Source organism: Artibeus jamaicensis, unplaced genomic scaffold, assembly GCF_021234435.1.
Source record: "Artibeus jamaicensis isolate MK-2021 breed Jamaican fruit bat unplaced genomic scaffold, CSHL_Jam_final contig_700, whole genome shotgun sequence".
NCBI classification, from domain to species: domain Eukaryota; kingdom Metazoa; phylum Chordata; class Mammalia; order Chiroptera; family Phyllostomidae; genus Artibeus; species Artibeus jamaicensis.
The window spans coordinates 8858041-9000684 of NW_026521930.1; the positions used below are offsets into that span (position 1 = coordinate 8858041).

Consider the following 142644-nt stretch of genomic DNA (forward strand, 5'->3'; position numbering starts at 1 on the left):
AGTGGAGATGTTTCCCTCCCTAGAGTCCTGTATAAACAGAATCACCCGGTGTGTAGTCTTTTGTCTCTGGATTCACTAGCTAAGCATATTTTTGAGGTTTGAGCGTGTTGTTGTGTGTCAGTCACGTGATCGCTTTATGGCTAAGGATTAGCAAAACAACGGAATCATCGCTCTCCTGCTGATGGACTCCTGACTGTTCTGTTTTCTAGCTCTTATGAATAAATCTGCTACTAACGTCACTTACAGGTCTCTGTGCTTCCATTTCTCTTGAGTAGACACCGAGGGGAGAAACGGCTGGGTCGAGAGGTGGTAAACGTGTAATGCTTTCAAAATGCCAAACTTTTCTAGTGTTGTTCCTTTTCCATTTTGACCAGTAACGTGTGTGGCTCCTTTGTTATCTGGTTTTAATACTTTTCTTCATTAAGTGATAATTTCTCCATTAAATTTTGGTTATAATTCACCAGTCAAGCTATAATGGCCTATAAATTTCTTTGTGAAGTTTGAAAGAATTCAATTTATTTGTTATGGGGGTGTTTGGATGTTCTCTCTTCATGAGTCAGTTTTGGTAACTTGTGTCTTTCACGATTTTTTTTTTCCATTTCAACTAGGGTGTCAAATCTATTAGAATAGTTGTTTACAATAGTCTTTCAGTGTTGATAGGATCTGTAGTGATGTTCCCTTTTCCCTTCTTGATACTGATAATTTGTGTCTTCTCTCCTTTTTTGCTTGATCATTGTCGCCAGAGGTTTACCAATTTGATTGATGTATTCAGAGAAGCAGACTGAGTTTCTTTGACTTTGTTCTCTAATGTTTTGGCCTGGAAAGGGCACTAGTTTTAAGCAAAGGTCCTCCTGATGATGTGGGACGAGTTCCCACATCATCAGGACAAGGTGCCTCTTCCCTTCAGCCTGGGGCGCACCATTCTGGCCTTCACCTTCTTTTTTTTTGCACCAGATTATTCCTTTTGTGCTGTTATCCCCTTCCTTTTTCAGAAATTGACCTTAACAATAAATGAACCATTTAGTGAATAATCATTGGCATTTAGTACATGACAGTGTTGTACAAGAATCACCTCTCTCCAGCTTCAAGATACTTCATCACCTCCAAAGAAGACCCTGTGCCCATCAGCAGTCACTCCCCATTCTCCCCTCCCTCCAGCCTCTGGCAACCACTGATCTTCTTTCCAGCTCTATGGACTCAGCTATTCTAGATATTTCATGTAAATGAAGTCATGTAATTGGTGACCTTTCATGTCTGGGGACATTTTCAAGGTTTACCCACATTGTAGCATGTGCCAATACTTTATTCTTTTTTTGTGGCTCAATAATATTCCATTGTGTGGGTAGATCACACTTTGCTTATACATTCATCTGTCGGTGGACATATGGGTCGTTTTCAACTTTTGGTTATTTATGAATAATGTCGCCGTGAACTAGTACCTGCTTGTGTACATTTTCCATTTTTTAAAATACATACCCCGAAGTGGAATTGCTGGATGATATGGTGATTTTGTGTTTAACTTTCTGAGGCACCGCCAGACTGTTTTTCACTGTGGATACACTATTTTCCATTTCTACCTGCAATATACAAAGGTTCTGAATTCCCCGTGTTCTTGTCAGCACTTGTTATTCTCTATTTAAAAAGTTATAGCCATCCTGGTGGGGGTGAAGTGGTCCGTCATTGTGCTTTTCATATGCATCTCCCTAAGGATGTTGAGCAACTTTTCATGTGCTTTTTGGCCATTCGTATGTCTTCCTCGGAGAAATGTTTATTCAGGTCCTTAGAAATTGGGGTGTTTGTCTTTCTGTTGCTTAGTTGTAAGAGCTCCTTATATATTGTGAACACTAGACTCTTCTCAGATACATGACTTGCAAATATATATTTTTTTCATTCTTTTGGTTGTCTTTTCACTTTCTTTACAATGTTCTTAGATGCACAAAGGTTTTTTAATTTTAATGAAATCCAATCTTTCTTTTATTGTTCGTGCCTTTGGTGTCCTATTTAAGAACCCATTGCTAATCTAAGGTCATGAAGATTACCTGTGTTTTCTTCTAAGTGTTTTAATAGTGTTAGCTCTTATGTTTAGGTCTTTCATATCCATTTAGAACAAATTTTTTTTTTAATTGATTCAAGAGAGAGGGGAAGGGAGAAAGATGGGAAGAGAAACATTGGTGTACGAGAGACACACATCAATCTGTTGTCTCTCACACTCACCCCAACTGGGGATTGAAGCTGCAACCCAGGCACAGGCGCTGACTGGGAATCAAACCCACAATCTTTCAGTCTGGAGGGATGATGTCCAACTGATCCACATTGACTGGGGCGTGAACTGATTTTTTAATGTGGTGTGAGGTACACCACTTTATCCTAAACCTTTCCTTCTTCAGTGTTTAGATCCATTTTCCCCAGCACCATTTCATGAAGACTCCGTCCCCCATTGAATTGTCTTGGCGCCCTTGTTAAAAGTAATTTGGCCATATGTGTGAGGGTTTATTTCCAGGTTCTCCACTCTATTCCATTGGTCTATGTGTCTATCCTTATGCCAGTACCACACTGTTTTGGTCATCATAGCTTTGTTGGTTTTAAATTAGGAAGCATGAATCCTTCAACTTTCTTTTTTTCAAGATTATTTTCATTACTTGAGGCCTTTGCAATTTCATATGAATTTCCAGATTGGCTTTCTGTTTCAATGCAGAAAGGCCATTGGAATTTTGATAGGAACTTTGACTTTGTAGACCACTTTGAGTAGTGTTGTCATCTTTTTTTTTTTTAAGATTTTATTTATTTATCTTTAGAGGGGAAGGGAAGGAGAAAGGGAGAGAAACATCAATGCATGGTTGCCTTTCGTGCGTCCCCTGCTGGGAACTGGCCTGCAACCCTGGCATGTGCCCTGACTGGGAATCGAACGCGATTGTCTGGTTCGCAGGCCCATGCTCAATCCACTGAGCTACACCAGCCAGGGCTAGTGTTGTCATCTTAATATTATTAAGTCACCCAATCCATGAACATAGATAACCTTTCATTCATTTAGGTCATTTTTAATTTCTTTTTGCAATGTTTTGTAGTTTTTAGTGTATAAGTCTTTCTCTTTCACCCCTTTGGTTAGGTTTATTCCTAGGTGTTCTATTCTTCCTGATGTTACTGCGAATGGAATTGTTTCATTAGTTTCTTTTTCCAGTTGTTCATTGTTAGTGTGTAGAAACACATCTGGTTTTTGTGTGCCGATTTCGTGCCCTGAAATTCTGCTGAATTAATTTATTAACTACAGCAGTGGTTTTACGGATCACTGGAGTTTTCTGCACAGTCATGTACGATGTGATGCTTCGGTTGACAATGGGCCACAGATACAACAGTGGCCTCCAAACTTCATGATGGAGCTGAAAAGTTCTTGTCAGCTGGTGATGTCAAAGCACAGAGCGGTCCTGTCAGTGGTGACGCTGTTGTGAACAAATCCATGACGACAGGCACGTAGAAGTATGGCAGATACAGTGATATTAAGTACATAATTCTTCATAATAATGACTATGTTATTGGCTTATGTATTTGTTATGCTATATATTTTATCATTATTTTAGAGGTTTTCTTCAACTTACAAAATAAAAAGTTGGCTGGAAAACAGTATGCTGTGTCATGCCGGTGGCAGCAGCCCTCACATCCTGGGTTTGCTGGTGTCTTGATTGCACTGTGTTCTCCAGCTTGATTTTGCTCCTGGTTGTTTCATATAGTGACATGTGACCCATTTGTAGCTGAGCAGCAGCTGGGGCCTAGATGTGTAGCCAGTGATGCCATGTGGGTGTGTGTCTACATGGCAACAAACAAAATTGCCCAGTGACTTCTCAGAGTATCCCCATTGTTAAGCAGTACATCCCTGTGCACAGTGGCACGTCCTCTGTAAATGGAGATAGTTCTACTTTGGGTGAATAGCAGTGGCCAAAGCAGGTACCCTGGTCTTGGTCCTGAGTGTGTTAGCTGTGGATTTCTCACGAGTGCCTTTTATTATGCGAGAGTGTTCGATTTTGTCAAAAGCTTTTTCTGTGTCAGTGGAGGCGGTCATGCTGGTCTGCATTGTTAACGTGGTGCAGGAACCTTCCAGCATGTTGATTTGTTTTGCTAGTCCTTTTGTTGAGGACTTTTTGCATCTGTAATCATAAAGGATGTTGGTGTCTGTCTGGATTTAACAGGGTAACACAAGCCTCATAAAATGAGTTGGGAAGTGTTTTTGAAAGAGTTTGGGAAGGATTGTGTTAATTCTTTAAATTCTTGGTAAAATTCAGTAATGAAGCTTTCTGGCCCAGTATTTTTCTCTGCTGGGAGGTTTTTGATTTGCCTCAATCTCTTTACTTGTTATAGATCTTTTCAAATTTTTTACTTCTTCCCAAGTCATATAGATGATCTAATCTGCATATAATTGATCATAGTACTCTATTTTTTAAGGTTGATAGTAATGCCCTACTTTCTACAATCCTAGTTATTTGCTATGACAGGAGTGGCTCAGTTGGGCATGGTAACACAAAGCAGGTCTCCAGCCTGATTCCTGGTCAGGGCACATGCCTGGGTTTCGGGCCTGGTCTCTGGATGGGGTGCCTGTGAGAGGCAACTGATTGATGTTTCCCTCACACATCTGTTTTTTTCCTCTCTCTCCCTTCCTTCCCCTTTCTCTAAAAGTAAGTAAAATCTTTAAAAAAATCTAGTCGTTTGCATCTTCTCTGTCAGTCAAGCTAAAGGTTTGCCAATTTCATCGATTGGGAGTTTTGAAGGTTGATTCGCTGATACACTGAGATCCACTTTCCCTAGTGGCTTTGGAACTGAACCCCTGAGGATGACTGTGTCCTGAGCAGGGCTCAGGGGAGCATACTCATGACCCAGCAGGTGCCAGAATGCACTTCATCGTCTTTGAGTGAGTGAAAAACCATTGCGGCAACTAAGACGCTGAGCCCCTTTGGTGTGGTGAAGGCTTGCAGACACCTCGCCTCATGTGCAGCGTGAGTCCTCCCTGGGCCAGGCCCTGGGCTAAGCCTGCTGCTCCAGACGCCAGCAACCCTGATGGAGGGTACCTTGGTGTCCAGGGTCCCAAGTCTGACGGTCCTGGGAGAAGGCAGTGGCACAGGTGGTCCAACACGGGCATGTCCACCTGAGTTCGGTGCCCATTCAGTTTCCAACAGATGCTGTGCTTCCTGTCAGGCAGGGCAGAGAGGGAGGGAAGAACGTACCCTCTTTCTCCCGGACTTGGCTGTTAGAGGGAAGGTGAGGTAATAACCCCCTGCCTCATGTCCTAGAACACGCCCTCTGCTCTAGAAGTTTCTCTAGGGCTGACCAAGAATCAACAGATTCTCATGAGGCTGGAGGGAAGGCAATGTTGGGAGGGGCAGATACAAACAGTGTTTGGGCCTTTTTCTGTCATTGGGTGGATGGTTTATGCAGCAAACCTGAATTGGGTGCCACTTGGCACTGGGGGACCAGGCCAACATCCCCACTAGTCTAGAGCATGACTAGGAGCAGCCTGGGGTCCGGCGAGGGTAGGGTGAGGCAACCCTGAGGGGTGTGGGCCCCCAAGGCCTGATCCGCTGGCGGGTGTGAGGAATGGGGAGGATGCAGGGTGCGGCTGAGGCAAGGGGCAGTGACCCCAGTGTCCTGCTGAGGGAGGTGGCGCTGTGGCAGGCTGCTGAGGTGAGGAAGGGTTCAGGCTGGCTCGCTTTGATGGGAGGGTGTGGCCTCAGGAGAGGCTCCAAAAGCTGCTGACAGATCAGTGGGTGTCGGGGGCAACTGAGTCTGTGGAAGGAGAGGCTGTGGGAGAACAGGTCTGCTGGCTCCTCCTGGGTTGGAAGGTGGAGGCTCACTCTGGCCACTGCGCCCTCAAAAGCTGGCCCTGGAGTGGCCTGTGATACCTGGGTAGATGGATGTTTGTCCCGTCCCACGATGGGGATGGGGCTGTTTGGCTCCTGAGGCAAGGGACTGCCTATGACACTGCTGCTGGCTCTAGCCCTGTCCACTGACCTAACCATCCCTTCCCGTGAGCATCACAGGGGGCTCGGAAGGCTTTGGGGACAAAGATGGATGGAGACCCAGAGAGTTCAGTCTATGATGCTGGGTCATGTGGCAGTGAGCCCAGGGGCAGAGAGGATGGGGGGGCATCATGGCTCCTGGCAGGGAGGCACCCGAGGTTCTGGGCAGGGGTGTGGAGACCCACTGGAGCCAAGGTACAGGGTCTCTTCAGGCCCTCTGGCGCCCCCACCCACTGGCAGAGCCCCCAGGATGGCTGCCCAGGCGGTGGCTGGTGGCTGGCAGCCGCGGGCAGCCCCGCTGGCTCCAGGCTCTGCGTCTGCGGCCTGGCCTGCCCTGCTGTAGACACAGGGTGCCTGTTCCCCGAGAGCAGGGACACTGCCTCTCTGTCGGTGCCTGGGCCCCCTGGTGGGAGGGGGTCTGTTCCACACAGACTTGCATTTGTACCCACCTCTCTTGGAGCTCTCCGCAGTATGGCCAGGTTCCCTGGGCTGGCAGGGCTGGGGCGGGAGGAAGGGGTGGGTGGCCATCCCCACTGGCACTTGCCAGGCTAGGGGAGCAGGGAGGGCTGCCTGGCACCCCTGACCTGCTGTCTCCTGGGTGGGGCCGGACCCAGCCTCCTCGGGATCCCTCAGCCTGGCCGACCAGGTTTAGAGCAGTGCCATGGGTGCCTGGCTTGTCTGGCAGGATGCAACCCCACTGACTGACAGCTCCCGTCATGTGGTGAGGATTCTGGGCTGCACCCTGGGTTTCACTGCAGTGGGGACCCAGGCTTGCCAAGCAAAAATTAATGCAGCTTAGCTTCTGCTAAATGGGCCTCAGAACTGCCACCCTGGCACCCAGGCTGAGGTGGAGCACTCTGCTGTCCCCTCACTCAGCAGGCCAGGGAGCGGGAGGCTCTGCAGTGTGACTGGGGGACCTGGCCACAAAGGAGCATGGGGGCACTTTACTCAGGGTCTGGCGGGGGCAGCCCACCCAGGGGGGCACGAACGGTGTGTGGACACTGGTCACTGGAGACGGAAGCAGGGCCCGGGTCAGCCTGGAGGGACGTGTGTGGTTTGTGGGGGTTCCGAGGAGGGAGCGGGCACGAGTGGGGCCTGGGAGCCTTGGCTTCTCCCAGGCTCAGCGCCCGTCCTGGACATGCGGCGGAGAGGCAGGGACTGAGATTTTCCTCCTGGCCATACCAGGCACACAGCAGGGGCGTGCTGCTGAGGGGTACGGGCCTGGCTGTGGATGCTGAGGGGACCCTGTCCCCAGCCAGGCCAAGGCTAAGGCCAAGGCCAATGGGAGAAACCAAGGCTCTGTGTACTGGGTGCTGGTGGTCCCAGATCAACCAGAGCTCTCTTGGGACACCCTGGTCCCATCTAGGGGTGTGGTGGGGCAGGGAGCCTTCTGACTTGCCTGGGACCAATTGTGGAAGATGAGAAAACATGCCCTGGCTGGTGTGGCTCAGTGGACTGAGCGTTGGCCTGCAAACCAAAGAGTCGCTAGTTCGATTCCCAGTCAGGGTACATGCCTGGGTTGTGGGCCAGGTCCTCAGTAGGGAGTGGGTGAGAGGCAACCACACACTGATGCTTCTCTCCCTCTCTTCCCCTCTCTAAAAAATAAATAAATAAAATCTTAAAAAATAAAGCAGATGACCAGTCAGGATCCCAGCAGACCCACAACTCCACCCCGCCTGCTGGTTTGCTCTCCTGGACGTCAGAGTGCAGGCGGCTGTGCTGGGGTGCCAATGTCCTCCCACTTTATTGCTCAGGGCACAGGGCCTAGGCCCCTCTATTCCACTTCTGGGTGCGGCCAGTCCCGTGATCTAAAGTAGTCCTTCAGGTCCCGGAGGCTGAGCGGAGGGAAGTAGGGGCCAATCCTCTTCCGGATCCACCACTTGCCATCTGCAGCGTGCAGGCCCCCAGGGCGGCTGAACTTGTACCTGTAGTGCTCTCCCCTGACCCACCTGCAGGGAGGGTGGGCGTCAGCCTGGGGCCCCTGCCTGGAGCAGCGGCCTCTGCCTGCTGAGGCCTAGCCTCTCAGGGGGCCCCAGGCTCAGGGTCCCAGGGTTGTACTCCAGGAGGAGCTGCGTGTCTGTCCAGGAACTTCTGGGAGCGGGGTGGAGGGGGGCTGCTCAGGGAAGCCGGAGGGGCCCATGAGAAGCCCCCATCACAACCAGGCCCTGGACCAGGTGACGCGGGGCAGCAGGATTCCAGAAAAGTAGACCCCGTGGTGTCTGTGTCAAGGAAGGCCGAATGCTCAGTGGCCGACTCCCGGAGCCCAGCAGGCCGAAGGGCAGGACTTGCTGTAGGCGGCCCAGCCTCCCCCGGGAGCCAATGTTCTTTCAGCAAGTGAGCAATGCTGGTGAAAGGGGGTCACCTGAGGGCCCGTGGACCTTTGCGCCCCGGCACATTTCTAGGAGATGGAGGCCTGGCCCCCAGAGCATGTTCTGCATTTGGGGAAGCAGCCCTGAGAGGCAGCTGAAGCCACAGTTGGTGGGTCCCATGTGGGAGAAGAATCTTACCTGGGGGGGGCCCTGTCCGCAAAGGGGTTAAGGGCCAGCAGGGACAGAGCCTCGGCATCGTTGGCCAGGAGCTTGCCTGCCAGGTGGATGACCCACTCGTGCTGCTCGTAGGTCTGGGGACAAAAAGAGGAGGGGTACTTGGGCCACCACCCCTGGGTTGGCGCTGGGAGCCCTCAGGATGAGGCCACAAGCCTGAGCCCTGTTGTGGGCAGAAGCTGTCAGGGTGTGGCCCCCAAGGGCCAGTAGGAGAGGGTCTGCCGTCTGCTTGCTCCCTCCAGAGGGCGCTGCCGCGCCACTCCCTACTGCAGTCAGCCATCTGTGGGTGTGGGACTGAAGTGTGGTCAGTGGGCTGCCCTGGGCGCCCATGCCCCATTGGTTTGGATTCCCCTCCAGAGGGGCTGCCAGCTTCCGTTCTCATTTGTCGGCCAGATGTCCACAGGAACCGTTCATTCATGTGCCTGGGCTCCTGCCCCACTGTCCTGTCTTTGGGTAGCTCGGATGAAGCAGGCTCAGGGCCCAGCCATGCCAGCTCACCTCTTGGCTTTGTCACCTGGCAGCCCTGGGCTCTCAGGTAAGTGACGGAGCCTTCCCTAGGCTATAAGAATGGGTGAGATGGGTCAGGGGGGAGGGGAGGTGGCATCTCCAGGCTCTCTCTGGCCCAGGCTGCCACTCTGTGAATGTCGGCTGCCCTGGCATCGGTCCCGCCTGGCCTCGTCAATTCTGGTAGGGGGCCTTTGGGAGGCAGATTGTGGTACCTGGTCCCCCACAAGGGCATCTGAGGGCGGCCCCGTGGACCCGCACCTGAGGGGCCCGCTGCTGTCCAGAGGCAGAGCCTGTGTGTGTAGCAGAGCACAGGGCACGACCTGGAAGAAAGCCCGGCCTTGGAACCCCCTGCCCTAGCCAGGTGTCTGCCCGGGTCTAGGCTGCTCCAGGAGTGAGACCTGGCCCCTGGGAGGGTGGGACCCTGGGAGTGCTGTCCCATGCTGCTGCCTGGCCCTGGATCTTGGGTGGCATATCCTGGTTTGTTCCTCAGTGGCTCAGGAGTGAAGCGAGTTCTGCCTCGAGGGCTGGGAGTGTTGTGTGAGGCCGGTCACCGTGGGGGCTGCATTAGCGCCCATGGCTGAGTGCTGTGTAGGCTTCAATGTTGTTTCCAGTGGGGTCTGATCTTACCTCCCACCTGCCTCTCCTGCTGGCCCTGTAACAGGTGTTTCCAGGGCCCTGGGTGTGCCTCCCCACAGCCTTGGGGATGCCAGAGTGAGCCAGAGTGATGGGAGCCTGAGTCTGCTGTGAGCACCTGGATGTGCGGGACTGGGGGGATGGTGGGGCAGGAGGAGGAGAGGGCCCTCACCTGGAAGGCCGCGAACCACATGAGCCAGTCAAGGCGGTGGTGGTAGGGGGAGATGAGACATGGCCGTCTCCTCAGGTCACCTGGCTTGCACTTGAACTCATAGTCCTCCCACACGGTGTCCGGTGCGCTGGCATTGGGGCTGGCCGTGCCCTGCAAGATGACCTCTGTCCGCTCCCTGGTGATGCTGTTGAGGAGACAGAGTGAGCATGGGCTGGGCCCTGGGCAATTGCAGGCGGGGCAGTGACGCTTCTTCACCCGGCTCCCCGCCCCGGTCAGACAAGGGTGAGGCTGGAGCTGCAGCTGTGGGTGGAGCAGGTGCAGGTGAGGGCTGGCACTGGGGGTGGACCAGCCCACCTGGCTGGTCAGGCCCAGGTCTCCCACATGGTGAACAGGGAGAGACCGCACCCAGACTAGAGTCAGCCAAGACGGGAACCCCAGGGAATGTAGGCTACCTTCCAAAGGCTCCGTATGTGTTGACAATTCTGAGGGGGTTGAAGGAGCTGTTCATGACCTGCTTGGGGCTCAGCAAGTTGAGGACCACAGGGACGCTGAGCCAGGCGACCAGGATGCCCAGTGCCAGGTTGGCCGTCTGTCGCACCACACAGCCTGGGCCCAGAAAGAGACAGCCGGTAGGTAAGCTTCTGCCCCCTGGGCCCAGACCCCAACCATAGGGAAAAGCTGAGGCCACCCCCACCCCTCAGCTGGCCCCCCAGACCCTGGTCTCTGTCTACGCCCTCTGGGCTCTCAGAAGTGGAGGGCAGTCCGCTGGTCCCTGCTTGGGATTCTGGGAAGGGGCCTCTGCATACAACCTCCATTTTCTCCCAGCTAAGGACGCCCCCTGAGGCCGATGTGGAAACGGGGTCGTGGGAACTGCACCCGTGGGGTGGGCCTGGCTGTCACTAAATAAGAATGGGCCAGCACCTTTAGGGACCAGCTGCCTTGGGTCCGGGAACAAAGGCCTTACGCTCACATCCCCAGGTGTCCACCTACCGAACGTCAGCGCAGGCCGGGCCTCCCGGGCTTCCTCCTTCTGCATCCTCAGGACTTGGTCCTTGAGGCCACCAGGCCCAGAGGGAAATAGGAACCCTATGGCGGCATCGTCGAAGCAGGCGACACTGGGAACAATGGTCAGCCAGTTCAGGAAGCTCAGGTTCCCGCTAATGATGAGGACCACCTGAGGGACGGAGCAGAGGATAGCTGCCACACCCAAAACTCAGGGCTCGCAGTGCTCCTCCCCAGGGGGAGCCTGGCAGCCTGGCTGTCCCCTCCAGCTGCCTATGCTCTGCCCGCTGCACCGCCACACAAATTCAGCGGTGACTCACAGACGCAGCCCGCAGAGCTGCCGAGGCCGCCGTTTCCCAGATTCTCCCTGGAAGTACATGTGGGCGCGTGTGCTGTTGCCTGAGGGATTGGGGTGGCGGGAGGCCACGGGCCAGGCTGCGTGCCTGTCCTTCCTCAATGTCTGTCCCAAGGACATGCCCTGAATGATCTTGAAGGCGGATTCTTCCCAGAGCCCCCAGTGAGGCCCTACCTGCTGACACCTTGATTCCAGCCTCTGAGACTCTGCTTGAGACCGCAGCCAAGGCTGCCCTGGCTGTTGCTCCCCTTAGGTGCCCATCAAGAGCAGGAAGATGGGGTGCACTTGCCTGTCTGTCTGCTGCCCTATCCCCCACACCCTGGTGCCCACGTGTGAGGCTGCCCCTGGTCCGGGCATCCACTGGGATGGGCGTGGCAGGTTTCTGGCAACTTGTGTGTATGGAGCTATGGGTTCAGATGGAGCCCACCTCCTTGTACTTTTATAGGGGCCACAGGGACAGGACCAGTCCAGGGCTGTCTGCTGGGCAGCTCTCTGGGAGGCTGGTCCCTGCTGCTCCTCAGAGGCCTCAAACTGCCCCAGTTGCTTCTGGGGCAGGGTCTGGGCCAGGGTTGGATGACACAAGGCCCAGGAAGCCCAAATGTGTCTGGAGAAACTGGCATGTCCCACAAATCCCACTGAAAATGGTGACCAGGGAGGTGGAGCTGCCGTGTCTGGACCCACCAGGTCCACCTCTGTGGCACCGGTGCTAACGTGGCCATCGGAGGGGTTTCCAATGAGGATCGCCCCCAAAGGGACCGAGGCCCCTGGCCGTCAGCACTGAGGCCACAAAGGGGTGCGAGGCTGACAGTGTGGGGCTCTCCGACATGCCCGGCCTGTCTCAGAGGACTGCATGCTGGAGCTGCCTCCCAGCCAGAAGTCTGGGAAGTTCCTTCTGGCAGGGCACATTTTGTAAATTGCCTTAGAGACTGGAGAATGGCCCTTCTGGCCTGACTGTGCCCCGCTGCTGGGTGGTGGGAAACAGGGAGTAAATGGTCCTCCCCTGAGGGGCGGGGCGGCCTCTGGGTTCACAGCTTATCCACGTGCCCCAGACACAGGCCTCTGTTCTCCAAGCCCCCAGGGACCCCAAGGGCTGCTGAGCAGAGAGCTTCCTCAGTGATGACTCCAAATGACCACAGTGGATGACAGGCTGAGAGGTGGGCAGGCCTCAGGCCCCACTGGCCTGTGTGTTTGGGTGCAGCCTGGGACACAACCCCACACCTCTGGAAAGCCCGGCCTTCGAGGGCGGCAGCCCGGTAAGAGCAGGTCTGGCTGGTGGCAGGAGGTCCTGGCCCACCAGGGATGCCCCAGGCCGGGCTTCCGGCCCCGGAACGTGAGCTTCCTGGGGCCTGCGGGTGTCCTGGAACACAGGGTGGCAGGGCAGGTGGGGAGGAGCGACACGACCACGGCACACACTCTCGTGGTGCAGGTGCAGGTGGGACGCTGCAGATGCTGCAGGGACGGGAGCCAGAGGGACCAACGTGACACAGGCATGGGTGTGGCCTCTCTTCCCTTTAAGTCAATTTTATTGATGTGAATGATAAAATGCACCCATTTTTAGCATATATAGTCCAATGGCTTTTGACACCTTTACTTCTGTGTAAATCACCACAGAGGCCAGAACTTCTACCCCCAAAAGACTCCTGGTGACTATCTGTGCCAACCCCTCCCACACCCTGGAGTCTCTGAACTGACTTCTGTCTGCCCGTTGCTCTGCCTGCTCCAGAGCTCGGTTCCTGGGCTCGCTCAGCTCCGGGCCCTGAGACCCTGCACTTCCCGGCCTCAGGGCCTCCCACCCCCCGCAGAGGGACACAGGTGGGTGTCCCCCCGCCCTCTGGTGAGTATCGGGGGGGCCCCCAGGACTTGACTATCATGAGTCAAGTTTCCACATGCAGAGGCGTTGACTAGTGTTGGGTCATGTGGCGATCTGGGCCCCCCTGGGCTTCCGTCTGGGACTGTGAGCAGCAGCTTGGTGATTTTACCTGGGGTCCCCCGTGAGCAGCCACCTTGAGGGGTCTCTTCCTGTGCTGAACTTCCTGTGTCCTCTGAGAAGCACCTGTTCAATTTTCTTCCCATTAAAAAAAGCCAAACCCGCTGATTCCCTGGGCTGTGAGAGTTCCTTGTCCGACATGCGCATACTGTGATCATTTCCTGCCCACCAGTGGCCCGCTCTTTTGTTTATGTTATGGTCTTTTTGGAAAAGATGAAGTTTTAGTTTTTTGTGAAGTCCAAGTTATCAATTTTTTAAATCTAAGAAGTCTTTGCCTACCCCAAGGTCATAAAGATCTGAAAGGCTGTGGATGGAGCGCTGGTCCGTCTGGGTGAGTGTCCGACGGGCAGCCTGAGGTGAGGCTGAGAACGCCTCTCTCCGGGCGGACTCGGCGTGGAGCCCCCAGGCCCAGGAGCCGGCTCAGGAGGAGAGAAAGGTTCGAAGGCTGACGGGGCCAGGCCTACAGGAGCCCCAAGTGCAGGGAAGAGCAGAAAGGCGGCCGCGGCTTCCAGGAGCAGCGGAGGAGCTGGAGCAAGCGGGAAGGGTCAGGGTCAGGGTCAGGATCAGGGTCTGGGATGACTGGGCTGCTGAGGGTAAAGTGTCTGTAGGGAAATGAGCTGCCCCGAGCCCCGGCCTCTGAAAAAGAGAAAACTCTGAGCCGGAGGAAGAGCCCAGTAGGCCAGGAACCCACACATTAAACAAAACGAAACGAGGGAAAGACGGACAGGTACCGAACTGGGGAAGCAGAGGAGGGGCATCTGTCACATGAGGAGAATGGCCAGATGGGCACTGTCTAGAAGGGACTTTGAGAAAAAGATGAAACAGGGCAAGCAAATGAAAATGGTAAAATCGCCACAGAAACAAGAGGAATAAAAAGGGAATTTCATGAAGTTCACATGTAAATACACCTCACACCTGACCACGTGGACACATTTCTGAAAGAAATGAGACCAAAACCAGCCAACAGCCACCTCACAGGCAGAGCTTCCCCACCCAGGCGGCCTGGGCTGGAACTGTCACTGCGGAGAGGGGAGCAGCCTGGGAAGGAGGCGAGGTGACAGATGCAGGGGGCAGGGCCACCCCACCTTCACCAGGGGTGTGTCCTCTTTGGATGGTGGGCAGGCTGGGATGTGCCATCTCCGTGTGGCCCAGCCCCTGTCACCTCCGCTCTTCTCCAAGGCTGAGCAAAACTCAGCTGATGCCCCAGACCCTTAACTGCTGAATTTTAATTAAAGCTGGTCTTGATCCCAGCTGGTCTTGATCCCAGCAGTCGGCGGTCGGGAGGAACGCAAGGTCACAGACGCCAGCCTAATGAGGGTCTGTGGGAGGAGCCGGCCTGTCGGTGGGTCAGGCCAGCTTTACGGATCATGACGGAGTTTTATGATGTATGACATGAGAGGTTGTGGGTTCACGGCTCTCACTGGATTAAGTTGGAAAACTAGTTTTGTTGGCTATGAGCCCAAAAATAATTATTTCTTACTCTTCTCTGTCTATGATGTTAACAAATGCATGCCAAACACAGCCCGGCCAGTACCGCTCTGGGCCGGCAGTTCCTCCTGCCAGCCCCTCTGGGCCTGTCAGGGTCCTCACGCCTCAGGTCTGTGCTAAAAGGGCACCTGTGGGCAGAAGGGCTTCTTCCTAAACTCTGCAGACACCACTGGCCCCCGACGGCCTGGGCATGGGGCGCTGGGGCTGTGCGGTTGTGGCGGGAGCTAGGGTGCTGACGGGTGGGGCGGGTCAGAGCCCCGCTGCCCAGACCCCTCTTCCACCACAGGGAGGGCGTGGGGCTGGCAACTGAGGCCTTTGGGGTGCCGTGGCAGGGTGCCCGGAGTCCTGCGGCCACGCCAGCTCCAGCCTCTTTCACATTCCCTTTGCGGTTGGTCTGGGCCAAACCTGATGGGACGGGAGTATCTGATTCCTGCTCCCCTCCTGCGGGTCTGATCTCTGGTTTTCATCTCCACTGAGTCTCTCAGCTGCAACTTGAGGGGATGATGTCACAGAAGCTCAGCTGCTCTGCTGCGCTGCCTCTGGGATCCTGGCTGCTGACATGCTGCTCGGAGTGGCTCTGTGCCTTCTGGTAAATGCTTTGCACCGAGTCTGGCAGGGTTCAGTGGACAGCTGGGCTGCTGCATCCAGGAGCCCCTCTCCCTGTGGCTCCGCCAGGCAGCTAAGGCCTGCTGTGCAGTGGAGATCAGGTCAAGGACCGGCCACTATCCTGAGGGGCTGCTGTCTGGGGCCACGAGGTGAGAAAGCACCTCTGGCCCTTCACTGCCCAATTCACAGCTGAGATGGCCGCCAAGGCCGAGGAGACCCAGTGTGTGGCAGCCCTTCCACTACAAGCGGGACACGGCTGCCCCTCAGGGCTCTAGTGAAGAGTGGGATGGAGGGAGGACAAGCAGCCCCTTCCCAAGGTCCGAGGACCTCAGAGAGGCTGCCAGACGGCCCCTCGGCTGGGCCAGGATACTCTCCTCCTGGGCTGGGAGGGTGAACGGGGTGCAGGTGTGTGGGGAACAACCCACCTTGCTCAAACTCACACAGCGGGCCCTGGAGGAAGCTGGTGGTACCTGGCTGTTCCTCGCTGTTCTCCACCTGAAGAGCCCTCTGGCCCTGTGACACCACCCTCTGCAGCCCCCTCTGCGGGGAGCACCAGCTCCCGCCTGCACTCTGAGAGATCTGTCTGGGCCACACTCTCTCCATCAATGCTCGTACCACCAGGAGACATGGTGACCATGACCTGCAAGGCTGAGCAGGGCGGCCTGCTGGCTCACTAGGGATGCTGACCTGTCCGGGGAGCCTGCCTGCAACGGGCCCGCCTGCCTGAGTGAGCCCTCCCGCCCAGTCCTACCTGCACACGCACAGAGCCCAGCCTCAACTCTGGCCTTTCATGGCTCCTCTGAGGCCACAGAAGGCCTGGTGCAAGGAGAGGCGTCCAGAGAAACCCAGGCCAAAACACCACCAATTTGAAAGTAGCCTGACCAATAAATAGCATTTATTCATCTACACCCTCACATAACAGGGAGCACAATGTGAAAAACTGTAACCCGTGAAAAGCAGAATGGAGACTGCAGGAATCGGAGTTAGTGGTTTAGAAACTGACTTGAGAAATCCTGCTTGAACGTGGTGCGGAGACAGGGGAACAGATGACAGAAATGGTGCAGGTTCGGCAGAGTCAACAGCTTCGAGGTCAACTTTCCAGAGAAAGAATGACGTGAAAAGACGGAGCTGGAGCAGCCCTGGGGCCTGAAGGACAGGTCCCGGGAGCCAGAGCAGCCTGCACGTGCTCTGGAAGTTTCTTGCTTCCAGGATGAAGTGAAAGAAAGAACAACATGAACATTTAGACAGAAAATGTAAAAAATGAGTGAAAAAGCAAAGAAGGAAACAAAGAAAAGGCAGTCCAAGAGGTGTCGCGTCTCTGGTTTGAACACAGGAATGCGCGGCTCAGGCAGCGTCCTGGCCAGGCTCTGGGGGAGGATGCTGGCCTGTTTGGGGTCTGCAGCCCTGGGCTCTGGGGGAGGACGAAGGCCCACTTGCCTCTTGTGACAGGCAGGCTGGGCGTGGCCCACGTCTGTACAGCTGCGGGGTTTCTCGGCAGTGGGGGATGTTTAAAAGCATAATCAGGACAGAGCCACTGAGTCTGGCTCCCGGCTGAGGACTGGCCTGAAATGAGGCTGGGTGCCTGCTCTGCTCCATCTTCAAACACACACGACTGGGCAGCACCAGCTCCCGCCTCTACTCTGAGAGATCTGTCTGGGTCTCTCAGAGGACTGAGAGGAGAGTCCCAGAGACAAACCGGTGGTCCCCGCGCCCGCGCCCTCTCCCGCACCTCCGCCCTGCCTGCTTCCCTGAAACCACTGGGATTGCGCTGCCAGGCATGCATTTCCTCCCACTGTGTCCAGCAGAGCTGGCTACAAACGGACTCAGGGTGTCCCAGAGCTGCGCCCAGAGGAGCGGCGGCTGTGCATACCACCTCCACCCTCCTTGACGCCCCCAGAAGCAGGGCCCAAGTCCATGCCATCCTCCTCTGCCTCCTCACTCTGACTTCACATTCCAAGGATGACAGTTTTCTAGGTTAAAACTCCACCAGAGGTTTCTGCTTCAGATTGAGCGGAAGGAAGTAGTGCTGGAGCCGCCGTTGCCAACACAAACAGCTGGACACCGAACAAAACAGACGAAGAGACTGTGTGTGATACGCGGCTGCAGGCCCCACAGGACTCCTGACCCAAGAAAGATGGGAAGCAAACAGATCTGCCAATGGCCCTTGGTGGGCGCGCAGGGAGGGGCCCTCAGAGGGCGGAGCCTGGAAGCAGGCAGGTCAAGGGACTGGTGCCGTCATGCAGGAGGCAGCTGAAGGGACCCTGTGAGTCCCAGGAGGCTGTGCCAGCCCTGCGCTCACAGGCTCACGGGAGCCTCCACAGGCCAAGGAGAGAGCACCACCGGGGGCCTGGCAGTGACCCCTACTCACACCGGTTTGGGTGACTTTCAAGCCCTGACAATCTCCTTGTGGAAGCCAGGTGGGCAGCAGAGACCCCTGGGCCGCCCTACAGGCTGGCTTGAACAGCTCAGAGCCTCAGTGAGGGCTGTTTTAGATCCACTCGGAGCATTTGAAGGCAAATGCCAAGATGATCAAACTGATCTGCAAGTAAATCAACAGCTTTTCAGGAGAGAATTGAACACCACAACACAATGGCTGGTATTCAATCAACAGTTTGGGCAAGTTAGCAGCAGCCTGAGAACCACAGTTGGGAGCAAGGACAGGCGCACAGAAATGGAACCAGACCCGGTGGTGACTGGGTGCAAGCCGGTGAGAATGTTGAAACAGGCAGTCGGTAAATTAATGGATCTAAAAGAAAGCATGGTCGTGACTAAGACAAATAGGAAAATGATAAAGAAGAACAAAGAGGTAACTTGATATTTTAAAAGGTGATATAAGAAATGAAGAGTTTACTGGAAAGGCTTTGGATAAAACTGACACAGGAGAAAAGTTAGCGGCTGAGTGAGAACTTTCTCAACTGAAGGGCAGAGCGGCCAGAGCCGAGCGGCCCCTGCGGGGCTGGGGACCATGTGCTCTGGTCTGAAGCGTGTTGGTTATGTCCCAGAAGGGAAGGCTGGCAGGAACAATAGTTAAGAAACCATGTCCAAACATCCTCCTATTTCGATGAAAACTATAAATGCACAGATCAAATAAGCCTAACGAATCACAAGCAGGACAAACGCAAAGTTCATATCACAGTAAATAAGTCAAACTGCTGAAAACCAGTGACAAAGAGAAAGATATAAAAGCAGACAGAGGGGAAGAAAGGAAATAAAAATGATACAAATAAATTAAAGCATATACTGTGCTCATGGATAGGAATGACTAATGTCATTAAAATTTCCACAGCACCCAAAGCACTCTATCTACAGATTCAGTGCAGTCCCTACTGAACTATCAATAGCAATTTTCACAGAACTAAAACAAATAAACCAAAAATTTACATGGAACCACAAAAGGCCTCAAATAGCCACAATAATCTTGAGAAAGAACAACAAAGTTGGAGGCATTGTGTTAACTGATATCAAACTATATTACAAGGCTATAGTAATCAAAGCAGTATGGTACTGGGGTAGAAACTGACACACAGATCAATGGGACAGAACAGAGAGCCCAGAAATCCACGCTTACGTGGATAATACGACAACGGATACAAGAATATATAATGGGGGCAAAGATGGTCTCTTCAATGAATGTTGTTAGAAAAACAGGATAGATACATGCCAAAAACATAGTAAAACTATACCTTTTTCTTATACAAAAATGAATTCAAAATGGATTAAAGACTTAAATGTAATACCTGAAGCCATAAAACTCCTTGCGGAAAACTTAGGCAGTAAACTCTTTGGCACTACTCTTAGTATTGTTTTTTTTTTTGGACTGTCTCTCCTCAGGCAAGGGAAATTAAAAAAAAAAAGCAGGAGCAAAGCAAAGGAAACCATCAACAAAATGAAAAGACAACCTATTGAATGGGAAAAGATATTGGCCAATGATACATCTGATAAGGGGTTAATATCCAAAATCTGTAAAGAACTCATACAACTTAACATCAAAAAATCAAATAATCCTATTTTAAAAATGGACCTGAATAGACATTTCTCTAAAGAGAGCACGCTGATGGCCACCAGACATATGAAAAGATGTCACTAATCATCAGAGAAATGCAAATTAAGACAGTGAGATACCACCTCACACCTGTCGGAACAGCCATCATCAATAAATCAACAAGCCACAGTCTTGGTGAAGGTGTGGAGAAAAGGGAGCCCCGCGCGCCGGTGGCGGGGTTGCAAACTGCTGCAGCCACTGCGGAAAACAGTGGAGAGTCCTCAAAAAATTAGAAATGAAGTTGCCTTATGACCCAGAGATTACACTTCTGGGTATTTATACAAAGAAATCTAAACACTGATCCGGAAAGATACATGAATCCCTGTGCTCACTGTAGCATTAGTTACAACAGCCAAGATAGGAAGCCACCTACAAGTCCCTCAACAGAAGAATGAATAAGGATGTGAGATAGACACACACAAGAATATTACTCATCACAGAAAAGAGTGCAGTCTTACCATCTGCATCAGCATGGACAGACCTAGAGGGTGTCATGCTAAGTAACACAAGTCACACAGACAATCTATGGTTGCACCACACATGGAATCTAAAAAAAAACAAACAAAAAACCCCAAAGCAAATAAAAAAACAAAAGAGAAAAACAGACTCGCAGACACAGGAAACAAACTGAGGGTTGGGAGACAGGGTGAAAAAGGCGAAGGGACTGAGAAGCACAGACTGGCGGTTACAAAGAGTCCAGCACGAGGAATACAGTCCATGACACTGTGGTCACTGCGTACGGAGCCAGGTGGGCACCAGACTTACTGGGGAGGCCCTTCGTAAAGTATAAAAATGTCTAACCGCTGCGCCGCACACCTGAAAGCAATGTAAAATAACACTGAATGCCAACTGTAACAGGAAAAACGAAACCAACACAGGAGTATCAGTGGGCACACTATGGATCTTCTTCCCTTTTACTTTCCCGAATCAGTTATTTTCCATTTATAACAAGAATAAGTGCCACCGGGGGGATTCTTGGTGCCTCTGGGGGTCCTCTGGCCACTCCAGACATGTGACAGTCATGCCCCAGTGGCGTGAACAACTGGCCCTGGGCTGTCACCTGGCCCCTGCGGGCATGCGCTGCAGAGTCTCCAGGGGCCTTCCCCACCTCTGATCTGGAACTTTGTCATCTTGCTAGCTGCTACCGGGGCCTTCCTGGGGGACAGCTGGCTCAAGCTATCCCTGGTGATCCACAGTGCCAGCCATGGTGAGTAGGGGGGTCTGGTGGTGACCAATACCTGGCAGACCTGAGCAGGGTCCTTTGAATGATGAGCCCCCAGAGAAAGGGGTCCAGCTGCTCGGCACAGGTAGGAATGGGACCCACGCAGGGTCTTCCTCAGCCTTTGAAAAGAGAATTGGAAAAAACAAAGAGAGAGCACCAGAGAGAGGTCTGCATCCCTGTAGCTCAGGCGCTTCCAAGCCTGGCCCTGCCTGAAACTATGGCAGCCACAAGCCTGGGCCCACATGAGCGAGGCCACAGCCCAGGCAGGGGGGAGTTAAGCCTTCTCCCTGAGGTTCTAGGTGGCATTGCTGTCCATTTGGCACCATTATCATGATGGACAATAGCTCTGAATGGATGCCTGGGGACACCAGTCCTGCTTCCTGATGAGGTCACGTGAGCCCAGCCTCTGTGAGCTCTGCTGCAGACATGGGTGCAGGGCCCGTGGGCTGGCCCCAGGAAGGTCATCTCTCTGCACAGCTGCAGGAGCGTCAGCCCCACCTGATGCCTGACCCACACGACCGTGACCCAGATTGCTCAGGCGCCAACAGGGTCCCCAAAGCCTGACAGTTATCTGGGCAAGAACTTGGGAGCACACGTCAAAAGGCACGGCCACGTGGCCCTGAGTGACCCCTGAGCAATGCCTGGCCCTCTCTGGGCTCTGGTCGCAGTGGGTCTGGGAGGGGCAGCCCCAGCGCCAGCATGCTCCCTAAGACAGCCGTGGGTCCTTCTTACCCGAGCCCTGCTGGGTGGCTCCGACCTCCTGGAGAACTAGGTTCAACATGGCAGTTTGGGGATGAAATCCTACTTCTAAAAAAACAGCACAAACCACCGGGACGTCACTTGGCTGTGCACAGAGCTTTTGTCAGGCGCATGTGTGGCCCCACCTGGCCTACTCCCCTCTATCTGCCCCATCCACCTGGATGGCCGGGTTTTTCATAGAAATGGGGTGCGGTGTCACAGGCATGGCCCGTGTGCCGAGGGGGCCTGTGATCTTTCTTGGCATTGCTGCAGTGTCTCCTCTGAGGGAAGTGAATCGATCACACCGTGCATCTGCATTTACACCAGCTGGCAGAGGCTTAATTACACCCTCGGTGCATGACGCGGCCTGCGGGAGACCCGAATGGGGCAGCGGCCCAAGGCCTGTGTTGGGGCAGCTGGAGCTGGATGACGTGCAGGAAGATGAGCAGTGAGCGCCAACTCTCGAGCGCTGGAGACGCTGCAGAAGATGTTCTAAGACAAAGCAACAGGACTCCAAAGAGGGAGGGTGGGTTCTGGGACTGGCTGCTGGGCTCTCAGCTTGCATGGCCTTGCCGAGGACAGTGCTTATTTGCGGGAGACTTTCTGCAGCCCAGAATCCAGGTGCAGGTGCCCGGGGAACTCAGGCCTGGCAAAGGCAGCTCTGTGCCCACGGCCATGGGGACGGCCCCACTGGACCGTGTCCTCAGGACTCTGGCCAAAGCTGCAGAGATTAGAGAACAGGATGTGGTGGGGGGTGAGGAGAACCTGGTCTGGGACCCAAGATGAGTCTGCACTGACCAGGAGCCCGCTGCCTGGCGACTGCCCGTCCTGTGCCATGATGGGATGCCTGCCCAGGTCCATGGGGGACGCCAACGACTGCCCCCTCCGGGGTCTTCCCCTCAGGCTTGGTATTAGAGCAGGGGTCTGAGGCTGGGGCGGTGCGCTTCTTCATGGAGACAATGGCCTTGCAGAACCCTCTGAAGCAGCTGTGTAAACTCGGCGTGGGAGGAGGTAAGGCGCTCACATCCTCGATCCTTTCCCAAGGGGGTGGATGGAAACAAACAGAACCAGAGCTGCCTCTTGGGGTCTCAGGCACAGAGACAGGCGCTCGGCCCCCACCGCGGCACCTCGCAGACCCACAGGGCACACCCAGCATGAGCCACTCCCCAAAGCGCCTGGCGTGACCAGGGCAGCAGCCCTTCGGAGAGTTGAACACCTGCTGTGAGTCAGCGCCCTGTGGCCCCCCAACCCTGACACCCCACACTGCCTGCCAGGAGTGGGACATGCTGCAGCTGGGCCAGCTGGCCATTGGTCCTCTCTGCTCTGGAAAGCTGAGGCCTGACCGCTGAGGGCAACACACCAGGCCTCGGGAAAGAGGTCTGAGGTCCTCTTGCTTTGTCCTGGGCATGGCATGGGGCTGGAGCAGACAATGCTAGGGACATGCCTGACCAGGGGCTCAGGGAATGGAAGGCAAATGTGTGGCTGGTCTTCTGGGATAACGTTCAGAGCTGCGGGACGGCAGTAAGGCCCTCTGAGGTGCAGCCCCGGCCCTCCCTGCCCAGGGTTTCTGTGCCACCGCCGTCCACCACAGTCCACCCAGGCAGCAGGCCCCGGAACTGGGTCTGGACCTAGCCATCTGGCCTGAGGCTGCTGGGAGCCAACTACCCCTGAGCCCTGAGGCCACCACCCTGATCCCTCCCCACCTGGCTGTCAGGAGTCCTGGCTGGGACAGGACTCAGATCCACCGCCACACTGAGTCCAGAGAACGGGTCCTCATCCCAGTGGACCAGGAGGCCGAGCCAAGTGAGCTGTGAATAATCCAGGGCAGCTCGAGGCCACCGGTCACATGGTTCGTGTGGGTTCTTTTCAGATCTGATTTTCTACATGCACTGGTGACTGAATTTCCTTCAGTTATCTTTTTTTTTAAAGGTAATATAACAACTTGCTTTTCATTAGTGCTTGTCAAAGCTGGCTTCGGATTACTTGAACAGAAAGCTGGTCTTGTAGCTTGGCGGATATTGGGGGGTCCTCAAAGGTTTGTTGAGTGTGCAGCCCTGAGTGGGTTCTGCAGCAAAAGCAGTGACTAATTAATGCCCTGCCGCCCCAGAGTGGGTCCCAGTTACCTTGGTGGCCATGAAGTCAGAGCAGACCTCATTCCTCCCGAGGCTGGGAGCCCCTGGCTGGGCATCCTCAGACAACAGGGGAAGGTCCAGCAGCAGGTGGCGCCCCTGCTGCTGGACGCTCAGGCCTCTGCCTGGAGTTTCCTCCCACTGGCTTGAGACCACAGGGCCACGCGGCCTAACGGGGTGTGGAGTGGGCACAGTACGATGCCCAGGCTGCTGCAGGGGCACTAGGTCGCCAGGGCTCTGTATCCAGCCAATTCTGGTAGTTTACGGATGAACTGTGGTCCACCCAGACAGTGCAATATCATTCAGCAATGAAAAGGAAAGAGGTCTCAAGCCACAAGAGGGCAAGAGGAACCTCAAATGCATATTACTTCATACACGAGCCAGCCCGACAGTGAATAGATCAGTGGTCACCGGGGGCTGGGGAGCAGGGGGAGGATTGTTAGGGCAGTGATGTCACCGTCTGTATGATGCTAAATGGTGGTCACATGACTTTGAACATCTGTCCAAACCTACAGAAAGTACAACACCCAGAGTGAACCACAGCCTGAGCTGCGAACTCCAGTTAATAACAAAGTATCAGTGCTGGCTCATCAGTTGTAACGAATGTATCAGAAGATGTTTACTATGGGAAAACCGCTTGGGGGGAGAGGGGTCTGAGGAAATCATCTACACTCTGCTGTTTTCTGTAAATCTAAAACTGTCCTAAAAATAGTCTGTTGATTACAAAATAAACAAACAAAAAGCTAAAATACCGGGCAGTGAAAGCAGGTGAATAGGGCTGGGCAGGGACGGCCAAAGTGCCCCAGGGCTTTAGGGCCATCGTGGGGCAAAGGGCAGTTAAATTTAGACTTTCTGGTAGTTGACTGAGCATGTACTCACTTGAAAAAAATAGAGTTATAACTTACTAGTTAGGAGAGAAAAATAATGGAATGAGAAAAACCTCAAAGGAAAGCTAAAAGGGACAAAAAGAAAATAAATGTAGAAATAAAGACAGCAGAGAGTGCACGTCAGCCGCAGTTTGGAGAGAAACCAGCTCTGTGCCGTTACGAGGCCACAGCAGACAAAAGGACACAGGCTGAAAAGAGAAGGTGACAAATCCAGACTCTGCAAATATATGAGAATATTATGACTTTTTTTGGCTAATAAATTTGAAAACATATGATATGGACAAATTCCCAGGAAAATGTTTACCCTAAAGCTGCCTTCAGAAGAAAAATGGAAACCCTGCATGTCTGACAGCCACCAAAGGCACCAGTCAGTGCCCGGACACCCGAGAGGCCGGGCGGCTCGCATGCACGGGGCGCTGTCTCTGTCCTCTGGAACGCACGCACAGAGAAGGGGCCGTCCCTCCACGGGCTCGGTGAGCGTGACGGGAGACTGAGCAGAACCAGTCAGGCCCGTGCAAGATGGAACATTACAGACAAGTCTCGTTCACTGACAACCATGCAAAATCCAAAACAAAATGCTAGCAAAGCACGCCCAGTAACATCACCATACACGGCACGGTTAACACGCTGGGTTTATCTGAGGAAGGTAAACTTGGTTCAGCGTCGGCAGTACTAATGCGACTCACCACATTAACAGATTGAAGGGGGAGAAAAGTGACCTCACAGGTGGTGGGAAAAAAACATTTGTTCAAATTAAACATCCATTCATTTTGGGACTAAAAATACCCAAAGCAAAAATCGCAAAACAAACTTCCCACTAAAGCAGAAACAGAAGAGAACCCGATAAAGGCAGCCGCAAAAACCAACCAGCCAGACCACCTCTGGTCACGTCTCGCCGGGCCGGCGGGCCCCAGGCCTGCTGCCTGTTGCGCCTGCGACGCGCCACAGTGCACAGACCCGGGACACACGGGGAAAAAACCAGGAGTGGGACTGGCAAAGTCACGAGGGCACCGCCACTGTGGCATGTATCATGGGTACCCGTGATAAGAACAAACAATAAGCAGGACACAGAAACCTTAGATCCAGACAGTGTTTTCCCTGGGAACTGACAAGCCACGCTCGTACTCTCGGGTCCGCGGTGACTCACCTGGAACAGGACCTGCAAGGCGCCGTGAAGGATGCACATCCGCCGTCCCAGGAAGATGAAGAAGGGCACCACGAGCTCCAGGAAGTGGTTGCTGAGCGTCTCAAAGCGATGGACCCACCACGGGGACCGGTGCAGGAAGTAGGCCACGGGGTTGGGCACCGGCTGCGTCTGTGGAATAGGAGGCGGCCCGTGAGCTGTGCCCTCAGCCCCACCTCACGGGGGACCCCCGACGGCCTGTACTGCCCACTGGTCGGCTTAGGAAGGAGAGGGGGCTTTTGGGGGAAGACAGATCCGGGACCATCTGGTCGGAAAAGGCATGGGGGAGGCTGGTGCGGCTGGTGCTTCCCCAGAAGCCCGCCCGCTGCCAAGACACAGATGGCCAGGACGGGTGATGGGGCACCTGTCTAGGTCTTTCTGAGGTGCACACCAGAGGCCCCTCCCCAGCACGGTTTCCTGTGACTCTCACACAGACCCATTCAGGGGCCTCGAGGGTCTTGGTCACACGGGAGCTCAGATGCTGGGGAAGAGCCTGCGGTCAGGGCCCTGAGCGGCACCGGGCACTGGGGGGCCCCGTTCGGAGGACAGGGTGCTGCAGGGGGCGGACTGTGGGCCTCAGGGGAATGCTTACACGTGAGAGACGTGTGCCTGAAGGCCGAGCAGGCTAGGGAACAGGTCTCGGCCCCGAGTGTGTGTCCCTGCAATGCACATGTTTGAAGAGGGCAAGCGCAGTGCATCCCAGGAGGCCTGAGTGTTGATTCCACCACGGTGCCGGCCACCCCAGGGCCCAGCTGACAGGCCCTGCACCTTGGACCACAGGCCCTGTGTGCCCCAAGACCCCATCCTGTAGCTGAGGCTGGGAGCAGGCCACACAGAAGGTCACGTGGCCACCAGTGCTCAGATGGGCCGACTGCAGACGCCGTGCGGGACTGGGTACGCCCCTGTCCACGAGGCTCGCTGCCCCATCAGAGAGGCCCCAGTGTGACACTCGGCCACTGGTGAAGGGCATGGGTCTCACTGTGCACAGGGACACCTCCACGCCGACAGGACACCAGGCACTGGGGCTCCAGGCCCAGGGGGACCTGCTGCGCCCCCTCTCACACGAGCTGCTCCCCTTCCTGTGTGTGGAGAGCATGGCGACTCCGGCCGGGGGCGGGGGCGGAGGTCTGCTGCGCCCACACCCCGCCCCTGCCTGGGCCTGGCCCGCCAGCTCCACACGCTCCAGGGCACTCACGGGTACCCTTCTCCCTCCCGGGGACTTATGTTCTCTGCGTGTACACACACACACACACACACACACACACACACACACACACACGCAGAGACACAGGGGCTGCTGTGTGGGCAACAACGGCCACTGTCAGAGCAAAGCTGGGCTAGAGACATAAGTGAGTGATTGCTGGTGCGCCAGCACAGCTCCAGTAATATTACACACACTTGACCTTGTCACACACGCTTTAGATCCCAGAGGAAGAAAGTGCCTCTTGCAGTAGCCACGGGAGTGCTGGCCCAGCCCCTTGTGACCTGCTCCCCGGCTAGTTTCTCCCTCACCTGCTGCTTCGCCACGTGGCCTCCTGGCCCCAGCGCTGGGCCTGGCTGCAGCCTGGCTCTTACCTCTGCCCTGAGCACACTTCCTCTCAGATCTGCCGAGGGCACTAGGAAGTGCCTGTCCTGCTGGTGGCCTACTGTGTGACGGGCACACAGAGGTGACTGCTGACTATGAGGACACACTTGTCGAAGTGCAACAGCCTGGGCACCCTGCACAGTGTGGGCCTTCTCTCTGACACTCAGCGTGAGCAGCAGCTCTGGTGAGAAGCCCCCAAACGACAGAGCTCCTGGCCGCCAGGCCGCCCCTCGGCTCGGAAGTGGAATGGCAGCCGTGGAAGGGTTGCCGACCCACCTGGGAACGTGTTTTCCCGTTAACTTTTCACTTCATTTGGACACGGTTCCTGACTAAAGTTACGAGAACAGTACAGAAAGTCCCTGATGTTTCCGTGTTACCTCCCCTTCCTCCTCCTGCCACCGCAGGGGTGTCTCCTGAACCACTGAGAGTCAGTGGACACAACAGGCGGTGCCCTGAGCCCTTCGGGGCTGGAGTCCCAGGGGCGCTCTCTCGTCTACACAGCAGCAGTCACAGCCCGGGCCCCGGGCCCCAGGCCAGTCGACGGCTCACGCCTTCCACAGAAGTCCCAGGTCGCACACTGCCTTTCGCCTCCCGTCTCTTGGCCCCGAGCACCAGGCACTGACATTCTGGAGCACATGCCCACTTCCAGGACACGCCTTCAGTGTGGGTGTGTCTGCCGTTCCTCATGGCAGGCTGGGCACCCACTTGTGGCAGGAAGACCCCAGGGGTGACAGGCGCCCTTCCTTGGGGCTCAGGGTGTCGCTGTGTCTCAGCACAGGTGGTTCCTTGGTTAACCGGGGTCTCTTGGTTAAGCGATGTTGGCCAGGGCCCTCCCCTGCAGAGCTGCGTTCTCCCCTCAGCAGTGTGAGGCCCTGCCACACCCAAACGCCCCACCTTCCACACCTTCCATGATCTTGCTGGGGTCAGTCGTTCCAGTGACTATTGGGACAGTGAGTCCTGAGCCCGTTACTCCTCCTGCATGGCTGGGGCCGTGTTGAGGCTAGAGCGACCGCCAGGTGTGTCGCTTGCGCCGTGGGCTGGCGGCGGGCTGCCGGGAGGGGAGGCCCTCTCCTGGCACACAGGAGTGTTTGCTGCTGGCAACGCCAGGAAGGATGTCGGACAGACAGATAGTGACAAGACAACCACTCCTCATTTCCCCCAAGTCAGGAGGAGCCCCCGGTTCCATTTTAGGGCCCAGTTTCAGAAAGGGGTACATTCTCGGCGGTACACGCAGGTAGGGTGGCAGGCTGCTCGGCCGTTTTTGGCTGAGGGATAGCAGGCCCTGTGTACTTCACTTCTTTATTGGTAAAAGGCCCTGCTTTCTCCTACGGTTCCAGCTATAGCCAACAAAAGCAAGTTTTGACAAGATGGCCGCGTCCTCTCCGCAGTGAGGGAGGCTGAAACGGGAGCCCCATGCCCACTCCAGCTGCCCTGTGGGCTCCTGGCACCCACACAGCCTCTTCCGCCCACAGCCACCAGACACACAGAGAAGGAAGAGGAGGCCTAGGGTCTCTGTGCCCCCGACTCCACTCCATAAGCAAACGCAGGTGCTATTAAAGCAGGCTGGATGGCATGACAATGCATTCACAGCTATGTTAGCATCACTGCTAGCTCCAGGCCATGCTGACCCTCACCAGCTTGTCTGGGCGGAGTGGATACCCCGAGTCCCACCATGGATGGGGATGTGGCCAACTCAGGTCTCAGGCAGCACAGATTTGGGTCTGAGGACCTTTCTCTTCTCAACCCTCAGGCCCCCTGTTGAAAAGGGCACCATGTTCCTAGGCTAGAGAAACTGAATTTTATAAGTCCAGCTCAGGACTGGCCAGAGAGCAGGCACCGCCCCCCCCCTCCCGCCAGAGAGCAGGGAGCTTCGTGGCTTGGGGATGGGGGCCACACCACAAGGATGGGGGTACCTGGGGCTGAGTGGCCCCAGCTGCCAGCCAGCAGGGAAACACAGACCTTGTGCAGAGATGTCCCTGCCAGCCGTCCAACTCTCTGCTTGGCCCAGGGGTCGTGGCCAGCTGTGCACAGGGCCTGAGGTCTTTGCTCTGCCCAGCCCCCCAACCCAGCACCAGGTGTAGCTGACATTCGGGTGAGCTGGGAGGTGAAGGCCCTCTCCTAGAGGTGGCAGGCACACAGGCAGGGCTCCCTGGCCGGCACCTGACTGGGGAAAAGTGAGCACAGTGCATGTCCCCTGGACCCCGGGACACAGCCTCCCCATTCACCGTCACCTGGCTCTGACTGCCCTTGGGATCCCCTGGAAGAGACGGCCCGTGTCCCTTGACCTTTGGAGCAAGCTGCCTGGGGCGGACTGACAAGCACAAAGGCTCTGCATCAGCTGTGCAGAGAGGTCTGTGGGGCCTCATCTGGAAAGCCCCGAGGGGAGGGCCCAGGTTGGGGCCACCTCACTCTCGGTTCCCAGCCAGTGACAGGGTGCTGCCTTGAGAACAAATAAGAGAAGCATCTGTGAGGAAAACAAGCCAACGACGTGGGGAAGAACGTGTTTCTACAGACTCTGGAGCAGCCGCGTCTGCACACGCTGAAGCGCTGCCCCCTCCAGGAGGCAGGGGCCCCCGAGTCCTATGGGGGTCCTCACGGAGCCCGTGCAGCAGGCAGGCCCGGGTGCGCCTCCCTGCTGGGCAGCCCGCTCCTTGTAGGGCATGTATGAAAAGGAGAAAGATTGTAAACAGAGTTTGTTTCTGCCCGCTTGGAGCTGGGGAAGGAAGCCAGACCCTTCACTGGGTGATGCTGGGAGGAGGAGTCTGCATGTTCCTCGTTTTTGGAGGGACAGTAGCAGAGAAGTGGGGTGCCGGCCGCAAGGATCAGTCTAACAACATCCCTTAAGTGTTTCCAGAAGAAACAAACAGACTGAGTCCAAGAAGGGTAAATTGCTGAGCAGTGCCCACCAACAGAACCTGATGCAGGCTGAGCGCTGCTGCCTGCTCCCACGGCCGCGCGGCCGCCTCCTGACAGCTTTCCTGACCTTCCACTGACTTTCCACAGGCCGCCCATCCTGTCACTCAGGAGCAGGGCGCCTGGAGCAGGGCCTCCCTGTTGGGGCTTTGGCGTTTTTCGTTTCCTGAGCATAAATGCACGTTTCCCTGGTTGGTGCCGACTTCCAGGAACCACATCGCAGGGATGGGATGTGCCCCGGGACGTGAGTCATTTGCACCCTCATGGAAGCCCCGACAAGATGAGGCTTCTCAGGACGGGCAGGGCCGGGGACTTGGACGCTGGCTAAGGGGCACGTCAGGTGTGAAAAGGGAAAGGACCCGACCCACGTTTAAAGGGCTGAGCCAGCTGCTGCGTGTTACTTCAGATTTGTGTGACGCTTCTTGACTGCCCCGGGTGAGGTGCTGTGAAGGACACACACAATGGAGGCGCCGGGCCAGTGATGTGTGGGTGCAGTGGGGGAGCCAGTCAGGGGTGAGGCCAGTCGCGCCCCACGCCCAGGGAGGTGTGGAGCCCCACGGTAGGTCCTGTGCCCTCAGCTCACGTGGGGCTTCGCTGTACCATGTAAACGAGGACAAATATGGTGACTGTGACATTGACGGTCCCTGATAACACAAATTCCCTGAAAGGAAGACTATTTTTTGGAGTCACGACCTGCCAGGAGAGGGCGTGTGCCGGGGGGGCCTGCTCTCCATGCTGATCCCTAAAGACACTGAGCCCACCAGGAGGGTGTCGAGGCCTCCCTTCCCCTGCAAACCAGGACGGTTTTATTTCTGCTTGCACTGAGCTGGACAAAACCCCATGTTGTAAAATCTGGCTGTAAACCATGGAAGCGGTGACTAGAGCATCGCACCCCATAAAGCACAGGGGGAGTGGCTGGCTGGCTGCCTGGGACGGCTGCGGGGCCACGCGCTACGTGGCTGAGTGCCCAGAGCATGGCCCGGCCCAGATGTGGCAGCCCAGACATGCAGCGTTCCACAAGAGGCCCCCTAAAAAGAGACAGTTTTAAATAGGAAAACATGACGAATATACGAAGAGCGATGAAAACTGTTTAGGGACATAGAAGGTAACAAATCTTCGGGGAGCACAGTGTCACTTCCTGCGGGGGGACCAGCACTCTCCTCTGACGCCCCCTCCTGCCCTGCAGCAAAAAGCCCAAGAACAGAAGTGGTTTTCCAGCCAGTTTCTCAGGAATTACGGGTGATGTGTGGGGCTTCAGTGAGAAAGGGAGCACACACGACTTCGTCCAAAGCATTTAACTCTCAGGTCCCACCCACCCCGTTCTAACAGGAAACCCTGGGGTGCGACAGCCCCAGCCCCGCTGGTCCAGGGCTCCTGTCCTTTGCGGAGCCAGGAGAGGAGGTTCTGGGATGGGGCGCCTCCTCCTACGCCAGAGGGACTGACTTAGAACACAGTTCTAAGGACACACAGGTGCCCGCGGGGAAGCATTACCCACCCATCAAGTGAGAGTCTTAGGGCAGAACAGTAAGGCCGACTGTGGGTTCTCACATGCAGCTGGGGCCCCCGACAGGCAGGGCCCGATGTTGCAGCTGAAGGCTCCTCCCCATGAGACCGCAGCAGATGTGGGGGTGTCTTCGTGGTGCTCACTTCGTGAACATGAACCGCCTGTGGCTACTCCCCACCTCCCACCAAGTGACTGGGAGTGAAGAAAAGCGAGTTATAGCCCTGGCTGGTGTAGCTCAGTGGATTGAGCGCAGGCCTGCAACCCAGAGGATTGAGGTTCGATTCCCAGCCAGGGCATATGCCTGGGTTGCAGGCCAGTTCCCTGCAGGCTATTTCCCAGCAAGGGAAGCACTAGAAGCAACCATACATTGATGTTTCTCTCCCTCTCTCCTTCCCCTCTAAAGATAAATAAATTAAAAAAAAAAAAAAAAAAAAAGCAAAGCGAGTTATACACGTGGGGCTCACCCACAGCCTACACAGGTGCAGGAGGGGCCTGCGAAGCACCGCAGGGGAAGGCAGGCCACGTGCCATCGGGACCACCTGCTGTGGTGGCCCCCGAGGGCTGCCATCCACATGCCCCGTGCACACAGCCTGCCTTGCTCGGGTGGCCTGGGTCCCAGCGAGGTGGCGGCGGAGCAGTGCCCCTAACCCACTCAACTACACCCGTTCGGCTAGCGTTACGCACCTGCCAGAAACCTCTTTCAAAACCAAAGGGGAAGGAGAGGCTGTTTCCGACAGAAGAGCCAGAGGACGCTGCCAGGTGAGAGACCCGAATCTACACCTGGGGCAAAGAAGCCTGGGAGCGGTGAGCATGCGGGCGGACGTGCACGGCTATCTTCCCAGTTTCGTGGAGTGTCTTTAAAGGGCGATTTGACTGTTGACACAGAAATAATGAGGCGGCGCAGGGCCTGTGCACCGCAAGCGCAGGACAGCGCCAGCACGGGGCCTGCAGGGAGGGGCGGGGGCGTCGGTGTCTGGTCCTGGACCGTTTATGAAGCAAGTAGACGCATCACTTGGAGGCAAGCTGTGATGAATTAAAGATTTATCCTGCAAACCCTAGAACAACCACAAAAGTAACACAATTAAGAGTTCTAGCTAATAAGCCAAGAAGAGAAATAAAAAGGAATCATAAAAAACATTCAACTCATTCAAAAGCAGAAAAAGATGAAAAATAAAGATGGAAATTTAACATATCAAAGATTACATTCAATGCCAATAATCTAAATACACAATTAAAAGGCTGAATTTGTCAGATGGAATAAAGAACAAGACCCAACTATGTGCTGCCATAGGAAACACACTTCAAATATGAAGACACATGTAGGTTAAAAGTTAAAGCTTGGAAAAATGCATACCAGGAAAACACTAGTCAAAAGGAAAACACAGTTATTACACTAACATCAGACAAAGAAACTTCAGAGCAAACACTATCAGGAATAAAAGGTCACTCCATAACACTGGAGGGAAGCCGTTTCATCGGCGGGTCACACTCAGACGTCTGGGCACCTGTAATGGACTTCGAAACACACGTGTGACGGCGAGGAGACAGACAAACCCACAGTTCCAGTAAGAAGTGTTAATCCCCCTCTCGATGCCTGATGTCATGAATGGACAAAAAGCTAAGTAAGGACACAGAACACTTGAAACACACTCTCGACCTACTTGAATTAACGAACATTATGGAACACAGAACACACATACCTTTTTAGGCTCAAATGGAATATTCATTAAGACCATATTCTGGGCCACAAAACAAGTTTGAATAAATTTTAAAAGATTTTAATCACATACTGCGTATTATCTGACAATAAAGGAATTAAATTAGACATCAATAACAGAAAGACGGCTGGAAAATTCTCACATTGGAAACTCAGTTGCACATGCTTTGTGGAGTTTATACTCCAGTGTGTGGTATGTCACCTAATTCACAAGACACCCCTGGAGTTGTTATCAATTTAAAGTTGGGAAAACAGAATTTTAACAGATAACTTTCTCAGGATCAGACAGGCCTAAAGTGGTCGCCCTGAGAGGGCAGGCAGCACAGGTCTGCATAAAGACACTGAACCTGGGTTCAAGTTTGGACGCTACCATTCTGGAGCTCTTTACTGTAACAGATGGACACTGCTGACCCTGAGGCTGCACCCTCACCTGTTGTGGTCTTGGCCTTGGTCTGGTGGGGCTGGTCCTTCTGGGTGACCCCAGGGCATGGGCCCCACTAAAGCCACGCTGTGGTCAGACACTGACATTCCCTAGGCCCAGCACCAACCCCCTCTCCAGTCTCCAGCACACACATGAAACACCCTCTTCTTACAAAATCAATAAAACTGCCAGTGGACAAAGCCAGTATAGCACGCTGCAATTCCCAACCTGCTGGAGGTAACTCAGTCACAGTTTCTACCAAGTTAACATTTACAGCTTTCACAGGAATGTCAACCTTGAATCTAATTATTTCCAGACTGGCAGACCCCTGTATCTAAGAGTGCTTGGTGACCCCCATCCAATTATGGTACATAACAGCCAGTAGCCTGAGTCCCCGGGTGGCAATTAAAAGTAGGATCCGCTGGCCTGAGACACAAAGAGAAGCCACCCGTGCTGGGAGTGGGTCTGGAATGCGGGAGGAAGAGGGCTCAACCCCTTGCATGGGGTTGGCAAGGCAGCCCGACTGTGCCTGCACACAGCTGTGCCCAGGGCTCAGGGACTGTGAAACACACTGGCTACAGGTGGCCGGGCCAGACTAGTGTTCGCAGGTGGATTACTGCAGTTCACCCAGAGGCTTAGCCAGCATTTAGTGAGCAGACTTCCTTGACAGCTCTCATCACCAGGAGGGCAACTGGCTGTCGGGGAGGTGGGGAGGGCCCTGGAAAGGGGTGGGAGGTTTCCACTGACACTTCTGTCCGGGGCAGCAGGGCACATCCATGGGGCTCAGCTCAGCCTGGTCATGCCCAGGAGCACCTTGGTGTAGCTGCTGAGTTCCTGGCACCTGGATCCTGGGGTTGGTGTGCTGACAATGACCACAGCTTGCAGAGGGATGAACAGTGTCCAGGAACAGGTGGCAACAGCACCCCTGTTGTGAGTTGAGAGACACTTGTTGAGTGGAACAAGGGACCACTTTCCACCCTGACATGTGAAGATGTGTCCTAGACAGGCAGTGGCCTTCCTGACCCCAAGAGAAAAAGAAAAAGCTTCTCCTAGGAATAATGGGAGGAGCTGCCTTCACACTCATGCCATGAAAGAGCACAGTGATGGCAAGTGTGTCCCGAGCGCCTTGCACATGCTCGGCTGACCCTGAGGAGTGCACGTGGCAGCGCCTCGCATGGACCGCCTCCTGTGCCTCTGGGGGGGTGGGGGTGGGCAGGGAGCACACCTTGTGACAGCCTCCTGTCGAGTTGCACGGGAAGGTTCTGCTCCAGGCGAGGCCCTGTGGTGAATCCTGGAGGTGCCCTGTGAGTCAGCCGCTCCTACTGTGGGCTTGAAACTCTAGCTTAAAAACTCTACCAATACAACACAAAGGCTTCTTTTATGTGCTATGAGGCTGTGGGACTTTACAAATAATAGGAGTGGAAAGTGATTTATATCCAGGATTAAAGGTCAGCTCTGCATGCCGGACTCTGGAGTACGACAACAGTGTAAACTTGTTTGAACTCATTCGTGCACCCCTGGGGGTAGGGGAGAATCAGAGAAAAGCTGTTCAGGCACAGAGAGGCTCCAGAGGGGCTGCAGGCAGGACCCACTGTGGGCAGAGGACCCAGCGAGCCTAGGACACCTCTGACACTTAACAACCAAAACACACAGTCTTTTTAACAGTGAGTCACTGACTTGTACAGTGACGGCTGTTTTATGTGAGTGATGTATCTGATACAAAAAAATTTAAGAAATAAATTTGTGTAGTCAAAGTATACCAAAGTTAAAAAGTCCAAATTTGATTCATCTGACTTCAGGCCAAGATGGAGGCATAGGTGAAAACACTGTGCCTCCTCGCACAACCAAGTTTAAAGACAACAAAGTTTTAGTAACAAAAATGCAACCAAAACACAGAAAATTGAACTGTCCGGAAGTCCGACAACAATGAACCATTCATCCAGACTGGTAAGAGGGGTGGAGTCAGCAGCTGGTGGAGCCGAGTCACAGGCAAAAGCGGTGGACCGGACCGACCCAGGCACAGAGCTGACGGTTAGCAGATCCCAGGCGTGGGGTGGCAACGGGTGTACCCAGTGAGGGTGCAAGGCGGCTGGCTGACTGAGGTCATACATTCACACTCAGATAAACCAGGAGAAGGAGCGAGCAGTGAGACAGACCGTGTAGGCTAGGGCCCCAGAGACAGGAATTAAAGCCTAAAAGCACCAATTGGAAAAACTTTCGAGCTCGGGGTGCCAGAAGATGCTCCCAGGCTCACAGGAGAGAGTTTGTTGGAGAGACCCACAGGGTCCTGCAGGGTGCACAGGCTCACACACCCAGAAGCCAGCACCAGAAGGTCCCAATTTACTTGCGGGAAGCAGCAGAGGGAACCAAAATCCGAGAGAGAAAGGAACAAACGCCACTGCCCCTCTCTGACCGCACCCCCACATAGAGCGTCACAACACAGCACTGGGTGGCCCTGCCCTGGTGAACACCTAAGGCTCTGCCCCTCATACTTAACAGGCACAAATAGACCAAAACATTATGGCTCAAGAAGAACAGCTCAAAGCCCCAGAGCCAATACTTTTCAGCGATCAAGAGATAGCCAACCTATCAGATGCACAGTTCAAAACACTGGTGATCAGGTTGCTCACAGAACTGGTGGATTTTAGTCACAAATTAGAGGAACAAATGAAGGTTAAACTAATTGAAATGAATGGTAATGCACAGGAAACCAATAGTAATGGAAAGGAAACTGGGACTCAAATCCAGGGAGTGGACCAGAAGGAAGAAACATCCAATCAGAAAAAAATGAAGAAACAAGAATTCAAAAAAATGAGGAGAGGCTTAGGAACCTCCAGGACATCTTCAAACGTTCCAACATCCGAATTATAGGGATACCAGAAGGGGAAGAGGAAGAGCAACAAGTGAAACAGTTATTTGAACAAATAATAAAGGAGAACTTCCCCAATCTGGCAAAGGAAATAGACTTCCAGGAAATCCGGGAAGCTCAGAGAGTCCCAAAGAAGTTGGACCCAAGAAGGAACACACCAAGGCACATCATCATTACATTAGCCAAGATTAAAATCAAGGAGAGAACCCTAGAAGCAGCAAGAGATAAGGGGACAGTCACCTACAAAGGAGTTCCCATCAGACTGTCAGCGGATTTCTCAAAAGAGACCTTACAGGCAACAAGGGGCTGGAAAGAAGTATTCCAAGTCATGAAAGGCAAGGACCTACATCCAAGATTGCTCTATCCAGCAAAGCTTTCATTTAGAATGGAAGGGCAGATAAAGTGCTTCTCAGATAAGGCCAAGTTCAAGGAGTTCATCATCATCAAGCCCTTATTATATGAAATGTTAAAGAGACTTATCTAAGAAAAAGAAGATAAAAAATATGAAAAGTAAAAAGACAGCAAACTCACAGTTATTAACAACCACACCTAAAACAAATGCAAACCAAGTAGACAGCTAGATCAGGAGTAGAACCATAGAAATGGAGATCACATGGAGGGTTAGCAAAGGGGAGTGGGAGGAGGAGAGAGGGGGAGTAGGTACAGAGAATAAGTAGCATAGATGGTAGGTAGAAAATAGATGGGGGGAGGGCAAGAATAGTATGGGAAATATAGAATCTAAAGAACTTGTGACACATGGACATAAACTAAAAGGAGGGAATGGTGGGGGAGGGGTGTGCAGGGTGGAGGGGAATGAAGGGGGGGAAATGGGACAAGTATAATGGCATAATCAATAAAATATATTTTAAAAATTTTGATTCATCTGTATTGTGGACACTGAGAAAGAAGATACCTACTTAGGAGGCCTCCTGGTAGCTCACTGGGCTCAAAACAAAACAAAACAAAACAAAACAAAACAAAACAGCCTACCACTTCAGGGAGCTGCCTGCATTGAACTGCCTGCCTGCCCCGGGTTTCTGCCCTCTGAGCCAGCCCTTGCAAAAGAGTCCCTGGAATCCTATTTGAACCAATAGGACCGAGCCTTTCCCAATCCAACTGGAGATGCATAGCTCTGACCAACCAGAGCAGCTCTAATCTGACCAATCAGGACAGTGCCTTTTGGACCAATCAAACTTTCATGACTTGGAGTCCTCATTTGCATGAGGACAGACCAATTAGGGATCCGGGTGGGGACTTCCATCCATATAAGCCAGCTCCCCTGGGGGGCAGAGGCACATCTAGGAGCACACTTTCCCATTCCACCCAGGATTGAAGACTGCATTTCCCTGGCTGAGCTGAAATCAGAGCTGTCTCAGCACAGATTAGACCAGCACAGGCCAAAGCAGAGGGGAGGAGTCAGTAGCAGAGCTATCTAGTCGAAGAGGAGCCCAGTCCCAGGGCTGCATCAAAGCCATGCTGTGTTCACAGCTATGATGTATCACACTCAACTGTTTCCTTCTTTAGCACATCCCGAACTGTGGATTCCCACTGGTGTTGAACTGGCACCAATGGCCGCAGGTTGACAGTATAGAACGGTCCACAAAGAAACGCCAGTTTGCCGTTAAGAGCACGTTCTTAGTGTTCCAAGTGGAACGCTGCATATTTTAAAGGTAATTGGACAAAACATAAAACTACTATGAGGTAAGCTACATTCATTTTTCTTCCTTTCCTTTCCTTTCCTTTATGTCTGACAGCTGAGGCGCGCCTGTGGGCACTGCTTGTGGGTGGTTTCACTGAGTGTGGGAGCAGAGCACGTTGGTTTTCAGATGGAGGCTTTCAGAGCATTTCTCTGCCTTGGACATGTCAGGGACACTGGCTGTATGTGGCTGCAGGTCCCACCGTCGCCAAATCCGCAGAACTGCGCTTGGTGGTGGAGCATCACGCAGAGGCCACCTGCCCTTTCTCTTGCTGTGAATAACGATCTGTGTTAGAAAGACACTTGCCCAGTGTTGCTTCTGACTTGACTGACTGAGCTCACCACCAACCACCTCCTAGTTGTGAGTAGATGGAAAGGCAAGTGGCTGCGTGGGTGCATGGGCCCTTCAGGCCGAGGCCGACTGGCAGAGTGGGCCTCTCCTACCCAACAGTGTATGGGCTCCTGGACTTGTGCAGTGAATTGCAATGGCGATGCTGCTCATTTTGCTCTCTGTGCTGCTAAAGACATCATGGAGGAGTGTCACCAGGCTCCTGCCATGTGCTCTAGGTCTCCAAACACAACATATATCTCTGACCTGATGCCTTGGGACAGTATATCTCTGACCTGATGCCTTGTCCAGATGGTGAGGATGCAGGAAGACAGCCTGAGGGCCTCAGGCCTCAGGCCTCACACACGTCCTGAGGACGTGGGCTGCGTCCAAGAGGCAGGAGGGTGGGCTGATGCCAGTCCCACCAGCGCTCCACCCACCAGCTGGGTCTGGGTGAGTGGGACTCAGCTGCCATTCCCTCGCAGGGTGGGGACACTTGGGAGAACTCACACAACCCTAAGCACCAGACGTGCCAGGGCTCAGCTCTGTGATCTCCTGATGTCCTAGGCTTTCACCAAGCCTAGCCGTGGTAACACCATGTAAAAGGGCATCCCCAGTAACAGCAAAGTTCAAGGTGAAACAGAGGCAATGATGAGAGGGGAGAGGAGCCTGAGCTCTTGCCTCACTGGGAGCCTCTCCCTGCTTCCCAGGCTGTTCTGGACACCCCCACCAGCCTGGCCGCCTCCCACAGCGGGTCCCTCTCAGGAGGCCCTCTCCAGCAAAGCCATGCCAGTGAATGAGGCACCCTCTATTTTCACACAGTCCCCACCATTACCTGGACCCCCCGCTGCCGCTGGCCATGGACTAGGAGTCCAGGTCACAGAGGACAGGCCATGAGGCCCACCCATCCTTGCCCCAGGGGCACAGACAACTTCAAAGGGATGAACTGAATGGTTTGCAGTCAGCAAACAGCATGGCCTGGCCCCTAAGGAGACATCAGTCAGTGCCCTCACTCCAAACCAGCTTATGAAGTGGGTGTTGAAACAAGACCCTGCTGAGGAAAGGCTTCTGCGGCTACAGTGCGTCAGGAGGTTCGGTCCCTCCGAAGGGCCTGACTCGGAAGCTGCGGCCCGCACTCTGACAGCAGCACTGAGCACACAGGGCCTCAGAGCACCACTCCGTTCAGCCCGGACCCAACGTGAGCGGCGGCCATCACGTTCCCGGTGCTCAACAAGCCATGACTTGGCCTGTCCTAGAACGTCGATTCCGAGTGGTCTGAGCTCACACACACCAATGTCACAGTCTGCAGGCTGTCCCCGGGACTTGGTTCATAAGCCAGAGCTATGGTAGCCACATTCCACAGCCTGCCCAATCCCAGCTCTGTCCCGGTGTGTGCCAACTCCATTCCTTCCTGGGGACACTCACCCAGCTCTGTCCTCTGCCCCCCAAGGCCCCTTCCATTGTCCTAACACAGAAGTCCTGAAGCTGCCTCCACCTTGGCCAGAGGGCCGCATGTGCAGAGAGCATGGGTATTTGCACCCCAGGGACTGATAGGCGCAGCCTGTTCACCAGGCTCTGATGCCCTTCAAGGGGTCAAGGGAACACACATGGTCTTCACACTTCGGGTCAGTGTTGACAGGGTGGCTGAGGGTGCTGGCAGGCAGGCCAGGGACAGAGCAAGGGCCTTTGGCCCAGACCATGGGGACCCACACTCTCTCCTGCCCAGCTAGAACATTTCCTCTGAGGCACTTTTTGAAAGGTCAGCTCTAGAACCGGGGGTGGGCCACATGCGTCCTTGGGTAGGAGGAGAGGTCACTCTGAGGCACACTAAGTGAGTTGCGGGGTGATCTCCACACCCTGAAATAAAGTCTGACCTCCTAAGCGCAGCACACAGTGGGCGCTCCTATCCCAGGCTGCTTAACAGATGACACAGCCCTGAACAGCACAGTCACAGCAGGAAGCGGGTGCTACCCCAGACTCAGGTGACATCCAGGACTGAACCCACTTGGGACTGAAAGCTGCAGAAGGCATAAGACTGTCTGCAAGCCACCTTTCAGAGAGAAAACATTCTGTCTGATGGGCGGGGCTCTAGACACATCAAGGTTTTCACTGCCAACAAGAGCGACATGAGTCCAACATGAGAATGGACACCCGACAGGCATGTACTCTGTACGCAGTGAGCCGACATTACTGAGATGAATGACATTTCGATGCCAAGTGCCCTCATATCAATTCCTAAGGAAAAATGACCCTAGCCCCCCCTCCCCATGCAGAGGCCAGCAGTCAGCAGAGACAGGAATGTCTAGAGGGGCTGCACCCGGGCCTCGGCCCTGTGGTGGGCGGAGCGTGTCCAAAACTCCGGGGTCAAGGTGGGGAGGGGCCTGGGGGTTTGAACACAGTATGACTAGGGCCTGTCCTCCAAGAAGCTGAGACATGCCTGTACCCACATCCATGGAGGCTGGGGGGGTGGGCAAAAGGGCCAGCTCAGACTCCAGGAGGGAGGGTGCCTGGCCTGGCATCCAAGGTCTGGGCGGGACTGGGGACAGCAGCAGAGGGACGAGGTGCCCATAACCAGGTGATCCAGACCCACAACCGTGGTGGCCAGATGCCCCTTTCTGCCAGCCTCAGCAAGTGGGACCCTGCCTCTTAGAAAAAGGAAGCAGGAAGGAGTATCCAGTGGGCGGAAATCTGTGTCAACAGATCATCGCTCCTCACCTCGTAGTGGAAGTCCATGCAGGTGAGGTCTTGCCAGCACTGGTCCCCCCGGACCTTGATCAGACCCTGCCAAGGCAAGGAGAGGAAGCAACATGAATCAACTCCCCAGAACGGCAAGGATCCCTGGGGACAGGAGAACTGCTGCTGGGGGAAGAAACTAAGCTAAAAGGAACTTTAAGGGAGCAACAAATTTTATCTTACACCTGAAGTGATGTAAAGGGTAAGATTCACAAAGGCTTTAATGACAAGAAGTCAGCAAATGCTACAGAGAAAAAGAACGCTGGTGTTCTGCTGCAGCCAGTTCCTTCCGTGCTTTCTTTATAACTCAGTTTTCAGACTGTGAGCATCGGCACAGTGATGCAATTGAAAGGCTTTAAAAACGGACAAGTTTGCAAAGCTACATATACCCAACCTTAGTCACATTTCTACAGACGCCAAGGAGGATGTGAAAGGGACAATGTTGCAATTGCTGTGATGACACACTATTCAGCAGCTCAGGCGGGCTGGACCAATATGTCCACCCATCTATCTCCCCGAAGGGTCACTACTGCTTCATGGCCCCCAGGGACCTCTGGTGCTCAGGCCCCGGAGCTCCTCCAGGCGGCTACTTTGCAGCCTGTTCCACTGGGAGAGTGGCTGTAGGGAGAAGGAACTCCGTTAACAGCCTGTGGGTGAGCTTTGGGGTGCTGGCTGCCACCCCAGCACCGTCAGCTCCCCTGCACCCTGTGCAGCTCCCAGGACGCCATGCAACGTCTACATCACAGCCAGTCTGCAGTTGCAAGGAGGAGAGTCAGCTCACATGCCTGCCCCTTCCCCACTAACAATCCTCTTTCTCGCCACAAGATTCCTTCCTAAGTCAGAAACCAACCGTTCTCCTACCAGGAATAAAAACATTGCTTGAGATACAGAGATTCAGTTCCAATTTTGGTCTCTTATGTAATAGTTGGATTAGAAAGTTAGAAAGAAACTGTGCTGATAAAGATACAACCCTGGAATGCAACTCAGCTTTCTCCTGTGACAGTGGCTTCTGCAGCTATGACTGCCTCAGTTTCACCCTTCCTCCCTCCCTCCATCCACCCACACACCACCCAGGCTGCCCAGGACAGTATTCTGCACTAAAGTCGACTGACCCTAAACTTGAATCATGTCTGTGAAACACTCTTGCTGCGGCGTCAAGATCAGTGCTTGACTGCACAACTGGGGGCAGTGGATGAGACTGGCTGGTGCACAGAACTGACCTTTACACATGGGAAAGACTCTGGGGCAGCTGAGGGCTCTGAGCCAGAGACCAGAGTGTGAGCCGACGGGTCCTCTGGTGGCCATATGCCCAGCAAAGCAGAATGACGACTTGGGAGGTGGGACATGTCTGATTCTGGACACATCTAAAACATGGAGGATGCAGGATGGGCAGAGGGACCGGAGCTGGTGTGGGTGGTTGGACTCAGGAACCCCCAAAGGGTCAGGGAGGAGAAATGTGGAGGGGCTTGTGGGGGCCACATGGGCCTCACACCTCAGTGGGGCTGAGCCCACCTGGCCTTCAGCTGCACCTGCTGCCGCCAACGTCACGGAGCCGTGGTGCCAGTGTGACGCTGTGCTCCAAGAATAAAGATGAGTGAACCACTCTGCAAAGTGGAGAGTCACATCTTTTTGGAAACTGGGTTTGCTTACGTCACAAAGTGCCAGAGACAACCTCCAGTCTGAATTTGGCCATGTACAGTCATGCATGTGTGCAAACAGAGCTTCAAAAAGTCAAAGGTGGCAATGACCCAGACCTCGGTGAGCCCGTCCTGCCTGTGGCAGAGCTGCTGGTTTCCCATGAAAACCCCTCGTTTCCGATGGTGCCCCTTGTTCTGCAGACAACCTCAGCCATGAGGTCATACGAGGCTCCCTCATGAGCACAGCTCCACTCCCTGCATCCCTTCAGAATCTGAGAATGGTACTCTTTGGAGATTCAAACCAGGCAAAGAAGAAAAAAAACAAAATAATTAAAATGTCATTCAAACTCTAAGCTGATATAAGACACTTAAAAATCCGAGACATTCTTTCAGGAGCGGAGGATAATTATATTCCTCCCCATCTACTGATTTCTCCCTACAATGCAGATGTCAGATTTTCCACAGATTTTTTTTCTTCCAGAGTAAGTGTCAAAGGAACAAAGCCTTCTTTGAGACTTTTTTCAGCCCAAAATTAATTCTGAAAGAAAAAAAAAATACCGGCACAGATAAGCCACTAATATGCAGACCCAAAGAGAGCTGAGTGACCCACAGCTGTCCATACAACTCCTGCTCTCTGCCTGGGGCTGGGAACACCAGGATGCTGGAACTTTCCAGGGCAGCCGAGCCCTTACAGGCAGTGGGTGGGAGGCAGGAGCATAAAGGCAAGAGACTGAGGGCTGCAGATGGGCTCCTCTCTGAAGCTCAAGGGTATGAGAACACTCATCTTAAAAACTCCCATTAAGAAACGGGAAATTCCAAGGCGTCACACCACAGAACATCCAGTTCTATAAGGCTGCACGAGTCCCTCACACCTGATGCGGGTTGCAGGGGGCACTACCAGGCCTGCAGAAAGGTCAGGGGCAACAGCACAGGGAGGTGACCTCCTTTCATCACGAGTACCTGCGCACCATGGACAGCTCTGCCCACAGAGCCTCAGTTTGAACATACACCTGTTCTATCATCGCCAGGGTCCCTGCCTGCTCCTTTTCCACAGAGGAGGTGCCTTGTGGACCCTGGAGCCCTGAGCACTAATGAACAGCCCACAAGCGTAGAGGGACAGGCCATTGCTCCCACGAGCAGGCGCGGTGTCTGGTGTGCCTCTCAGGGGTGATTGGGGGAGGTTGTGCCAATAGGGGCAAAGGCACCCTGAATTCTGCCCTGACCAAGTAGCATGCCGCTTCTCTCTACGGGAGCTGAGCCGGGCCCACAGGGCCCCATGTGCACCTTTAACAGGTGAGGGAACCCCGTGTGCTCTGTGAGGGGACCCCATGTCTCGGGGTGTGTGGTGACTGCTGCATTTGAGCAGCACTGCTTAGTGTGCCGTGTTATGTGAGCAATCACAGTGCCTGACCTGTCTCCGTATTTGAAGGGCCCCCGCCAACTCAGTGTTACCACCTGGCCCCACTTCTTACTCTCCGGCAGCAGTTTGGTGGTGTTGGTGCTTTCTGACCCCAAGGTGCAATAATAGAAAACACCCATAATGGCGAGTGTACGTGCACACAGTTAAGTACCACCCAGTCACGGGACATCGCTCTGACTGCAACGTGTGGTCGGGGAGATAAATCACTGCAGTCATACTTTATAATTTATTCTGCCTTCTCTCAAATCCTGGAGACCCTCTGAAAATTGCCTTCGTGACACCTGCCTGTGACAGACAGACTGTGAAGCGGGGCTGCATGGAGTGGGTGGAAGGAATTGTCGCAGGCCCTTGGAAGCATTTAGGACTGGGTGACTTTCTAGACCACCAGGAGCCGAGTGGCTGCCTTCCTCCTGAGGGTACTTCTGAGACAAGTGGCTGGAAATGGAGACACAAAGACGGTGCTGAGGAGCTAAGCCTGGTGCCTGTGTTAGCGGGCGGGGGTGGGGGGCTGGTGCTGCAGCTGGGGGCCATAGGTCAGAATGTTGCAGACATCATTTCCCAGAAATTCCCATGCTGCCCCCAGGCTGGAGTCCGAGGTCTGGTCTCTCGAGTGCTCCCGCAGGAAGGAAGAAAGCCCCTTTCTTCAGCTCTGCCCACACTAATGCAATAAAACAAATTGGGATAATTGCTCTCCTTGGGGAGTGGGGATCCCAGGACGGCTCAGGCTGGCCAAGGAAACGACAATGACATCCGCTTGATTTGGGTCTTCATGGGGCATGCTGCATTCTGACACTTACTTCATTACATGTAATACGATTTTACTGGAGGTAATATGATTCCAAGAAAGAGCTCCTGATTTCAAACTTAGTTCCCCTTTAGTGACTTAGCTCCTTATTTTCTTCACTAAACTTTCAGTGCCCCTTGGGTCTGGAGCATCTCTGGGACACGCACATGGGGGCACTCTAACGAGCAAAGAGCTTACGATCGCTCTGGGTCACTGGCTTTAATCAGTCCCCAGGCCTCCATGGGGAAGAGCAGAAATTCAAGTGCAGACTCGTTGAGCTTCTGGGTCAAGGCGTCATCTCAGCTGGAAACCTTCCTTCTCATCAGATGGATGCTTGAACCTCGGGGTGGGAGATGTGGAACTGATGGCCAGCCTGAGATCCAGGTGTGGCTTGAACACTGGAGCAGCAAGCAGCTATGGCCGCAAGCAGACATGGGTGAGCATGTACTCACTGCTACTCTGCCAGCAGGTATCAGAGCCTCCCCTAGTCCCAGCAAAAACCTGCACAGGGTGGGCTCCTGACTGCGTCCCAAACATGACCCCTGTCAAAGAGAATGTCAGTAGCCTGTGCAACTGCCCTTCTCTCCAGTGCTGGGGTGCTCAAAGGCTGGGGTGCTCACAAGGCTCTCCTAACATTGATCCCTCATTATCCCCACGGTGTGTGGAGTTTATAGGGCTGCACCTCACAGTGATCATTCCATGTGAAGAGCAAACTCCTGCTAGTCTCTGAAGTCTGAGGGTTGAGCTTCAATTTACACAAAAGAAAACGCAAATCTTTAAGTACTCAGTTCAATGTGTTCTGGCTACCGTATACAAACAGATGTCTAGTACCTTAAGCAAGATACAGATTTCAGTCCCATAGAATGTTCTCTGGAACCCCCTTCCAGGCAATTCCACACCTGGAAACCTGGAAAGGTCTTTTAAATCCCTATCAGCAATGTTCTGCTGTTTTAATGTACATGTCTTAGACATCCTTCATCAGATTTATTATAAGGTATTTGGGGGCTTTTAATACAACGGTAGACTGTATTCTCATTTTGCTTTCTAGTGATTTCTTAATAGTATATAAAGTACAGTTATTTTTCCATCGACCTTGTGAAATTCATGTACTCATTTGCTTTTTATATTCCCCTGGATTTTTCAAACAAATCATGTCTATGAATAACAGTTTCATTTCTTTTTCTTGTCTTATTGCACTAAGACTTCTGATACGGTGTTGAAGAGCGGAATGAGGAACAGACATCCAGGCCTGGTTTCTCACCATGTGTCAAAGCTTCATCCTCTCCCTGAAGAGCTGGTGTGAACTGGGTTTCACAGATGCCTCTGTCAGGCTGAGGACGTTCTGTCTAAGACTGTCATGAGTGGTTGCTGAACAGTATTGTGTGCTTTTTCTTTTTTTGCATTTGAGACGATAAAATGGTTCTTCATCTATATTCTGTTAGTATAGAATTGCATTGATTTTCAAATGTTAAAACCACCTTGCATTCCTGAGATAAACCATACCTTTTTTTTATTGCCAGATTTGATTTGCTGGTATTTTGCAGAGGGTTCCTGCAAAACCATGCCCTTGCTCATGAGGGTGAATCAGTCCCTATTTTTCTTTTTCTGATGTCCTCATCAGGTTTTGGTATTGCTGTTATACTGGTCACAAAAAACAATTCGGAAAGTGTTTTTTCAAGTGCAGACTCCTCTGCTATTTTCCAAAAGAGTTCGTGTAGGATTGCTATTATTTCCTCCTTAAACATTTGATAGATTTCACTGGTGAAGCCATCTGGCCCTACGCTTTTCTTTTTTGGAATGGTTTTTGATTACAAATCCAATTTATTTAACAGGTATGGAGCCACTTAGATTTCCTGTTTCCTTCTGTCTCAGTTTTGGTAAGCTGCATTTGTCCATTTCATCTAAATTGTTGAATTTATTGGCCCAAAGCTTTCATAATATCCCAGGTGACTCTTTACGGCAGGATCTCGGATGCAATTACCAGTTATTCGAGGAAAGCGTTTTCTCATGGTGCCCTTCAATCACAGCCTGGCTGCAGCTCCCAGCTCTGCTGAATTCTGACCTGAAAACTATAGTTCCTCTGGGCCAATACTTTCTGTATTTCAGATATGGCTTTCGGTCTCTCGTGTTAACAAGACAGTAAGTAGGCCAGTCTGCACACAAGGAGCTTCTCAAGGCCCCACTGAGGGTGCTGAGCCAGGTGTGAGCACGGAGCCGTGGGCAGCACAGGTGTTTAGCAGTCAAGCCTCTGCCGATTGATGCTGGGGACTTGAAGCTGCCTGCGTGGAAAATGTACCGGCATCTTGTCACTGCTTTCTGCAGCCTGTAGGTCACTTGGGGGTCACTGAAATGCATGGACAGAAACGCTAAGTCTCACATCAGCTTCTGAGAGGTGTCAGAGGCTCTTGCTCATGCCCAAATTTGCCATGTCTTGATTCTTTGTTCCTCCTTTTATGTTGTGTGGGGGAAAAAACAAAAACAAAAAACAAAACAACCTCCGCCCCCAATTCTATGGAAAGTAACCTCACAGGATGATCTGATCATAAATTCTTAACTGGGCAGGTCGCAATGGGTAGTCAAGACCTGGGCATATAACTTTTTTCAGTAAAAGGCCTACCTTTTACTGAAAAAGCCCTAAGCCCTGTCCATTGTTTCTGTGCATCTAGGTTAACACACCTTTGAAGTAAATATAACCACCCTCAAAAGAGCACATAATCTTCTTCACTCCCCTGTAACCTAATCCTGCCTTGCCTTCTCCTACCTGCATGTCATCTCCCTGAATTTCAAATGCATATCTGAGGCTGTGACACTGTCACTCTCTGGAGCACTTGAGATCTTGCTTGCAGGCACAGGTCAGCTTAGCTCAAATAAACTCTTATATAGAAATCCCCTACAGGTTTAAATGTTTCTTATGTCAACAGTCACATCCCTCCACTTACTTCATATAAAAATGACCTGTTTCTGGCATAGCAAACATGCAACTTGAGTGGAAACTGCTAACTTTAGCTGTGGTGTTGCTCAGTAAGAATTGAGGGCACTAGGTCTGTCACTCTTAAAAAGTAAAGCAATAATAAAACAATTTACTATCAGGAGGACTGCAGGACAGTATGTTGGAAGGACTGCAGATAGAACATGCAGGAAAATGGAAGCCACACTAACATGCGCAGCGCAAGCAGAAGCAGCTGTGTTGAGGAGCCGTGTCCCCACAAATGCACACATCAGCAGTCAGGTTCCTGACATCGACTGTCCTTACTACCGACTCTGAAGAGTGTTTGGGCATCACAGTTTTTCACTTGCCCTTGTTCAGGTTCGCACGTTCTCCACAAGGTAATGCTTATGCCAAAGCAGGTTCCTACAGAGAGAGGGAGATGGCAGCAAAGAACTCTGCATATCTGCTGCTGCCAAACCTGACGCCCCGCACACACGCCCCCAGACGGAAGCCAGGCAGAGGGGGCGGAGAGCTGGAAAGAGGGAGGTGCAGAAGAACTGGGCTTCATCAGTTCTCGGGGTGGGGCAAAGTTAAACAGCGTGGCCTCCCTTCAGTACTGTCCAGGTCTGAGAACTCCCAGCAACAAGGGCACTGGCTCAATTCCCAGAATTTTAGCAATTGAAAGCTCTGAACCCTCAGAGCACACAGTTCATCAGCCTACCACAGCATGACATCATCAAGGGCAGCTTCAGCTCTGAAAGCACCACGTGGAAAATCCATTGTCTGTTCCTGCACAAGCAGCACAGCGGGTCAGAAGCAAAGGCTCTGGGCTTTGGCGACAGGTCTCTGACATGCTCTGGGGTAAAAACTTTGGTTGGTATGAACTCAGTCATACACACACATATTCCGTCTTTACAAAAACTGAGATTAAAAAGTGAAAAAATTTTTTAAAGCATAGAGATAACCTATTACTTTAAATATGGTAATTCAGAAACGCTTGCCCTTTCCCATGTCTTCAAGTGAAAGAGATTCTGTATTCTAATATGACTGAAATCTATGCATTTAAAGCAGAAAATTGAGCCTAAAATTGGAGAAACATTCCAGAGTTCTCCCCCAAAACATCTAGTGTGTGTTTGCCCCGTTCCAGTGGAAAGGCACAGGTATGTGCCCTGAGCAGACCTGTGTCTTTGTTCTGAGGAAGGAGGCTGGATGGGGTCACCTGGGCCCACAAAGCTGCTCTGCGCTGCCATCCCAGCAGCTTGAGGCGGGAGGACAGGGACACGGGAGCTTCTCCACCTTCTCGTGTGAGGGATGTGGTGACTCCATGCTGTGTACAGCCTGGCTTCAGGATGCAAATTCACAAAGCCCCGACTGTGGCTGGCCCGGAACCACAGAGAGGGGGCCGAGGGGGCACTCCGGTGCTGTGTGAAGTCCAGCTCCAATCCAATCATGTCACCAGTGGGATGACCGCCTTGCCTCCACCAGCACCATGTGGCGAGAGTTTGGAGCCATCATGGCATCCATACATTGGTGGGTACCAAAAACTAGAGGAGCGGACCTTATACAGCCCAGGCCCACAGGTGGCACAGGGAGCTGGGCAGGAAGTCGCATCCTGTGGGCCTGTTTCAAGCTGCAGCCTCTGGCCAAGCAGATGGTCTTTCCAGGCTGTGAGGCCACGTGATTTTTATCTGGTATTCAAAGAAAGGACTCGGAGGGAAATCTGGCTCTGGATGAGTCTGTTAGGTGGGGTCTGTTGCTCTCCAGTTCTGCCCACAAAGAGATGTCTCTGCTCCCCTGAAGCCCCCTGCTGCTGACCTCTTGTTAGATTTCAAAAACAATTTGTCCTGCCCTGAAACGTGTGGCCAAGAAGCTTTGCGGATGTGCATGCTTGTGGGACCCTCACCCCATCAGCACACAGGACGTTTTCGTCACCCTGCCAGTTCTTACATGTCTCCTGTACCCCAATCACTCCCCATCCTGAATCTCAGAGGCAACTGCTTCTCTGCCTCTCTCGGCTCTAGAACCTCCTACACAAGGGCTCGTGTGGTGCACAAGCCGTGTCTGTCTTCTCTCACTCAGCACTCGACGCCTGTGAGGTCATCCAGGTCTGTCACACAGCGAGGAGTATTCGCTCCTCTTCATTACCGAGTAGTTGCCTTTGGGGGGGGGGTGGCATGGGGTGTCCGCTTTTCCTCTTGTTGACAGACTGTGGTTGGTTTCCAGGGCTTGGTGCACGTGGATGCTGCTGCTGTGAGCGTGTGCAGAAAAGATCTTTTGAGCACATGCTTTCATTTCTCTTGGTGAATACTGAGCAGTAGAAATACTGGGTGGCAGAGTGAGATGAGAATAAGGTTGCTTTTGTAAGTAACTGCTAAACTGTGTCCCCAAAACACAGTACTATATTACATACCCACAGGAGGCCAATGCAGCGAAACTCTTCTTGTTCACATCCTTGCTGTTACAGACTTAGTATTTGTGACACTCCCCTCCCCCAGTGTGGCTATATTTGGACTAATTCAGGTTAGATGAAGTCATAAGGGTGGGGACCTGATCCAAAAGGATTTGCACACTTATTCGAAGAGACACCAGAGTTTCTCTCTGCGCCAGCTGAGGACGCAGCAAGAGGGTGGCCATCTGCAGTTCAGGAAGAATCCTCACAGGGGAATTAGCCGGAACACCGATCTTAGACGTCCAGCCTCCAGAACTATGAGAAGATGAATGTTAAGCTGCCCAGTCTGTGGAATTTTGTTAGAGCAGCCCCAGAAAACTAAGACTCACTCCGATATTTGCTTTTGTCTGCTTTCAATTTTAGCTAAGTCTGTGGGCATGCAATGGTACCTCACTGTAGACTTATTAGCATCTTCCCAAAAGCCAATGAAGCTGAGCAATTTTTCAAGTGCTTAGAACAGCTATATGTGTGTCTTCCTTTGTGAAGTGTTGAACTGTCTTTATTACCGAGTTTTTTGGGTTCTTTATGCATCCCAGGTAGAGGTTTTTAGCCAGATATAATGGTATCGTGAATTTTTCTCCCAATCTGTGACTTGCCATTATCAGTGGTGTCTTCTGAAGAACAGACTTTAATTTTGATGAAGTCCAATTGATTCATTTTTTGATTTTACGGTTAATGTTCTCACACTATATTCTAAGAAATCTTTGCCTATCCCAAGACTGTAAAAACATTCCTTTATGTTACCTTCAAAAAGTGTTATATGCAACAGTTTTGTATTTCCAGTCCATCTCAAACTAATTTGTGTCAGGTGTGATGGAAGTGTTGGGGTTTGTTCACCGCTATGTAGATATCTAGGCATCCCAGCACAAATCGTTGAAGAATTTTCTTTCTCAGTTAAATTGATTTTGTGCCTTGTCCAAAAATAATCTGATGGTGATATCAACGTGGGACTATTTCTAGACTCCTAACCACTTCACTGACAAGCTGCCACCGGTGCCTACACCACACTGTCTCGATGACTAATGTCTTCCGGAAAGTCTCAAACAAGTAGTGTTACTCCTGCAACTTGACTCTTACTCAAAACTGTTCTGGCTATTCTAGGTCCTTGGCTGTTCGTCAATTTCTAAGAAGAAAATCCTTCTAGGATTATGTTTGGGGTTGCGCAAACTCTTCAGATCAATTTGGGGACAACTGACAGTTGAGCAATGTTGAGACTTCCGATTCACAAACGTGGTCTATCCGTCTAGTCTCTTTAAGTTCTCTCAGCCGCGTTTGGGAGCCTTCGGGGTACAAGTGTTAACTTCTGTTAAAGTTCCCTAAGTAGCCCTGACTGGTGTGACTCAGTGGGTTGGGCGAAGTCCCACAAACCAAAAGGTTGCCAGCTCCTAGGTTGGAGGCCAGGTGCCTGGTTGGAGGTGTGCAAGAGGGAACCAATCAATGTTTCTCTTGCACGCTGATGTTTCTCTCCTTTTCTTTCTCCTTCCCTTCCCCTCTCTCTAAAAATAAATAAATTCAAAAATTTTTCCTCAGTAGTTTATCATTTGGGATATTATTATTTTTGCTATATTTTTATAATTCCATTTTCCAAAATTTTGCTAGCATGTAGAAATATTAGTTTGGATACCAACCATGCATCTTGCACTTTGGTTAAATTCATTCACTAGTTATAAGGACCCTTTGATCCCCACGTACATGACCTTTCGTCTATGAATACAGACTGTTGTCTCTCTTCCATTCCAATCTTCAGGGTTTCTATTATTTTTTCTTGCTCTGTTGCACAAGCTAAGATCTTCAATACGCTGTCAAATAGATGTGATGAGAGTGGACACCCTTGCCTTGTTCTCAGTCCTACGGGGAAAACATGCAGTCTTTCACCATCAAGCACAGTACTAGCTGTAGGCAGTTCATATACTAATCTGTTATCAGGTTGAGGACGTTTCCTTCCATTCTTAGTTTGCCAAGACTTTTAAAAATTAATTTAATTGTGTCTAATACTTTTCCTACATTGAGATGATCATATTTTATCTTTTTCTTCCTTGATCTTGTATTTGGTGAATTATACTAATTCATTCATGTCTGGCCACTCTTGTGTTCCGGGGAAAATCCCATGTAGTCTTGATGCCTTTCACGCACTGCTGGGTTCATTTGCTAATAACTCCTTAAGAATTTCATGTCTGTGCTCTTGAAGAGGTTGCTCTCTAATTTCCTTTTCTTTGCCAGTCTCAGAAAAGGGAGTTAGGAAGGGTTCCCTCTCCTTCACTTTCTGAATGAGCGTGTATAGGATTCATATAGTTTCTTCCTTAAATATTTTATAGAACTCATCAGGAAAGGCTTCTGGGCCTGGAGTTTTCTCGGTGGGTAGGTATTTTTGCTTTCTCTGTGTAAATGATTTCCATTTATAGAACTACTGAGATTCCTGTCTCCTCCTCTGTTAGTGCTGGTAAACTATGTCTCTTAAGGAACATAACCGTTTCCTTGCATTACCTGCTCTATGTGCATAAAGCTGTCATATTATTTCTCTTTAACTTTTTATTTTGAAACACTATTAGACTTTAGAAACCTTGGAAAAACAGACTGGAGTTCCTGTATACCAGTTGCTCTATTAATTTAATTCTATTAAACTATCAACCTTACTTGGATTTCACCAGTTTTTCCATCATTGTCCTTTTCATAACAGGGGCAATGCTGGGTGCCTCGTTAACTGTCACATCCCATGAGTCTGACAATTCCTCAGTCTTTAATTGCATCGCATGACTTTGATAGTTAAAAATTCCGGTCAGTGAGACTTCATGGCTCCCCTCCTCACACAACCACATCAAAATTACAACTAAAATATAAAACAACCATCACTCAGAACTGTCAGAAGTCGAGTAGAATGGGAGTCTGACAACTACAGATTTAAGAAACCAGACAGGTAGGAGGGGCAGAGATGCAGAATGGGCTGGTCTCACATCCATGTGTGGTGGATAAAAAATCTGGGGGGGATATCTCAGGAGCAAGGAGTCCCAAATACACACCAGGCCCCCCAGCCCAGGGAGATAAGTGCCAGGAAGATAAGTCCCCCAACTTCTAGCTGCAAAAACCAGCAAGGATTAAGTCAGTGAAAGAAACTTCTAGAGTCCCAACTAAATAGTTCCGCTTAAAGAATTCACATGCACATTTACTCAGACTCACTTCCTCTGAGCTCCAGCACCAGGGTGGCAGCTTGAAAGGCACCAGGGGCATACGGGGAGGAACAGAAGTGTCTGGGATCAAGGTGAGAGCTGGGGGACAGCTTTCCTCCAGACAGAAAGGCAAGCAGAGGCTATCATTCCTTTTCTGAGCCCTCCCCTGACAGACCACAGGGGCACAGAGAAAGCAGGTGGGTGCTATATCTGAGACTCCATCAACCTGGCTGACACTGTTTGCCCTGCTCTGGAGACCCCTTTAGACTCCATCCTACCCAATCTATGGGCCCACCCAACCTGTTAACCATGACTTTTCCATATGAGTGGCTGGTCTTGGCTGATGCTTCACAAATTCCTAAATCCTATCAAACACACCACAACTGGCCTCAGTGAGCCCCCAGCCCCTATAGCTCTTGCTAAGTGGCCCCAGGCCCAGCACTAGCAGCAGCCAGCTGAGATCACAGCTTGACTTCACCTTGGAATCTCCAAGCTCAGCACAAGTAGTAGTCATCATAGATTGCTTTATATCTCATGTATGGTGGCCGTGGGCAGAACCCAGGTGGGGGCTGCACCACCTGGGGAACACTAGGGCCTATGCACTCAGTGGATGGCTACAGACCACCTTGGAGCACCATTACCCTGCCCTTGCACAGCTGATCCTCCTTGGAGGATGGGGGTTGGTGGTCAGTGGTTACAGCCAGTCCTTGTGTAAGAGGGTGCAGCCAGGGGACCCCCAAAAGAAGGATTTGTAATGGGGTCCAGAACTCAGGGTGTCCAGGAAATATTAAAAATATGGGATGTCCTCACCCCTACAAGTCTGAGATGAGGAGTGGGATACATGGAGCAGGGCCATTGAGTTGTTTTGCATAGCAACAGTTGTGCAGATAATCTCTAGAATGGTCATTTAACATATCTATAACCTTTAACTGGTTTCATAGATATGCTAAACAGCTGTGGCCATGCTTTGAGCAAGGGAGAAGGGAGTGACTTCCACCCAAGACAGAACTGGGAGGCAACTCCCCTTGGTTACAGCGCCTACGGTGAGAGCTTGGAGATGACTGGCTCCACACCACAGGGCCACACCTGCCCAGACTCACAATGGCAGCCTAGTAAAGCTGGAAGAATACAGGAGGGCTGGCAAGTGTAGCCGATTGTGGACGGAGTAGGAAATGGGACTGCAGAGGAAGACTGGCATGGGGATTTAAATGCAGACACAGCAGCCATTGAAGAGAGAACAGAACCACACACTTTTGCCAGAATGGGGACTCCCATAGTCATGTGAGAGAGAATCACCACATAGCTTTAGCAGAGAGAACCATGCACTTTTGGCAGATTGGGGACCCCCACAGCCTTGGTGAAGGAGAGCCACACAGCTTTGGCTAGAGTTAGGACCCCTGCAGCCATGAGAAGAATTACCATGCGGCTTTGGCAGAGAATCACCACGTGGCTCTCTATTTCTTTTCCTCAGATATGGTACCTTGGACTGGGCAAAGGGGGGAAGGAAGGACTGTGTGTGTTTGTGGGTGTTTTAAGGGACTTTGGGATTTTGATGAAGACATTAAGTCATTACTCTTATGTCTGTATAACTTGAATAAAGAATTCCTTTCCTTTTCACCAGTCTCTAACATGGAGAGCTATAATTCTCTGGTGAAGGGAAAGGCGAACCTAGTACAGGGGGACCCCAGGAGAAGGGCGGGTCAACTAGGTAACACTGTGGGACCCCTTCCCTGGTGGCCAATCTGGGAAAATCATAGGAGACATGTGCAGTAGCTTTACAACTACCTGTCACAGTAAAAGCCTGCCAAGTCTAGCCAGGAAGGATCCGCCCTATACGAATAGAGTCCCTCCAGCCCATGAGGTCAATCTCTGCTTGGAGTTGGCCTGCTCCCATGTTCTCTACTATCAACTCTGTGTTCATTCAATTCTTTGTCCTGACCATCAAGAACCTGGATACCTGTGCCCCTCTATGACACTTGTAGCCAAATGGCCTAGATAAATCCCTCCCATTGATCTGCCAACAGCAACCAGGCCCAACTACAAGAGGAGAGTGTACTTAGACCACATTAAGGGTGGACCCTGAGTATCCAGCTTGGGTGATAGGGAAAGGCTGTGCCACTGGACCCTGCAGGACACCTACTACATTAGGGCACACTACTGAGACACGAAGTCAAAGCAGTTCTACTTAATATAAACAAAAAACAAAGGGAGGCTGCCAAAACGGGGAGACAAAGAGATGTTGCCCAGATGAAAGGACAGATCAAAACTCCAGAAAAAGAATGAAATGTAGATAAGCAATCTGTCAGACGCAGAGTTCAAAACACTTGGTAGTAAGAATGCTCAAGGAACTTAGTGAGGACCTCAACAACATAGAAAAGATCCAGTCAGAAATTAAAGATACACTAATTGAAATAGAGAACAATTTACAGTGAAACAATAGTAGAGTGGATGAAGCCAAGAATCAAATCAATGATATGGAACGTAATGAAGCAAAAGACAACCAAGCAAAACAACAAGGAGAAAAAAAGAATCCAAATAAACAAGGATAGTGTAAGCAGCCTCTGGGACAACTTCAAGCATTCCAACATTCTCATCATAGGGGTGCCAGAAGGAGAAGAGAAAGAGCAAGACATTGGAAATCTATTGGAAAAAATAATGAAAGATTTGGTGAAGGAAGCAGACATGCAAGTTCAGGAAGCATGAGAGTCCCAAACAAGATAGATACAAAGTGGCCCACTCTAAAACACATCATAATCAGAATGCCAAAGATTAACGATAAAGAGAGAATCTTAAAAGCAGCAAGAGAAAAGCAGTTGGTTATCTATAGGGGAGTTTCCAGAAGACTGTCAGCTGATTTCTCAAAGAAACTTTGCAGGCTAGAAGGAACTGGCAAGAAATATTCAAAGTCATGAAAAGCAGGGACCTACAGCCAAGATTGCTCTACACAGCAAAACTATCATTCGGAATCAAAAGGCAAATAAAAAGCTTCCCAGAAAAGAAAAAACTAAAGAAGTTCATCATCACCAAGCCATTATTATATGAAATACTAAAGGAACTTATTTATGAAAAAGATCAAAACTATGAACAATAAAATGGCAATAAATACATATCTATCAACAACTGAATCTAAAAAACAAACTCAGCAAACAAGATGACAGAAACAGAGTCATGGATATGGAAAGTGTTTCAATGATTGCCAGATGGGACACTGGCAGACTGTTTAGGAAAGAGTGGGTGAAGAGCTGAGGGGATAAAGAAGTACAAATAGGCAGTTACAGAATAGCCATGGGGATGTAAAGTCCAGTATAGGAAATGGAGTAGCCAAAGGACTTATACACATGACCCATGGACATGAACAATGGTGTGGGGATTGCCTGAGGGAGTGGGGGGGTGCTGGGTGGAGGGGGTGGGGGAAATTAAGACAACTGAAATAGCATAATCAATAAAAAATCTGCAAAAAAATTTCTAGTCATTTTGAAGAATATTCCTCTGTTGGGTTTTGTCTGATGTTTTCTCATCATTAAATTAGCACAATGTATTCTTATGAGACTGCTATGTAAGTGATGTTGTGTCCTTGGAGCTTCTGTGCATACAGTCCCCTTCTCTGTACCCTGCTGGGAATTCCAGCAGGATTACGAGGTGAGAAAAGCCCCACTGCCTTCCATCATTCTCCACTCCCAACAGTCGGCAAGGTTGCCCTGTTCCGCCTGTTCCCTGGCCGCCCACCTCCCTGTGTGTCCCCCTCTGCCTGCCCCTGCGTCCCCAGAGAGCCAGGTAGTCCAGAGGCTCACTTCGTGTGTTTCCCTCTGGACCCCCATCCCACACTGTGTGCTGTCTAACATGAGAACAGCTGCATCATGCACTGTGTCCAGTGTCCAGCTGTTTCCAGAGAGCAGGGTGGCCTGGGCCATCTCTCCACCAATATTCCCCACCCCTGCTCATATCCCCCCACAACACTGCAGGGGGTCATAAGGGCTGAGTACATAGAAGCCTTAAGGACAAGATCTATACAAATGCCATCTCAGGCTCCCTGGAAGAGCGAGCAGCCTTTCTGTAAGCACAGAGGCTGTGTGGTTGCCTTTCATTCTGCTCAGCACCTTTACCTGTATGGCCTTGGGGTTCCCTCCGAGACTGAGCTCTACAAGAGCCCGTCTGTCTTTTGAACCACTGCCAGATGATAAAACCCACAGTCACTTCTGAATGTTCAGAACAGGCACCAGTTTTGACCCAGTAGCAGAAGCACAGGGGGCTTCATCCACAGTCATTTTAATATCGCCAGGTCTACTGTGGTTTCTCTCCTCATAGAGAAATAAACATTTTGCTGCTGGCACTCTTTTTTGTCAAGTCAACTCTACTTTCTGCTTTCCACTGAAGGAAGATTAATAATATCCAACATACAGACTAAATCAAGTAATTATACCTTTTAGTGCACCTGATAATTTCTTACCCAGCTGGTGCTAACAGTCAATCAAAATGCCATAAAAGGTGTTTTAGAATGTGCTAATGATCCACTGCACTCTGTCAGGCATGGTGGGGACTTGTTCAACTCTTGACATCACAAACCCTGCACAGAACAGCCTGACAGATCCACCACCCAGAGCTCCACACCGGGGCTGCCCGCCACTGGGAGCCCCTCACTCTACGTGTCCCACATGACAGAGCTGCGATATTCCACTGGGTCCCCAATAAAGTCCTTTGAAACATTTCATACATCTTTATACTTTTTAAAGCCAGCTAATAAGAGAGTCCAAAGCCAAGTCCTAGATGGACAAGAAACTGCAGACAACTAATATTTCAAAATTTCATTAAAAGCAACCATTAAATGGGAAAATAAACTCAGAGAAAGCATCACATCTGGACTGTGTGCAATCTAGACCCATAATCACCCCAACGCAGCATTTTCTAGTATCTGTAGCTACTTGCAACTGCCCACGTCAAGAACCCTACCAACCACGCCTGCTCCAGAGTGCTCTCCAGGCTTCTGCACACCCGTCTGCCCCTCTGGCTGGTGCTGCCACAGCTCCTGGGGGCCTGCTCATCATCCCGCAAGTGGACATGATCAGTCCACTGGGCCCTGGCCCTGGGCCTGCTGCCCAGGTGGAGCTGTCCCTCTGCATCCAGCTGCTTCCAGTGCCGTGAGGCCCCTGACAATTACCCAAACCAGACGGCCCTCTGCTATCAGAAAGGGAATCTGAAGCATGTGTGCGTAGGCTCCTGAAGGTAACAGAGAGAACTGGGAGGTGCGTGCCTTCAGGACTCCAGTTCCGTGCAGTGACCAGCATGTCATCCCTCCACAGAGCCACGGTCCGTCAGTGCTGGTTCAGAGCTCACACTATTCCATTCATATGCAAGGGTATGAAAGTCGGATATGAGAAGGCTGACAGGAAAAGATTCATTCGTGTGAACTATGTTTTTGGAGGAGAGCTTTATGGATACCCTGGACCAGCAGAAAGATGAACAGGTGGCTCCTAGAGCAAACTAAGCCTGAAACCTTGCTGGAGGCAGAAACGGTACAGCTAAAGCCGCCCTACTTCAGGCAGGGCTGTCTGGAAAAGACAGTGACACCAGGGAAAAGCAAAGGCAGCATGGGGAGAGGAAAACTGAATACGAGTAGACTGGCCCCACAGAGGAGCCCATGGGCATGAGTGCATAGGGGCTGAGCAGGGCTGCAGAGGACAGGGCAGGGTGATGAGCACAAAGCAGGGAATGAGGGCATCACGTCAATGACAGCCACAGAGAGCTGTGAGTGCCGTTCTGAGCAGAGGGCACAAGGGAGCGCACGTGCACGAGTGTGCACTGTTCCAGAGAGTGTCGGTGCACAACTCAAAGGAACACCGACGAGGATGGGAGAGCCACGCTGTTTTACGGGACCTCACCGCACTGACTACTCACACTGTGAAGAAAGTGACTCTGTGAGAGGACCGGCTGGGCCCGCCGGAGTCAGGGGGGCAAGGGGACGCTGCCCCCAGGAGGGGATGCAGGGCCCCAGTCTGGTCAGGAGCAGGACAGACAGCCACAGTGCCGGGTCACAGAGCAGGGGAGGCAGAGGACCGCCTGGATCTGACGGGACATGGGGAGCTGCCTCTGTGGGTGGAGCAGCTTATTCTCAGGTGGGTTAGGAGCAAGTTCTCTGCCCCACCCCCCAACAACACTACAGGTTTGTGACCGTCCCCCGAGGAAAAACTTAAAGCAAACAGACACCTAACATATCTGTGAGACAGGGTTTCCGATGTAAAAGAATTCAGGATTTTATGATATTTTAATTAACAACCAAGATCTTATTTATGAAGGGTAGGAAAAAGAAGAGAGTGAAAAAGAAGAGAAAACTGACAAGTTCTCTGTCTGTAGTCTGAAGTCAGAAGGAACTGCATCACTCCTGATTTTAAGGCTCGGAAATGTTTCTGAAACACTTTAAGGCAACTGCTAGTGAGACTAAAAGCAGGATGTGCACTTTCAAAGGCTCTGCAGATGACAGAAGCTAAGGAGCCACAGTTTGCAGGGCTGAGCAAGAGAGCAAGAGAAGAACACAGGCAGCAGCACCGCGCTGTGCACAGCTGGCACTGCCGGGCCCCGGTGGAGGAAAGGGAACAGCTGAACACATACCCCAAACCCAGTGAGCACGGCTCCGAAAGAACAGACTAATGGGCAGAGAGAGAGGGAAGCCAGTGCGGCTTTCTGTGGTTGTGAATTACAGATGACATGGTGTCCTCTTTACCGACTGAGAGTGATATGAAATGCTTCAGACACTCCAGACACCCCCAGGAAGGGTGGTGAGAAAGGAGCACTGAGAGGTTCCACCCCGGGGGGTCTCTGTGTGAAACAGGCCAGTCGTGGTCGTTCCGCACAGAAACCAGCACCACAAGGGATCAGTGAAGCCAAGAGTTTCCAGGGCTCAGAAAGAGGCTACTGGACATCACAGAAGGGGGCAGAACTGGCTCAGCTGGCCCAGCCCGGCCAGTGTGAGGACAGTGAGGTGACTCATTTTTAGCACATTCCCCCAAAATACTGCACGTAGAAGTTCTACTTACCGCTCCCAGCATGATTCTGAAAATCAGCCACCGAAAGCCCCACAGAACAATCCGGGATGTAGGGGTCTTCCTGGGTAGTCGAGACAGAGTCCAAAGAGGGCACAGGAAAATCCCCAGGAACCCTGTTTCCAGAAGCTGAGACTCCCATCCTAAGTGGTGACAGTCAGAGAACAGAAGGCCACATTAGCCACAGCTGGACACTGTCTACAGAAATAGCCTCACCAAACTCAGGACAGATGGAGTGACTGAGGGGGCATTTCAGCCCACAGTCAAGGCACGCCATGGGACTGTGCCACCCCGGCCAAGCCCTCTATTTTCAGACCACTGCCTCCTGTCCATCTCAGGGCACTAGGATGTGACATGGCCTCCTGTTGAGCACACGCTGCCCATGGGTGTTGGGGAGGCCTCGTCCATTCAGTGGGCTTGTGTCTGCAGTCATGGCGTTATGGGTTCCTCCCTGAGGGGCATTCACCGGGATGGACACCGTGCATCGAGGAGGCCAGAGATCTGCATGTGAGGTTCTAAATGCAAAGCTGACCCTGGTCCCTGTCTGCCCCAGCAAGGCATGGGAGAGATACAGGTGAAAGCCAGGGAGAGTTACAGGTATAGGTGACAAGGTCCCCAGGTAAGGAAGGAAGCCAAGGGTAGATGCAGGACAGGTACAGGTAACACAGCCCCTACCTTCCCCAGGTGAGGGAGAAAGCAACGCAGAGTCACAGGTACAGGCAGCATGGCCCACATCTGCCCCAGGTGAAACTGCCTCCTCCCAGCCCCATGTGGGCTCAGTCTGCATGGCAGGCAGCTCGGTGCTCAGGTGTGGGGAGTGCTAGCCCATTCTTCCTGCCCCTGGGTGGGAAACACAGCTGAGTGCAGCGCACCCGAGTTCTTGTTCTCACAAAGCAGATGGCACTCCAAGTTCTCCTAAAAACTCCCTGAACGGCCCCTACTGTGGAAACAGTTGCTCACTCTGTCCCTGGGACACCAGGAACCAAGAACAGGTTTCAGGCGGTTGTAAACAGGGCTCTTCAAAAGGAATCTGCACTTGATTATGCGTGTTGCACAAGTTCCCGTTAATATGCTACACAAAAGATGCATTAGACAAGGGTAGATACTCTGTGGTTCCATTTACAGAAAGTTCTAGAATAAGGAAAACTGATGCACGTGAAAGAAACCAGAACAAAGCTAGCTGCCTGGGGAGGCGAGCTGGGGACACTGGAGGACGCGGAGTCTGCGCCTGGTCAGGGGGTGGGTCACCGGGCGCGCTGGCCAAGGCTCGGCTGAGGCACCTCAGGGTCTGTGCATCTCACTGTTCAGTTCCTTCCTCCAACAGACATACGAACCTACAGAAATTCTGAATCCCAGTTTTAAGGCTGATGGACAGGTCTTCAGGCCTGTAACTTATTTTGAGGTACATCAAACATTAAATGGAGAAATAAACAGATGTGTGATGAAGCCAGCGGAGCCAAAGACAAACCAGAGTCCAGGCGGGGGGCTCATGGGTTTCACTGCACAACTGAAACTCTCTGTAGTTTGAAACATTTTGTAAGATTGCGGGGTAGGGATCCCGTTTCCTCTCGCATGTTCTATGGATTTCTGAAACCCCAGTTCCAAATCAGTAGTTCTTTGGAGAGAACAGGTCATTTGCAGCAAAGCTGTGCCCAAGAATGGCATGCCTGACACCAGGGTGACAGTGACCTGTAACCACCCAGAAGGGCAGATAGTCTCATCCTGCTTGGGTGGCTGGCATCAGTGGAGCCACATGTCCTGAGCTGGTGACACTGGGACCATTGGCACACACCCTGCCCTTGTCAACAGATAATTCCAGCCCTGGCCAGTGTGTCTCAGTTGGTTAAGAGTGTTGTCCCATAACCAAAAGGTTGCAGGTTCGATTGGTGGTGAGGGCACATGCCTAGGTTGTGGGTTTGAGCCCCAGTCCAGGTGCCTACGCTCCCTGGTCCAGGTGTGGACAGAAGGCAACTAATCATTGCTTCCCTCTCTCATCAATGTTTTTCTCTCTCCTTTCCTCTCTCTCTAAAAGCAATGAAAAAATATGTCCTCGGGTAGGGATAAACAAAAAAAGAGGGATAATTCTAGAAGTAGGAAAAAGCCTGGACATGTTGGGGGGGCAAGGCAGGCAGACAGCTGGAGCCACATGACCACCAGGCTGCGTTGGGTCCCGTGTCACAGCTGTCGGCTGACAGGAGAGGAAAGCGCTAAGCCGCAGGGGGCTCTGGCCAAGGCCGGGGAGGAGAGACTGGATGCGCAGAATGCCCCTCTGCCGCCCACCTGCACCCCACCCAGCACTGGACACTTACCCTGACTTCCCTCAGAGGTTCAAGAGGGAAAAGTGCAGAAAGTATCCACACTAGTTTAATGAGATTTCAGACACAGAACAATTGCTTACTTTGAGTCAAAAACTCCCCCCTTCTAGTTCATGGTTCAGAAGACCTTTGCTTTACAACTTGCTTCAAATCTCTCTTCTCTCAGCCTGGAAAAAACAAACTTATTTCTGTATGACAATTTCTTTAGTTTTTCTTGAGGTGATTTTCATTAACTGTGGACTCACTTCACTTGGGGTGCATTTTACAAATATATGAATAGATGAGCAAAAGATATGCAGAATGTGGACGTGGCCATGGTCCTGGCTCTGAGCATACTTGTCTGCAGACATGTCTACTCTGAGAAAGCACCTCAAAGGCCACCTGTTCTGATCCTTCCTCCACTTGGTGGCAAGAAAACTCAGGAACCGAGAGGCTCGCAAGCAGAGCAGGTGGAGCTGGGGTGCCGGGCGGAGAGAGAGCCAGGCTGCAGTGCCCCCAGAACGCCTAGAGGAGCCTGCGTGCCACTGCAAGCCAGGGGCCCTCGCTCAGCGCGGCCGTGCACACCTGCCTTGCTCGTGCTCCCGCAAACCCCTCGTAAACTCTAAGACCCCACGTGGGTGAGCACTTCCCTGGGCGCCAGGCCTGCCTTCTCTAATTGTCACCTCACTTTGCGCAAATGTGATGAACAGAATTTTAATATACAGTTTGAGTGACACCAATCAAAGTGATATGCAAATGGCAGAGCCCAGAGACAGTTTAAGTGCCAGGAAGCAGGTGACAGGGTGGGTAGGCAAGGGATGGGACATGCTGTCACCTTAGGGATGTGCTTGTACTGGCAGAGGGTCACCTGGCCCTCCTTCCTCCTGAACCTACTGAGACATTCCTTACCCTGCTGGGCTGCATGGGAGAGCAGACGCCTGAAAGCCGGGGTGTGCAGTTTTCCCACTTGGGACCCCTCAGCTCCCACCTGCCCCCTCCTTCCCTGGAGCTGCCGCCTCGCTGGCCACTGGCCCCGCCAGCCATCAGCACTCCCTGACACCGCTGGGGAGGAAAAAGGGTCGCCTGCAGACCCACCTGCTTCTGCTTTCTTAGCTTGGATCTTGTTGAATTTCGGCAGCTGTGCTGCCTGCACAAGAACACCATTGTTCTCTGCTTCAGCGTGGTGGGGAGGCGTTCCCAGAAAAACAAATGCCCAGTGCACTGCTGCGCGGCTTCCTGTGGCCGGGAGGCTGTCCGTGTGCCTGCAGATGGCACGGCGCATAGCACCCTGCCGAGACATGCTCACGACTGTGAACCAGTGCCGACCCCAACAGTCACCGGGCCCCGCTAGGTGCCTCTCACAGCCAAGTGCCTTTTGACCTGTGTTCAGAGCCTTTCTGGGGCGGGATACAGGCACTTGGCCCTTCACTTGCCAAACACCTACTTAATAATCATGGTGGGCCTGGAAAGCTCTGACCTACTGGCTGTGCCTTGGGGAAGGTGCTGGTGTAAGGGTCTGCCAGTGGCTTTGGGGGTGACAGTTAGCAAATGCCTACTGGAAGCCATGGAGTCTGGGCTACACCTGCCTGTTCCTGGCATTTTCACTTCTATGGCTGCTGGCTTGTTTCGAATAACAGACCAGCCCTGAACAAGCCACATCTGAAAAGTTTCCACATAAAACTGAAGGGAGAACACCTCCCGTTGTGAGAAGGAGGAACGGGTGCTCCCAGTCCCGAGCACTCTGACACAGGGGCTGCTGGGGCAAAGTGTCTAGGTGGTGAGTAGCTCCGTGTGCAATTCTCCTTTTCCGAGGAACAGCTGGCTTGCCTGCTGTCTTCCGGGACGTCTCCGCAGACAGGCGGCGGATGGGGTGGGGACAAGCTCAGGGTCTTGCCTGGTCCTGACGGGACAGTGAACCTTCATGCAGTGTTGGCCAGAGCTCAGGGCTGGCTGTCATCCATGGCACCCAGGTCTGAGGGCAGCCACAGTCCCTCATCTTGTGGTCTGTGGGCAGCCTGGGCACCCCACTGGCCAGGACAAGCGGTGCCTGCATAGACTGAAGAGGTCAGAACAGGCGGTTCTCTCTTTCTGCTGGTTTGAGCATTTAAATAAAACGCCTCAGAACGGGGCACGTGACCTGTGTCTGCAGGCAGCTGCATGTGAAGTCTGAGGAAAAGCCCCATGAAAGAGGCTGAATTTGGACTCTCGGCCTCCTGGCCCAAGTTCGGACCTGAGGGGTCCCTCATTCCTCTGGCCTAGCCCGGGGCACCTGCTCCCCAAATAAAATTGATGTAAAAAGTGTCGATGTTTCTTTCCTATCTACTTAGGGGCAAGCGAAGACTGAAGATGTTTTCTATTGCAGATCCAGAAAGTTCACCACCAAGAGGCCTGACCTGTGCCTGGCAACTGCAGCACTGGCGCACGGTGGGCGGCGGGCCCCTTCAGAATGAACAACATGAGTGCGGCACCGCTCCGCTGCTCCTCGGGGTGGGGGGGTGTGTGGCTCTTGCTGCCAGTGCTCTCAACAGGAAGAGCACTGCCTCCAGCTGACAAGGGGCCACTGGGCCTCAGAGGGCGCCCAGAGTGAAGGACGACACAGTACAGGCAGCGCCGCTGACCAAGGAGGAAGACGATCTAAAACACTGTTTCGGAGGCGGAAGCTGCCCAGATGACCACTCTAGAAAGAGAATACCAACTGATGCCTCACATTACCTTCCTTGAAACTAGGATAGTTACTTAGAAAAAGTAATTAAATTTCACACATATGGATCCTTCAGAAATGACAGCCACCATCCATGTGAGAAGTAGGAACCCATTAGCTTCACGTTAAAATCAGGGAAAATGGAAGAAAAGCGCTTCCCTCCTGACGGGCTGTCACTCCTGCACGGAGCCCCCACCCTCGGCCGCCCGGGGGCTCCTAATGATGCTCTGGAGACTACTTGAGCTCTTAAAAAGTTATTTTCTTAATCTTTATGGGTTGTATGCCAGGACGGAAAGTTCTGGATTGGCACACCAGACCCTGTCTATAGGCACTGACAGGGCAAAGACGAGCTCTGGGAATCAGAAAGCTCCCCAGATGTGGACGAGGGTGACGCTGCCCACCACGGATGCGGCACTTTACCCTGTCACAGAGCACCAGACCTCTGCAGAAACGCAGAGCCTGCTGTAGTGGGTGGGGAGGCCCTGGAGAGCACCTGTATGGGGTGGGGGCGGCGCCTGAGGGAGCAGTGGCATGCTGGCCACTGACTTTGGCCGCCTCTGTGCTGGTGGGTGTTTCTGGGTCCTGCTCACACCCCCGCCCAGGCTTCAGGGTGTGCACCGATCCCAAGTCACAGGGGACGCTGTGGCCTTGTCTGTGTTCACGAACACAAGGGCTACAGGCCCCGCTTCCCTGTGTGTCTCTGACTCTGGGGTGGGTAATTTCTGTGGTAATGTAGGCACGGTGCACACTTCAAACGTGTGGGCTCTTCTCACAGCCTTGGGAGGTCTGGGGGGAATTGGAGTCACAGCTGGTGAAGGGAAGAGCCTTTCTTCTAGGCAGGCTCCGGGTTCTGGCCATGCCTTCACAAACCCTCGACTCTCTAAGCTGTTCCTGCCACTCCATGCTCTCCCATGGCATAGCCATTCCGCCAAGCCTCGTTTTAGTTTTACTTGCTGTTTACTCAGGGTGCCGCTCAAGGAAAGGTGTATTTTGAGATCGGAGCAGTGGCCAAGCACGGGTGCCCTGCCTGCCACCTGGCTCACCGAAGAAACGCCGCACAGGGTCGGGCCTGGAGGACGCCTGGCAGGGCCGCTGGAGCCCCGACTGCCACTGGCACACAGCCCCAGGTAAGTGAGGAAAGGGCAGTTCTGTTGCAATGTCTTCCTGAGAGCCGGGCTGGGTTTGCAGGGGGGCTGCACAGCACAGGGAGCAGAGCGTCCCCAATACTGTCCCTGAGCCAGCTCGTCTGCCTGGCTGTCACGGACGGGACTTGGGAGAGCTGCCTGCTGCCCAGTTACTGCTGCAAACATCGCTGTTGTGATAGACACAACCCACCAACAGACTGGGTGAGTCATTTTCCTCTTTCACTGAGACAAAATATAAAATGAGTTCAGGTAAAAAATATATATGTATAATATATATGTATATGTACAAAGACAAAATTTGAAAACTTCTGCCGGTGTTTACAAATAGTGAGTGTCCATCTACCAAGCTATGCAAAAGATGCATTTCTGTATTTTCTTTACCTGGACAAGGCCACCCAGCAACCTTCCCCACCTGTTCAGCAGAGGTCAGAAATCTGTACCTTGACTGCTCACATGGTCATTTCCCTCCAAACACACGCACCATGGCAACCAGCCACAGTCAAGAGGCACCACACGTGTGCCTGTATGGGAGGGCATCATTTACAAGGCTTTGCTGAGGTCCACTAACTTCTTCCACTTGTCAGAACCACCTGGCAGAGCTGCCCCTGTTTTAAGAGGACAGGCTGGGGCCATCCTCCCTCCTCACAGGCCAGGGAGGTACTGACGTCGGCTCCACCCCAGAAACGGGGCCATGTTCTTGCCCACCTTCCTGGCCTGGGCCCCACTCACTCCTGCCTGGCCTGGTCTGCAGCCTCCTGTGCCCCGATCACTGGCCCGACAGACCTGCTTAGAGCAGGGTCTGCCCGGGAATCTCCAGAACCAGACCGAACTAGGCAGGCCCCGTGAACAAGAGCCCCGTCTGTCCGAGGACAGAACCTAACCACTGAAAAAAGCCAGCTGCAGAGGACTTCACATCCAGCCAGAGATCAGAGCATGAATGGGGGCACATTTTCTAGCAAGTAGGTATTTTCAAAAGAGCAGGTTAAAGGCATCATGTTTTAAATAAAATCATTTTACATTATATGCTCCCAACTATGAGGCATTTAACAAATTGCTAATGTATGTTTTCAGGATGTCCTCGGGCACTTCAGGGAACAGGAAGTGACCTGTGTAACCCACACACCCACAGTGACCCTCCGTGTCCAGTGCACTTGGTCACGGTGCTGGCTAGTACTCGGTTGCCGTGGCAACCAGACTTCCTAGCCCCAGGTGTCCCCTGTCGCTTAGATCTACGCAGGTGTCACCCCCGAGCCCCAAAACAAAATCCACAGTAATGACCTTAGCTCTGGCTCCTTGGTTTTAAATATGAAAAATGCTTCCTGTGAACGGAAATTAGACTTAGCAACAGATTTTTTTGAATTAATATATTCCAAATATTTAACATATATCAGGCTGAAGGGCATTTCTTTGTCTTTTGTTTCTTATGCATAAAAATTAGCCAAAGCTTGCCTCAGAGTGACTTGACAGAACCCTATGAAGTGACGGTCAGTTCTTTCCACAGGGCTGCCCAGCAATAGGGATGTTCTGGCCCTGCCTGTGCTGTCCAGTGCCCACTGGCCACATGAAGGCTGCAAAGCCTTAAACTCAGTCTGAGGTGCACATCAAAGACCTGGCCCCACTCTTGTGCATCCCAAGAGGCACATCTGCTCAGGGGCACTGTGTCCACAGGCCCTGGGTGGAGCAGGCAGGTCTATTCCAGCACTGCAGCCGGGGAGCTCCTGCCCACATGCAGAGGTGGCCCTTGTGCCCACACAAGTGGGCATCACTATCATCCCTCACCCCACATTTGAGTGGGCCGTCAGCACGCGGGGCCCTGTGACTGCAGAAGTGGGTGTCTCCCTCATTCTCCATCTTGCTGGGCCATCAGCAGCAGAGCCCCGAGGACACAGGTTTCACCTCACCTGCATCTTAGTGGACCATCAGCAGGCAAGGCCCTCGTACCCACAGCAGTGGTTACTGTGCTCACCCACATCTGAGTGGGCTGTCGGCACACGGCCCCATGCTCCCAGAAGAGGGCGTCACCTGCACCCCACATGGTCTTGGAGGATGACCTGCTTTCCCTCACAGCTTTCCCAGATCTTTCTACACACCCAGTGAGCACCATTGCCAGGCATCCTCCATGCTGTTCATGAGCACACCCTTGTCACAGGAGGGAGGATGGGGCCTGGCTCATCAGCGAGGATGCCCACTTCTCATGTAAACACACATATTTGTAAGAAATAACATGGAGCATCAGTTCACCAGTAAAGTGGGAGGAATCACACACAAATCTTCACCTAGCATGTGCATAGGTCAGAGGTCAGGGTGGCCCTCAACCCTCTGCCCCACACAGACACTGTTTCCACTGGGGGGTCACCAGACTGGACAAACCAGCACTCTTCCTTCCGTCTCCACACCTGTCTGTCTGCACATCCTAATCAGTGGAGGCACTTTGCTGACCGACTTCACACCCCTTTGAAAGCAAGTTGTCTCTGCCCTCCAGTGAGGACAGTGGTAGTAGGCAGCTCTTGGGCACAGAAGCTGGGATGGCCACAGCAGGGCAGCCTACCCCACAGACCCACACTAGGCAGTATGTACACCCCATGGGGACAGGGAGGGGAGGTTTGAGCATCTTGGCCACAAAACCAGAACCTGGTGGGCACTTCTGACAGTCAAAGTCTCACTCAGAGGTCCCTTTCAAAGGAGCCTTTGGTGGGTTCAGCGACTTGGGGAGAGGCAGTGACATTCTCAGGTATCTGTTGTACACTTACAAGGACTCTCCTAGAAGAAGATGAGTGCACAGCAAAGGATCAGGTGTCAGCTAAGTCAGCGAACAAGAATCATCACAGGACCCTGGCTAGTGTAGCTCAGTAAATTGAGTGCAGCAGGCCTGCGAACCAAAGAATCTCGGTTCAATTCCCAGTCAGGGCATATACCTGGGTTGCACGCCAGTTCCCACCAGGGGACTCAGGAGAGGCAACCACGCACTGATATTTCTCTCCCTTTCTCCTTCCCTTTCCTTCTAAAGATAAATAAATAAAATCTTTTTTTTAAAAAAAAAAAGGAATTATCTCAGGAAAGCCCCACATGAGTGACCACAGAGAGGCTGCAGAGAAAGGATGAAGCTGACCATGCCTCACTGACCACCACGCCCACCTGGTATCTGCTCTGCCCTGGGATCTTCTCCTTGGCTGGAGGCTCAGGCTCACCTTAGGTCTCTGCCCCAGTGCCCATCCCTGCAGCCCTTGTCGAGTGCCTGCTCAGATGCCACCTCCTCAGGGAGCCCTTCCCCCGAACTTGGGCCGTAGCCCACCCGAGTACTGTCTGCCCAGCACTTTCAGCACTCCACATGCTGTACACCTCCCTCGTTTCCATCTTCCATTCATTCAGCACCCACAACGCAAGCCCAAGGCAGATAAGGTAAAGCATCCATAATAAGCATAACCAAGGATGAAATTAAAAATATGCTCACAAAGCACAGATAGATGGGATATTCAGTAGAGAGGAAGAACTATAAAAAAAGAACCAAACAAATTCTAGAGGTAAAAAATAAAATATCTGAAATTAAAATTTTACTCAATGAGCTTAATAGCAGATTGGAGGACGAAGAATGAAAATGTAGTGAATATAAAGACAGCTCTACTGAAGTTATTCTCTCTGAAGAACAGAGACTTAAAAAAAAGAGAGTGAGTGACAAAAGAATAGACCCTTGGGAAGTGGTGAAACAACATCAAAAGGTCTAGCATATATGTAACTGGAATCCCAGAAGGAGACAAAAGAGAAATGGAGCAGAAAAAAACCTTGAAAAACTACTGGCAAAAATTATCCAAACTGGGAAATGACATAAATTAAAATTCAAAAACCTCAGGGAATCAGAAGCAGGATAGTACTCACGCCCCCGCCTCCCCAAATGCCACACATAGGCACATCACAGTTAAGCTGCTGCGCGCCAGTGCAGGGTGAGCCCGCTACTTCCTGACTGCAGCACAAATCCGCAGCTGGGAGTATAAAGGAGGGGAGGTCTCAAAGAGACTAGAGGGGTACCTCCATCAAAGGGGTCATATCCTTACTTGGACAAACCAATCATAGAAAGGCATTTATTTATGAGACAACTGGAAACACTGGAACACTTACTAAATATTTGATAGAATTGATCTTAATATTTTTTGATCAAAAATTTTTTCAATTAGACTTCCGGCCAAGATGGAGGCGTAGAGAGACACACTGTGCCTCCTTGCACAACCAAAATAAGGACAAAAACAACTTAAAAACAAAAAACAACCAGAACTGACAGAAAATCCAACTGTACGGAAGTCTGACAACCAGAGTTAAAGAAGAAACATTCAGCCAGACTGGTATGAGGGATGGAGATGGGCAGCCAGGGCAGAGAGGACTCACAGCAGGGTGGTGGTTAGCGGATAGGGCAGGCAAGGTGGCGGATAGTGGAGTGGGCAGGCCCACATTCATGCACAGATACACCAGGAGAAACTACTGGGGAGTGAGACAGACCACACAGCCCAGAGCTCCAGCTCCGGGAAATAAAGCCTCAAACCACTCATTGAATCTCCTGTGGGGATTGAGGTGCCAGGAGAGACTCCCAGCCTCAGAGGAAAGTTCATTGGAGAGACCCACAGGGTCTTAGAATGAACACAAACCCATCCACCAGGTATCAGCACCAGAAAGGTCCACTTTGCTTGTGGGTATCTAGGGAAGTGAATGAAATCTGGCAGAAAGCAGAGCAAGCACCACTGTTCCCTCTCAGATCCCTTCCCCACATATAGCATTACAACCCAGCAAATGGGTTTCCCGGCCCTGGTGAACACCTAAGGCTCTACCCCTCATTACGTAACAGGTGTGACAAGACAAAAAAAAAAAAGACCCAAATGAAAGAAGAGATCAAAGCTCCAGAAAAAATACACCTAAGCGATGAGGAGATAGCTAACCTATCAGATGCACAGTTCAAAACACTGGTAATCAGAATGCTCACAGAATTGGTGGAATTTGGTCACAAATTAGATGAGAAAAACGAAGGCTGTGCTAAGTGAACTAAAGGAAAATGTACAGGGAACCAATAGTGATGGGAAGAAAACCGGGACTCAAATCAAGGGAGTGGACCAGAAGGAAGAAACATCCAATCAGAAAAGAATGAAGAAACAAGAATTCAAAACAATGAGGAGAGGCTTAGGAACCTCCAGGGCATCTTTAAACGTCCCAATATCCAAATTACTCAGATACTAGAAGGAGAAGAAGAAGAGCAACAAGTGGAACACTTATTTGAACAAATAATAGAGGAGAACTTCCCCAATCTGGCAAAGGAAATAGACTTCCAGGAAATCCAGGAAGCTCAGAGAGTCCCAAAGAAGTTGGACCCAAGGAGGAACACACCAAGGCACATCACAATTACATTAGCCAAGATTAAAGACAAGGAGAGAATTCTAGAAGCAGCAAGAGATATGGGGACAGTCACTTACAAAGGAGCTCCCATCAGACTGTCAGCTGATTTCTCAAAAGAGACCTTACAGGCAACAAGGGGCTGGAAAGAAGTATTCCAAGTCATGAAAGGCAAGGACCTACATCCAAGGTTGCTCTATCCAGCAAAGCTTTCATTAAGAATGAAAGGGCAGATAAAGTGCTTCTCAGATAAGGTCAAGTTCAAGGAGTTCATCACCCCCAAGCTGTTATTATGTGAAATGTTAAAGGGATTTATCTAAGAAAAAGAAGATAAAAAATATGAACAGTGAAAGGACAGCAAACTCATACTTATTAACAACCACACTTAAAACAAAAGCAAACTAAGTGGACAGCTAGATCAGGAGTGGTGCCACAGAAATGTAGATCACATGGAGGGTTAGCAACAGGGGAGTGGGAGGAGGAGAGAGGGGAAAAGGTATGGAGAATAAGTAGCATAGATGGTAGTTAGGAAATAGACAGGGGGAGGGCAAGAATAGTATGGGAAATGTGGAAGCTAAAGAACTTATGACACATGGACATGAACTAAAGGGGGGACTGTGGTGGGAGAGGGGTGTGCAGAGTGGAGGGGAACGAAAGGGGGAAAATGGGACAACTGTAATAGCATAATCAATAAACTATATTTAAAATTTTTTTCAATTAAGGTTGAGATATAATATTGTATTAGTTTCAGTTGTAAAAATTCATGCTAATTTTCCAGAGGTGATCATGGTATTCGAGTTATGCTGTTTTAGGAGACCCAATCTGTTAGGGGTCTACAATGAAGTGCTTGCAAATAAATAGCATGATGATTAAACAGAGCTGAAGGGAAGGTCAGTAAATAAAAGATGGACCCATGCTGGACAACTGACAGTCTGTGATGCTTCCCGGTGTTACCCAATGCCATTCTCCTCACTCCTGTATTTGTCTGAAACTCTTTGTAATAAAAAGTTAAAGAAAAACAAGCAGGAAACTCCCATCTTCTACCTGAGACATTTAAAACTGACCACTGGAATTCTCATGAACCAAAACAAATTGTAAACTGCAATTGTTTAAACTGCCTTTTGTTCTAGAAGCCATATTTACAAAGAATATGGAAGCATGTCTTTAGGAGGGCTGAAAGTCAGTATCTCTGGGAGCTGGGACACCGCTGTGAGTGGTGAGTCTGATCAAACTATTCAGGTATGACCCTAAAAACAACAAAAATTGTTTCTGAAACAACACAGGAAATCTATTTTTTCAGAGTGGCTACTTTCCCAGGAGATGAACTGAAGCCTAACCTGGAACTGATAAGGACATGTCTGTGTTCTAACTTAGAGGTCACGCACGACAGCCTGCGGTGGAGGTCGTGAGCTCTGCTTACTCGGCCACCTCCCAGGATAGCCACTCCCCGAAGAGCAGCCCTTCCTACAGGGCAGGGAGCACTCCAGGGGCCAAGGAAGAAAGGTAGGGGTCCTGCTTTCTGTGTATAATGGCCACATTCTCTAAGAAAACTGTAGGGTTTTGCTCTAGTTCAATGTTCATGTAAGAAAGAGGATGCATCCAGCCTGGGCATCCTGCTCCAGAACCAGAGAGCTCCCGTGTGTGCACGCGAAGCCCCCTCGCCACTCACCCTAGCCATGGGTTCCACTCTTGTCCCCCTGCCCAACGTGTACCTGCTGGCTACCTGCCCTTCTCTTGATATTTCCCAGTGGTTATTTTTATTAGGGATTATGACTATAATTGCTGGTTTGAGCACTATCAAAAAGAAATAAGAGTTGTCTACTTTCTGACGAGACAAATGGGTTTAATGGCACCATCTGTCTATAATTCAGGTCCTGAAGCCAAATAACTAATCAGGGAGGGCAAGATTTTGTCCCTGAAGACTGCATAACAATGTTTATTTTGAAACGCTCACACACCTCATTGTCTTATGTAAATGGGGACCATGGTGAGACCCATTCCCTATTGCTGTCATCGGCAGCACTTTGACACCAATTTAAAACCTGATGACTTTCACAGAAGTCTTGACAAAAATCACACACACACACCCCTGGGATTTAGGAAGAAGAAGGAGCCTGGGCCATTGAAATCCCTGAGGACTCTGAGGCCTGGAGAGGTCCAGGAGACTCAGGACTGTTGGGTGTGATGAAACTCAAGGTTTCTGTCTCCTGTGTCATTGCTTTTATCTCCAAGCTCTGTTGCCCTTCTTGAGGCAGATTAAACAACTAAGATGAAAGGGAATTCCTTGCCTTCAAAAAATACAAAACAGCACAAACACAGCAAGTAGAAGGATATTAGATTCGTGAGGCCCTAAGGAAGCAGCAAGTACCTAGCCAGGTCCACCGCCACAGCAGGAACAGGGCGGGCCATCACATCTACCCCCCGTTCCGCCAACTTCTGCAGACACCTCAAAGGGCTCTCAGCTCCACATACGCAGAGTGTTTAAAAGTATTTTGTCCATCCTACATTCCTCGGACTCACTTGCTCTCACTTCCATACCTGCAGCTGGATTCCCTGCAGCTCAAATCTCAAGTCCCTCATCTCTTCTGGTTGATCAGGAGGACCGGCCTCTCCCTACCTAATCAAGACTCCACCTCACACCTGACCCTTCCTGTACCCTCCACACTCTCACTTACTGACTGTCTCCTCTCTGTGCACCGGTGTCCAACACCTCCTGCTGGGCAGCAGTGCAGAGAGCAGGGTGACATTGACACTGGCCAGACACAGGTCCACAGGCCCTTCTCAGGGGCTCAACACCCTGCCACCCTCAGGAGACTTCCACCCTCCCAAATCCCAAGCACTGGCTCCTGAACCTTGCTGGTATACTGCCTCCACTGACAGGCTGTTTAGGTCCAGTCCCAGGGAAAGAAGCCTTCCTACCAGACAAGGTGTGCCTGCTGCAGCTGGGCGCGCCACGCCCGTGGGTCATGCTGCCTCGGTGGGCCCCCTTAGCCAGAGCCTTCCCCCTGCCCCTTTCCCACCGGGGCTCTTACACGTAGCCTGTTGTCAACACCAGCTCAACTCACATCTGTTCACCTTTAATTTCATTTTATTAAAACTAATTTATTAATCTTTAATCAAAGGCAAAAATGTTCAGTGAAGATGAACTGGAACTCGATATGAGAAAGAAAGTTGGTCTGGTCACCCAGAGATAAATATGGGTGATCTCTTGGTCATGGATTTCCAAACAGTTCTGATAGAATCTTTAAAGAAAAAAAATGGAATATCATACACACTATTTAAAACCCATTTTAACATGTCATTAGAACATTTCCCCATCATCAAATAGTACTGTAGTCAGAGAAGGTATATAAATGTATTTAGCTAATTATCTATGACGGAACCTTTAAAAGTATATCTGCTTTCTCCTCTCAAAACCATGGTGACAAAATCCTTGTATCTAAATAGTCCTGGTGCCTGTTCCCAAATCTGCTGTAGGAAACCCTGAAGTGGGGCTGGGGACCGGCAGGCACACCCATTCTAAGGCATGCAACTGCACAGCCACCCTGACCTTCAGGGCGGTTGCACCAACTCAAGTGTCCCCACAACACCCAGCCCCAAACCCCTAACATATCTAATTACGAAAAAGCACCAGACAAACCTAATGTGAGGGATATTCTACCAAATTTATGACCAGAACTGCTCTAAACTGTCAAGATCATGAAAAGCCAGGAAAGCCTAGGAGAGACTGCCACAGACCGGGGTTGGGGGTGGGGACGACGACAAGATGACTAAAGGCAGTGAGGTGTGGGGAGGTGTCCTGGGTGAGAGGGCCCTGGTGGGAAAGCTGGAGAGACCCAGCAAGGGTTTGCTGCTCAACCGGTAGTAGCAATGCCGCCATCTCAGTTTGCCCACGTGGTTATGGGAGATGGGGACACAAGGCGAAGATGGGTGAAGGTTGACGGGGACACCCCATGCTACCTTTGCAACCAGAAACTATGTCCAGACCATCTTTCTAAATGCTGCTGACACCGTTTACCCAAGCCTCTGAGCAGTGCCTGCTTTGGCCTGGCCTCAGCGTAGAGACACACCTGACCATCACAAGAAGACAGGGACTCAGGGGCTCTGCCTTGGACACAAGATGCCACACACCCTAGCAACGTGGGAACAAAGCACGGCGAGGCCACTGCCAACCCTGCAGTTGCCCTGCGGATGAGGACAGCACACCCCAGATGAGGCCAGAGCTCCCCCGCCTCACAGTCTGGTTGTGCCCCACCTCGCGTGTGCCTTCAGTTCACTCCACAAACTGTGGACATTTGCTCAGCGCTTCTCCTGCGTCTGGCTCAGTGCCCAGGGGGAGGAGGTGCCATGTCTCCAGACCCGTGCACTGCCTGAGGAGGGCTGTGCACACCATCCCTCAGAAACATCAGAACACACTACAACTGTGCTAGCAGTTTTGGGTTCAGGAGACATTTCATTGAAAAATCAAAGAAAACTAATCAGGTTTCTTGAGTCAGAGCATGTGATGGCCACTAGACTATTTGCATCTTGTGACACCTACATGTGGACCCAGAGTTCCTTGATTCCCTGTGCAGAAGAGCTGTGATTCAGCTCCTACCTCTCCTACGCACTGTGGGGACGAAGGGGATGGGCAAAGCCCAGACTTGGGGGGGGGGCTGACATCTGGTGGGAGGGGCAGGTACAGAGATGATAAACTGACATAAAGATCCACCGAAGAGGTGGCAAGCTGGATGAAAACAGAGCTGAGCCTGGAGCTGTGCAGGTGTAGGAGGTGGAAATGACAAACACGCAGCTAGCTCTTGGGGGTATCCCACAGTGGGGACAGCCACAGTGGGGCCACCAGTGGCAATGGACATCACACAAACATTTATCACTGTATCCTGTCTGCATGTCAATCTTCTAAATGCTCAAGACATTCACCAAGGCTGAAACCAAATGGAAAACCAGTAACACCATGCTGTTAAACAGATATTAGTCTGAGACTAGCCAGTGTGCCTGTAATAAACACAGGGAATAAACACCGTGCCTGTAATGAATCCTACTTTACAAGGGGTGTAAAATTCTTGATAAGAGGAGGACACAATCATCAAGAGGAGATCTGTTATATGCACTTAGGAACCATTAACAGTACTAAAGCTGCACCGGTATCTGTGTCTCCATTCACTGAATCCACACAGACAAGAGCTGCTATTGTAACAGCGACAAAGCATGGCTTCCTCGTCTAAAATTTCTGTTTTAAAATATCAAAGCATTTACAAAAGAAACTGGCACACAGCTGCTACTCCAGGGCTAACTTAACAATGCCTCTCCCTGTTACTTGCGTTGGCAAAGGTCTGGCTTGCCGACGCTGTGTTCTTCGTGCGTCCCACAATGGGGCACTGGAGCCAGGAAGCTCCAGGGACACACGACATTCTGGAGGTTCCAGGCCAGCCAGGGGCTGTGATGGTGTCTGATGAGACCAAAGGCCCTTCTCTGGCCTCTGGGGCTCACTGCAATTCAGGTCACCTAAATGTTGACCCGGCAGGGGATCAGCAGTGGGGCAATGTGAATAAAATCAGCCAGTTCACCTTGCCTCACAGAGGCAACTGCTAATGTTGGAGTAGAGAGAAGAACCCATCTCACCAAATGCTTCTAGCTGTCTTTATACGAGTGATCAAGAAAAGGGCTTAAAATGACCCTCCCTAAAAATACTGCTCTAGCACCTGTAGGGGAAGAAGTGGTAGTGAGCAGCTGCATCTCTGAGCCTCACCCAGCACAAGTAGGTACCTGCTCTTACAAATACAAATCCTTAAGACAGGGAATGGGACAAATCCATCAGTGGTATCCAAGCTGACAAAGGGTTAACTTGCCGTGTATAATCTTCAACTCCAGGGGCCTAGAAAGCATCCACTCCAGGCAGCAACTGAGAGCTCCTGAGAAGAAAGCTCTATGAAGCAGAGAGAAGAAACTGAGAGATTATCTAATGCGTCTGACTCAGTAAAAAGCAGTACGGTATTAGGAGAGGTCAAGCAGCTGTGCTGGTGAATCTGGAACAAATTACTGAAACATGATCAGGGATGAAAAACAAAGCAAACCAAAAAAAGAGAGGCAACTATTAACTCCAGGAAACACAAAGTTACTAGAAAAAAAAATATGACACTTTGCTATTGGCTCAGAAGTCCGTAATATTTACATAGTCACAATAATGTAAAGACTGAATATTATTTAATAAAAATTGTATTTGTGACACAGTTATACTGAGATAGTGAGGGGAAGGGTGTTAGGGATATAGCAGAGTAATCCTTATCATTCATAATAGGAAGTATATAGATAATGTCTAAAAGTGATACACCAAAAACAATCTATACAAACCTACTCAGAAACTTGGAGGTAACTACTGGGAGTGCTAGAGAAGACGAAGGAGCTACTGTGGAGAGCAGGCAGGGTGGGGAGGGTAAAGGGTGCTGCTGTTTTTGCAATAAGCTGTGTAATACAATTTTACTTTCTAATTCATCTGCATGTCTACATTTTTTAAAAAATAATTATAAAAACGATCTTCAGGCCATATTTATCTGGCCATAGTGTGATAAAACCAGAAACTGGCCAATAAAATTAATCTACAAACCCTAAGGGCTTGGGAGTTTTGAAGCTCTTCTCTAAACAGCACGTAGACCAAAGAGGTGTCAGCAACGAGGATTATAACCACGCTATCTTCCACTGTCAGGGAGGCACTGGGGTCTCCTCTGATGGGACGGGACAGGAACACGGTCAGAGGGGAGTGGCTGCTGGCCTTCACGTGTCCATTTGCAGATGAGATGGAAAATTAATGAATTAAACAATCAACACGTGATCTTAGAAAATAACAAACCCCTTCCACTCAGAAGGGGGAAGCAACCTATAAAAAGTAAAGATTAATGAGCTAGAACACTTTTTAAAAAATCTGATTAATAAAACCAGTTCTTTGATTGAAGAGCCCCGTGACGGAGACAGCCTGTGGCAGTTCTGATCAGTGCATAGCATCGCACAGGAGAGTCGAGAACTGCAGCTGGGGGGTGGGGGTGGGGAGGCCGCTCTGAACAGTGCACCCAAGGAGGGTGGGGAGGAGTGTGCCAAGTCCAGACAGACCCTTGTCTGTGGGAACTCACGGCAAGCTTCTGGAAAAGGGGGTGGTGATGAAACCACCTCATTTAACTGGTAGGGTGCTGGCACCCAGGAAACTCTTAACAGGTGGCTGTGATACTATCACTAATTCTACTGTTAAATGAAAAGCAAATGCTAGTCAAAGTTACATACTGACACAACCTAAATAAGCATTCCAAAATGCGTCTTCAATATTCTAGCACTCTGCATATTAAAGAGGTAAGCATGTGTGAGACTACCAGACACCAGATACCAGAAACGGCACCAGATGTGGTGGGCGCAATTCAGAACAAGCACAGTGTTAACAATGGTGTGAATTTTAAAAAATGGTCTTTAAAATACATTTTCTTCTTGTTTTAACTAAGCAATTTTTGCCAGATACTACTAAGTGGAAAAAGAGAAGGCAGGAATGCATGTGCCATGGCCCCTTTGGGCAGACTCGGGCCCCAGCCCCGTGCGTGCACACTCCACGCTTGCGCACAGGGTGAGCGCAAAGCCAAGAGAGGCCACAGTCATGTGGGTGGTTAACTCAGGAAGGGAGGGACAAAATTAGATGAAAAAGATGACACTAAAAACAAGCACTAAGTACAGCGTGTGACCACATATGAAAGAAGTAGAACCTCCACCACGAGAGACACATTCTAAGGGACTCCAGTGCCCCAGAACCGGTTTTTCCCCTTCGACATCCTGGTCTGAACGCCATGCACCCCTGCCAGTCTGGAAGCCTGGACAACGGTGCCAAACTGGGTGATAGCCAGGAGTATCGCCTTCTCCCTGTCATGGCATCTGCCACCTCCAGTCTCCTTCCCAGTGCCAACATCTCACCTGCTCACTCCTTTTCCACCAGCAACAGAAAGTCACACCCTGGAGAAGTCCCCTCAAGCTCTTCACTGATGTCCCATTGACCTGAGAGGAAAGTACCGTGGAGGGGGTGGGGGAGACAGGGAGGAAAGAATGTGACCTTGGTTGAGAAGCACCAGAGAGCCCAGAGCACGAAGAAAGAGTGTCAGACAACAGGTGGATGGGCTCCTGGGTGAGGAGGGGAGAGGGACCCCAGTAGGGCTGGCCCCTCTTTCTTATCAACCCAGAGTACCTAGGACCCGGCAGCAGACTCCCCAGGAAGAGCCTGTAGCCTTAGGTGACCTCACAGTTGGGTGGATAAGGATGCCTCTGATTATGGGAATAATTTAATTAAAAGAAACTGCCTTCTTGGATATGGGGGCTGGGAAGAGAATCAGACAAACCATAATTAAACCAGAGGATATGAGAACCAGGCGAAGGGAGGACCTGGAGGAGGTTTGGGAGATCTGGTGCGGCTGAGGAGGCTGGAGCTCCACAGCAGCTAATCGCTTCCTGCAGGCAGGCTCTACTCCAGCATTAATAGGTTTTTAATAAAAACTTCCAATTGGGCCAGTAAACCCCTCATTAAGCTGTTTTTAAAGCATGACTTTAAGAGCGGCAAGGGCGAGGGGTCACAGAGCAGTTAATTCACAACGGCTGGTGGGAGGCATTGCTGTGACAGAGAAGATCAGATTCAAGTGTCCAGGCCCCATGAACATGCAATGCCAGCACCAGGTCTGCCTGGACAACAGACTCAGCAAGGCAGAAGTGAAGCATCCGGCAGGACAGAGTAAAAGCTGCTCTCAGTACAGAGAAAGTGACGGAAGTCAAGAGCAGCCTGTATGCACAGTCCCTCCCTGCTTGCCCGGGTGTGGCCCACTGCACATCAGCTCCCCTACCAGAGACCAGACCAGGGCAGCGTCATCTGGCACGGCCTCTGAGGCTCCCCTGGCGCTGCTCTGAGGGGCAGCTCACCCCCCGTGGCTCACCCATGGACCTGCCGCTGCAGCCCTGGTGCGTGCTATTCATTCCTTGTGCCCCAGAGAGGAGTCCTCTCACCGAGGTGTGCTCGCAGATCACAGAACATGACCTGGATCAGCCCCCAAGGCCCACTTCCTGGTCCTGCTCCCTGACTGCTATTCCCAGCAGAACTTGCTGATATCTGACCAGCATCAAGGAAGACTCGAGACTAGCTAACACTTGGTTTCCACATTAGAATACATAAATAATTCATTCATTATTGTTCTTATTGAAATGAAGGATCCCTAATTTGTCTAACTCATAGCCTGATAGGCCTTCAGTAAAAAAAAACAACAACAAAAAGGAATGTTCTTTTTCAAGAAGGAATGACCTGGGTATGATGCCTTTCAGGATCCTTCCCTGAGATTCCCTCCAGACCCCTCACTCCTCCTGAGTGTGCTCTCATCCTCAGACCCCACTGCCAACTCCCCCACAGAGGACCACCCCCAACCCCTTCACTCAGGATACCTGGCAGCCTCCTTGCTACCCCCACCCTTGTTCCCAGCACTGAGTTGAGAACCAAAACCATGGATTCTACACAGCTAACCTTGAAGCTCAGTTTTACTGGTTTCTGCATCTTTTTGGTATTAAAACAATTATAGTACATTAGAGGGATCAACTCAGAACAAACATATTAGAAGGACAAGTCCAGAATCCATCCCACAGAAGTATCCTGCTGTCTGCTGCCTTCCTTGATCCCCACCTCCTTGGGTTTACCTGGACCAGTGTGAATAGCTCGTGGTGGTCGCAGGACCCCTTGAAATGAGTCTCTCCATGCCTGCCACATCCATGATGCAGTGGGATTGGCCCTGCCTGCAGCCTGCCTGCTCTAGTGCTGCCTGGGTTGTCCCAGGCCTGAGGGGGCTGGCCTCTGAGAGCAGGCTTTGCAGTAAGCCATAGGGCTCAGCTCCAAAAAGCAACTGCTGTGGCCCTGGCTCATCCTAACCTCACCAAATGCAGGCAGACAGGAGCCCCCTTCCAGGAGTGCTTGGTCCCTTAAGGCTGAGGTGCATGGCCCAGGGGGCTCAGCATGCCATCAGGAGGGAATGGGCCAGGAGCAGCCCTGTCCTGGCAAAAAGATCAGAAAGCCCTTCCTGGAATCCTATGCTGCCTGCTGGGCCCAGCACTATTTTCAAATGCACCAGGACAACATGAAGTTCAAAAAAGGCTTCAGCCCCAACCTCACAAATACCAAAAAGCTCACTTCCTGCAGAGGAGTTGGAAACGACACATAGAGGGGCGCTGAATTAATCACGTTTTAGACCCATTCTTTGAAGTAAGAGTTAGCAGACTGGCGGATTTCAAAGCAAAGCCTCACTTAATGCTTCAGCAGAGATGCAGCTGGTGAAGCGGTGTTATCACGAATGCTGTGGTTTTCCTGTGTCCTGGAGCAAAAGGCCTCCGTTCACACTCCGTCCCCTTACCTAGCAGTCACATCCATGCAAACGGGGATGCAAGACCCCAGGGGACAGCCCCAGGGCTGCAGGATGGCAGCAGATGATACTCACTTTGCAGAGGGGACAACAAGACCAGGAGAAATGGTCATAGAGACTCAGACACCCTGGGAGACACCAGGGAGACCAACCACACATCCCTACTCCCAAACCGATGGGGCTATACTCACACCTGTCACACCTCCTGTCAGACCCCCCGTCACACTGTAAGTGGTCAGCAGAGAGAGGTAGTTGAGCCCCCAGAAAAATACGGTGGTAAAAAGGAGGGTGCCCTCTGACCAACCATCCACAGAATTTTCTAGAGTAGGGGTGTCAAGCTCATTTTCACTGGGGGTGATGTCAGCCTCCCAGTTGCCTTCAAAGGGCCGAATGTAATTTTAGGACTGCATAAATTTAACTACTCCTTAACTAGGGGAGAGGAGCTCGGTGCTGCTGCCGGACAGAAACAAGGTGCTTGGCCGGATACAACAAGGTGGAGGGCCGGATTCGGCCACGGGCCTTGTGCTTGTCCCGTGCTCTACAACACTTGGGAAGGTCTGTGACCCACTTGGCCCAGTGTGTCTATTGAGCACTTGATGTGCTGCACGTGTGGCTGAGGAGCCACCAACTTTATTTCACTTAATTTTAATTAAGCCAGAAAGCACATGTGGCTAGAGACGAACATATTAAACGGAAGCTTGAGTAGCGTTGCTCAATCCAAGTCAGCCGGCTGCCCGGGTGCACTGCATTTTCTGAAAACGCTGTTCTGTGGTATAGCTTGGTATCTCAGCCTGTCATCCAGAGTTGCTTTACCTTCAAAGTCCACTTGCAGCAACTGAAGAAGGAAGCAGAGCAGAGATGCTTGGCAGTCACCCAGCAGCAAGCCAGCTGCTGTGACCATTAGGGGTCTTCTCAACTTGTGCTCATGGACTTTCAGTGGGGGTGGCCCGCCAAGTGCTCGCAGAAGACAACACATGAAATTCAGTCCTACTCAGGCCCCCTCAGGAGGAAATGCAGTAGCAGGTCAGAAGCTGGCTTCCCGATCTCCAACTGTGGCCAGATGGGCAGTTAAACTTGTGAAGAGCACCAGACATACCAAGAGAAGCATAGAGGACAGACTTACTTTAATTCGGAGCAAAAGGTAGCTATTTGCCCAGCATCTGGACCTTTTCTACTGATTGCTGCATCTCTGGACAATCCACGGTCAGCAAGTCCTCTTTTTGGGGGTGTGTGGTGATTTTTTTTTAGTATGTCAAATACGGTGGTAGAAAAACAGTGGCTACTGAGGTGACTATAATTACCCAGAAATGAGCATGCATGGTGAGGCTGTTAGTTGAGTGTGGGGGGTGGGACAGAAAAATCTAGCCAGAAAAAGAGCTGGGTTTGGGTTTGCTGTTCCCTCATTACCCTCAGTGACCACAGGCTGCAACTCCCAGAAGGCGGGGCTTGGGTCACCTGCTGTGCTCAGTGAGGGGGCTGGGGGTTTCTCACTTCCAGCAGCTCCTGATTTGCCAGCCTGATCGGCCTCTCCCAAACTGCTGCCTGTCCTTGGGTGATGGGCAAATGACAGGAGAAGGAACTGTCAGCTCCTGGTCCAGCCTCACTTGCCATCTTGGGGTGGGGCCTTCTCAGAATCTCTCAGTTCTCCTCCTGCCCTACTCACCAACAGCCCCCAGCAGCAGCAGAGCGCGCTCTGTACCAAATGTGCACGTAGCCCCTCTCACAGATCCCCTTCTCCCAGAGACCTGGGTGCAGTGCTGTGCAGTGCAGTGTGTTGTGTAGGCTGATTCTCCTTCCGACTAGTTCGAGGCTTCTGCTTCCTGTAAGAGAACAGTCCAGTGGGCAGGTGGGTGGCTGGTCACTTCCTGCACTGCACCACCAAGGAAGCCCTGCATGCTCTCCCGACCTGCCCCAATCCTCACAAGCCTCATGGAGGCCTGCAGACTACAGCACTGAGTAAGCAAGAACTCTGTGTCTGGGGACAACTGTTTTCCTTACCCTTTCCTGCTTTCATTCTGCTGAAAGCGAAGCCTATAAACAGACCCATCCCTCCCCAGTCAGGGGGAGTGGGACTTCTGACTCCTTAGCTGCTTTGCAAATTCAGTGCATTGAGAGAGTCCAGAGAAATTACGGCTTTTGCAGAATATCCAGTTCACTGCTAGGATGGGAGAGACTGTCTCTCACAGAAACAGAATCTATATGATTTAATCCCTTTTCCATTTAATCTTTGTGTGCAGCCTGGCAGAGGGCTGGTGTGCCGGTGGAGGGTGCATGTGAACAGAACCTGTGTTCTCAGAAACGCCCGTCAGAGCCAGGGACCGGGCAGTGCCGTTCAGAGGGCCCATCCCATCACCAACTTTCTACCCAGCTGTTCTGTCAACGAGGGAAGGGGGGCTGAAATTCCTTCTCTGCCTCCCTTTACTTGCCACTTTTTTATTTCACATGCTTCGAGGTCTGTCAGGGCTCCCTGCCTGCGTGACGACACGTCCTCTTCCTCCAGCGCTGCACGGTCCTGCGCTGGCCTTCTGACTGCCGCCTCCAGTGTGTCTTTCCCGTCCACTTTCTTTCCGATTTTCTGTGTTTACATTTAGAGTGCATTACCTATAGGAGAGTATAGCTACATCTTATTTTTTTCCTTCTTAATTTGTTCTGTTGATTTCTGTCTTTTAACTGGAATGTTCAGTTAACACTAAATGTAATTACTGATAAGGTGTTCTGGCTTACCACTCAATTTTTTATTTCCTAGTAAACTCTGTTTCTATTCCTGTGTTCCTCCTTCCCTGCCTTTTGTGGGTCACTCAAATGTCTTCAGAGCCCCCTTTAAAGTGTCTGTGGGCGTTTTAGCTGTCACTCTAGATCTCCCTGGTGCGCGCTCCAGGGGCTATCACACACGTGCTTAGCTTTTCAAATCCTATTTAAAGTTAACATTGTGCTGCTTGACATAAAATGTGGACACTGCAGAGATCTGGGGACTTCCGCCAAGATGGAGGCGTAGGTGGAAACAGCTTGCGTCCTCGCACAACCAAATCTAAAAACAATAAAGTTTCAACAACAATAAACGCAACCAAACCACACAGAAAATCGACAATACGGAGTCCGAAAACATCAAAATGCTCAGCTAAACCAGTAAGAGGGGCGAAGCCAGCAGCGGAGCGGGTTGGCCAAAAAGATCCCCAACCGGGGTGGTGCGCAAGCGGCCAAAGGCACAGATCCCAGGTGCGGGCTGGCTTCGGGCGGACACAGGGAAGAGGCGCGGCTGGCTGTCTGCGGTCAGTCGAGCATTTGCGTGCAGATAAACCAGTGAAGAGGCGAGCATTGAGACCGCATGGCGCAGGGTGGCGGGCTCACACATTTGTGCTCAGATAAACAGGCGGGGGCGAGTAGTGGGACGGACTGGGCCAGCGGAGAGGACCGCCATTGCTCCCTCTCTGACCCCCACACCCACATACAGTGTCACAAACCAGCAACGTGGGTGGCCCTGCCCTGGTAAACAACTAAGGCTCCGCTCCTCAGACGTAACAGGCACAAACAGATAAAAACATGTCTCAAGAACTCAGAGCCCCAGAGCCCATAAATCTAAGTGATGAAGAAATAGCCAAAGTTTCAGATGCACAGTTCAAAACACTGGTGATCAGGATCCTCACAGAACTGGTTGATTTCAGTCACAAATTAGAGGAACATATGAAGGCTAAACTAATTGAAATGAATGGTAATGCACAGGAAACCAACAGTAATGGAAAGGAAACTGGGACTCAAATCAAGGGAGTAGACCAGAAGGAAGGAAAAAAATGACCAAACAGAAAAGAATGAAGAAACAAGAATTCAAAAAAAATGAGGAGAGGCTTAGGAACCTCCAGGACATCTTTAAACGTTCCAACATTCAAATTATAGGGGTACCAGAAGGGGAAGAGGAACAGTCACGAGTGGAAACCTTATTTGAACAAATAATAAAGGAGAACTTCCCTGTTCTGGCAAAGGAAATAACTTCCAGGAAATCCAGGAAGCTCAGAGAGTCCCAAAGAAGTTGGACCCAAGGAGAAACACACCAAGGCACATCATCACTACATTAGCCAAGATTAAAATGAAGGAGAGAATCCTAGAAGCAGCAAGAGCTAAGGGGACAGTCACCTACAAAGGAGTTCCCATCAGACTGTCAGCTGATTCCTCAAAAGAGACCTTACAGACAAGAAGGGGCTGTAAAGAGGTATTCCAAATCATGAAAACCAAAGACCTACAACCAAGATTGGTCTATCCAGCAAAGTTTTCATTTAGAATGGAAGGACAGATAAGGTGCTTCTCAGATAAGATCAAATTCAAGAAGTTCACCATCACCAAGCCCTTATCATATGAAATGTTAAAGGGACTTACCTAAGAAAAAGAAGATTAAAAAGATGAACAGTGAAAGGACAGCAAACTCACAGTTATTAACAACCACACCTAAAACAAAAGCAAACTAAGAGGACAGCTAGATCAGGAGTGAACCATAGAAATGAAGATCACATGGAGGGTTAGCAACAGGGGAGTGGAGAAGGAGAAGGGGGGAGAAGGTACAGAAAGTAAGTAGCATAGACAGCAGATAGAAAATAGATAGGGGGAGGATAAGAATAGTAGGGGAAATACAGAATCTAAAGAACCTGAGACACATGTTCATGAACTAAAGGGGGAGGAATGGTGGGAGAGGGGTGTGCAGGGTAGAGGCGAACGGGAGGGGGGAATAGAACAAATGTAATGGCATAATCAATTTAAAAAAATGTGGACACTGCAGTCCCAGGGGTCCATCTGTACCTTCTTGTGCTCCATGTCATGCTCATTACACGTGTCCCCTCTCAATGCATTACAAACCTCCGAAGACAAAGAATTCATTTTGCTTTAAACAGTTATGTGTGTTCTGAAGGAAGTGAGTAGAGCCACACCCTCTGCACATTCACCTGTGTTATTGACTGGATTCCGTGTGCTGCGTTCCTGCTCAGGGACTTGAGTTCTCACCTCCTGTCCCTGTCCTCCAGCCTGGAGAGCTGCCCTGGGCGTTCCCGGAGTGCTCATCCGCCAGTGATAAATTCTCTCACTCCTGCTTATTTCACCTCTGGCCCTGGAGGGCGTTGTCTGGTGCAGGTTCTGGGGGACAGTGTCCCTCTCTCAGCATGACTGCCCCTGGGTGCCAGGGTCCGACCATTCCAAGGTCCATGTCAAGCTTCTCTGGCTGCTTTCAAGCTTCTCCCTTCCCCTTTGGTTTTCAGTATTGATTTCAGATGATTTGAGCAGGCAGTTTTATTTATGCCTTTTGGGGCCCACCAGGCTTCCTGAATCTGTATGTTTAAATGTCTCATCACACTTGCAAACTTTTCAGCCATTCTCTCTCCCCTCCTCCTGGGGGTCCAGCCTCAGCCTGGGTGAGGTCTGCTGGTCTCTCATTCCCTTGTTACCGCCATCCTGCTATCCAGACCCTCTAGTGAATTCCTCACTTCAGAGACTGTATCTGTCAGTTCTGAAATTTCCACTTCGTTTTTACAGTTTTGATCTTTCTGCTGCGATCTCATTTTGTTCTCACTCACCTGGAGCCTCTTTTCCCTCACCCCGGTTCACACAGTCTAGGCAGCTGCTGAGTCCCTGTCTGAAAATCCTGGGATCCAGTCCCCTTGGGGCTGGTCGCTGCCATGGCCTATTCCCTCCAAAATGAACCCGCCCTCCTGGTCCTTTGTTTTCTGTGTGTCTTGAGCAGAAGGATGTTGAGCTGAGGGGCATCTGGGTTGTTAGGCCCGCATGACAGCACTGGCGCCTTTGCTGTAACGGCATGTCAGCTGGTGAGATGCAAATGTAACCTGTGCCGTTCCCCCGCCCTGTCCAGTCCTGTTCCTTTGAGGGCTGTCCCCTGCTCACCTCCAGCCAGTGGCCATGGCCCCATGCCCCATTCATTTCTGCATAAAAACCCTAGTCGGCACGCTCACTCTGGGGCAGCATTTCCCTCAGAGCCCAGGCTCCGGGGACCTGAATCCTCCCTCTATTAAATCAGGCAGACATCCAGCCACCTTTGGGGCACCCTGCCAGTCAGGGACAGTGCCAGGTGAGCCCTCCTCTGTGTATGGTGTCCGCAGGCTTGTGTCCACTGGGGACTCAATGTGGCCTGGAGATAGGACACATGTCACAGGTCTTTTCACTCACCCAGGGTTAGGGGACGAACTCATAACATGTCATGGAGCCATCGCTGCCGTCACGGCTGCAGGACTATGCTACCAGCAACACAGAGACTGGTGCCGGATGCAGGGAACCTGAGAATGCATACACTCCCTCATCTGGGCTGCAGCGCCACCCTGGGTGAGGAGGCTGGCTGGGGGTAGGAGCCCAGGCTAGCTAACACACACAGCATCCGACTGCACCGTCAGCCCTGTGGGCTGGTGCCAGATGCTCAAGCAATGAGAAAGTCAGTAAGAAAAAGGCACGAGGATACATACCCCAACACAAAATGCTAACTCTTGCAGAGTTTTTTCTAAATGATTTTCACTTACCAAATGAATACCTGGAAAACAAAAGGAGAAAAATGTATTAAAATTTGGCACTTTGCCAAAAAACTTATAAGCTTAAAGCCCTGTGTTACCTGATTAAGTAGAGCCCCTGCCCGCGACCCCAGAGCAGCGTGGTGTCTGGGCACAGAGCTCATGGGGATTAACCGCAGCGGGAGGTGAAGGTAGAGGGGAGACCTGTTCTCAGGTGCTGAGTGGGCGGTTGGGGTCCCAAGGTCCAGCAGGCTGCCCTGGGGGATTGCAGCCTTTTTGTCCCCTGCCCACCCCACACAGCCAGTAAAGGGTGATGCTACAACAGGCCGATCAAAAAATATTTTGGAAAAAAAGTAAATGTAATACTTGGTTTTCCTACAATAAATAATTTCAATCAAACACCATAAAAATGTCATGCCCTGGGATTTGAGAATTGAAAGGATGCCCCATTACCCCAAGCATACATTATCAGAGAAGGGCCCTAAATGAAAGGACCTTGGGGGTCTGCCTCCTCTCTAAGGCTCTGAGGTCTGGATTCATGTGGAATCTGAACAGAACCTTGAACCTGCACACTGGTCTGGGGCCTCGATGATGCAGGCTCACTCTGCACCCCTGGAGAGGGGAGACATCAGCCCCAATTGTAGACTTCAATCCCTACAATGTCACGGAACACAACTGAGGTGGGGGTTGCGTTGGTCTTGAAACAAACACCCCTCACACCTGTGCAGCTCTGGTACCTGTTTCCCAGCCCGAGTTGAAAACAAAATCCACCACTTGGACTCGAGGATAAAAAGAGCACACCCCCGGAAAACTGACACATGCTGCCATGTGAATGAGCCTGAAAAGCATCCTGCTGTGTGACATAAGCCAGACCCAAAAGGCCACAAAGTGTGGGACTCCATTTATGTGAAACATCCAAAACAGGTGAATCTAGAGACAGAAAGTAGATCAGTGGCTGCTGGGGACTGGGAGGGGAATGGGGGTATGTGAGTTTCTTTTGGAGGTGATAACAATTTTTTACACTTAGTAATGACTGCAGAACTCCGCAACTATATAAAGCTACTGACTTGTACCCTTTAAATGGTTAAATTTTATGGTATGCAAATTATACCTCAATAAAGATGTTTTAAGAAGTAGTTGTTTAATGAAACATGTATGAATGAGAGGATCAGGCCTGAAATTTACACAGAGCCCCCCAGTGAACAGAGGGCAGGACCTCTGGACGATGAAAGGAGGGTCAGTCTTGGGCACCTGGGGGGCTGGGGCAGGTCCCAGGGCTCCCCACATGGCCCACTTTGAATGTGTGTGTGATTTTCCACGGTGAAAAGTTCAGATGCAGACCTTACAGGCAACAGCAACGTATTGAAGGGTACAAAAGCAATGCAGCGCCACGGAAGCACTGTCAGGTGGCCGTTGTCTCAGAGCTGCGTCTGGCAGCGGTGGTGTTTTTAACCATCCTGACCCATCAGAGGTGCACTACTTACAGGTCAAATACCACAGTGCGGGATTACTCCGGAAAAGAAAAGACAATTTGGGAACAGAGGGGACACTTGTGTGTGCGTGAGGGTTCTTTGCATGATACTCTACTTTTTTTTTCCTTTAGATTTGCTTTAAAGAGACAGGAAAGGAAAGAGAAAGAGAGGGAGAGAAACACTGATGCATGAGACGTACATCAGTTGCCTCTCACATCCCCCCAGCTGGGGACCTGGCTGGAAACACAGAATGTGCCCTAGACTGGGAACCGAACCGAACTGGTGACCTTTTGATCTGCAGGCTGGCGCTCAGTCCACTGAGCTGCACCAGCTAGGGCTACTCTCTACTTTTGAACAGGTTTCTAAGTTTCTGTAGTTCCTTTAAAATAGCCAGTTTACATACTGGCTAATTCAAGAAACAAGTTTACCCAGCACGTTCTCCCAGTAAATCACCTTGTTGATGGAGAAGGGGAAAGGGGCTGATTTTCACAAACTTACAAAGAATGAGTGGTTTATATTTTTATCAGATCTGACTGAGTCCGCTGTCAGGTCAGAGCTAGCCTCGAGTGGCTCGCGCCTACAGTCCTGGCCACCAGAGCACAGTGCCCCGTGGGAACCGGGGCGGGCCTGCAGTGTTAACTGCCGTCACATTTACTGAGGGTATTTAAAAACGCTTTTCATACTTCAGCTGTTTTGAAATTTGAATTTCAAGGCTGCCTGATGTGAGGTTTTTAAATACAAGTAGTTATATCTACTTAGAAAACTAAAAAGGCTTCACTACTTTTACAGCTTTTACTGTATTTTTTTAAAAGAGTTATTTATTTATCTTTAGAGGGGAAGGGAAGGAGAGAGGGAGAGAAATATCAATGTGTGGTTGCCTCTAGTGCATCCCCTGCTGGGAACTGGCCTGCAGGGAACCTGCCTGCAACCCAGGCATGTGCCCTGACTGGGAATCGAACCGAGATCCTCTGGTTCACAGGCCCGTGCTCAATCCATTTACTGTATTTTTTAACAGCTGGGATTTATTTTAGAAGTGATGACTGTCTCTTCTAAATGTGGAACTCTTTTGGGGATGTTCTACTGTTGTGTTCTTTAAAGAAACTCCAGCCCTTCCATTTTAGCTTTTGCTCCCAAACGGCCTCTGTGAATGCAGGGTCCCCGCCTGCCTGTGAGGCCCCTTCACAGGGGAAGGTCAGCCGAGTCAGTGTGCAGACAGAGGACCAGGAAGGGGCGGGGCCTTGCGAAGGCACTACATTCTCTAGGAGGACCCTTGCCTGCCACACAAAGGAGTCTTGTCCACGGCCCCTTGGGCCTCCAGCCACCGCAGCGAATTTTGTATGAGGTTCCTATTTTTACAGAAGGCCTCTGATTAAAAAAGTACATCAGGCTTCTGGCACTTTTTGTTTTGTAAAAAGGCTTCTTGGGTAAATATTTATTAAATTATGCTCCCCTGCCTGTGGAGCAGCAAGCTGTGAATTTGTAAGACTTCTCCCCACTTTCTTGCCCGGCACTGAGCTCCCCAAAGGCTCACTCAGAGAGCAGGAAGACAGGAGTTGGTGTAATAAGGCTTGTTCTTCTAAGCCCCCCTCAATTCCTGATGCAAGTCTGTGGCTAGTCATGTCACCCACATGGAAGTCCCTGTCACGTGGTGATGGCCAAACAGAAGCAGCTCAGGATGAAAATGCCACAGGAACTGAAACAGCGGCCCCAGCAGTCCCTGGGGGTCCACCCTGACCCAGCCCTAACCTCTGCTGGAACAGCCATCACAGAATGGGGCGCCACCCAGGCAGCGGGACGTGCGACCCGCCATGGCAGTGCCGGCCCTCTCTCAATGCCGACATGTGAGAGCAGAGGCGGTCCCTCTGCCTGTGAGAAGGGCCGTTTGGCTGTGGCCCAGCTGAGGAGGCTCTGGGATGGCTGGGCCTGTGTGACACATTTGTCTGACAAGAATGGAAGGGCCTACAGCACGTCACCCTCCCTCACCACCTGTGACTGGGCCCCTGCCTGGCTCTGAGTTCTTCACCCTTATTACTACAGAATGGAAATGGCACCATTTTTTTTTTAAAGAGAGAAGGGAAGAGAGAGAGTAGGTGAGAAACATCAATGTGAGGCCAGAACATTGATTCATTGCCTTTCATATGGGCCCTGACTGGGGAATGAACCTGCAACCCAGGCATGTGCCCTGACCGAGAATCGAACCTGCAATCTTTTGGCTTTTTGGACAATGCCCAATCAGCTGAGCCACAGTGGCCAGGGTGGAAATGGCACCATTCTGCTCCCTGGAACCTCATAAATTCAAAGGAGGAATTCGTGTTTATGCATCACATGTATCTATACCTGTTGAAATTGATGGGCTACAAACCAGGACAGGGGCAGCTGTGGAATAGCGTTGTATTTAAGGCCTGGAGCCAAAATCAGGGTTTCATCCTCAAGAGCCGGAGCAGAGCCCTGACCCTGGTCCCTTCCACATCTCCCGGGCCTGCTGGCATCTGTTCTCGGTGCACTTTGAAGTTGATACCGTCCCTGTGTCAGAGAGATGTGCCAGAGGCAGCTTCCTCCACAGGAAGGGACCCCCTGAGCTGCCCAACCTCAGTCCAAGTTTCTAGAGATAATTCTTTCTTCTTTTTGGGGGGCCAGGAAGGTGGGGAAGAGAGAAAGATGGTTATACAGCCATCCTTAATAGCAACAAAGAAGCCCTTTAGGATTACTGCCAAAGTAAAGCACAGACAAAAGGATCACAAACCCAGAATTTTGGAAAAGCTGATGCTTAACTAACTGGAGAAACTGGGGCAGAGGTCACTTAGGATTTCTAACGAGGTTCTACTGTTTTAGACAGGACAGTACTAATGGTGGTTGGGTTCCTCTTTAAGATCACCTAAATAATAGTTGCCAAACTCTGCCTCTTTCTCTGAAATGCCACTGATCCCCCAGATGTTCAAATTCCTAGAGACACAGAACAGATACCCTGAGTACTAAAATAGATGTACGCAGGAGTCCACACTGATCGATGGTTGAATAAACATGGGGGTGAGAAATAGGTCTCTTTGTGGAAGAACCCACGTCACTGTGCAGGTGCCCCACCCGTGAGGGGCCCGGAGTGTGGGCTCGCTAGTGCCGCCTCCAAAGAGAGCACATGGTGCAGCCTGGGCAGGAGAGGAGTTCGCAGTGGAGACAGCCAACGGACACAACCCACTGAACCCCAGGGGCAGCGCCATGGATGTGAGTCGTGTCAGTGGCACAGACTTGCTACAGTGGACGACAACGGCAGTGCACCTCTGCAGTCTTCTCCCCAAGCCCGCAACCCCAAGTCGCTGATGAGCAACATCAGTCACATCCCAGCTCAACAGACACCTGATCAGTCCTCCTCAAAAATGTCGGGTCAAAACCAGCAGAGTCTGACACGTGGCCCAGCCCGGCAGAGCCTGAGGGCACAGGGCGGCCGACGCCAAGTGGTCTGGGAGAGATGCTGACACAGACGAGGGCGCAGGGAGGAGCCGAGGAAATGTAAATGAATACTGATGTGTTGGCACTGGTTCGCCGGGCGTGACAAATACCGCTCCGTGGTAAGAGGGTGACAACAGGGGAAACGGAAGCCGGGCACACGGAAGTCCTGAACTATTTCTGCCACCATTCTGTAAATCTAAAACTGTTAAAACTAAAAAGTGAAGTTGTTTAAATTAAAAACAAGTCAAGGTAGCCAGGCAGCCCTGGGATCTGTGCCTGTCAGGGGGCAGCCTCCAAGCTTGCCCACGGCTCACCAGAGCACAGATGGAGCACAGGCTGGGGTCCCAGGAAGGACCAGCCACCCAGGCCAGGACTGCACATGCCTCCTCCGACTGGATGCAACACCTGTGGGCTCTGGGCGACACCTGGGCAGACAAATCGAGTTCGCAGTAAGAACAGGATGAGCCCAAGCCAAGTTCTCAGAGGCATCCCTACCTCCTCCCAACCCCATCTGAGAAGAAGGGGATAAAGCTCCACAGCAGTGGGCTGCCTGCTGCCCAGTCTGAGGCACCTATTGCCTGATGGGATCTCGGGCTGCCTCCTGTCACTCATCCCGACAGACATAGTTCTGTGCCTTCTCCTAACCAGGGCTGCTTCTGTAAAGACAGTAGAAAGGAACCAAGAGTAGTCATTTAACTGCCTCTCATTATTACCCTCAAGACAACTTTAATACCTATTATTACTCCTGTATTTGGGCATTATCAATCAAAACCCATTCCAATAACGCTTGATTGGTAATGAGAGTGGGCTCCTGTGAAGCTGGGGCCCCCAAAGCTGCCTGGCACCACTGTGCAGTGTCCTCAAAAATCCTGAGCCCCACCGGGGCTTGCCCTGCACCCCTACCATGGGGCCTGCAGCCTGGTCGCGTTCTAACTGCCTGCTTGCAGTAGCCAACATAAAGGAATGTCTGGCTGCCTGGCACTGGGCCACTTTTGTATTTCCTGTCTTGTAAAATACAGTCCTGAGTCCCATCACCTTTCCCACATCCAGGAGAAAGGACCAATGTTAGACAGGCCAGCCCATCTGCCCACCCTCAGAAGACAGAGAGCGTCTCAATCAACCAAACAAGAAAATAATCAGAGCCTAAGAAAATGTCACAAAGGAAGTAAATTTTCTCCTTTTTCCCCCTCCCACCCCAAAAATTCTCTCACCTATCCCCAAGCTTTGAACCACCAAGGCCTATTTTCTAAGTCTACCTACATGAACCCAGACCCTTCAGGGTCTGCTCTCCCGGGGTGTGGGGTGCCCGCACCCAAGGATGTGGGTCATTACTCTTCGAAGCACGACCCACGATTGAAGCCACCCTCCCTGCAACGAAGCCTATTCGACCACGGCCGTCACAAAGCAGACGCATCAGGCTCCCACTTGCTTCACCAAGTGTCAAGATCCAGACAGGAGTGGGGGAAGGGCAGTCATGCTTCTAGAATGTGTGGGATTCACGCAAGGCTACCTGACTCTGCCCCATGACACTGGTCTTAGAAACTCAAAGCACTACCACATGCAAGATCTGTTTTGTTTTTAAGATTTTATTTTTTGTGAGAGCAGAGGGAGAGAGAAAGAGAGGAACAGAAACACTGATGTGAGAGAGAGAGACTGATTGGTTGCCTCTTGTAGAAGCCCTGACCAGGGACTGAACCCAAAACCCAGGTGTGTGCCCTGACTGGGAATCAACCTGGAGACCTTTCACTTTGTGGGAAAACATACCAGCAACTGAGCCACACTAGTCACGGCCAAGTGCAGGGTTTTACCTGTCTCTTGCGTCAGCAGTTCAAGACCCCCATGGGTACTGAGACATGCATCTGTGACACTGTGAAGTCATCATGGACACTGGCCAGAGAGAAGCTGAGAGGACACCCATTTAAGAGAAGGGAGAGAAGGAGGCTCTCAGTAAAGCAGCAGCCACAGCACACACTCAGCAAAACTGGGCAACCACATGCCGGGCTGAGCGCCGGTGAAGTGCCACGTGCACCTGCCCGGCGCCTCCTCACCCTACAGGGGCTTCCTGTCCCTGCCACAGGGTGCCAGCTGGACAACACTTGAAAGACGTTCCATCAACAGAGTCCATTATCTGAGCATCTCATCCCGAACAAATATCCTTTCCTCTCAACTTAAAATAAAGGGGACATGAAAAGAACAGATTGTGTCTAACTTTCATTTCAGGATAGCAAGGAAAAGAAAGCCCACTTTCCACCTAAGTGGTCCTCGCTTTCTCAGCAAGCTTTCAAAGTCGCTCTGACAACCCCAAAACTGCCATCCACCAGGGAAACATGAATCAGAGCTGACCTGAGACCCTGTCAAGAGGCGAGTGCGCCTGAACCACACTGACCACCCACCGCGGCGCTTGTGGAGTCCTGCCCCACGGCCCCCAGGTCCGTGCCAAGCAGGCTGCACGGTCAGCCATGACCATGGATGCCTGCATCAGAAACACAGTGAGGAAAACACTGGTCTTCATGGACGGACGCTTTCTTTTTTGACGTTTTTCATCTAAAACATCCCAGGTGTCATTTCCTAGAAGAGATACACCTTTATTTTATTTTGCTTTAGCAGGCTTAAATAAATTCAAATCACATTTTTAACATACCCATGAGGAGAGGAGCAAAATACCTTTCCCAATAAAAAAATACAAGCCTCTATTTTTAGCCACTTGTACTCAAGTCTGGTTTTCAGAAATTTAAACACGGGGTTAATCATACCTGACAGTATATTCCAGACATAATTCGAAGTAAAACTTGAGGTTGATGTGGTTTGGCTGCCAGGTACGGGGAGGCATGACCGGGCCACCTGTGGCAGATGGAGCGTGCCTTCTCTGCGTGTGACCCTGCCGTGGGGCTCTCCCACTCTAACTCCTGTTGCTAGAGCGGGGCAAAGGCACCTAGAATCCTCCCTTCTCTGGTGTGGATTAAAGTCACAGGTCTCAAGAAACGGCAGCCCCTTGGACATCACAGAAGAACCCAGCCAGAAGCCTCTTGTGTTGGTGAACTACTGGGCAGGCAACTGGAGGTGGGCAGTAGCCACCGATGGCCACCATGTTGGTTAGATGACCACGTGGTGGCACCAATGTGTGTGGTGCAGGAAGGGGCAGATGAGAGTGAAGGAAGTGGAACCGCCTCACAGCTGCTTCGGGCCCCAGGTCTGCCTGAGACGCCAGACACACCTAACCATGACCGCCCTCACCCTCCCCGCACTGCTGTGTCCTTCACAAAAAGAAAATGCAATGTATCACATTGAACATACCCCCTCTCTAGGAAACAACACGGTTCCTGTGTGGAACTGAAGACACAGTGCATCTGCCATAGTGATATGTCGTCGGTCACTCAGCGGCCTGTGTGAGTGCCCATCAAGACACCCACGGTCGAGTGCCTGGAGGCGCAGCCCTTGGTCTTCTTCCCCAGTGCGGACAACTGACACCACAGCTGCAAATGCTGAAGCACCCCCGTCTCTTCCTCAGTCCCAAACTCTGACTACCGCGGACCCTGCTCTCAACAGCCACTTGTTGAAACAAGGCCCCAGGGCAGCAGAGTAGCAGGGGTTTTGGGGTGATAAGACACCAAGTCCTTTCTTCGCAGACTGAATTTGGGGGCTGCGCAGCCTACACACATACTGCGCATCATTCGCACCAGCCCCAACGCAAGCCCGGCACACACCAGCACTTCCTACCAGAGGACCGGCGCAGAAAGGTCCAGCCCGATGCCTTCTCACAGCAATGTCCACCTATGTGGGGACAAGGGCCCAGATGACGGAGCTGAGAGGGCACTGCCACACAGATCCCAGCCCACATCACGGCTGTGCGACCATTTAAACATAAATCAACAGGGGAACTGAAAGTCAGCTCCTCATGTCCAGGAGTTGGACCTCTGGGTTAATGTCCACTCTCTGGGAAGCTTCGCTGTCATGATCTAGGGCCCAGTGACCCTTTCCATCCTGGGCCAGCACGAAATAGACCTGTCAGGTCACTGACAAAGCTCTTCTCCCAGAGCACACAGAGGCCCTGGAGGGACAGTCCCAACAGAGGCCCCAGATGGGTGGAACTTCCTACATGTCTACACAGACACCCCCCTCCACGCCTGCTTCCTGTACATCCACACAGACACCGCATGCCTACCTCCTACACATTCACACAGAAACCCATCCCCATCTACTTCCTACATGTCTACAGACCCCAAACCTACAACTACTTCATGCCTAGCTATGCAGACAGCAACCTGCATACCTACCCCCTGAATGCCTGCACAAACACCCACTCTTTTCCTAGAACTTTCTCTTAAAGCTCCATCTTATCTCCCAGGGTCTTCTGTGCTGCCTCTGTTAGGTGACCTTCCCTATTTGTGGAATCCAGAGGTGGCAAAAGACAGGGATCCCCCTCCTCTGAACAGTTTAAACATACCACAGCACTTTACGGCCTGATTTCATCCTGGCTTATCCCAGGTCACAGGCTGCCCTGACACACTCATGTGCCCTGTGTGCATTCCAATGGACCTCCCTACTCTCCACACCTTCTTGGAGCTCCATCACTACCTCTGATTTGCTCAGCACTGCCCCCAGCAGGGCCAGCCTGGTCTGTGACCCTTGGTACTAGCTGGTAAAGGTCCCTGTTGACATGGAAGGAGCAGGAGTGGGTAGGAGCAACAGGCTTAAACCCCCAAGTCAACCCTGACACCAGAAGCACACCCAGAGACTTCCACCTCTACCTCACGGCCCTAATGGCTGCAGCAGGTTGGCCATGTGGTCTCAGGGCAGTCGTGCCATTCCCAAAGGAATGGCAATTGTTCCCAAAGGAGAAAGGCCCCTGCATTTTGGTCAGCTGGCAATTAGCACTCTTTACCACGGCCTCATTAAAATGATATCTTCCTGAACTAACGTAGGGAGAAAGCCTATTCAATCCCTCCAGCTGCCAGGAGTTTGTGGTTTGCTCTGCAGTGTGTAACGTCCCCAAACCGCCGCATTACAGCACGCCGAGCTCACGTGAGCCCAGTCCTTCCCACTTACCAGATCTGTCCCACATTGACTAGGGACATGTAGAGGACCCAGAGCACAGCCATGAGGACCATATTGGCACAGCCTGTGACCAGAATGAAAGCTGAGATGCCCAACCCGAGCAGTGCGAGGGCGTCTAGGTTGGAGTCCATGTGGGACCAGTCCAGCAGCCAGAGGAGGGTCGGGGTGGAGCTCACGGTGTCCCAGCCTACACGCCCCTGGAAGTGCTGCTGCACACGCTTCAGATACGCTTTGCAGGGCAGCAGTCCTCGGTCTCCAATCAGCTGCTTGTTCTGATGAAAAGCCACCAAGAATGCCACAACTGGAAGAAAAAGGAAAAGAAAGAGGGAATGTGAGCAGGAACACACCATCTGTGGACACCAGCAGGTGCTTTTCCAATACATGGGCGCTCAGCTGGGTGAGAAGATGAAGCAGAGTCTGACGAATGGTCTGGAACCAAAACGTGGACTCGGGGGTCTGATATTTCTCAAAATCTTGGGGGAAATTTTAGAAGACCCAACCTGGAGAAGTCACATGTGTATGTATACATACCTGTAAATGTTGTATCTACTTATATACCTTGTATACGTATATATGTATCTATATATATACATACACACATATAAGACACGTCTTATTACATGTAAACGGTCAGATAGTGCCCACAGATTGCATGCAGCATTCCCATTATAAGTACACCCTGATAACCCATGGGTCTGGTCAATAGCGCTGCTCCCAGAACTAGCTACAGGGTTTGAAGCTAAGACAGTGCTTACATGCTTCACGACTGCCCTCCGTTCTAACCACAAGTTTTTGAATCCATTTCTCACAATCCCCACTCCTACTAGAACACAGTCACCGTCCCCTGGACTTTGGTGTTGACCCAGGTATGTTTGCACAGAGATGCTACAGAGAGAACACAGCACTCCTGTCTGTGAATGTGAAGAACAGAGAAACTCACAGCCACCAAGAGAGGAAAGGAAAGCAAAAGGCAGCGCAAAGCAGTTCCGTACAGCCTGCTGGATGTCTGCTAAGACGCTGCTGCGTGGAAAACATGCGCACACCGAAGGAGACAAGCTGCATGCTGTAGAAAGCTGAACACCTCTGCGCATTTCCATAGGGAATGAAACCATCACAGGCAGGACTGGGGCTGAGACAGAGAACATGCTGGTCGGTTCGGCCCACAGGTGTAACAATCACCACCTGCTCTTTCAGGAAAGTGGGCAACGCCTGGTCCAAAGCAAACAGTAACAACGAACCGTGTATATATAAAGCAAAATATATGAGGAAACAGCACGAAGGCTAGAGGGAGGTACTGAAATATGCTCTTAGAAGGACCTTACAGTACACAGAATCAGTGGGCTATTACGTGAAGATAGCATCACATTAACTTAGAGTGTACCATATTGTAAGTTCTGTGGGAGAGCAAAAAAGGTTTTTTAAAAATAATTCTAAGGAATAAATCAATACAGATACCAAAATGAAATCATAAAAAAAGATGTTCATTGAACCAAAGAGAAAGCAGAAAAAAAGAAACAAAAAACAGAAAGAATAGAAAATAACTAGCAAAATGATAAATTTTAATCCATCACTTTAAATGAGAATGTTCTAAACACACCAGCAAAGACAGAAATTGTCAAATTGGGTTAAAAGAAAAAAACAGGACCCAAGTTTATTTTGTCTATCAAAAAATCCACTTTAAATATACATACATAGATAGGTTGACAGTAAAAGCACAGAAAAAGATATAATGAAAATAACTAATCTAAGAAAAACTGGATGGCTATATCAATATCAGACAAAATAGAGTAACAGCAAAGAATGCTACAAAAAAGAAAAAGGACATTACCTAATGATGAGGGATGAACAAATGAACATTCAGTACTAAATGTGCATGAACCTAATAACAAAGCCTATGTATATATAATGACCTAACATATGTATGTATATGTATATCCTTTATGTATACTTAGCTGACCTGATACTTAAATAGTATAAAAAAAGCAAGACACAACTGTATGATATCTTTAGAGCACTCTATTCAACAGCAAGATAATACCAGGTCTGTCCAGAAGGTGTCCAACCACATAATAGGAAAAATAGAGACACTTACTAAAGAAGATACAGGATACAAGAAACATCGTAGATAGGACAATGAATGATGCCTCTGTCCCCTTCAAAGTAGGCACCTTGGGACCTCACACAGTTCTCCCAATCGCCATCAGCTGCCCTGTCATATTTTCCTGAATCTCATCAATGGTCCAAAATCTCTTCCCTTTCAAAAGTGATTTTAGTTTTAAGAAAAGCTGGACATTTCAAAGTGCCAAAATCTGGGTTGTAGCAGGGCCGAGTCACCTGGGTGATTCAATGTTTTGCAAAAAAAACCCTGCATGAGGCAGGCGCATCGTCATGATGACGCTGCCAATCACCAGTTGCCCTTAGCTGCGGCCTTCTGAATCATCTGAATAGTTTCCATAGAGAAATGTTCAAGCTTAATGCAAAGTTTAATGCAGATTTGTTGCTCTACTAGCTCAGTCATTTGAAATGTGATAGCCACACACTACACATGCTCACTCAACAGCATCTACCGCCCCCACCGACTAGTACAGTGAAGTCGTCATTGTTGACACAAGTGTATTTCAGTCCACTCTCCTTCACTGCCAGGTTACATTGATGTCGTGCAAACTGTTCTCAATATGTTGAAAATGGCTGGACTATTTCTGGACAGAAAATAGATATAATTTTCAAGTATACATGGTACATTCATGAAGATACACCATAGTGCGAGCCATTAAGCAAATTATCAACATACAGTAGAATTAAAATTCACAAAATGTTTCCTCACCATACAGGATTAAACTAGAAATCAGTAACAGGATATTATCTGGACACATACTCAAATATCTGCAATTGAAATCAGAAACTACTAAATACACCATGGATTTTTTTAAAGGCACAAGAGAAATTACAAAATATTTTAAATTATATTTTATTGATTATGCTATTTTCCCCCTTTGCCCCATTCCACCCAGCACCCCCCACTCCCTCAGGCAGTCCCCACACCATTGTTCATGTCCATGGGTCATGCATATAAGTCCTTTGGCTACTCCATTTCCTGTAGTGTACTTTACATCCCCATGGCTATTCTGTAACTACCTATTTGTACTTCTTAATGCCTCACCTCTTTACCCATTCTCCCCATACCCCTCCCACCTGGCAACAATCAAAACACTCTGTATCCAAAATTCTGTCTCTATTTTAAGTCCTTTTACATTTCATAATGTAAAACCATAAAATAATGGTTTAGTGATGATGAACTCCTTTCTTCTGTGGAAAGCTCTTTATCCATCATTCAATTCTAAATGAGAGTTTTGCTGAGTAGAGCAGTTTTGGCTGTAGGTCCTTGCTTTTCATGACTTTGAATATTTCTTGGTAATTCCATCTAGCCTGCAAAGTTTCTTTTGAGAAATCAGCTGACAGTCTTCTGGGAAACTCCCCTGTAGGTAACTAACTGCTTTGCTCTTGCTGCTTTTAAGATTCTCTCTTTAGCCCTGGCTGGTGTAGCTCAGTGGATTGAGCGCGGGCCTGCGAACCAGACAATAGTGGTTCAATTCCCAGTCAGGGCACATACCGGGGTTGCAGGCCAGTTCCCTGCAGGCCAGTTCCCAGCAGGGGATGCACAAAAGGCAACCATACACTGATGTTTCTCCCCCTCTCTCCTTCCCTTCCCCTCTAAAGATAAATAAATAAAATCTTAAAAAAAAAAAAAAGATTCTCTCTTTATCTTTAACCCTTGGCATTTTAATTATGTGTCTTGGAGTGGACTTCTTTGCATCCACCTTGTTTGAGACTCTGTGTGCTTCCTGAACTTCCACATCTATTTCCTTCACCAAATTAGGGAAGGATGATGTGAATTGTTGGAATGCCTGAAGTTGTCCAGGAGGCTGCTTAACTATCCTCGTTTTTTTGGATTTTTTTCTTCTTGTTCTGATTGGTTGTTTTTTTTTTTGCTTCCTTATGTTCCATATCATTGATTTGATTCTTAGTTTCATTCACTCTGTTGTTTCCCTATAAATTGTTCTTTATTTCAACTAATGTAGCCTTCATTTCTGGTGGGATCTTTTTTATGCTGTTCAGGTCCTCATTAAGTTCCTTGAGCATCCTTATAACCAGGTGTTTTGAACTCTGCATCTGATTGATTGCTTACCTCCATTTTGTTTTGTTCTTTTTTCTGGAGTTCTGATCTGTTATTTCATTTGGGCCATGTTTTTTTGTCTCTTTAATTTGGCAGCCTCCCTGTGTTTGTTTCTATGTATTAGGGAGAGCTGCTTTGACTCCGAGTCTTGGTAGTGTGGCCTAATGTAGTAGGTGTCCTGCAGGGTCCAGTGGTACAGCCTCCACTATTACTAGGACCTGTATGAGTCACAATGCCAACTTGCAAGAGAAAATGCTTCATCACTAAGTGCTTGTCAGTTTTGGCATCCATCACTTCTGGAACAAATTAACAACAAATACCAAGATACCACTACATATGGAAAAGCAAATTAGAATAGGCAAAATAATTCTGACAAAAAACAAAGCTGAGCAGCCCTGGCTGGTGTAGCTCAGTGGATTGAGTGCGGGCCTGGGAATCAAGCAACCATGGTTCGATTCCCAGTCAGGGCACATGCCTAGGTTGCAGGCCAGTTCCCAGCAGAGGACACACAAGAGGCAACCATACATTGATATTTCTCTCCTTCACTCCTTCCCTTCCCCTCTAAAGATAAATAAATAAAATCTTAAAAAAAAAAACAACAAAGCTGGGGACTTCCACCAAGATGGAGGCATAGGTGGAAACACTGTTCCTTCTTGCACAACCAAGTTTAATGAAAACAAAGTTTTAGTAACAAAAAACGCAGCCAAAACACAAAAAACTGAACTATATGGAAGTCCAACAACCGTTCAGCCAGACCAGTAAGAGGGGCGGAGCCAGTGACGGGCGGAGCCAGTGACTGGCAGAGCAGGGTTGCACAGGAAAATTCGACCAGACCAACCCAGGCGCGAGGGCCGCAGTTGGCGGATCCCAGGCATGGGGTTGTGACAGGCAGACCCAGTGAGGGTGCAAGACGGCAGGCTGACTTCAGTCACACATTTGCATGCAAATAAACCAGCAAAGGAGCAAGCAGTGAGACAGACTGCACAGGCCCCAGCAGCAGGAAGCAGCAGAGGGGACCGCTAGTGCCCTGCTCTGGCCCCGCCCCCACATACAGTGTCACAACACAGCGACCTGTGCAGCCCCACCCTGGTGAACACTTAGGCCTCCGCTCCTGCTCCCCATATGTAACGGGCGCAAATAGACCAAAACATGGCTCAAGAAGAACTCAAAGCCCCAGAGTCCATAACTCTAAGTGACCAAGAAATAGCCAAACTTTCAGATGCACAGTTCAAAACACTGGTGATCAGGATGCTCACAGAACGGGTTGATTTTAGTCACAAATTAGAGGAACAAATGAAGGCTAAACTAATTGAAATGAAGGGAAATGCACAGGAAACCAATAGTGATGGAAAGGAAACTGAGACTCAAATCAAGGGAGTGGACCAGAAGGAAGATAAAAATGACCAAACAGAAAAATATGAAGAAACAAGAATTCAAAAAAGTGAGGAGAGGCTTAGGAACCACTAGGACATCTTTAAACATTCCAACATCTGAATTATAGGGGTACCAGAAGGGGAAGAGGAACAGCATAGGTGGAAAACATTTGAACAAATAATCAAGGAGAATTTCCCCAATCTGGCAAAGGAAATAGACTTCCAAGAAATCCAGGAAGCTCAGAGAGTCCCAAAGAAGTTAGACCCAAGAAGAAACACACCAAGGCACATCATAATTACATTAGCCAAGATTAAAATGAAGGAGAGAATCCTAGAAGCAGCAAGAGATAAGGAGACAGTCACCTACAAAGGAGTTCCCATCAGACTGTCAGCGGATTTCTCAAAAGAGACCTTACAGGCAAGAAGGGGCTGGAAAGAAGTATTCCAAGTCATGAAAGGCAAGGACCTACAACCAAGATTGCTCTATCCAGCCAAGCTTTCATTTAGAATGGAAGGACAGATAAAGTGCTTCTCAGATAAGACCAAATTCAAGGAGTTCATCATCACCAAGCCCTTATTATATGAAATGTTAAAGGGATTTATCTAAGAAAAAGAAGATAAAAAATATAAACAGTGAAAGGACAGCAAACTCACAGTTATTAAGAACCACACCTAAAACAAAAGCAAACTAAGAGGACAGCTAGATCAGGAGTAGAAACATAGAAATGAAGATCTCATGAAGGGTTAGCAACAGGGAGTGGGAGGAGGAGAAGGTACAGAAAATAAGTAGCATAGACGGTAGGTAGAAAATAGATGGGGGGGGCAAAAATAGTATGGAAAATATAGAATCTAAAGAACTTGAGACACGTGGTCATAAACTAAAGGGGGGAATGGTGGGGGAGGGGATGTGCAGGGTGGAGGGGGATGAAGGGGGGAATAGAACAACTGTAATGGCATAATCAATAAAATAAAATTTAAAAAATTTGTACACACACACAAAAACAAAAAAAACAAAGCTGGAGGGCTTATATTAAGCAATGTCAAGACTTACTACAAATCTATGGTAATCAAGACAGTGTCACACGGGCAAAAGGACAGACATATAAATCAATGAAACAGAATAGAGAGTGTAGAAATAGATCTATGCAAATACAGTCAACTGATTTCAACAAATGATACTAGAAAACTGGATGTCTATATACAAGAAGATGAACCTTGACACATATCTCACACCTTCACAAAAATTTACTCCAAAGGACTATGGACCTCAATGTAAACTATGCTTGTATAGAACTTCTCGAAGAAAATCTACGTGACTTGGATCTGGCATTGAGTTTTTAGATATGACACTAAAAGCATGATCCATGAAATATTCAGTCCTCATCTTAAGACTTACTGCCAAGATGGAGGCATAGGTAGATACACTTTGCCTCCTCACACAACCAAAAGGACAACAACAAATTTAAAAACAAAAAATAACCAGAACCGACAGGAAATAGAATTGAATGAAAGTCCAACAACCAAGGAGTTAAAGAAGAAACATTCATCCAAACCAGTAGGAGCAGAGATGAGCAGCCAGGACTCACAGCAAGGTGGAAGCTAGAGGGCCAGGGTGGGCGAGGCTGCGCCTAGCGGAGCAGGTGGGCCCACATTCGCATGCAGATAAACCAGAGAACAACTAGGGAGCAACACAGACTGTGCAATCCAGGGTTCCAGCATGAGGAAATAAAGCCTCAAAGCCTCTGACTGAAAAAACCTGTGGGGGTTGAGGCAGAAGGAGAAACTCCCAGCCTTACAGGAGAGTTCGTGGAAGAGACTCACAGGGTCCTAGAATGTACACAAACCCACCCACCCAGGAATTAGCCCCAGAAGGGCCCAATTTGTTTATGGGTAGAGGAGGAAGTGACTGAAACCTGGCCAAGAGCTGAGCAAGCAGCAGTGTTCTCTCTCGGACCCTTCCCCAACATACAGCACCACAAAGCAGCTATGTGAGTTGCCCCGCCCTGACGAATACCTAAGGCTCTGCCCCTAATTACATAACAGGTGCACCAAAACAAAGAAAATATGGCCCAATTAAAAGAAGAGATCAAAGCTCCAGACAAAATACAACTAAGCGATGAAAAGACAGCCAACCTATCAGATGCAAAGTTCAAAACACTGGTAATCAGAATGCTTACAGAAATGGTTAAGTATGGCTGCAAAATAGAGGAAGAAATGAAGGCTATGAAAAGTGAGATAGCCCTGGCTGGTGTAGCTCAGTGGACTGAGCGTGGCCTGCGACCCAGAGTATCGCAGTTTGATTCCCAGTCAGGGCACATGCCTGGGTTGCAGGCCAGTTCCCAGCAGGGGACACACAGGAGGCACACACATTGATATTTCTCTCCCTCTCTCTTTCTCTTCCCCTCTAAAGATAAATAAATAAAATATTATTTTATTATTTTATTATTTTAATTTTTTTATTGATTATGCTGTTAGTTGTTCTATTCCCCCCTTCATTCCCCTCCACCCTACCCCCGTCCCCACCATTACCCCCCCTTTAGTTTATGTCCATGTGTCTCAAGTCCTTTAGATTCTATATTTCCCATGCTATTCTTGCCCCCCCCCCCCATCTATTTTCTATCTACTGTCTATGCTACTTATTTTCTGTACCTTCTCCCCCCTTCTCCTCCTCCCACTCCCCTGTTGCTAACCCTCCTTAAGATCTTCATTTCTATGTTTCCACTCCTGATCTAGCTGTCCTTTTAGTTTGCTTTTGTTTTAGGTGTGGATGTTAATAACTGTGAGTTTGTTGTCATTTCACTGTTCTTGTTTCTTTAACTTCTTTTTCTTCGATAAGTCCCTTTAACATTTCATATAATAAGGGCTTGGTGATGATGAACTCCTTGAATTTGATCTTATCTGAGAAGCACTTTATCTGTCCTTCCATTCTAAATGAAAGTTTTGCTGGATAGAGCAATCTTGGTTGTAGGTCTTTAGATTTCATGACTTGGAATACCTCTTTCCAGCCCCTTCTTGCCTGTAAGGTCTCTTTTGAGAAATCTGCTGACAGTCTGATGGGGACTCCTTTGTAGACGACTGTCCCCTCAGCTCTTGCTGCTTCTAGGATTCTCTCCTTCATTTTAATCTTGGCTAATGTAATTATGATGTGCCTTGGTGTGTTTCTTCTTGGGTCCAACTTCTTTGGGACTCTCTGAGCTTCCTGAATTTCTTGGAAGTCTATTTCCTTTGCCAGATTGGGGAAATTCTCCTGATTATTTGTTCAAATAAGTTTTCCACTGGTGGCTGTTCCTTTCCCCTTTCTGGTACCCCTATAATTTGGATGTTGGAGCGTTTAAAGATGTCCTGGAGGTTCCTAAGTCTCTCCTCATTTCTTTGAATTCTTGCTTCTTGACTCTTTTCTGTTTGGCCATTATTTGCTTTCTTCTGGTCCACTCCATTGATTTGAGTCCCAGTTTCCTTTTCATTGCTATTGGTTTCCTGTGCAATTCCATTCATTTCAATTAGTTTCGCCTTCATATATTTGTCTAATTTGTGGCTATAATCAACCAGTTCTGTGAGGATCCTGATCACCAGTGTTTTAAACTGTGCGTCTGAGAGTTTTGCTATTTCTTCATCGCTTAGATTTACAGGCTCTGGGGCTTTGAGATCTTCTTGAGCCATTTTTGGCTCAAAAATGGCTCGTGCCCTGTCTGTTCGTGCCCTTTAAGTGTGAGGAGCAGAGTCTTGGACTACCAGGTCGCTGGGTTGTGACGCTGTATGTGGGGGCGTGGTCAGAGCTGGGAAATGGTGGCACCCTCTGCTGTTTCGTGCCGCTGGGTGAGGAGCAGAGGCTTAGGTGGTTCACCAGGGCTGGGCCACTCAGAGTCGCTGGGTTATGACACTGTATGTGGAGGTGGGGTCAGAGCAGGGAAATGGCGGTGCCCTCTCTGCCGCTTGCCGCGGGAACCGGCTAGGTCCGGGTCAAATCGCCCACTCCCTCGCTTGTCTATCCGTGCACCAATGCGCGACCACAGTCAACCCACAGCCCTGCTCCCTCGCTGTTTCCCCGCAGTCGCTCACTAGGTCCAACCCTGCGCCTGGATTCCGCGCACCTGAGTCTGTCTGACCGAGTTTTCCTGTGCAACCCCGTTCCACCAGCTGCTGGTTTGGCCCCTTACCAGTCAGGCTGAAGAATTTGTTGTTAACAGACTTCCAAAAAGTTCAATTTTCTGTGTTCTGGCTGTGTTTTCTGTTGCTAATATTTAGTTGTCTCTAAACTTGGTTGTGTGAGAAGGCACGGCTTATCCACCTATGCCTCCATCTTGGCGGAAGTCTAAATAAATAAAATCTTTAAAAAAAAAAAGAAAAGTGAAAAAAAATGTACAGGGAATCAGCAGTGACAGGAAGAAAAGTAGGACTTAAAGCAATGGTTTGGGCCAGAAGAAAGAAATAAACATTCAACCAGAACAGAATGAAGAAACAAGAATTCAAAAAAGTGAAGAGAGGCCTAGGAACCTTCAGAACTTTAAATGTTCCAACATCTGAATTATAGGGGTGACAGAAGGGGAAGAGGAAGAGCAAGAAATGGAAAACTTATCTGAACAAATAATGAAGGAGAACTTCTCCAATCTAGCAAAGGAAATAGAATTCCACAAAATTCAGGAAGCTCAGAGAGTCCCAAAAAAGTGGGATCCAAGGAAGCACACACCAAAGCACACCATAATTACATTACCCAAGATTAAAAATAAGGAATCTTAAAAGCAGCAAGAGAAAAGGAGACAGTTACCTGCAAAGGAGTTCCCATCAGACTGCCAGCTGATTTCTCAAATGAACCTTGCAGGCAAGAAGGGGCTGGAAAGACATATTCCAAGTCATGAAATCCAAAGACCTACATCCAAGATTCATCTATCCAGCAAAGCTTTCATTTAGAATGGAAGGACAGATAAGCACTTCCCAGATACTGCCAAGTTAAAGGAGTTCATCATCACCAAACCCTTATCATATGAAATGTTAAAGGGACTTATCTAAGAAAAAGAAGATAAAAAATATGAACAGTAAAGTGACAACAAACTGACAACTATCAACAACTGAACCTAAAAAACAAACTAAGCAAAAAACTAGAACAGGAACAGAATCATGGAAATGGAGATCTTGTAGAGGATTATTAGCAGGGAGGGGGTGGGGGGCAATGGGGGAAAAGGTATAGGAATAAGAAGCATAAATAGTGAGCATAAAATAGACAGAAGCATGTTAAGAATGTTACAGGAACTGGAGAAGCCAAAGAATGTATATGTACGACCCATGGACATAAACTAAGGGGGCAGGGGAATGCTGGTGGGAAGGGGGTGCAGGGCAGAGGGGAATGAAAGAGAAAAAATGGGACAACTGTAATAGCACAATCAATAAATATACTTAAAAGTAAAAAGAAATATACTGATATTTTGTATTTATTAAATTAAAAAATTCTGTAAATACTTTAAAAAAAGATTTTTAAAGATTTCATTTATTTTTAGAGAAAGAAGGGTGGGAGAAAGAGAAGGAGAGAACATTGATGTGCGAGAAAAACACCAACTGGCTGCCTCTCACAAGCCCTCAACTGGGGACCTGGCCAGCAACCCAGGCATGTACCCCAATCGGGAATGGAACCAGCGACCTTTTGGTTCTAAGGACAATGCCCAACCCACTGAGCCACACCAGTCAGGGTTGTAATCATACCTTTAAGAGAATGAAAAGACAAGCTAAAGGTTGGGGGAAAATATCTGTGAATCATGTATCTGACAATAGACTCATACCCAGAATATTTAAAATAATGTTAAAACTTAATAAGAAGCCCTGTCTGGTGTAGCTCAATGGATTGAGCATGGGCCTGCGAACCAGGCAATCGCGGTTCGATTCCCAGTCAGGGCACATGCCAGGGTTGCAGGCAGGTTCCCTGCAGGCCAGTTCCCAGCAGGGGACGCATGAAAGGCAACCATACATTGATGTTTCTCTCCCTCTCTCCTTCCCTTCCCCTCTAAAGATAAATAAATAAAAAATAAAATCATTAAAAAAAAAAAACTTAATAAGAAAACATGCCCTGGCTGGTATAGCTCAGTGGATTGAGTGCGGGCCTGGGAACTAAAGGAGCGTGGTTCGATCCCCAGTCCAGACACATCCCTGGGTTGCAGGCCAGTTCCCAGCAGGGAATGCAGGAGAGGCAACCATACATTGATATTTCTCTCCTTGTCTCCTTCCCTTCCCCTCTAAAGATAAATAAATTAAAAAAAAAACTTAATAAGAAAACAAAAATCCAAGTTTTAAAATGGGCAAACGATCTGAACAGACACTGAAGTCATCTGTTTCACACAAAGATGATATACAGATGTCAAATAAACACATGAAAAGATGCTCAATATCATTTGTTACTGTGGAAATGCCAATGAAAACCACAATGCAATATCACTACACACCTATCGTAACAGCCAAAATCCAAAAAACTGAAAACACCAAATGTTCCAAAGGGTTCAGAACAACAGGAACTCTCACTGGTCACTGGTGGGGATGCAAACTGGTAAAGCCACTCTGGGTGAATTTGGCAGTTTCTTACAGTCAAACACAGATTTACCACATGACCCAGCAATTATAACCTCAGGTATTCACCCAAGTGAACTGAAAACACATTTACATAAAAACCTGCATGCAAATGTTTATTGGAGCTTTGCTCATAATTGCTAAAACTGGACAACATCAGTGTCCCTCAACGTGGAAATGGGTAAACAAACTGTGGTACGTTCATACAATGAAATAATGTCCAGAGACAAAAACACAGGAGCTGTTGATTCACGCAACATGGATGAATCTTAAGTGCATTTTGCTAAGTAAAAGAAACCAGACCCAAAGTCTACATGCTGTAGGATTCCATTCATACAGCATACTGGAAACAGCAAAACCACAGGGATAGAACACAGACAGAGCATGCTGGGACCTGGTTGGGGGAGAGTGGTGACTATGTCACCGGGGAATTATGGGGGGATAGAACTATACTGAAGAGTGCTGGATGATGGATAACTGTGCATTTGTCAAAACCCATAGAGCTGCGCATCACAAAAAATGAACTTTAATGTATACAAACTATTAAAACAACCTAGCCAGTAGGTCCGGAGATGCCAGGATGGAATGCAGACTGTGACAAATGAATTGAACTCTATTGCAAATGTGTAACAGACCACACTGAATGGAAGGGTAAAGAGAGGGCTGCCCTAAGTAACTTTGGAAAATGTTTTGAGTAAAAACTGTAAGAACAAAGACAAAAGGACTGTATATAAACATTGGAGTCTAGTTGGTTTTTCTCACGGGGGTAGGTGAACAATTCTGCAAGTGCTCTGCATGCTTGGGGGGGTGGGGGGTGAGCAAATAAACTGTGACAGATGTGCGGCAAGATTTCTCACCCGTAGAAAAGGAAGTTCCAGGTAAGAAAGAATAGGAGGCCAGCACACACCTGTGCACTGGATTAGAACTGGAGATGCCCAGGTGAGTTCACGTTTACCTGACCACATTCAGAGGAACACGAAGAGGAGCAATCGCACGTGAGTGCACACATACTATACAGCTTAGCTCTGTCCTCTACGGAGGCCTGGAAGCAGTGACACCTCCAGCAACAGGCACCCAGTTTGGGTTCCTAACACCACTCTCTAATAAAAGGAATGAGGGCCTCTGGAGAAACGGCTGGTTTTAAGTCTGGGAAACAGGAGAGAGGCCGGCAGCCTCCTGTAGCACCAGAGAGGAAGTGCTCAAAGAAGAAAGAATGAAAGCATGTCACAGGGCCAAAGGACACAAATGGGAAGGCCCACCAACAACCAGAGCCAGACATTTGACGCCACAGTGAGCAACAGTGTTGGACCACAACCCAAAGTGAACCTAATGTGGCAGTTGATAAATAGGGAGCAGACACAAAGCTTCCTCATAGCAATCTCAAATAATACACGGAGATGTCCAGTCCCGAGGCTGACACTGAGTCCTCCACTCCCCCGGAACGCAGGCTAGACTCAGTGATCAGCCCCCAGAAGACAGAATGGATAGGCAGCCACGAACCTGACAGAGAGAGACACATGGCAGTCTTGACCTCACGAGTAAAGATGGGCAGGGATACAACACTGCAGAGGTTTGGGGGGAGGGCAGCAGAGAGAGCGCCCACAGCAGTTCCCACCCACCGCATGTGGGCACATGTCTTTCCTGAGGCAGACTGCTCCCACACACTATGGAACCCCCCTGGCTCTTCCACACAGAGACCTGATTATCAAGGGCTCAGTGGCTGGATGTCCTTCCTGCCCAAAACTACAATTTGCACTCCAGTGCCATGGAAGGAAAATGAGACTTGATTTCACCAATTAAGTACTTTAAAAGTAAGTCTAAGACAAGAAGCACAGCAAACTTCCTAACTTATCAGAAAAAAAAGAAGACAAACTAAATTTAAATTTCAGGGAAGAAAATTGATTTAAATTTCTACTCCTGTTATAGAAATGGTTAAGTAGAAAGAATAAACAAAAATTTCAAAAAAAAAAATAATAGGATCATAAAGCTAAACCAACCTTCCCAGCCCACTCTAGGAAGAAAGGGTGGGGTGAGGCATAAGACCCTCACTGTGGGGTAGCCTGGAGACTGTGCTAGGAGAGGTAACCAGGTCACCCATATACCTATACCTGCACTGTCAAGAAGTCTGCAAATACTCTGTAAAAATAAAGAAGAAAGGGTCTGCTGGGGGGATAAATTGTGATGGAAGGAGAGTCGACTTGCGGTGGTGAGCACACAATGTGATATACTGACGATGTGCTATAGAACTGTGCACCTGAAACTATGTACTTTTATTAAACAATGTCACCCCAATAAATTGAATTTAAAAATTAGTTTTATCTTTCAGATAAATCACTGTAAAATTAAATCGGAATCATCCCTGAAACGTCATTCTCCACCTGGTGGCTTTTACTGATGATGGTTAAATGGTGGCCTTGATACAATGGCCTCTGATACTTTTTCTGTAAAGGTCTGTGTTGCAGAGAGCTCAGAGGTAGGGCAGTGGGCTTGTTTTTTACACAAACTGGAAGCATTTTACAAAGAAGCCTACAAAACCAAGCAGAGCATTCCTTTAGAATTTAGGTGGCCTGGAACTCTCAGGACTGCTGGAAGCTCAGAACAACACAAGATTTCAAGGGTTCTTTTGGTTCCACTTTTCCCTCAAATTTCCAAAAAGCAGCTAAGTGTTTAGCAAACATAGGTATGAATGCTTCTGCTCTGCTGCTCCTGTCCTGTATTCAGAAGCTGTCAGGGAGCCAGGCTGAGCCGCGAGACCCCCAGGAGACTTGATGTGGCGTGGGCAAAAGTGTAATGAGCTACTCCTTTTAGGAAGTGCAACTGAAATTCATCTCAGAGTACAGTACTCAAATGATAAGTGTTAGCTGAGAGGAAGAGAATAAAACTCTACTATATGTAATGTAAGGAAAGAGGGCAGAGCAACTGCACGAATCAAAATGTACACGACAAGCATGGTATCGCAAGACGTGTCTGAACCAAAAGAAGGTACTATAAAAGCAAAGCCAGGAATTAGAGTTGACCGGAAACTAGCTTTCAGAGCCTTTCAAAGTTGGATTTTTAAAGAATGTTATCTGCCCTGGTTGGTGTGGCTCAGTGGATTGAGCGCTAGCCTGTGAACTGAGAGGTCATAGTTTAATTCCCAGGCAGGGCACCTGCCTGGGTTGCAGGCCAGGTCCCCAGCTGGAGGCGTGTGAGGCAACCACACATTGATGTTTCTCTCCTCCTTTCTCCTTCCCTTTCCCTCTCTCTGAAAGTAGATAAAATCTTTAAGAAAAACAAAAACATTAAAAAAAAACCCACAACTTAAAAAAAAAGTTACCCCAGGGACTCCAAGGTAACAATGTCAAATCATTAAGATAAACAAATTTTGTTTGTACGTCAAAAGTCCTCCTTCCGCTGGTTCCAGTGATCCCACTTCCTTCTGGAGATGCCCACAGCACAGCCACCCTTACTCAGATGGTCACAGCGGTCACGTAGGTGGGTTCCACATCGGGGCACAACTGCCAGGGCCTAGGAGACCATCTTCTTTTCCAATGAACCTTCATTTAGCTTCCCGCTTCATGAAGCGGCTTTTCAGGCTCCACCCAAACGGGGAGTCTTGATGGGTTGGTTGGTGGTCCCTCAGCGGGGTTTGGGATCCACTGGAGCATTTGGGAACTGAGCCTCCGTCAGCAGACTGGGGAGGGCCACAGAACTTCATTCAGAACAGGGCAGGAGCCTTAAGATTCCCTGAGGCCCCTGAGAAGAAACAAGGAAGAAACCTCACACAGACCCACCATTAAATAACAAGGACCCAGAGCAAGGACGGGGGAGAGGATGGCAAGGTGGGAAAGACTCTAAAGGCTTCCAGAGAGAACAACAGGTCCTGTGATATTGTCAGATAATAAAATATTTATGTGGTCTTCACCCCGGTCCTGGCACAGAGCTCCTAAGAATCCCGGGACTTCCTGAGTGATGGGGTGAGAGAAGCATTCATCCTTATTCATTAACAAGCCCCTTTCAACTTTACCAGACTTTATTCCCATGAATTGATCCTTAGAGGATGGGGACTGGCTGCTAAGGGAACCCACCTTGTGATTAGAGGGCTGGAACTCTCAGCCCTGCCCTGACCTTCTTGGAGGGAGAGGGGTTAAAGACTGAGCTAATGGACAATGACCAATGATTTAATCGACCATGTAATGGAACTTCCATAAAAACCCTAAATGAAGGGGTTCAGAGCTTCTGGGTTGTTGAACGTGTAGAGGTGCTGCAAAAGTGGCGCTCCTGGGGGCTGCATGGAAACTCCGCAGCCTTCCCACACCTTCCCACGCATCTCTTCTGCTTGCTGCTCCCGAGTTGTATCCTTTATGATAAGTCAGTAAACCTAAGTAAAGCATTTCCCTGAGTTCTGGGAACCCTTCTAGAACATTAAGGAACCTGAGAAGGGGGTTGTGCAAACCCTGAGTTTTTAAAAGATTTTACTTATTTGTTTTTAGAGAGACAAGGAGGGATAAAGAGAGGAAGAGAAATATCAATGTGTGGTTGCCTCTCACACACCCCCAGCTGGCGACCTGGCCGGTATCCCAGGTATGTGCCCTGACTGGGAATTGAACTGGCGACCTTTCAGTTCACATGCCAAAGTTCAACCCACTGAGCCACACCAGCGAGGGCAGGAACCCTGATTTATATCTGGCCAGTCAGAAGCACAGGTAACAACCTGTACTTGCAACTACAGTCTGAAGTGGGGGCAGTTGGGTTGATGCCAGTCAGGCCCAGTTAGAACTGTTTAGTGTGAGGAAAAATCTCACACATTTGGTGTCAAAGGTGTAAGTAGAAGAGTTTCTCTTTAGTCACTTGCATAAGAGCAGGAGTCAGACTGTGTGAAGACTTCCCTTTAACACCGGAAAGTTCTGAGGAAAATTGCTTTGACAAAGATTTGCAGATCCAGGCAAACTGATAATTCCCACACATGCAAAGAAAGAGGGAAAGTTTACCTTCTCCGTATCCTTTCTTGAAAAGTTGTTTGGGGCTACACTTCAGCAAAAGGAGAGAATAAACCAAAAAATAAGGAGGTATGGAATCTGAGAAATTATAAATCCAATCGGAGGAAGAACCAGAGGGCCTTGTGGGTGTGCAGCTGCTGGGTGCAGGGTGTGCAGCTCCCACAGCAGGGACTGAGGGTGCCGTGGGGGCATGGGAGAGGAGGGGAACATGGAAAAGTATTCCGTGGTGACACAGAACAATAAGAAAGACCATAGGCAAAGTCAAGCAAATTTTACAGACCAGGACATACCCCTACAAGAAAGAGATAGAGGTATAAATAAAACAGTGTCTGGGCTGCAAAGAGCTCCCAAGTGAACGAAGAGATCAGTATGTCAACAACACTAAGAAGTCTAATAAAGGTGTAGAGGGTGACAGAAGCATAGGACAGGGGTCCATTATTCAGCCTTGTGGTGGGATTAGTAGTCCATGGGTAACTACAAAATCCAACATCAAGGTGCTGTGCTGACAGCCCCTATGGCACAACAGATAATCACTGGGACTGTATGTCAGACACTCTGAAGTGGCTTATAGGCCAGTGAAACATAGAACTCCTTAGAAAGAGATCAGTGCAGAATGATCAGTGCGGCCCACTTGTCCCCAGCCATCTCAGCCAGACAACTTGTCCCTGAGAGACGGGAAACTCTTTCCTTTATACAGCTGACAAACATGGATTTTTACCACAAATATACTCCCAAGATAGAAAAAAAGTACATCTGCCAAAGCAAATCACTGTGATCAGCACAGAATATATCTGCCTGACCCAGTGGCTCAAAACTGTTTCCTTTTGAATGGAACAGAGAATCCCCTCGGAGACCCAAGGCGTCCTGCCCATCTGAAAGCCAAGAGCCAGGTTTTATAAAGCTGTGCACTCTCTCTCTGCAAACAAAGCCACTGGGGTTTTTCCACTGCGATAGGTTCCCCTTTTAATGGTCTATTAAAGTCTCACAGATTAACTTTGTCTTGACTTCATCTTTTGCTAAGTGATGGCTCAAACATTTGGATGACGACTAAATCCTGTGGAGGATAAAACACTGAGAGAACTCTTTTATGTAACAGAAAAAAGGGCTGAGCTGACAGCACCTACTGACAATCCCATGGCACTCTGAGTCCCTCCAGAAAGCCTTGCAGTGACGATCGGTGTCCACTGTATGCTAGGAGATGGCCCGAGTTATCCCAGGGAAGGGGACACCCAACCTCACCCTCCTGGGGTGCTGCCCTTTTTGGGAAGGGCTGCAATTCTGCACTTTCTTCCCTGTGTGAGGAAAGAGATTTAGAAATGAAGGTGTACAATCACTGCCAGGAACCAGAACCCTCTGGAACCTGCTAGAAGTTGAATGCCCACTTGCCCAGGCCAGCTGAGCCTGGGACTGTTCCCCATCCCCACTGGTCTCCCCTCACTTCTAGGTTTGATTTGAGAATCAGAGTTAGGTTTTAGTGGTGACTGCAGACTGGGCTCATTAAGTGTATACTTTTGTGCTCACTACCGCTCCCGTGCTCAGGACGTTTGTGTCCTTCTGGGTGTAGGAACTGGGATGGGGGAGATGGACTCAGCGCTGGCTGCCAGGGCAGAGGTTATCAATGTTCTGGGCACGGAATGACTTCTCTGGGGCTCTGCAAGCTGGCTGGGCAGGTCCTGCACAGCTGCCTGGTTCTCAGCCTGATTAGATGTGGATGTCACTGAACCCCGCAGGTAATGTGCAAGTTCCATCTGCTGCTGTCTCAAAGCTGCTGACAAGCCTCCAGTGAACATCAGGAGGTGGGGGGGGGGCGGGGAGGAGGTAACACTCGGACCCGCTTGTCCTCCAGGATGATGAAGGCTCCGGAGGCTTCAGATTTCACAGGGTTAAGATGCGAGTTAAGATGCATTCGTGGAATCGGAGGCGCACAGAGTAGAGATGCTACTCTCTTTTTGCGGTTTGGCTGCTCCAGGTTCCCGGACAGGGGTGCTGGTCAGGGCACTCATTTCCCACATTCCCGCTGTACCCTGCGAGGGGCCCCTGCACCGCCCTACTCAATTGGGGTCCCTGACTCGGGGTTCCGGCGGGAGGGTCTGGGGGAGTCGAGGCAGACGACAGAGAGCAAAGGTGAACCAGGTACGAAGTCACCTGTGAGGACCCTCACCTCTCACCACAAACCTCAACCAGCCCTTGGGACCGAAGAAGCTGAGGGTGCGCGGAGGCGTGCACGTGCCACGGTGTGGAGGGGCGAGTACGGCTGGGGGCTTGGCTGTTTACCCGCCCAAGGAGCGGCTAGGGGACCCGGCGGGGCAGCGTCACTGGCGGGGGTCGCGCGCGGAAAAGCGATACCGACGGGGCTGAGGCCCCGCGGACTCACAGTAAACGAAAGCGAGGGCCCTCAGGAGCACGATCCTGGTCAGCCAGAAGGTGCCCGCGCGGAGGCGGGCCTTGTAGCCTGTACGGTTGCGCCCTTGCCCTGGCGGCGATCTAGGTTCCCGGCCAGTGCCTGCAGCCTTCCGCCTCCTAAGGGACTCCTCGGGCGCCGCCATTGCCGGGCCTTCAGGGTACATGCGCGAGAAGCGCACTTGCGCAAGAAGCCTAACGGGCCGGAATGCCCGGCCCACAGCAGAGACCACGCCCACCCCGCCTGGTTTCCCCGCCCACAACAGGGAGGACAAGCCCCTGCGCAGTAGCACGCGCCAGGCCTGAACGCGCGCGCGCCCCCCGCAGGCGGTGCGGGGCACTGTGACAGTGAGGGCAAAGAGGCGGGTACCTGGGAAGACCGCAACAAGCATTATTCCACTTGGAAGGGGTTTTACCCACTCCATTCATTCATTCACTCATTCATTAGTCAACGTTGAGGAGGGCCCCCGGTGCATTTCTTGGCCTAGGCGCCTGCCCTCCTGGGCCCTCTACTGTAGGGAGGGGATGGAAGGTATTCCAGAAATAGAAATGCAATGGGAAGGAGACTGTTGGAAAGCTTGTGACTGTCCAGTGCCAGGGTGGGCCTGGTCAGCTTCAGGGAAGCTGCACTGTGTGCAGCTGAATACCCTGGCAGGTACTTCACTTCCTCTGCAGCTCCTGGGCTGTGTGGAGTCACAGTCCCACAGAGGAAAGGCCAGGGCAGTAGCTTCAACCTAGGGTGCTGGACTGTTATTGCCTGCATGGGGTGTGTGGCCAGGTGCCTCACAGATGTCTCCTCCCTGACTTCTCACTTGTGCTGAGAAGGAGGATGCTGGGATGGAAGTCACACAGCTGGTGAGGGACAGAGCAGGACTTGAAATTTAGCCAGATCTTCTGGCTCAGGCCTTTAGTAAAGCCATTGTTAAGCAGAGCTCTCATGAACCTTCAAGACTGGACCTCCAGTAGTGACCTAAGCAGAACTCCAGTGAGGGCCCCAGCAATTCTACATTCTAAAGACAGAGCAGTCCATGCACTGCTCAGGAGAGGTGGCTCCCAGAGGGTGGAATCATAGGCCTTTGTTCATTAGAGGAACAAAGGGGCGTATGGGACAAAGTAGGCATTAGAGCCCCAGGGATCACTGGGTAAACCATGGGACACCTGGAAACATATCCTTGAGGCAGGTATGAATTTTTCTTATTCATTTGGCAGAACTCTACATATCAAAAGATCCTATTCCTTTTATGTATATTACAAATGTTTGTCCTGGGTTTTTTGTTTTTAAATCTTGTTCCTAATGTTTTGACATATAAATTATCAATACTTGTGTGATTAAATTATCAGTCATTCTAGCTTGTTTAATTGAATCTTTACCACCTGTAGTGTGAGCTCCATGAGGGTAGGGCCTGGCTCTGGACATAGGGTCCCCTAAATCTAGGCCAGACCAGCAACTTCTGGAACCCATCCTCAGCCCCACTCCCTCAACCATCGTTGGAGTAATAACATGTATGTGCATCTTACAGTGTGATCTTTTTTTAGTTTCCTTTTCTTTCCCATGAAAACCCTTCCTTTGGAATCCAGCTTTGAAGTGGGACCTGTAAAAGATGTTGCCATGGGCAGTGCAAACACCTTCCACATCCTGGTAAGCCCCCAGTAGGGAAGCATGTACCCAGAGGGTTCACAGCCTTGGAAATCAGAGTAACACTTACCCCGGCCCATGCCTTACTCCCAGGTCCTTCCGTAAGAACCCACACCCAGCAACTCCCATTCCTGTTGATCAGGCACAGTGCTTGGTAGGGGCCGGCACAGCTGTTTAGGGAGAACTGGGAAAATCCAGCACCCTCACCCCAAGCCGGCCCAAGCTTACCATCCCCTGGCCGGATGCGGGAGCTGCTCAGGAGATAGAAGATGAGGAAGGACAGCTCTGCCATCAGGTATAACCTGGGTGCTTCTTTTCAGGTGGGGATGGTCCTCACAAATGGGCCCTTTGTCCTCAGCATCCCCTGGCTGGGGGCTGCATTGTTCTCCCCAGAGAAGGGCACAATGGGGCATTGTACACAACAGAAAGGGCCCCTTGTCTGGACTCCAGCTTGCTGGGCTCCGGGCTCCCTGTTTGGGTTTGTCCAGGGTGGGAGAGGCCATCAAAGAGGTCTGCTGAGAGCTCATGTTCTTGTGTTTCCTCCAGGGTCCTCCTTTCTGGGAGCTGACCTCAGAGGTCCAGGTCATCTGAGGGAGTGGACCCCACAGGGCTTGGGCGGAGGACAGGCTGGCCAACAGTTCAGTTCTTGCCCATTCAGCCCGAATGTAATCAAAAGTACACCATTGTATTACTCAGCCATGAAAAGGTGTGAAGTACTGACATGCTGCAACATACCGAGGGGAGGCAAAAACACTGGAATATATTTATTAAAAATTGTGTATTTAGTCTTACATGTTTAATCTTCAGTCACCCTCAAAGTACTCTCTATTTGATGCAATGTACTCATCGAGACATTTTTTCTACTGCTCAAAACAGTTTTTGAACTGTTCGATTTTGATGCCTTTTAGTGCTTCTGTTTTTTGTTTCACCTCTTCCACATCAGGGAAACATTTCCTTTTGAGGACTTTTTTAATGCAAGGAAACAAACAAAAAAGTCCCTTGGGGCCAAATGAAGTCAGTAGGGAGGGTGAAGCGGAGGGTCATGCTGTTTTGAGCGGTGGAACTGCTGAACACTCAGCACAGTGTAGGCAGGTGCACTTGTAAATCATCCATCATGCAATGGGGAAACGCATTGTGTCTTCAAAAGAAATTCATTGAAGCTGAACGCAGCCTCTCACAACATTGCTAGTTGGTACAATGATACAGATGGGTTCCTAGCGTGCTCACCTAGTGGGGGAAGCCTGTACTACAAGGGGTCCACCCTCCAAAAGATAATTCTGGGTTTTTGGGGGCTCCCCCATAGATGAACCACAAAACTGTCACACCAAGTGAGAGAAGCCAGACACACAAGGCTGTATGTTGTCTGATTCCACTTATGTGAAGTGTCTAGAATAAGCAAATTCACAAAGACAAAGTAAACCCATGATTCCCGGGGGGCCAAGGGAGGGGGGTGAGGAGTGACCGGTAATGGGTACAGGATTTCCTTGTGGGGTGATGAATATGTCCTAGAACTAGATAGCAGTGACAATTGCACAATATTAAGAATGTAGTAAATACCACTAAACGGTACACTTAAAAATGCTTAGTTTTATGCTATGTGAACTTCACCTCCAAAAAAAACCCATAAAAAATAGGCCCCAGTGTTGTTTCAGAATCACCCATAAGGCACTGCTTTTACCTGTCAGAATAGGTCATTTCATTCATACCAAATTTACCTCTTGATCTCTTTAGAATGATACTCGGGTGTGGGTGTGTCTTCTGCCCCAAGAATGCGCTCTACTTAAAAACAAAGAAAACCTTTTCTGCAAACCACGGGCCAGCCACCAAGCCTGGAGCTCTCGCCGGAGAGGCACTGGGATGTTTTCCCCTCTGCTGGCAGCTCCGCGCCTGCACCACGGGCACCTCGGACTCTCCACCAGGCAACCTCTCACCAGCAGCAGGGGATGGAGGGGCGGGGCACTCCTGAACCTACATTTTCGAGCAAAATACTGTATGAAAAAAAGGGAGGTGCTGTGATGAGGTCCAATTGCTTGGGGCTGGTTACAGGAGGACCCAGGGCCAAGCCAGACAGCGAGCTAATAATAAAAGGAAGAGAGGGAACAAAATTGGGGGCACCCTGAGGGGAGCTGTGAGCTCTAGCCTGGGTTAGTGTTGTACGGATCCATACACAAGCTGGAGCCCTTAAGTGGGCCCAAGTCCCCGATGGGCTGGTCCACAGCCCCTCCAGCTTGGCTCCGGAGCTAGGACACACACAAGCCCAAGGGCTGGCGGCACTCCCAGCAGCTGAGGGACGGCTTCACAGAGGAATGAGCCCTGTGTCAGCACCTCGTCCAGCTGTCTCCAGGCACCCTGGCCTGGCAGCCCCTGCCGCATCAGGGCATTTGTCCCTGACGTGCATTTGCAGCTGTCTCTGGCACCCCTGAGAACCCAGCTTGGGCCCGAACCTAATCGTGCACCCTTCATTTACCCTAATTTTTCATGTCTTGACATGTTGACGGGGAGGGCAGGACCCACTGGCATTAACATCTGTCGCTTTCTTCTGGGGGGATGATTGCTTTAGACCAGTCCCACCAGGACTGTACAGCGGCCAAAACTCCCTGGTAAGGCTGGCAGGTGCGGGTGAGGGTAGGCAAGCAGGTGCTGGGCCATTTGCTGGTTGCTCTGGAACTGTGACTCACTCACAGACGGCTGTTCTGCTTGGCTCACCCAGCTCTTCTGCCAGCACCCTCAGCTCCAGCCCCTGAGCACTCCTGTGCCCGTGCCCCAGAAGGAGACGTGGCCCTGTGTGGCCCAGAGAGCTTGTGAGCCATGATTGCTAGGCAGAGGCGGGAGCAAAACGGTCCCAAGGCAGTCCCATTCTCTGATTGTAGAACTCTGTGTGATGAAAGAATGTGTAGTTAAATTTTTCATTTTTTCTTTTAGAATCACATTCTGAACTGGGAGATCTTGGGAATTACCTAGGCCAGCGGTCGCTAACAGGCCTGTCTGTGAGCTGAACTGTGCCCAAGAGATGTATCGGTTATTGATCTCACAGTAGTGTAACAAACAGTCTAAAAAATCTTAAGTCCTTGTGCCAGCCAGCAGTGTTACCCATCCATTCTGGGCTCAGGCATGAATCTGTGGTCAGCAGAGGTCTGGTGACCCTGGCTGGCCATTGGGATGACTAGGGCCTCTCTCCAGCCATCCACAGGCTCCACCATCTGCAGCCTCACCTGCAGCAGCATCCACCTTCCCTCCCTGCCTGGCTTCCGAGGGCACTTAAGTCTAAGACTCCTCATTTGGCCCAACCTCTTATCTCACAGTGAGGGAAGGAGGCTGTGGGGCAGCTTGTGACCAACGCCATCCATCGCCAGGTCTTCCCTTCCTGTGACCCTCCCCCGGTGATTAAAACACACAATCCATTTCTGGAAAGAGTGGGTGGCCTTCCTGTTACATGTTCTCCTTGAAGGCATGCCCAGATGGGCCCATCCGCAGGAGATGATAATGAGTTCACAAGCATGGAAAACACAATAAACACCAGGTGTTGGCTACTGCAAGCCTGCCATTCTACATACACCAGCCCACACAGGCCCAGTGGTGCCCCTCCCGGCAGGCACTCCAGACCCCTCTACTGGCCATAGTGACCCCTTAACTTGCCCAAAGCCAAAGGACCACAGAGGACAAAGGCAGGTCTCCTGACCTTAAACACCCTCCTTCCCAGAATCCCAGAGCCTTCTTGGGGAAGTCTACGATTCCTCTTACCCCATAGGCAGTTTCCATACCCCAAAGGCAGTTGGCAGCCCCTGACGACAAACCACTCTGTAGTACCTCGTTTTACACTTTATTTAGAAGACTTTGCCAGCATGAGCTTCTGTAGGGCAGGCCCTGTGGGTCGCCACCCTCTGGCCCAGCACCGATGCAGACCTGGCATGGTGTAGAAGCTCTGGAAGTATTTGCAGGAAAAGTTACAGAATAGAAAACACACCCTCCAGGATCTCATGCTATGGACCCACGTGGTGGCCGCATGAGGGGCTTTCTCTATGTCAGGATGGCCACACATGATGTTGAAAGCAGCCAGAAACCTGTTCCTAACCCCCTTGGGTTGCATCATTACTTCCAAAGAACTCTCAGGAACTTTCCGTTGGTTTACACAGACCACCTCTGCAAAGCCCGCTCAGCACCCATTGAAAGAGCGGCTATGCACCCGCAGCCATTAGAAGGCCCCAATCCAACTGCCCTGAGGTCCCAGCCACCCCCTCTGATGACCAGCCAAAGCTGCAGCCTAGACGATGAGTGCAGACCCCTGCTCCTGCTCTTGCCTGACCAAGGAGCAGATTTCTTCCCACGCTGGTGCCGGAGGTCACCAAGGGGGGCTGACCAGCAAAGGTGGCCCATATTCTGCAGTCCTCAGGTCCCGGGGGTGGGTGGCTGCTGGATCCTGCCTACCCATGCCATGTCCCGTGAGGAAGGGGACATGAGGGTTTGCCACTGAGGGAGCTGGGGTCTGCACTAGCCAGCTGGCCATGTCCCCGTGCCAGACCCTGACAGACCAATGCAAAGAGGACCTGACAATTTCCTGCACCTCTGCCCCAGATTCTGAGCTTGGGGAGGCAAAGCTTGGCCTCACTTTCATCTGAGCCTTCCAGATGCCAGCTCCTTCAACAGTGCAACTGCCTCGCTTTGCAGGAGAACCATGCAGCTTCCTTCCACGGTGCCCACTTCCACTAGATGGGGGCATCTTTTTTTTTTTAATTTTTTTATTTATTTATCTTTAGAGGGGAAGGGAAGGAGAGAGGGAGAGAAACATCAATGTATGGTTGCCCTTTGTGCATCCCCTGCTGGAAACTGGCCTGCAGGGAACCGGCCTGCAACCCCTGTCTGTGCCCTGACTGGGATTCGAACCGCGATTGTCTGGTTCGCAGGCCCGCGCTCAATCCACTGAGCTACACCAGCCAGGGCCCTTAGATGGGGGCATCTTAATTAAACCCTCCTTCACCAGAAATTTGACAGGTGCATTTTAATTTGCCTGTGGTACTAATGGGTCTTGGAACCTTCTGTCTGGCAGAGGTGGTCAGGACACCTCACTCAGAAAGAGGGTTTCCCTCTGTGATGTGTTTATTTCCATCACCCACATGGCTTTCCCAGTCAATACCTGACACAGGGATCCACTTTGGAGAGGTTCATATTTGGACATCTTGAACAGGAAGTCTCATTCAACCTGAAAGATGAGCTTAGGACGACGAGGATTCTCCTAGCACTAGTGGCTTTTCAGAGCTCAGTGCCCAAAAGACAGAGAAGCATGGTGCACAGGACTGGGGGTACGGGGCATGGTGAAGGGCAGGGGTCCGAGGGGAGGAGCCAGAGTGAGAGTGGGATCCAGAGGAGTGAGGGTCTGTAATGAGGCTGGAAACTGGGGCTACTGGGAAGCGAGGGTCTGCAATGGGGCTTGGATCCAGGGTAGCAGGGGCCCAGGATGAAGATGGAGTCTGAGGTCCAGGGGACTGAGGGCCTGAGGTTGGGGCTCAGATCCAGAGATCCAGAAGTCTGGTGTCACATAGAGCTTACGGGATGGAAATGTCCAGGGGAAGGCACAGCTTGATCTTGCATCTCTAACACCTCAGCTGACTCAGTTTACTTAGTAGAAGATGCTGCCAGGTCCTGGCCTCAAGCCCTGGTGCTCTCTTTACCCAGGGAGGGCTGAGTGTTGAGATCCACAGGACCCTGCCCTAGGATGTTTTTTGGCTACAGAAACACCCTTGGCTTGCCATCAAGGAGATGTCAAGCCGAGACCCATAGGCTGCTGGTAGGCTCAGTGCCCACAATCCGGGGAGAGATGGGTAGGCACAGCGGGCTCAGAGACTGCTCCTAGCCATGGGTGAGTGGAGGCCAGAGCTGAGGCTAAGCTGTCCCTGACACATCTGCACACCCTCATGACGCCGGGCCCTCACACTGGTGCTCATGCTCCATGCATGGGGCCAGTGCCCATCACAGACTGGCCCCGAACACCCAGGTCCTATAGGCAGAGAGGGGAGGAACCCAGGCATGAGGCTCCAGGGTTCTCTGAAGGCACGGAAGATGAGGAATGGACATAGCCAGCTCCCAAATGGGCATCTGTCCAACCAAAGGGCCAGCTTCAAGCCCAAATCAGAACTTCCACACCAGCAGGCAAACTGAGTTGAGGATGGGGTTTCAGCGAAAGGCTCGGCCTGGAGGCCCAAGTCTATCACCGGGGGGTGCTGGACTCCTGGCACCACTGTGAGGCCTTCTCCTCTCTCTCTGGAAACCCAGTGAGGCAAGACGAGGCTGCTATGATGGAGCCACTGCTCAGAGCCACTCCTTGTCTCTGCCCTGGACGCTTGATTTCTGTAGACCAGCCAGTAATTAAAAGCACCAATTAATCACTGAGGCCAAGCCAGGGTTTCCAAGACATGATGGCAACCCTCTCAGGCTGGCTGGTAGAGAGGCCCAGGCCAGGGCTGCAGCAGACCCAGGAGACACGTCAGCATTCACATTCGTGGCCCCACGTGGCCTGCCCCCAACAACACTAAAAACTATGGACATAGCCTCCCTGACTATCCAAGACCAGGGCCAGGCAGAGGGTGGGCAGGATAATTTGAGGAGCGACAGCAAGGTTACCTCCTCCATAATGGCATTTAGCCCCCAGAAGCCCCTTGCTTCCCACTCAGCTTTTCCAAAGCCCAGCAAAGACAGCCTTTCTGAGCTGGCCACCCTATAAGGCTTTGGGGCTCTCTGTGGCTGGAAGATGTATCCTAGAGCCCTCCAGGTCAAGACTGGCCAGGCCTCAGGTCTTGCATGCATAGGGGTGGCTGCAAATCAACACCTCCTTCTTTGCAGGTGCCCTGAGACCTCCGTTAGGGATATGGGTGTATCAGCTGTCTCATGCCCCAGGGCTGACAGTTCAGACTTTGCCAATCAGATCATTTCCCTGGAACCAGAAAGCCCTCTACATGAAGGTAAGGTCATGCGGGTGGGGGCAGGTGGGAGCAGGAGGAAAAACTAAGAGAAGGGGAGGCCAGGAGGTGGACTGAGAGGTCCACTGCAGCCTTGCTGTTCTCAGATACCCTGTGTTTTCTGCTGCCTCAGTGCCTTTGCACAAACCTCCATTCCCTACCCTGGGAGTGCCCTTTCCTTTCTCTCCGAGAGATCCGAAGCTGCAGGTTTCAGCTTGTCACCTCCTCAAAGCTGCCTTCCTGGATCCCCGCCCCATGTGGTGAGTGTCTCAGCCCCTTGGTGTGTCTGCTGTCGGACCCCTCCTCAACACCAGCATCTTCCAAACAGGTAATGTGTGGTGCAGTTCTGTAATGGGCTCCCCAGAAAAGCCCCTGGCACAGAGTGGGGTTTCATCGATACCAGTGAACATGTGAACCAGGTGCCGCCAGCTCCTTCTCTCAGAGATATATCCTGCTGTCTCCTCAGGGTGAACCTAGCCTAGCAGCTGAAGACATGAACCATGGTCAGTGATAATGGAAGATGAGGCTGGGAAGCACAAGGCAAGTTTAGAGGCTTTCAGGACGGCTTTGGGTGCCGCCCCTTGTGTCAGCAGCCCACCCTGGACTGTGGGGGCTGCTCCCTGAATGCTGCCCTCTTATGCACACATTTGCTTTCAGTGGCCTGGGCCAAACCCTGGTGGGGAGCTATGCATACCATTGGGGTGTGGCCTCCACGTATATACGACAGAGGCTCCCCATCAGTCATGGGGTGGTCAATGCAGCCCTGTAGCACCTCGGACAACACATGCCACATCACTGTGACCTAGCACAGGACTGCCCCTGCTCAGCCTCTTCTGCTCCAAGGTCCCAAAAGTCACCTGTCTGTGTCTTAGGGACTTGGGCATGGCTGTGTGCTGTTCTTCATGGGTCAGTAGGGAGCAGGGAGAGGCTGCCTGCCCCATCTACCCAATGCAGCCTACGCGTCACTTTGCTGGGAGAAGAGAGATCTTTTTGAAAACCGACCTGGTGTCAGAGGGCACACTGGGTACAAGAAGGGGGTGGGATCTATTCCCACACGCAGGACAATTTGGACCGGGTGTGTCATCTGTGCCCCCTACTCCTAAATCCTGCTTTCAATTGCATGGGGCCCGAGGGCCAACAAATTGGGCCCATGCCCCCAGGGAGCCCCCACTGGGGCCTTCCCTCAGTGCCCTCAGGTTGTGGAGAGGGGACCAGAAGTGGAAGGCAGGTCCTCCAGAGGGGAGCCACTGCAAACCAGCAGGGGAGGGTGTTCCTTGGCAGGTGACCCAGCACAAGGAGGCATGTGGCAGGAGGGGAGGCAAAAGAACAGACCACTCCTGTACTCTGCCACCAGGTGGGAGTGTCCCAGCACTCCGTTCACTTTAAAGAGCCAGCGCACCCCCTACCCCCTTTCCTGAAGGTGAAAAGTGTGGCTCACTGACCTCTGGCAAGCAGGTTAGTCCATGACCAAAGACAAGAGGAGTTCCGGTCACCCGCAGGTGGCAGGAGACCTGGGCCGGCACAGTCCAGATGCGAGGCCGGGAGGGGACCAGGGCAGACCCAGTGAGGCGAAGGCCTCCCCCCTAGCTGGGCGGTCAGAACAGTCCGGACCGTCTGGCCCACCAGCTCTAAGTTCTAAGACCCGCATCTACGCTTCTAAGGAATTCACAGCCCTGGGCGGTGGTGGACCCGTTGAGTGCACGATATCCTGTGACGGGGTGGGGGCAGGAGGCGCAGTCCTGCGCATAGGCGGTGCGTTGTCCTCCCCTGGGTTGGTAAAGGTGCGGCGGGAGAATTCGACTACACCGGCCGACTTCCAGTTTGGAGTTTTCTGGTGACAGACCAGCATCTCCTGTTGCCAGAGAAAGGGCATCACTCTTGTTCCTAGCTGAGGTAGGGTCACCTGGGGCTCGTTGGTCCCAAGTTCGGAGACACCTATAACCATGCCAGCCGTTGGGGAAAGGGGTGTTGTACCGCGAGGCTCTACGCAGCCGGTCGCCTCCCAGCGGGTTCGGAGAAAGAATCCGTGCTGCCCTCGGGAACCGGGCGGCCCAAGGCCAAGTCGCGGGGGCGGCCTCCGAGCGGTGGCCCGGCGCTTGCCTCCGGGGAAATGTCCCTTCCCCGACCCCACCGCCCCCCTCCCCGAAAACTGCACACCCCGCCCACCTCCTCTCCTCCGCAGGCGCGCCCACCTCCTCCACTCCAGGATCCCCGAGCGGCCTCCACCTCCGCCGGACCACCCAGGACCGCCCCGCCGGACTGTATCCCCGTCCCCACCCCCCCGGGTCACGCCCGGAAGGCTCTGGGCCCCCGCGTCCGGCCACGCCATCCGCCGGGCGGCCCCAGGGACTCAACAGCTAGAGTCAGCCCAAGTCTCGCCCAACGTTCCCACCCCGCACCGCTGCTCCGGCTTCTAGGGCCGCGCCCCCACAGGTCTTTCCAAGCTCGTATCCGGATGGAGCCAGGCACTTGGGATCACCCCGCTCCGAGCCCGAGCCGAGACTCCTCGCGTTACTCGAACGTGTCCTGCACGCAGACTCAGGGCGCGCCGGACATTCTGGCAAGTTTCGCGGGCCCTGCGGGGGGTGAGCTTCGGCTTTGAGGAGAGTAGGCCGAGCCGACCCTCCCCTGGGCCGCAAGCTGGCAGTCGTTGACCCCGGAGCCTCTGGGCTGCAGGGCAAGACGTCAAGGCTCAAGACAGGCTGGTGGGGGAGGCCCCTGAGGACCTGCCTACTCGCGGAGTGAGCTACCGAGGCTGGGCGACTGGGCAGGGGCAGGGTGCACAGGGGCCACCGCTCGCCCGCTGAAGGAGCAGGGCGGAGAGCCCGGGGGTATGCTGAGTACCCACTGTCCCCATCTCTGACCTTTTCCTTCTCACCCCTCCTGGAAGGGAGGCCCGCGGCATTGGGGGACGATTCGGCGGGCGGGTGCACCGTTAGGGATCTAGTCCTTGGCTGGCTGGCGCACCGGACCCCACGTGGTTCAGCGCCGGGCGGGGCGCCCGGGGTCGCAGCGGGAATCCCGGCGCTTTCTTTAAGGTGGGGGGAGGGGCGGGGGCGACCAAACTCCGCCCCCGGGGGCAGCGGGCCGCGCGGGCGGGCCAATGGGGAACCTAGAGAGGGGCGGAGCCTCGCTATCGCCGCTTAAAGAAACTTGTTGCGGGTCCCTCCGCGGGACTGAGCTTCGGCGGCAGGCGGGACAGCAGTAAGACTGGGGACGGCGGCGGCGAGGCGACGCAGGTCAGGCCGCAGCACGGTGACCTTGGGTCCCAGAGGGGCCATAGCGAAGCCCGGCATCCGACCCGGTGCGCATCTCCAGTGCACGCCCCTTCGCGTGCGGCCCAGATGCTGGACATGACCGAGACCCGCACCCAGCCGCCCTGCAGCCCGTCTGGCACGGCCAGCTCTATGTCGCACGTGGAGGACTCGGACTCGGACTCGCCACCGTCGCCTTCGGGTTCCGAGGGCCTGGGTCGCGCGGCAGGCACGGGGAGCAGTGGCCGGAGTGACTCGGCCGAGGCGGCAGACGAACGCTTCCCAGCCTGCATTCGCGACGCCGTGTCGCAGGTGCTAAAGGGCTACGACTGGAGCCTGGTACCCATGCCGGTGCGCGGTGGCGGCGGCGGCGCGCTCAAGGCCAAGCCTCATGTGAAGCGGCCCATGAATGCCTTCATGGTGTGGGCGCAGGCGGCACGCCGTAAGCTGGCCGACCAGTACCCACACCTGCACAACGCCGAGCTCAGCAAGACGCTGGGCAAGCTGTGGCGGTGAGTGTCCCCAGTCTGGGAGTGGGCGCTGCGCGTGAGTCCTGGGGGGCTTGGGGCGGTGGCGCTACGCCCAGTCTCAGCCCTGCTCCCAGTGGTTGTTCCCAGGGCGAGTCCTAGTGGAAAAACACCCTTTGGCCAGCAGGGACCAGGCGCGCTGGCCCTCCGGGTGTGGACCCACAGAGGGCAGCAGCAGGAGTGTGCCACTCTTACCACATTTCTGGAACCTGGAACGGGAACAGCCGGCAGAAGGTGGTGGCTGGCAGTTGGGGGCCCCAGCTGTAAGTGGCCTCAGAGCCTGGAAGCCTGTTCATCCCCCAGGAATCGTAGCCTCTTGTCTGGGAGCAGGACACAGCAGTGGGCAGCATGCTGCTGTCTGGAGGCAGTGCTCCTTGGAAAGGGCAGAGGGAGGGTCTACTCCGCTGGCAGCTTCCCCATGCAGCTGCATGGTTTGGCGTAGTGAAGCTGGTGGGTTTTTGCCGAAAGTTGGACAGCAGCACTGAGAAGGTTGTGGCTCACCCCACCAAACACTGTCTGGGTTTAAAGTGGACAGCTTTGGGTTTAGGGCACTGGTACACCGTTCCCCCAGTCTCACCTCATGAGTGGGATCTTAAAGCTTGCACGTTGGTTCTCGATGCTACTGCTTCTGGTCTATATGGGGTGCCGTGGACCTGTGCCTCTGTGTCCCAATGCCCTGTCCCAAAGGCACTGAGAAGTGAACTGCTGGAAGAGTCTGAGGGGTCAGTGCATGTTCCAGGCCTCACTGAAAACCACTGGGTTTGCCAGTGTTTCTGGAGGTCTGGGAAGCCCAGTTGTCAGAAGAGTCCCACCTTGGTTCCCAGAAAGCCCACTTTGTCCATAGTGTGTGTATTCTCAGCTGGGTCTTGCTCTCCTCCCCTGCCTGTCTGCCTTAGAAAGCCCATAAGGAAGGGAACAAATGCAGGCTGGGCTAGGGAAGTCAGAGGAGGAAAAAGGAGATGAGAGATATGGGTCTTGTTACTGCTTCTTCTTTGACTCTTAACAAGCACCCAGACCTCACCACCTGGGCACCGTGGCTGAAAGAGGGGGAGTACTGCCCACTGAGGAGCGGGTGCACTCAGGCTTTTCTGGCTGGGGTCGTCCTGATCCCCTTCCTGCACCTCCCCTGGGGCATGGTCCAGCCTCTGGGCAGTATGGACACCGGTGCTCGTCCTGACGCCCTTGCCACCCGATTGTGCTCTTGGCTCGGCAGCTTGCTGAGTGAGAGTGAGAAGCGCCCCTTCGTTGAGGAGGCAGAGCGTCTGCGGGTTCAGCACAAGAAGGACCACCCAGATTACAAGTACCAGCCTCGCCGGAGGAAGAGTGTGAAGACAGGCCAGAGCGACTCGGACTCAGGCGCCGAGCTGGGCCACCACCCCAGTGGTGTCGTGTACAAGACTGATGCGGGCCTCGGCGATGCACATCACCACAGCGACCACACAGGTTGGCTTCTGGGGTCCCCAGTGTCTGAGAATCCTCATTGGGAGAAGCTGGGGTTCTGGCCGTAGCAGAGATGAACAGTGGGGGAGGGAACAGGAGCTCACTCCCAGGGCAGGCACGCAGAAGAGAACCAAACCTTCCCTGGGTATTCTCCAAAAGCTCCCAAAGCCCCGAGTGGCCGCCACTGTTGACGCACGCTCTGGGTTAGGAGAGTACCCGGGTTAGCTCTTCTAAGCTTGAGGGTCTCACAGCTCTGCCGGGTTGGCACTCTGTGGTGTGGGTTTTCTGTCCTACCCAAAGGCATCTCTGCCTCCCCGGGATTTTTTTGTTGGTTCTGACCCAGGACTCACTCCTACTGCTGGCATGGTGGTCAGCTGCCCAGCTTCTGGATCCAACTGACTGGGGCGCAGTCTCGGCCCCCAAGCAGTCTCGGTTAAGCTGGCTACAGTCACAAACAGGGTTTGTGTGGATTGTGTCGCTGTCCTGTGCACAGGGCCGGGCGCTCCTGGAGAGCTTCCTAAACGTGGCTATCTCTTCGTTCTCCACCATGGTTTTCACTCTGGGGCCTCCTTGGCCCTGGGTCTTCACATAGAACAGTGTTTAATGGAATTTTCTCGGCCAAGGAGTGAGGTCTGGGTCTGGCTTTGCTGGAATTTCTGGGAAATGTACAAGAACAAAAAGCTGTTGATTCCTACCTGCGGCTGTTAGCGGGCTGGTTTTCCTCCTGTGTGCATGTCGCCAGCCCGCCGGCCCTGCCAAGCCCCACCTCCAACCCCCACAGAAAGGGCATTTATCCCTGAAATGTGCTCTGACCCTAGGGCAAACCCACGGGCCACCCACCCCACCCACCACCCCCAAGACGGACCTGCACCAAGGGGGCAAGCAAGAGCTAAAGCTGGAAGGCCGCCGCCTGGTGGACAGTGGGCGCCAAAACATCGACTTCAGCAACGTAGACATCTCAGAGCTGAGCAGCGAGGTCATCGGCAACATGGACACCTTTGATGTTCACGAGTTTGACCAGTACCTGCCCCTCAATGGCCACTCGGCCCTGCCCACAGAGCCTGGCCAGCCTTCCACCTCTGGCTCCTACGCCGGAGCCTCCTACTCACACTCGGGGTCAGCGGGCATTGGGGCGTCCCCTGTATGGGCCCACAAGGGAGCCCCGTCGGCCTCCACGTCACCCACTGAAGCAGGTCCCCCTCGGCCACACATCAAGACCGAGCAGCTGAGCCCTGGCCACTACAGTGACCAGTCACACAGCTCTCCAGGCCGTGCCGACTACAGTTCCTACAGCGCCCAGGCCAACGTCACCACGGCCACCTCTGCTGCAGCCCCCAGCTCCTTCACCAGCTCCCAGTGCGACTACACTGACCTGCAGGCCCCCAACTACTACAACCCTTATGCAGGCTACCCGTCCAGCCTTTACCAGTATCCCTACTTCCACTCATCCCGCCGGCCCTATACCTCGCCCCTGCTCAGCAGCCTCTCTGTGCCGCCTGCCCACACTCCCCCCAGTAACTGGGACCAGCCAGTGTACACCACCCTGACCAGACCCTGAGGATACCGTGGTCGACTGAAGAGGGCCGGCATGGGCGGAGGAAAACCTTTACCGGCAACGACAGCCTCTGAGGTCTCCCTGGAGGTGTGGGCCAGCAAGGTGAGAGGAGGCAGCAGCAGCGTGTGCCGGCTCCATCAAGTGCCTGCTGATGTGTGCAGGAAACCGACCAATCCCCTCTGCTTCCAGATCTCCAAACTTCCATCAGTGGACAAAGCCCTCTTTTCCTCCTCCTCTCTCTCTTTGTGGTGACTGACAACTTCAAAACGAAGGATGGTCATTGGGTCCCTTTTCTGCGCAGACACCAGCGCCTTGGTTTTGCAGCACAGTGGAAGCAAAACGGGGCCACAATACAAAGGACAAAAGGAGGGAAGAGGCACAGTGTCTCCAGGCCTCCTGCGTTCTGTGCTCCCGGCCAGCCCCAGCACCGGGAACTCCCAGGACCAGTGGACAGCACCCCTGCAGCGAGAGGGCACACCCACCGCCTTGGTGGGGATGCATCTGGAGGAGCAGCTGGGCAGCGTCACATTCATAGGGGCACCTTGGCGAGGATGGGTCTGCAGGAGCATCTCTGGGGACCAGCTCGTTAGCTCTGAGGTGTTCCTTGTAGTGATTAACACTTCTCTTTTATTTTTTTATTTTTTATTTTTGAAACTTAAATATGTTGGATTTGTTTTGAAAGCTGTTAAAATGTATTTATGTCCTGTGTTATTTTATCTTTAATTAATGAAGTAATTTGTGCAGAGTAGAATTTAAGATAAAACGGACGCCTAGGAGCTGAGGACTTGGGGCAGGAGGCAGGTGGGGTTGGGACCCTCGTTCTGGCCTTTTGGGGCCTGGCTGCTGGGAGGCATCAGGGAGGGGCTGAGCTCCAGGCTCCCAGGAGGCAGCTGGGACTCGGAAGGAGAAGGAGTTCGCCTTGTAGTGTGTCTTCGATCAGGTTGGGGTGCTCCTGGCACCAGGTATTAACTTGGGGTGTAGAAGTCAGGGACGTTGTTCAGTTTCATCCCTGCCCACAACTGTGCTAAGTGGTAGAGATGGGAATTTCCTGGGATGTGGTGGTTTCAGAAACACATTAATCTTGGCTCTTAGGAACCAGGCGCCACCTCCAAGCTGTGAAACTAAAACCTTATTCACTAAGTGTTTTTAGATTCTTTGTTTTAGGCAAATAATATCTGACTTACCTGTACTGCTTCCACTGTATGCTGAGCTATGGTAACTGCCAATTTCATGGAAACTTGTGCCTTTAAACTTTGTAAATTTAAATACATTGGAGAAGTTGCTTCTTTTTACTTTTTCTACTCTACCTACCCTTTTCTAGAAAAGTCTTTTTTGCATATCTTTCTCTGGGGGTGGGGGGACCGGGAACTACAGCAAACTCATTTTTATGCAATCTTATTTTTCGGTGTTGAGTTTGGACTTTTGTTCTCGCTTACCTGCTGTGTTTCGCTACTTTCTGACCAAGCAATGCTAACTTTTGTACAGATCAATTTGATAAAATTAAAAAAAAAAGCTTTCTACCTTCGTGGGCTGCGTTGTGTTTGTTGCTTTCCCTACGTCGGGGGGCGGTAGGGCTCCAAGGCCCTGGGTCCTGCTTTGACGGGGCTCAGCCAAGGCAGGGGCGGATCTCTCCAAGCCTCAGAGAACTTGGACAGTCGGAGCCCCCAGGCCCACCCAGACCCCCACTGAAGGTGGAGACCCATCTCCGTCCGAGGGATGGGGGATGGCCAGACCACCCTCCCTCTTGGGCGCTGTGTCTGAATTTGAATATGACAGATCTCAAAAACCTCCAGGAAGCCAGCGATGGATCTTCCTTCCTGGGGGGCCCCCTCAGTACGCAAAACAGGTCCAGATGGGCCAGATTCAGGGGCTGTGGTTCCTCCCAGGCGAATCCCAGAGCGGGTTTCTGGGTGGCTGACGGCATTTTTCGGGCGCTGGCACAGGGCCAGGCTGGGAGCGGGATAAAAGCTGCCCTGCAGGAGCTGGGCAGGGCTGTCTGGTTGGCGGAAAGTGTTTCTAGGGAGAAATGGTTGTGGGGAGTGACAGCGAGCAAGGGGCAGCCTAACCCCCTGGCCGGGCCTCCCCGGCACACGCGGCTGGCTCAGGGGCTTCTTGGGGCTGGGGGGTAAGAGGGAGTTTATGCTTCTCGTGGGAACCCAGATACACGAGGCAGCTGCCTTTGCGATTTTAATGGGGTGGCCCAAGTAGGGGGATGATCACCCCATCCTCTCACCTGCCTGGACACCTGTGTGGCTTCAATCTAGGGCATGTCCCTTGCCCGGTGCTGGGGGGCCATATCTAGGGACTGCCAAGAGTAATGTTTGGGAAGAGCTGATCGGATTTATGAGTGTTGGTGCGGCCCAGGGTGTGCTAAATCTCTGGGGCAAGGTGGGATGTGGGAGGGGGCTACGGAAAGCCGAGCTCGTGGACCCCTAGACTTTCACAGCCCTCCGCCTGCATGGAACTGGCCCAATCCATCCTGTGTCCAGCCAAGGGCCGTCCAGGTCCATATGGCTCTCAGAACTCTCCTATTGACACCCCAAAGGCTGGAATCCCGGCGTCCGACTCACTGATGGGGTGAACGAGGCAGCCTCTTGGCTGCTGCAGGTTTGCTTAGGCCTTGCCAGGCTCCCAAGGGCCGGACATTCTGTAGTTTTGTTTGGACCTGGCGGGGCTTCTGTGTGTTAACTCCTGGGGGCCTGGCCCTCCTTCCCACCAACCTACCCTGGTATAAAAGCTTTGTGACACTGGGTCCTGATGGGTTTCGTACCTCTGAGCTCATGAAGCTTCAGGGAGAGGAAGGACAGGTACCACTACCTTGGGGAAACTATGCCCCTGCCTGGGCCGAGGGCGTGAAGATGAGAGGCTCTGCACTTTCCCCCCGCCTGTTCCAGGCCGCGTCTTCTCTCTGGAGGCCCTGTTGCTGGCTTCCCCGCTAAGCATCCTCAGGCACTGAAGAGCCCTAGCGTTTCGGGGTCCCCGTCTCCTTCCGTGATGCTCTGGGGTGGTAACCCAGGTGGATGTCCTAGGGGTCAGGACCTCCATGAGGGATCCTGGGGACTGTCCTCCAGCTGGTGAGGGTTTTTAAGAAGCTCCTGGCTGATGACATTATTCACAAGGCCAGCTTTGGCCCTGCCTTGCCCCAAGTCCAAGGTGGTGTTTGTCCAAGGTTGTGCAGAAACCTGTTCTCACCGGGAACAGCCTATCCTGGGGGTGGGCTAGTGGGAAAGTTCCTCATTTTTTATTTCCTCATCCAGAAAAGAGCACGTTGCCTCTGATCTCAGCTGAAGAGAATGCCCTGTTCAGAGAGAAAGGGGAAATGGCGTTTATGATGCAGCCTGCTCTGAGAGAGGAGAAAAGCCCCGTCTGGCCCCAGGCACAATAGCCCTTCCCGGGACGATATCGACTTTCAGGACCGGATTTTCTGTTTAGATGTGAGTTCACGGCCAGTGTATCTGTCAGCTTTGGGGGAGGGCTACGGCCTCCAAGCAGCTGCCTGGGAGAGGCCTGTGGCCCCCACTCACCAGGCCTGATTCAGGAGTCAGATTTGGGGTACACACAGCCTCCTTTGACTTCAGGCCACATTTAAGAGCCCTGGGTGGGTGTCACGGCCTTGGGGTCCTGGGACCCCAGTGCTTTTTCCCCAGTGTCTGGCCTAGGGGATCTTCGTAGGCCCTGTCTCTGGCTGACCAAGTCTACAGGGGCTGCTGACCATCACAGCTGGGGGATGTTTCCTAGTGGCGACATGATGGCCACCGAACACTGAACAAGCCCTTGCCACCTGTGTAGACAGCCTCCTTGGACCCATTCCACCAGGCTCACAGAAAACCTGTGTCAAGCAGGACCCAGTCTCAGAGCCACGGAATCAGCATTGCCAGATCCCCCTCCCACTGGAGGACATTGCGGATCCCAAGACAGGGAGATGGGGCTGCCACCACCAGGTACTTGGGCCAAGGAATCGTTCCAAGGGAAGAAGACTGTAGATGCAGGGTGCCAGTCAGCACAGCCCCAGACCCGGGGCCCTGCTACCTGAAGCCTGCTCTGTGGCCCTGACCCATCCTGGGGACGTGACAGCGGAGCTGCACAATCAGGTGAGGGGCTGTGCCTCCTGACCACCTGTAGCCCCTGACCAGGACGTGCTCAGGAGCCACAGACACTCACCTGGTCTCTGTCACTCCTGGAGCCCCCACATTCCACGTTGTCAGGGAAAGGGAGGAACTTCATCTCCCTGTCTGCGTTTTGGACGGAAGGTTTGCGTCCTAGTGCTGCCTCCTTCCTGCCTCATCCCGATGGAAGCTTGCCCACGTGGGTTCTCCTGTATCCCGGAGGGAGCAGGTCTGCAGATGACACCTTCCCAGGTGGGGGCTGTCGGGGCTGCAGGAGTCTGCAAAGGAGGAAAGTTAGGGAGGGAACGGGCAAGAGCGAGAGATGCCCTGGGGCGTGGGCCCCACCCTCAAGGGAGGGCCATCCTGGAGCAGAGAGGGGCCAAGTTCTGGTGCTCAGGGACTTCATCCCGCTGTGTTTCGGGACCTGGCTTTCCTCTGGGAGCTTGGTTTTCCCACCTGTAAAATGGGAATGTTCCTTATCCTGGTGCTGGGGGAACTCAGTGAGACTGGGACCTGCTGCAACGGAGCACTTTGAACTGATGCTTGAAGGGTGACTGTTGGTGGTATTATTATTACTTCCAATCATATGATGCTTCTTTTTGCTCATTTGCAAAAGAGGGTTTGCTAGTAAGAAAATTAAGTGAAAGTGAAAGCAGCAGAGAAGGTGCATTTGAATAGAGGTAGGGGGCTCCGCACGCTTCTCCTATCTCTACCTCTGGGACTGGATCCTCTTGCCTCAGTGAAGCGCCTCCAGTCTTCCCCACAGGAAGGCTGATTGAGCCAGTGGTTGCAGGCTCTGCCATTTGTCAGTATATCTCTCTGTACCTCAGTTTCCCTGAGGATTAAACCAGGTGTGGCCAAGGCCAACACATGGACACATGAGACAGGCACTTTCTGGCTGCATCCTGCTGGCAGACTCATCCCTGGACTTCTGGGAATTTCGCTCCTCTCGCCTTGTCTCTCCCAGCCTTGCAGTGACTTGTTGTGTGGCCCCTTCAGCTCAGCCCTGGAATGGCTGGTGGAGGGGCTCAGGTAGCCTCCGCTGCCCAGGTAGGCTGTCTGCTGTGGCGTCCTGTGTGTGCATGGCAGAAGCCCTCTCTCTGGCCCCTGTCTTTCCCAGAGGGGTGGGGCCAGACCCTGAGCTCCCCCAGCTCTGGCTGCCATGGGAGACAGTCTGCGATGCTCCCTAACCAGCTCAGGTCAGCCTCTTCCCTGAACACCAGCAGCTGCAGGAGCCCCACTCATCTGCTCCCCAGAGGCTGAGGTGAGCTGGCACCCCAAGCCGGGACCCCGCAAAGGGTTAAGGGGTGCGAGGCCTGGCAGGGCAGAGCAGCCAGGCTGGTACACGGCCAACAACTCTAGGGAAGGCGCTGCATTTTAATGAATCATTATTGCCGGGAGGCCTTTGTCTTTCTTTATCCGGTGCACAATAAAAGAATTAATTAGACAGAAAATGGCAGGGCAAGGAACTGACAAGTCATTACGGGCTGCTGAATGACCGATGAGATGCACGCTGGGGTGGATTTCAGCTCCAGAATGATAATGGCTGGCTGGGTGCTTTGTATGCGCAACCAGCGGCCTCTGTGCGGGCATTGTGGGCACGGACACTGGCCAGCCAGAGCGGAGCAGCGCCAGCCTCGCTTTCCAAAGGCAAAGTGGGCAGTTGGACTTCCCCGGCAAAATCAGGGTATTAATTTTTGCGTGCGGACAATGGCAGTAAATATTTAGATGCAGAGGGACTTTGGGTAAGGGTTCTGACCCCCAGACTCCAGTTCCCAGCTCAGGGGACAGAGGCCAGCAGTGGGAGTGCTCCCTGCACTGGGAGAAGCAGAAGACAGGGAGGGGGAAGGAAGAGGGGAAGGGAAGGTGAAGAGAGAGATGGAGAGGAGAGAAAAGAAGGAATTGGAGAGGAGGGGAGAAAAAAGAGAGAAAAGGATACAGTAGGGGAGGAGAGAGAAGGGGACGGGAGGGGAGGAAAGTGGGGAGGAGCTCCGAAAACTCAGAAGGAGCTCCTCGGAGCCTGCCCCGCCCTCTTATAGCTTCTGCTGTCATGGTTATTTAGACTCCACCAGGAAAAAAGTGCCACCCACAGATCCGGTTCACTCCTCTGAGTGGGAGCAAGATCAGAGAGCTTGTGAGTTGGGCCTACAGAGTGGGGCCTGCTACCCACAGCTTCTGGACAGTGGGAGGCTCAACCTGTCCCATCCCTACGACCTTGCAGCCCTCTGGGGGCTGAATTTGAAAATCGCCTGGAGCTGCCGGCTCCCTGGTTTCCTGCAGCTTTGATACTCATCCAGTTCCTTCGGTGGGTGTTGTCTCAGGAATTCGAGGAGTGTGCGTAAAACCCAAGGCAGGTTGGGAGAGGGGTCTCTCCTGCTCTGGGTGTTCTAATCGGTCAGTCATCAACCCTTTCTGAGCTGGATGTTGAGGGACAGATGACATGATCCCTGGGACGCCTCGCAGAGCTGGTGTCAGGACTTGAACCTGGACGGGTAGCACGGCTATGCCCCAGGCCTTGTTCCTGAGCTCCTGAGGCCCTCACGGGGACTGGGCTGCTCCGGGCAGAGGGCTGCCCCTCATAGAGGCAGAAGGCAAGTTCTGGGTGCCCCCTCCACAGGGAAGAGGCTCCACTTCAAGTCAGGGATGCATGGAAAAGAGGCCACACCTACTTCCAAATAACAGTTGTCCTGTCGGGTGGCGGGGCATCCAGACACCCTGGGGGAGCACTGGCAATGCTTTTTCAACTCACCATCTGACAGCGCGTGTCCCCTCTCAGATACGTGTATGGGACTAAGGCAGGCCTGGACACGCTGGGTATTACCCCTGAAGAGGTAGGACCCTCTGGCCCTCCCCTCACTTCTCCCTCACATCCTGGGGTCACTCATGTCTTCTGAGGAACTTGTCCACTAAAGGGAGAGGGAGGGACAAAGGTGGATAAAGCTCCTGGGTGACCCTGGCTCTAGAAACCTGAGGCTTGTGCTTTTTCCCAAATAGGGAGAAAGGGAAAAGTTCATCCTAGGACATGGTGCCTGGTGTCTGGGAGCTCGGGACCCCCCAGGGTGCATGGATACGGACAAGTTACTGGCCTCTCTGATCTCGGTGGTCCACCTGTGAAATGGCAAGAACATGCCCCTCCCCACAGGAATGGTGTCAGGGACACAGATGCCCGTGGGCAAGACGCTTAACTCAGGATTTGGACGCTGAGCCTGGCCTGGGACCTGCGGCCATGATGGCCAGCCCAGCGGGAGCTGCAGGGATGCCAGGCCCTCTGAGCAGGAAGCACTGGCTGGAGTACTTCCTCCCAGGAACGGCAGCCGCAGCCCCACTGTGGGCAAATGGATGTCACAGGCCCAGCCCGCTGGGGTAGGTTGGGTTCTCATTGTTTCAAGAACGCAAGCAGCGTCAGGAGTTAGCAGATGCTGCTGAACTCTGTCACTGGAGGAAGACAAGCCGGAGCTGCTGGAAGGTGGGCGTCCTGTTCTCATCTGGCAGGAAAGTAATTTTCTTGCAGATCAGGGATGCAGCCAGCTTGGTGTCTTTGGAAAGGAGACAAATCGCATCTCAATTTGCAATGGGGTCTGGCTCCTGCCTCCCATTCAGCACACCCCAGTTTGAGATGGGCGGCTGAGTCTCTTCTTGAGGGTGCCTGTCACCTGTTCCTCCCATTTTCGAGCTAATTCCACAGGGTTCGTGGGCGGCAGGGTGGCGGAGCAGCAGATCCAGAGTGTGGGAGTGTCTGCTCCCTGCCTTTTGCAGAACAGTCCCAGGGGAGGCTCATTTGCATAAAGCCCCTGGAGAGTCCTGAGAATAGTCCTCTTTTATTCTGAGTCCCTGAAGCTCAAGTCTGCAAAATGCACTGTGCTGCCCTCCAGTCTTTGCCCCCTGATGCAGTGTCAGCAGGGTGGAGGGCCGCCAGCTACAGGCAGCTTCCATGGTTCCTGCTGGTGGCCCACCCCCGCCAAGCACATCAGGGGAGACTCAGACTCTGCTTACCCATCTGGCAAGTGGACACTTGGGGGCTGTCTGCCTGGACCCTCAGAAGGGCTAGAAAGCCAGTCAGGAAGGAGATGGCAGCTTTTCCTGTGTGCCTCCAGGAACTCTTATTTTAAATGGGAAGAGGCTGGGGGCCTCAAGGAGCCTGGCTGACAGCATTAAAGTGGGAGACGCCCATGCAGTCATGGGACGGAGAAGCCAGAGTGGCGGGTGCTGACGCCGTGCTCTGAGTCTGGGTCACTCCTAGGGAAGACGTCAAGAAATGGAGGACATGTGCACCCAGTGGCCCTGCTGGCACCCCAGAGACTCTGCCCTTCACAGGCACACACAGGAGGCTCTGAGCTGGGGAGCTCCGTGGGCCTTGGGGGTTCGCCCTGGGGGAAGTCTGGGGCTTTTTGCAGCAGTTGGAAACAACGCGCTGTCAGATGTGGGTACTGGTTCCCGGGTGGGCGTTGAGCTGGACCGAGCCTGTGAGCAGAAGGGCACAGTGGGGGAAAATGGCAGGTTCTCGAAGGAGACACCCTGGGAGGAGCTGGAGCCCCCTGGGCTGGCGCTGTGGGGGAGCAGAGAGAGGGGAGGGCAGGGAGGGAAAACACTAACGAGGGGGGTGGGTGACCCAGGATGTTGGGGCAGCACTCAGCTCTC

The 142644-nt window shown here is 51.5% G+C and overlaps 2 protein-coding genes across 4 annotated transcripts; one reads left to right on the plus strand and one right to left on the minus strand.

The window, feature by feature from the left end:
• Positions 1–4431: 4431 nt before the first annotated feature.
• On the minus strand, positions 4432–99156 carry LMF1 (lipase maturation factor 1). 3 transcript variants are annotated; one of them, XM_037157174.2, is made up of 9 exons: positions 99055–99156; positions 60674–60822; positions 41245–41310; positions 25461–25628; positions 10848–11031; positions 10310–10463; positions 9858–10041; positions 8510–8622; positions 4432–7951 (listed from the first exon to the last, which is right to left on the minus strand). In XM_037157174.2, exons 1-9 carry the CDS (start codon positions 99068–99070, stop codon positions 7777–7779), a joined length of 1209 nt encoding a protein of 402 aa, XP_037013069.2. In that variant the 5' UTR covers positions 99071–99156; the 3' UTR covers positions 4432–7776. The 3 variants fall into 3 exon arrangements, with proteins under 3 accessions (XP_037013069.2, XP_053527483.1, XP_053527484.1); XM_053671508.1 differs by lacking the exon at positions 99055–99156 and adding an exon at positions 64069–64288; XM_053671509.1 differs by lacking the exons at positions 41245–41310; positions 99055–99156 and adding an exon at positions 64069–64288.
• Positions 99157–130258: 31102 nt separating this feature from the next.
• Positions 130259–135364, plus strand: SOX8 (SRY-box transcription factor 8). The gene is made up of 3 exons (XM_037157400.2): positions 130259–130890; positions 132119–132348; positions 133164–135364. The coding sequence occupies exons 1-3, from the start codon at positions 130469–130471 to the stop codon at positions 133901–133903; spliced, it is 1392 nt and encodes a 463-aa protein (XP_037013295.1). The 5' UTR covers positions 130259–130468; the 3' UTR covers positions 133904–135364.
• Positions 135365–142644: the final 7280 nt, after the last annotated feature.

Bases quoted from the DNA above. Each gene is read 5' to 3' on its own strand.
- LMF1 (XM_053671508.1), bottom strand. From the start codon at position 64,273: ATGTCTCGGCAGGGTGCTATGCGCCGTGCCATCTGCAGGCACACGGAC. The intron at 25,629-41,244 runs GTGAGGAGCGAT...CCTATTCCACAG, and splicing joins GCATGGACTTCCACTACGAG to ACGCAGCCGGTGCCCAACCC. The intron at 10,042-10,309 runs GTAGCCTACATT...TCTCCTCAACAG, and splicing joins ACATACGGAGCCTTTGGAAG to CATCACCAGGGAGCGGACAG.
- SOX8 (XM_037157400.2), top strand. From the start codon at position 130,469: ATGCTGGACATGACCGAGACCCGCACCCAGCCGCCCTGCAGCCCGTCT. The intron at 130,891-132,118 runs GTGAGTGTCCCC...TTGGCTCGGCAG, and splicing joins ACGCTGGGCAAGCTGTGGCG to CTTGCTGAGTGAGAGTGAGA. The intron at 132,349-133,163 runs GTTGGCTTCTGG...CTCTGACCCTAG, and splicing joins TCACCACAGCGACCACACAG to GGCAAACCCACGGGCCACCC.